The following is a 144,179-nucleotide window of genomic DNA, read 5'->3' as shown; positions in this document are numbered from 1 at the left end:
ATCCTCTTTAGAAGATCCCACTGGAGAGCCACCCCAGAAGAAACAGTGCAAGAGGAAGCACCTTGACCCCCCCAGAGGAATCTATCACAGAAGACACTAATTGTGATGAAGGGGAAGGGTCCCCTCATTCTTTCCCAGACATTTCATTAGGAGACATTCTCAAAATACTCAAACAGTGGGGGAAATGGAAGTCCTCTAACCCTTCTTCTGAGGAATCGGTGTTTCATCAGGCCTTCCATACCCGGCCATCTACTTCCTGGGTGACCCCACCAGCAGATGATCTAGTTAAACTAATTGTGCAGCATGCCTGGAAGACCCCGGACAATGTAGAACCTGTCCCCCGGAGGCCGGACAAAATTTTATCTACACCTGAAGACCAGCCCCACTGGTCCAAGCAGCTGACAGTTGACTCTATGGTTGTGGCGGTGGCCACCAAGAGGGAATTGGCAGAAGATAGTTCCACTGTTCATCCTCTAAATAGGGAATCCCAGATCATGGACAGACTGGGGAAACGGACTTATGCTTCAGTGACCTTCACCATTCGGTCATTGAATTATCTGGTGCACTTTACTCACCTCCAAAAAGGCTTAATTTCTGAAATGGCTTCCTCTTTGGTGGGGGTACTGCCTGATGAGGTGCGTGACACTGTCGCCTCACAGCTAGCTACCCTTGAATCCATCTCAAACTCCTCACGTTTGATATCTTGCACCGCCGAGGGGGCAGTCTGAGCAGCCGCATCTGGTGTTGTCATGAGACATAATGCTTGGATGCAGTTGTGTGATTTCACAGACCCTTTTAAATCTTCCTTTGTTAATGTGCCTGTCGATGAATATGCACTTTTTGGTCCCAAGGTACGTGATACACTTGCACGTAGTGAGAAAGACAGAAAGACCTTGTCTGCTGTGGGTATACTTTTTTCCAACCCCCAGAGACCCTACTCCAGGAACCAGAAGGGGGGTAAGATATGGTTCAAGAAATCCCAAGGATCCTTTCATGACACTCGTGGTGAGCAATCCTCCCCCTGGGGCAGAGGGGACTATTCATATGAAAGACATCCTTTTCGGGGTAGAGGGGGTCCGTGTAACCAGGAAGCCAGAGATTTTCTCTGGCAGACCCTACCAGCCTCCTGAGCAGCTGCCCGATTGCTTTCCTCTGGAAGCAGTTGGGGGTCTTTTCTCTCTGCACCTACTAGCCTGGCATTTTATTACTACCGATGTTTGGGTGCAGAGAATAATATCCAGAGGCTACCAAATACCCTTCGACCTAACTCCCAGACCCATTAAATGAATCCCCGATGTACCACCCAATCAGAGGGGATTAGCAGTCTTAGAAATAGAAAAATTGCTAAGAAAAAGGGTCATCCAACCAGTCCACCAGAACAGACAGGATCTGGGTTTTACTCAAGGTTCTTTTTAGTGCCAGAAAAGACAGGGGCTGGAGACCAATGCTGGATCTCAGCCTACTCAACAAATTTATGAAACCTCAAAAAGTCCAGATGGTCACAGTACAGACCATTCTTCCCTTCGTAGGAGGAGACAATTGGATGTGTTCTATAGACCTACAGGATGCGTACTACCATATAAAGATGGATCACCGCTCCCGGAGGTTTCTCTGCTTCTGGCTGGGAGCCAATCACTACCAGTTCAGGGCACTGCCATTCGGTCTCTCAACAGCCCTCCAGTGTTCACCAAATGTATGGCAGTTGTGGTAGCTCATCTTCGATTACAAGGATTCCAGGTGTTTCCCTATCTAGACGACTGGCTCCTTACTGCTCCGACCAGGAATCTCCTAGTTCAAAGCCTTTCTTACACTCGAGATCTCACTCTCTGCTTAGGGATTACAATCAACAAAGACAAATCTCAGATGTCTCCAACAAAGACACTGGAGTTTATTGGAGCGGTCTTCAACACAACATCCTGCCAAGCTTCTCTCCCCCCTCACAGACTTTTGAAAATAAGACACCAAATTCAGGTCTTTTTGCCTCACATGTTTGTACTAGCGCATCTTGTACTGCAACTCTTGGGCTCCATGGCAGCTGCCATTACTTTGGTACCACTGGTGAGACTGCACATGAGAATCCTGCAGTGGCTCCTCTCCACACAATGGTCATTGCTAACCCACCCACTCAACCACATGATGCGTCTTATGAGCCATTGCAAGGAGGAAATGCTATGGTGGATGGAGCCACAAAAAAATCTTTGGTGTCGACCATTCTGTCTTCCTCAACCCACGGCGACAACGGATGCTTGTCTTTTGGGGTGGGGGGACATTTCCAGGGAAAGACTGTCCAAGGCACCTGGACCCCCCTCAAAGCCAACTTGCACATAAATGTCCTAGAACTGAGCAGTTCTCTTAGCGTTGCAAATGTTGCATGCATCCCTGCCTTCAGGGACCATTGCAATTCAGTCAGACAACATGTCAGTTGTCTGGTATATCAACAAGCAAGGCGGAACCAGATCTTACCCCCTGTATCAGGAAGCCATGAGAATTTGGCACTGGGCAATAGCTTCCAATCACTTTCTTATAGCAATGCACATTCCCAGGAGCTCCAACCTTATTGCAGACAATCTGATGCCTCACGAATGGTCCCTCAATCCTGTAATAACAGCTTGGATCTTTCAGCATTGGGGCAATCCTTGCTTCCCCTCTGAATTACAAATACAGGAGTTATTTTGCCTTGACTCCCCCTCAGGGGGAATCACAGAGGGATGCTCTAACACACGATTGGCCCCCAGGTCTTCTGTATGCCTGTCCCCCATTTCCCCCTCATCCCAAAATTTCTCCAGGAAGCTCAGAGGTTGAAAAGCAAAGTGATCCTCATTGCTCCCTACTGGCCACGTCAAGTCTGGTTCCCTTTTCTATGGCCTTATCTGATTCACAGCCTGTGGATCCTGGATCATTCCCAGGACCTGTTATCCCATCCTCAGGGATTGATTCACCTGCACCTACACAGTTTCAAGCTCACAGCCTGGTTCCTCCACTTCCAATGATTGCCAGACTACCTGACATCCCATCTCCTGTTTGTGAAATTCTTCTGGCCTCACACAAACCTTCCACTAGAAACTTTTATTCTAGTAAATGGACTAGGTTTTCTATTTGGGCCAAAGATCAGAACTTAGATCCTTTCTCTATGCCTATTCAAAAGATTCTGCAATACCTGACTACTCTCCTGCATGCAGGAGCCTCAGCTTCAACGATCACTGTACATTTAACAGCTATCGCTAATTTTCATAATGGTCTGGAAAATTCTTCGATTATGTCACACCGCCTATGCAAGACTTTTTTAAGGGAGTATTACATGTTAAACCTCCAGTCAAGCCTCCCTTAGATCCCTGGGACTTGACTATGGTGCTTCAATCTCTTACAGGCTCTCCCTTTGAGCCTTTTGATTCATGTGACTTAAAATTTTTGTCTTGGAAAACCATACTTCTAGTAGCACTCACCTGAGTGAGAAGAGTATCTGAGCTGCAGGCCTTGAGTGTCAAGAGTCCTTACTTGATCTTCCACAAGGACAGAGTGTTCCTTCATACTGACCCTTCCTTTTTGCCTAAGGTCATTTCTGTTTTTTCCATTAATCAGTCTATTGACCTGCCGGTTTTCATCCCAAGGCATTCTAATAGAGGGGAGTATCTTTTGCACACCCTTGATGTGCACTGACAGCTTTGTTGTCATTTGCACAGGACTAAATCTTTCAGGAAAACAGACCAATTGTTTGTGGCATTTGCAGGACCCAGATTGGGTAAACCTGTTTCCAAAGTGACCTTATCCTCTTGGCTTAGAAATGCCATTACCTTTATCTACCAACAGAATAAGCTACCATTACCTTCCAGAATAAAAGCTCATTCTACCAGATCTATGGCTACCTCTGTAGCTTTTCATTCCAGAGCCTCTATGGATGATATATGCGCAGCAGCCATGTGGACAAGACCTCATACCTTCATATCTCATTACAAATTGGATTTGGCCTCCAGGGGATGAGCATCTTTTAGTTCTATGGTGCTCAGGAATATCCTTCCTTAGAGCCACCCAGGACTCAAGTAGCTGGGGACTCGGTCCTATCTGTAAAGTATGAATAAAGATTTACAACTTCAGATAAAGAAGTTATGTCTTACCATAACATTCCATCTGAGTTGTAGATCTTTATTCATTCTTTACTTCCTGCCCTCCTTCCCCCTGCCTGGACTCCTGGTGGATCTCAGGTACTCCTGGTTAGGGTATCTGCTCAGACAGAGCCTAATACTTTTTCTATTATTACATCTTTACCAAGGGCGGGCAAACTCCATCTGGAGTATCTAGGAGAGGGGCATTGTGGGTAGGTTCTTAGCTGAGAGTTTTTAGCTTGCACGAGCTGGGAAACGTCCGTTTTGGTTCCGAGGACGGAACCGAGGTCCTATCTGTAAAGAATGAATAAAGATCTACAATTCAGATGGAACGTTATGGTAAGACATAACATCTTTTTATAGCAGCCTACTTCGTTCTAAAATCACAGAGCAGTTATTCAAAAAGTCCTGATCAATATACATATTAATAAAAATGCGTATCAAATGTTATTAGAACATGAACCTTCTCCAAAATGTAACTAATTGTATGCCATATTTAAATCTATCATTTTACTTCACTGGAAGTTAACAAATCCAGTTCGCACTCTATAATATGAAGTATACTCAAAGTTGTTATTTCTTATAGCTATGACTTAGGCTCCGATCAACTAACTATCGTATTCAAGAAAAAACATCCTAATAAATGTTATTGCTCAAAATCAATGCTCTGCAAGTAAACATATCTATCAGTCCACTTCTCTCTTATAAATTGCTTCTAATCAATTAGCCAAGTAAATATACTAATAAGAGCCATATATATTATCACCAGTAGATGGCAGCAACCACATACACAATATTCATGTATAGCCAACATTTAAATAAAAAAAAGTGAAAATACAAATATAATGTATGAATGTAATACATTCAGTACATAGAATAGATATAATGTTGCAGCATAAACTACAATACATCTGAAATATATATATATATCACAACTTCATCTAACTGAATTACTAGAATATAATAGAGCCCATACCACACTCAAATCTGCTATCGTTTTACTTCATTAGAGGTTAGGCTAATCCAGATCACACTTTGTAATGCAAGGCATACTCAAAACTGTTGTTCCTTACGATAGTCAGCTTAAACTTCCAATCATCTGGCTATCGTCTACAAGAGGAAAATTACTATAGCAATAACCCATGCCTGGATGTGGGTAATGCTGGATTTACCCACAGTTGGTGTGGTTTGCTCATGATGGTGAAGTCCGAGTGGCCAAACAAAGACAACCGTGGGTAAATCCAACATTACCCACACCCAGAAGTGGGTTATTGCTATTATGCAATGACATTATTTAAGAAAAAAAATAATAACTTTTCTTAAATAATGGCATTGTATAATGCCTCCTTGCTGCCCTTCTGCAGCTGTCTGGTATTCTGCGGCAGTTCTGATGTACCGCGCATGCGTATGCTTACACAGTACATCAGAGCTGTGGGTGGAAGCAACAGGGAAAGCAAGATCTCCGTTGCTTTTACAAAGTGTCTCGCTATGTTAAAGGAGTTTAACATAGCGAGACAGCTTTAAAAAAAGCAATGGAGAAAGGAAGATTTCCGTTACTTTTTTTAAAGCTGCCTCGTTATTTTAAACTGCTTTAACATAGCGAGACAGTGTGTAAAAAGCAACGGAGATCTTGCATTCTCCGTTGCTGTAAAAAAAAAAAAAAAAGACTTATACTAATGGAAAAAGTCCGGCCAACCGGACCTTTTTCCATTAGTATAAGTCTGATTTACAATGGGCACACTGACCAATCAGCGTGAATGTTTTGGACTATTAATGGGGGGTTGTTGCACAATAGTATATATATATTACTCTCCACTTCTATCGAACAACTTCTATATACACTTATCATATAGAATGCCCCAAAATAATCAGCTGCATAAATGCCATATAGGCTTTCACCAGTAGATGGCAGCAGCCACATTGTATTCACATAAAGTTATAGGTTCATAGGTTCATAGGTTTATACTAGGCTAACTGCCCTAGGGCATTTATAAGCCTAGCCCAAAGTTATCATTAAAAGTAAATGGGAATGCAAGTAGGACGTATGAATATAGTACATCCGCTACATAAAATAAATGCAATATTGTACCATAAAGTACAATATATAATATAATCCAAGTCCTTCATACTTCATAATGCAGCCTCAAGTATAGATGTCCTTAATAAACATATTTAGATAGATAGTATATAGACTATGGCGTCCAACATTAAAAAGTGGGCCAGAAAAATATCCACATATTCTTATATATATATCTTACCCTGCGTAGTACAACTATCTCAAACTAAATTACTAAAATCTATATATCAGGTTCACAAACTTCATAGAGTACAAATAAATAGATCTCCTTATGTAAAATAAAGATCAGTAGTATATCTTTTTCAAAAATAAACAACTCATAGGTAGGTACTAGACTATCTGCCGGAGGGCATTTTTAAGCCTAGCCAGAGTCTGTCGGCTTTTGCCGCCCCATTGATTAATTAACTGAGCCTCTGTCAAGCAGAGCCAATGAAGTGATCCCAGGGGTGTATTTTCTGTTACCCATCCACTCGTCAAGGCTTCTCTTGAAGAGTGTTAGTGAGGGGCTCTGCCTAATGTAGTTAGGACTTTTGTTCCAAAGCATGGGGAGTCTCTGTGACAGGAATCTATCCCTCCAGCATGTTCTATTTATTGTTGTGACGAGGTTTAGCTCACTAGAGCGCGTGGCTCGCAGTGACTTGGATTTCTTTAAGTGGAGCATGTCCATCAATTCTGAGTTGGACATGACTTTGTAAGTCAGGCAGAGATCACCTCTGAGTAAGCAATATGCCACTGAGTACAGCCGGAGTTTTTTCAGTCGGGCTGCATAGGACATATGTTTGAGGCCAGTAATCCTCTTGGTGAGGTGCTTTTGTGGTCTTTCCAGCTGTTGGAAGTGTCTTGTGAGGTACATCTCAAATGGGGCATTGTACTCTATGATGGGTCTGATGAGTGATGAGTAGAGGAGCACTGTAACCTCTTTATTTCTAGATGCGAACCCTTTAGTAATTAGATGGGCCACATAGAAGGATTTCCTAGCTACTTTGGCAATATGATTGTCAAAGGAGAGATTACTATCTACCTGTGTCCCCAGATCTCTTATTACCTCTTCTGTATTAAGGGGGCTGCCGCCTATGTGGTAATTTGTGGGTGTTTTGTTTTTCCCCAAACGGGATGACTATGCATTTTTTGGCATTTAGCTCGAGGCCATGACTTTGACAACAGGTGTCTGTCTCAGTAAGGCGTTTTTGAATGATGTCCGTGTCAGCTGGAGAGTCAATTTTGACTCCCAGTTTGCTGTCATCTGCGAACTTGGTTAGCCATAGTCCTCCTGTGTTTGCCTGTACTTCTGAGAAATATACGCCAAACAGTAGGGGTCCCAGAACAGAGCCTTGTGGGACACCACTTGTGACTGATTTAGAGTTGGACCTGGAGCCCGCTCTTCTTACCGTGTGAGTTCTGTCTGTAAGCCAGTTGGCAACCCGTCTTGTGATGTAGGGGTTTATGTTCAGGCTGGTGAGTTTTTCTATAATACCCGAGTGAGGAATGGTGTCGAATGCCTTGGCAAGATCAAGGTAGGCTGTGTAACCACCTTTCCCTCGTCTATGGCTTTGGTGACTGTCTCGAAGAAGTCAACCAGGTTTAGTAGGCATGATCTGCCCTTAACAAAGCCAAACTTAGTCAGGTCAAGTGTTTGGAGGTTCCCAATGTCTTTGTTAATGAGTTCCATGATGATGCGCTCCATAGCCTTGCAGACCAGGCTAGTCAGGCTTATGGCACGATAGTTACCAGGGTCAGTTGTGGCCCCTCCTTTGTGGAGCGGAATAACCGTTGCTGTGCGCCATTCTATGGGCACGTATCCTGTGGAGAGGCTGAGGTTGAACAGTGTGTTTAGGTGGGGGGATTAGTTCGTTCTGTAGTTCATGCAAGACACAGCCTGGGACACCATCTGGCCCCACAGATGCTGTGTTTATGGCTTTTGAAAGGGCTGTTATCACCTGTGCTTCTGTGATTTCTGGGACACTACACTTTTCCGGTATTGTTGTGGGCCCTTTTGAAGGTGAGAGGGAGGTGAAGTTTGCACTGAATCTGTCTGCCAGGATGTTGGCAATATCAGTAGGTTCAGTATATTTTGTGCTATTTTGCACTAACTCAGAGCATATCTGTGAGTTGCCACTTAGATTCTTGACATAGCTAAAGAAGGTTTTGTGGTTATCTTTCGAATCCTTGAGTATTTTTCTTTCGAAGTTAGCCTTGGATGATTTTATGAGGGACCTTAGTTTCTTACTGATACTGATCAGGGATGTCTTTCCTTCTTGGGATTTGCTTTTTTTCTGAACTAGTTTCCTCCTCCTGTTGTATAACCTGTTTATGGCAGGGGTCCACCAGACTGGTTTTCTTCTCTTAGGGGAGTGAGTCTTGGTCTTGCTAGGGATGGCACAATCCATGCATCCTTGTAGGTGCTCATAGAGTGCAGTTGTAAAGGATTCTGCATCTTGGGCAGTGTTATCCTTTAGCGTAGGGGCTGTGAAACTTACACCTCTGCCTTAAGTAAGGTGAAGTTTGCTATAGAAAGGTTTTTCACTGTGGTTTTCTTGGTTGGGGGTGGTGGTGGGGTGTGGACATCCAGGGTGATTAGTTTATGGTCTGATCTAACCAGTGACTTGTTGACCTCTGGTGCAGAACACCTGTCGCCCATGTTGGTGATGATCAGGTCCAATATGTTGTGGCCTCTGGTAGGGGAGTTTACCAGCTGATCCAGGGCATTTGAGTTGATAAATTCCAGGAAGCCCTGAGCCTGGGAGTTTGTACTCGAGTAGTTTTTCCAGTTAATGGTAGGGTAATTGAAATTGCCCAATATCAGGGTATTCGGTAGGACCTTCATGTTTTCCAGTGTCTCCAGAAAGGTGGAGTGGTGGTCCTGGGTCATGGAGAGTGATCTGTAGTAGGCCACAATTTGCATTGCAGATTTGCCCGATGTTAGTTGCACATGTATGATCTCAGAGGTTTCATGCTGTGCCACTAACCTGGAGGTGTGAGTATCCTTGATGAATATGGATACACCCCCTCCTTTTGTGTTTCGGTCCATGTTCTGTGGCCAAAATGTGTGGTATGAGTTGTAGCCCAGTAGTGCTGGAGTGCTCTCTGAAGCCTCGAACCAGGTTTCAGTTACTGCACAGATGTCGACGTTCTCATTTTCATATAGCCACAATTAATGTCTATCTACACACATAGCTTTCTCCACATCATTCCCACTATAAGGCTTAATATAGGGCTTAATAATGGCGGTAATACCATGTCCCTAAAACAGACAATCTATATATCAATAGACTGTTCTACATTTATGGTATCAAAGGATAAAATATAGGCAACAATAAATCAATTACCAATACGTCCCGTCTATTACATAAATATATAGCAGCATCTTCCTCTTAGAAAGAAGATAGTATATCTTTCAAATATTATCATAAATGACCATAGTCATCCCCAATTTACTTGTATATCACCTGCATAGTCCTCCAGGTGATAGCTAAGACTATAAATTGTGTTATATTATATTATAGGGCAACCTCAAGTCTTATTATCTAAATCATAATTGCACTGTATAGTAAGTCATCACTTATCATTTCCGCATATCAGAAGTGCAAAAAATATGTAAAGTACCTTACTATAGTGTAAAAATAGCACAGTATGTCAATGGCAGCATCAGAACTCACTAATCACATTCATTAGACACAACTATAGCAAGCAGCAATAACATAAGAAATGGAACAATTTCTCATATGGTAAAGTATCACAGGAGCAATATTCAAATATATCATTTTATATAAATTTGCTCCACATATCCCATACTTATCACAGAGAACTATTTTCCGGGTAGTCCACGTGCTTCCAATACACATTTCATCGAAAGCTTTCCATTCACTCCTTTACCTTTTTCTGCTCTTAATTTCAGTATCCACCTAAGCTCACTATTCTCCGTCAAATTTTTAACGTTACCAGCTCTTGGTCCCAGAATAATCTGTTCCTTCCTTTTCATTCTGCCTCAACTTCTGGATCGAAATTGCTGTCGCCCTCTCTCCTGTCGGATGGGTAGTAGAAAAAAACTGATAACCTTGTGCTGTATTTTGTGTAGGTTCCTTTCTCCTTACCACTGATTGACCAGGTGGTATCTCATATTGTGTAGTTAGACTAGGCTGACTTATAGATGCAGCATCAACATATGATTTTGAACTACCTCCTTGACCTGCGAAGATAGCTGGACTATTAGGATTAGTTTCATCTAATCTCTTGTCTCTATCTAGTGTATGTCCATATGTTGGTGTTCTCTTATTTATCATGCTAGATGCTGAGCCATCAATGTTATTGTTTTTATCCATTGTCTGGACATCCTGTTCAGGTCTTGTTATGCGCTGTGGTTTAGGCCAGGAAAAAACATTGCCATTTTTGAAATTAGTTAAGTGGACAACGCAGACTACCCCACACTGAAAAAGATGTGGCAACAGAATTAAATCAAACAATTGTATGGAATATATCATATAGACAACTAACTGAAGCAGAAATGCTAGTCCTGCAGAAGAGACTTCTGTTTATTCCAGCCCAAATGGCGTATTTACCAGATACTTTTATAGATTTAAAGCTTTTTCTTAGAAATGTGATGTTAAAGTTGACTTTTCCTACAGACGTATCTAAACATATCAGTAATTTTAAAAAATTGAGTAGCTTTATGCCTATCAATCACCCAGTACTAGAAGCATTTGGGAAAACATGTGAGGATGATCTCTATGATACATTAGGTTAATAAATAAATAGCAATAGATATGTTAACCTAACACAAAAAGAGAAGGAAGCTTTGGCTAGTTTAAAGGAAGATATGTCTCTCATTATTAGACCTACAGACAAAGGAGGTATGACTGTGGTCATGGGCCGAGATTTTTATTTTAATTCACTTAATCTAATGCTTTTGGATGATAAAGTATATAAGATCATAACTATTGGTAATATAAACAATATGCAACAGATGATACATATTAAGGTGAATGATTATATGATAAAATATGCATTGTCATTGGAGCTAGTACAGTTTATGGTCCAAACCCCCCCTTATTCCATCCTTCCAGGGGCAACCCAAAATACACAAGAATCAATATAAACCACCTTTTAGACCCATAGTATCTGGGAAAGGGTGGCTGACTGAACCCTTTTCTATATTTGATGAAAGACATGTTAGAGCTATATTCGATAAGGCTGATGCGGTACTTAAGGACTCTAAGCAGTTCTTAGAAACCCTGTTTGAATTTAATACTGGCATACAACAGAGTGACAATCTGTACCTGGTAACACTTGATGTAGCTTCTTTATTCACCTCGATCCCCAATATAGAAGGGGTCAATTTACTGAGGAAATTTCTTGTAGATAGAAGTGGATATGGAGCAACTATAGTAGAGATTATATGTACATTTATGGAGATAGTCCTGAAGTATAATGTCTTTGTGTTTGATGGTACGTACTACCCGCAATGCAAAGGTGTATCTATGGGCACATGTGCCAATAGCTACGCCAATGCAGTGATGGCTCAATGGGAGACTGAATGTATGTTTCCACTTGAACTATATAAGAATAATGTGAGTTTTTATCGTCATTTTGTAGACATCTTTTTTGTATGGACAGGAACCCTACCCCTGTTACATACATTTGTACAAACGATAGAACAACAACTTTCCTTAAATTTAAAGTGAACCATTTCAGGAAAGGGATAGCATTTTTGGATATTTTTGTGTCTATAACAGGGGATGGGCTCTTTGAAACTAGGGTATATTGTAAGGAATGTTATAGAAACACCCCTCTACATAGGTCAGGTATGCATTCTAAATGTACATTTAGAAATGTAATCAAAGGACAAGGAATGAGGGCCTCACATTTGAGTAAAAAAGAGCATACTTTTCAAGAAGGCCTTACTGAGTTGGAAAATAATTTATATCAACGGGGATATAAGGAGAATGAAGTAGTCTCAATATTAACAAAAGTTAAAAGTTTGAGACCGACTAGAGCTAAGCCATATTTTTCTGCTAAAACAAAGATGGATATCCACAATACTGAGTTAGATAATATACATAAGAATGTTAACATATCTATATCATATACTAGTGATGTTAATAGGGTTAAAGAGGTCTTCTATAAACACTGGCCGCTACTTATGACAGACGTATTAAAGACATAGTAGGAGAACATCCCAGTTTCTGCTTCAAAAACAGGAAAAATCTCAAAAGAATGCACTGCTATTCTAAGGATAGCACATTACCTAAAAAGGAAATGGAGACAGGTACACGAAGATGTGGGCATTGTAGTATATGCCAATTTATTAAACAAACTGATGAGTTTACCCACCCAGATACAGGGGCGATATATAAATTAAAAACTAGAATTAATTGCAATAGTAAAAATATACTATATCTAGCACAGTGTAGATGTTGCCTACATTTGTATGTATGCAAAACTAATAGAACATCCAGGTAAATAATAAAAGAACATGTTAATAGCTTCAAGAATAAGGATTTAGTTAGTGCATTGTCTAGATACAATGAAGCAAGCAGCATAAACCATGACTTTAAGTTTATGGGATTGGAACAGATTATTCTGGGACTGAGAGCTGGTAACATTAAAAATTTGACGGAGAATAGTGAGCTTAGGTGGATACTGAAATTAAGAGCAGAAAAAGGTAAAGGAGTGAATGGGAAGCTTTCGATGAAATGTGTATTGGAAGCACGTGGACTACCCAGAAAATAGTTCTCTGTGATAAGTATGGGATATGTGGAGCAAATTTATATAAAATGATATATTTGAATATTGCTCCTGTGATACTTTACCATATGAGAAATTGTTCCATTTCTTATGTTATTGCTGCTTGCTATAGTTGTGTCTAATGAATGTGATTAGTGAGTTCTGATGCTGCCATTGACATACTGTGCTATTTTTACACTATAGTAAGGTACTTTACATATTTTTTGCACATGTGATATGCGGAAATGATAAGTGATGACTTACTATACAGTGCAATTATGATTTAGATACTAAGACTTGAGGTTGCCCTATAATATAATATAACACAATTTATAGTCTTAGCTATCACCTGGAGGACTATGCAGGTGATATATAAGTAAATTGGGGATGACTATGGTCATTTATGATAATATTTGAAAGATATACTATCTTCTTTCTAAGAGGAAGACGCTACAATATATTTATGTAATAGATGGGACATATTGGTAATTGATTTATTATTTTAGCCTTTGATACCATAAATGTAGAATAGTCTATTGATATATAGATTGTCTGTTTTTAGGGACATGGTATTACTGCCATTATTAATCCCTATATTAAGCCTTCTAGTGGGATTGATGTGGAGAAAGCTGTGTGTATATACACATTAATTGTGGCTGTATGAAAATGAGATGTTTCTTGAGTTGTTTATTTTTGAAAAATATATACTACTGATCTTTATTTTATATAAGGAGATCTATTTATTTGTACTCTTTGAAGTTTGTGAACCTGATATATAGATTTTAGTAATTTAGTCTGAGATAGTTGTACTAGACAGGGTAAGATGTATATATATATGTAAGAATATGTGGATATTTTTCTGGGCCCCTTTTTAATGTTGGACGCCATAGTCTATATACTATCTATCTAAAGATGTTTATTAAGGACATCTATACTTGAGGCTGCATTATTTATGAAGTATGAAGGACTTGGATTCTATTATATATTGTACTTTATCGTGTAATATTGTATTTATTTTTTGTAGCGGATGTACTATATTCATACATTCTACTTGGATTCCCCATTTACTTTTAATGATGACTATGTGAACACAGTGTGGTTGCTGCCATCTACTGGTGAAAGCCTATATGGCATTTATGGAGCTGATTATTTTGGGGCATTCTATATGATAAATGTATATAGAAGTTGTTCGATAGAAATGGGGAGTAATATATATACTAGTACTTTTCCTCTTGAAGACGATAGCCAGATGATTGGAAGTTTAAGCTGACTATCTTAAGGAACAACATTTTTGAGTATGCCTTGCATTACAAAGTGTGATCTGGATTAGTTGTTGTTTTTCTTTCGGCTTTTCCCGGTTAGGGGTCACCACAGCGGAACTCCGGTCCGCTAATGATTGGCAGTCGATTTGTATGGTGCCGAGGTGCCAGCCTTCAATGAAGGCATGCCTATTTACGCATGTCTTTCGAACGCCACTCGACCACGGGGAGGACATGCAGACTCCACACAAAAGGCGCTCCAGCCAAGAATCGAACGGGAGAACCTCTTGCTCTGAGGCGACAACGCTACCGCTGCACCACTGCAGCTTTCCCAAAGTGTGATCTGGATTAGCTAGAGGTTAGGCTAATCCAAAGTGTGATCTGGATTAGCCTAACCTCTAATGAAGTAAAACGATAGTAGATTTGATTGTGGTATGGGCTCTATTATATTCTAGTAATTCAGTTAGATAAAGTTGTGATATATATTTGAGATGTATTGTAGTTTATGCTGCAACATTATATCTATTCTATGTACTGAATGTATTACATTCATACATTTTATTTGTATTTTCACTTGTTTTTTTATTTAAATGTTGGCTAAACATGAATATTGTGTATGTGGTTGCTGCCATCTACTGGTGATAATATATATGGCTCTTAGTATATTTACATGGCTAATTGATTAGAAGCAATTTATAAGAGAGAAGTGGACTGATAGATATGTTTACTTGGAGAGCATTGATTTTGAACAATAACATTTATTAGGATCCGGATGTTTCTTCTTGAATATGATAGTTAGTTGATCGGGAGCCTTAGTCATTGCTATAAGAAATTACATCTTTGAGTATACTTTATATTATAGAGTGCGAACTGGATTTGTTAACTTCCAGTGAAGTAAAATGATAGATTTAAATATGGCACACAATTAGTTACATTTTGGAGAAGGTTCATGTTCTAATAACATTTGATATGCACTTTTATTAATATGTATATTGATCAGGACTTTTTGAATAACTGCTCTGTGATTTTAGAACGAAGTAGGCTGCTATAAGGAGTAATACTCCTGCATATGTTCTTGAAATCTGAAATAGGGTCTACATTTACTAAATTTATTTAATTTTAAAAGCTATATTATGGAGCTAATCATTGAATGCTATGTACGAGTGAGTGAATAGGACAATGTGCATGAATTGTTTATTTGGATGGAAAATGCATTATATGTTAAACAGTTTTATGTATTTTATTTGATCTTGTATACATGATGAGTTGATCAGAGGTAATATAGATTTTATAGTTATAGACAGTATTTAATTGTTGACTGAATATACAAAGTGAATAGAAGAACTGGACCCTAATGATGTACTATGCCTTTAAACTATTTTACTAGTATACGTGATTAAATGTATTGTACGTGCTTACGCATAGCTAGCCTAACAGTGGATGGTTACAATTTGAAAGTTGAGCGTTTTATGTAAGTACTTAGATAATATATAAGTTGTTTTTAGTTTTATGTTCTTGTTTTATAGATGGTCTAATGAAGTCACATTAGTGGTGAAAGCGCTAACCTAATAAAACGTTTTTATTCTTTACTGTACTGAATGGTGTTTAGAGTTGTGCTTCGGATAACCATTTGTTTCATCTGATTTGATATTATTTTATAACTGATAAAAGCAGAAAAGAACATTTCAGTGTTTTGAAACATTCTGAGACAGTTTCAAGTCTTTCCGGATAAACAGTTAATGAAGATAGAACAAAGGCAATACCTGTAAACGAAGTCAAAAGTCAAACCCACCTCAGTAAACAGCACAATTAACAAAAAACTGAGGGTTATGCTACTCAATGCCAGGAGTTTAAATCTCAAAATGCACACGCTCAAAGCACTCCACAGTATGGAGAATGTTGACATCTGTGCAGTAACTGAAACCTGGTTCAAGGCTCCAGAGAGCACTCCAGCACTACCGGGCTACAACTCATACCACACGTTTCAGCCACAGAACACGGACTGAAACACAAAAGGAGGGGGTGTATCCATATTCATCAAGGATACCTACACCTCCAGGTTAGTGGTGCAGCATGATACCTCTGAGATCATCCATGTGCAACTAACATCGGGCAAATCTGCATTGCAAATTGTGACCTGCTACAGATCACCCTCCATGACCCAGGACCACTACTCAACCTTTCTGGAGACACTGGAAAACATGAAGGTCCTACCGAACACCCTGATATTGGGCGATTTCAATTACCCACCCATTCACTGGGAAAACTACTCGAGTACAAATTCCCAGGCCCAGCGCTTCCTAGAATTCATCAACTCAAATGCCCTGGATCAGCTGGTAAACTCCCCTACCAGAGGTGAAAACATATTGGACATGGTCATCACTAACATGGGCGACAGGTGTTCCACCTGGTCACTGGTTAGATCAGACCATAAACTAATCACGCTAGATGTTCACACCCCACCACCACCCCCAACTAAGGAAACCACAGTAAAAAACTTTTCTAAAGCAAACTTCACCTTACTTAAGACAGAGGTGGTAAGTTTCACAGCCCCCACGCTAAAGGATAATGCTGCCCAAGATGCAGAAACCTTTACAAATGCACTCTATGAGCACCTACAAGGATGCATGTATCGTGCCATCCCTAGCAAAACCAAGACTCACTCCTCTAAGAGAAGGAAACCAGTTTGGTGGACCCCTGCAATAAACAGGCTATACAATAGAAGGAGGAAACTAGTTCAGAAAAAAAGCAAATCCCAAGAAGGAAAGACATCCCTGATCAGTATCAGTAAGAAACTAAGGTCGCTCATGAAATCATCCAAGGCTAACTTCAAAAGAAAAATAGCCAAGGATTCAAAAGATAACCACAAAGCCTTCTTTAGCTATGTTAAGAATCTAAGAGGCAACTCGCAGATATGCACTGAACTAGTGCAAAATAGCACAAAATATACTGAACCTACTGATATTGCCAACATCCTGGCAGATAGTCAGTGCAAACTTCACCCCCCTCTCACCTGCAAAAGGGCCCACAACAATACCGGAAAGGTGTAGTGTCCCAAAAATCACAGATGCACAGGTGAAAACAGCCCTTTCAAAATCCAAAAACACAGCATCAAAGGGACCAGATGATGTCCCAGGATGCGTCTTGCATGAACTACAGAACAAACTAACCCCCCACCTAAACATGCTGTTCAACCTCAGCCTCTCCACAGGCTACCTGCCCATAGAATGGTGCACAGCAACGGTTATTCCTCTCCACAAAGGAGGGGCCACAACTGACCCTGGTAACTATTGTCCCATAAGCCTGACTAGCCTGGTCTGCAAGGCTATGGAGCGCATCATCATGGAACTCATTAACAAAGACATTGGGAACCTCCAAACACTTGACCAGACCCAGTTCAGCTTTGTTAAGAGCAGATCATGCCTACTAAACCTGGTTGACTTCTTTGAGACAGTCACCAAGGCCATAGATGAGGGAAAGGTGGTTCACGCAGCCTACCTTGACCTCGCCAAGGTTTCGACACCATTCCCCACTCAGGTATTACAGAAAAACTCACCAGCCTGAACATAAACCCCTACGTCATGTGATGGGTTGCCAACTGGCTTACAGACAGAACTTACACGATAAGAATAGCGAGCTACAGGTCTGACTCTAAACCAGTCACAAGTGGTGTCCCACAAGGCTCGGTCCTGGGACCCCTACTGTTGAGCATGTACTTCTCAGAAGTATAGGCAAACACAGGAGGGCTATGGCTAACCAAGTTCGCCGATGACTGCAAACTGGGAGCCATAATTGACTCTCCGGCTGACACGGACATCCTCCAAAAGGGCCTTACTGAGACGGACAACTGGTATCAAAGTCATGGCCTCAAGCTTAATGCCAAAAAATGCATAGTCATCCCATTTGGGAAAAACAAAACACCCACGAATTACCACATAGGTGGCAGCCCCCTTAATACAGAAGAGGTAATAAGAGATCTGGGGACCCAGGTAGATAGTAATATCTCCTTTGACAATCATATTACCAAAGTAGTTAGAAAATCCTTCTATGTGGCCCATTTAATTACTAAAGGGTTCGCATATAGAAAAAGAGGTTATAGTGCCCCTCTACTCATCACTCATTAGACCCATCATAGAGTACAGTGCCCCATTTGGGATTTACCTCACAAGACGCTTCCAGCAGCTGGAAAGACCACAAAATTACCTCACCAAGAGGATTACTGGCGTCAAACATATGTCCTATGCAGCCCAGCTGAAATAACTCCGGCTGTACTCAGTGGCATATCGCTTGCTCAGAGGTGATCTCTGCCTGACTTACAAAGCCATGTCCAACTCAGAATTGATGGACATGCTCCACCTAAAGAAATCCAAGTCACTGCGAGCCACACACTCTAGTCAGCTAAACCTTACCACAACAATAAATAGAACATGCTGGAGGGATAGATTCCTGTCACAGAGACTCCCCATGCTTTGGAACAAAATTCCAGATTAGATCAGGCAGAGCCCCTCACTAACACTCTTCAAGAGAAACCTTGACGAGTGGATGGGTAACAGAAAATACACCCCTGGGATCACTTCATTGGCTCTGTTTGACAGAGGATCAGTTAATTAATGAATGGGGTGGTGAAAGTCAACACACTCTGGCTAGGCTTATAAATGCCCTCAGGCAGATAGCCTAGTACCTACCTATGAACCTATGTATACACACACACACACACACACACACACACACACACACACACTGGTTCAGCAATACCCATATTTATGGGGACATGATAAAATGAAGTACTGAGGCGCATGGGTTAAAAGGATTCTGTTATGGCAGCTAAAGATGTGTGGGAAGAGACTAAACAAAGGATGATACAAAAACTAAGAAACTGCAAGCTCTGTTTTATAGATATGTAGTGAAAATATTTTTAGTCCCTTTAGTTTTATACCCAGGTTAGGCATATTTTTAGCAACCAGAGGAGAAGTTGTGGATAGCAGTTAATAAGGAATTGAAGGATTTTATCTGGGAGGGGAAGAGGACAAGAATCAAGTGGGATAAGTTAATCATTCCAGTAGAACAGGGTGGTTTGGGATTAACTGATTTGAAGGGGGATTTCGCAGCTACACGGTTAAGGCTGCTATACGTAGAACAAGCAGAAGACTAATCATTCAGAGTGGAAAGGGATGATGACATAGGGAAGAAGCTCAAGAAGCAAGGAGAGACTGAAGTTTTGGATGCAGATCCTTAAGGAGAAAAATAATAACCATACAGAATACTATGTTCATAAAGTAGCAGAAAAAGTATTGTAAGAACTAAGCCAACATGGGGATGGAGAAAAAGATCCTGCTGATTATGAGGACTGCAATTATGGGTACAGAGCATAGGCAAGAGGGAACTGGAATTTACTGTAGAAAACTCGCAAAGGAACCAAAGTATTGGGAGCAAATACTTAGAGGGGAAAAGGTAACAGAATGGGAAGATGTCAAGAATTCATTTGGACTGTAGGCTACAGACTGCTTTTCCTGGCAAGGATTGATAGCAGAATATAGGCAAAGAAATAGAAACCGGGAGATCATAAGTGTAAGACCAGCACTAATAAGAGTTTTTTTTTTTAAAATAAGAAACATCTTTGCCTATGTCATACATGATAATTTAATAATCTTACATTTATATTAATGAAAATAAACCATGCTGACACAATCTTGGTTGCAAACATTATACATTACAAACCATGCCGACACAACTGTAGCTGCAAACATACATCCTTTATAATATGTCCAGTCATTGTCAGTCAGTCATTACATAGGTCTTTCAAATCCTGCCTTCTTTTAAACCTTGTTCCTCCTCTGCATGTAGTGATCCCACAATTCCCATTTTGTTCTATATAATTTGTGCCTTTCCTTTTCTAAGGATCCCAATTCCAGTTGTTTTATCTCTGTTACCATCTTCACTACTTCTAATAAAGTTGCTTTAGACTTTTATTTCCATTTTCTAGTAATTGCTTTTTTGGCAGCCGCCATAATTAGATTCAGCAAGGCCTTACCATGTTTCGACAATTCCAATTCTGTATCATAGCTCAAAAAAATGTTTTCTTAGTTACACCAATTTGCCCAGCCAGTATCTCCAACAGAGTAGCCGGAATGGAATCTTTAAAGTCTGCCAACTCATTACACACCCAGAAATTATGTTCCCAGTTACCTCTTTCTTCCCCATCACACCTCCAACATTTGCTGTCTACTTGAGGAAAATTATTTGGAGTCTACTTGGGGTATAAAAATACCTATGTAAACACTTCCAAAGTTCCTAAATCTTCTAGACTTTGTTGCATATTTGGGAGACATAAATATATCCCCCATTCTTTCTTTGTGAATTGCTTGTCCAATCTCTCTTCCAATCCTTTCTAACCTCCTCTGACTGATTCTTATAGTTATCATGCAATATTCAATATGCTGTACTAATTATTCCTTTCTTAAATGCAACTTCTGTTCTAGATTCTACTGCAAACTCTACCAGTGCTAGTCTTTTGTTTAGGACCCCCCTATTTCTTTCTCTTTGCCTGTATTCTGATATTAATTCTTGATAGAAAAGGCAATCTCTAACTTGCAGTCAAAATAAGTTCTTGGCATTTTCTCATTGTATTACCTTTCCCTCTCTAGTTATTTGCTCCCAATACCTTGGCTCCTTTGCCAGTTTTCTCTAATATATTTCAGCCCCCACTTGCCTTTTTCTGTATCCCTAATTGCAGTCATCCCTATTGGCAGAATCTCCTTTCTTCATTCCTGTGTTGGCTTAGTTCTTAGAATACTTTCTGCTACTTTATGAATATAATATTCTGTACAATGATTATCCTCCTTAAAGGCCTGCATCCAAAATCCCAGTCTGTCCTTGTTTCATGAGCTTCCCCCATTTCATCATCATCTCTTTCCACTTTGAATTATAGTTTTCTGCTTGTGCTATGTATAGGAGCCTTAAATGTGTTGCTCTGAAATACCCCTTCAAATCTGGGTAATCCCAATCCACCTTATTCTATTGGAAGACTAATCTTATCCCACCCGACGCTTGCTGTCCTCCTGTCTCAGATAAAATCCTTTAGCTCTTTATTAATTGCTATCCACAACTTCTCTTTTTGATAAAAATATGCCTGAACTGTGTATAAGACTAAAGGGACTAAAATCATTTTGACTGTTTGTATCTTATCAATATCCATATAACAGAGCTTTCATTTTCTGTTTTTGTATTATCTTTTGTTTAGTCTCTTCTCACATATCCTTAGCTGCCACACCAGAAAAAAATGTAATGCATACTTCTAAATACTTAATTTTATCATGTCCACATAAGTATGGATATTGCTGAACCAATTTGCATGTAGGTACATAATTTACCACTATTGCCTTTGTTTTAGCTTCATTAATTTTGTATCCTGAAAAGACTTGAAACTGTCTCAATATGTTCCACAATACTGTAATGTCCCTTTCTAGTTTTGTCAGGTATAAAATAATGTTGTCTGCAAACAGAGCCAGCTTTTCTTGACTACCATACTAATTATATCCTTGAATTTCTGAGTCCCTTATTTTCTTTGCCAGTGGTGCTAAATGTAATGCAAATAAAGGGGAGAGAGGAGAACCCTGCCTGGTTCTTCTGCTCAAGCAGAGATCATCAGAGAACCACATCCATTTACATTTTTGCCTCAGATCCCTCATATATCCTCCTAATCTTTATAATTTTATCATGGGAATGCAAATGCTTCCATTGCTCTTCTCATAAAGTCCCAGCTTACTCTGTCAAATGCTTTTTCTGCATCAAGACCCACTGACAAGAGTGGTACTTGCTTACATTCTTCTTCCCTCTGTATTGCCAGTGTTCTGTTAATGTTGTGAAATGTTTGCTTCCCATCCACCAAACCACAATTATAAATATACATCAATTTTGGCATCACATTTGCCATTCTTTTAGACACTTTAGACATAAACACTTTATAATCCTTGTTTAGTATTCAAATGGGCCTGCATGAAGATGATTCTGATGGATCTTTAACCTCTTGACGTACTACAGCTACCACCACTCTCTTACAGGATGTTGGTAATTCTTCTCCTCTCAAAATACTGTTAAACAGAACCTTCCAGATCTTTATCAGTTTTTTCCTGCTTAGCTTTCAAACTTTCACAGGAATTCCATCTATTCCTGGGGACATTCCTGTAGATTGGTTATACATAGCCATTTTTATCTCATCTCTTCCTATCCTGTTAGTAATTGCTCCTCCTCTACCTCTAACCTTGGAATAATTAATTCTTCCATAAACACTTCCATTTGCACCTTTTCTTGATTTCCATACAATTTCTTAAATATTTCTAGTATTCTTCAGGATCCCTTGTTATCTTCCTTGTTACAGGCTGTCTAAGCTTGGTGACAGCACTTTCTACTTTCTGTTGCCTGATTTGTGCCAAATGTTTTTGTGCTCTAGAGTTACTATCAAAAAACAGTTGCTTAACAGCAATCTTACTAAACTCATGCATATTATTGAGGTAATCCCTTATTTTCTGTTTAGCATTCTGTAGTTGCTCCTCCTCTTGATTTGTGAGATGTACCCTGTGTTGCAATACTTTTAACATTTATCAGTCCTCATCTGTAATTCTTGTTACTTCTTAACCATAACTCCCTTTCTTTTATTTCCACCTTATTTTTAAACTCCCACTCCCTAACTATATTTTCAGAAGTGATTTCTATCTTTTCTAATAGCGCCTGAATAATTTCCACTATCCATTTTTAAATTCCTCTCTTTTCAACAGATAAGTGGAAAAGTGCTAGTGTCTTATTTTTATTTCATTACCCTGTTTTTTTTTTATTTTAGTTATTATTGGCGCATGATCTGAAATAGTTATTTGGTGCACTTCAAGACCTTTAATTAAATGCACATGTTCCTGTGAATTGTAAATTCTGTCTAGCCTAACCCAGTTTTTATATCTTGGGGAATAATATGTAAATTCACACCAAACTCCTAGTACTTCTTCCATGCCAAATATTTTCATAAACATCTTTAAAAATCTACCCTCCTTTGTTATATTTTCTCTTCTGCCCCCCCGCGACACATCTTCCTCTGTTACAAATCAAATTCCAGTCCCCATCTATAAGTAATATTCCTCACTGAAAGCTGATTTCTCCATGAATTTTCTTAAGCTCCATTGTAGCAGTTTTCAGTGGAATATAAATACATGCCAGTGTAATCCTCCTCTCTTGCCAATAGCCCTTTAATACTACAAATCTACCATTATTGTCTTTTTTTTATCCTCTTCTATTACTGTTGGAGCTCCCTTTGCAATTAATATAAGTACTCCTCTCTTCCTTTGTCCCATGTATTCCACTGAATAACCATCCTGAAAACCTTTCTTTATCAAATTCACATGTTCATTTCTTTCCAAGTGTCTCTCCTGTAGCATAGCTATTTGCACTCTACATTTTTTAGTATAGTTCACTACTCTTAGTTTTTTATATTTGTCTGTGAGACCATTAGCGTTTAAAGACATTATATAAAGCATCATATTCTTGATAAATTATTAATCTGATGTAAATCTTCATTCATTCTTTACTGATAAAACTTTGGTTCTGACCTCGGAACCGACTCGGCCAATATACAAGCTTGCGCCAGGCAAAAACTCTCGAGCTAAGTCCTACCCATAGTGTCCCTCTTCTCCTTTCTTCAGATCTCATTTGCTGCGTATGTTTCAAGACGTGCCAAACCAGCTCTCTCAGCTAAGTGAAATTTTTTTTTTTGATATTTTCTCTTAAGTTTTTGTAGTCTTCATTTTTCTCTTAGAATAGTTTCTTTCTTCTCTATTACATCTGCGACCCTTTTCCTACCCTTTTTTTGGTAATCTTTGTACCATTGTTGGAACGGCACCTCCCTTACCCTTGTGGTAATCTATTATACCATCATTGGTATTCCCTTCCCTTCTAGTTTTCCTCTTCTATATAAAAAAAAAAAAAAAACCTTCTCTTATACAGTACTGTTAAATATTACTGCTCTTCCAACTGTTCTATCTTAGAATACTGATGTGAAGTTGCTCAATCTCGCCGTTTGTTCTTACACGTGGGTTCGGAGATGATCCATCGGCTCTGAGTCGGCCGTTTTCCAAGCTCTAGATCTCTGAGAAGCTCGAGACACAGTCCCTATCCCATTATGCTCTGCTGCCAAACCCCAGATCTAGTTTGCCGAAGCAGCGGATCTCACGCTCTTCGCAAGAAGCTCGGGCCAGTACCCTTTTTTTTTTGTCTTTTGACAGAAAATTTTCTATAACTGTGATAGTTTGGTATAGATATATATAAGTGTAGTTGTCTAAATATTACTTGCTTGTGTTGTTTTGAGAGACTTAGCGTGTGCTTTGTGTGTTTTCTTAGGAGTGGTTGCTCCTAGGCCTTTGGCCGTTTTTTTTAGTTGACTTTTTGACAGGGCTCTGTCAGTGATTCTATCTGTTGTTTTTTTTGTGAAATAGAGTTAGTGAGTGTTCAGGGATCTGAACATTTTTTTTGTGATTCTTAATGTTCTTAATAGCTACAAAGTAGAGTTAGTGAGTGTTCAGGGATCTGAATGTTTTCTGTGATTGCTAGTATTCTTAATATTTGTAAAGTTCAGGGATCTGAACCTTAGCAATTGTGCTGTTTTCTCATTTTTTTACATGTCAGAAAAACAGAGATCAGGGTTCAAGCAGTGTGGCTGTGGACAGAAGATGTCCATCACCAATCACCACACCTCATGTGTTTATTGTTTAGGGCCTTTACACCTGCAAGAGGACTGTTCCATCTGCCACTCTTTTAGTGGCAGAGTTATGCTAGAAAGGCGTAGAAAGCTTATCGATAGAAGCCTCTTAAAATCAGACTTCCTAGAGGCTTTAGATAAGTCTGAACAGACCTCCAAATCTTCGAAGGGGTCAAAGTCTTCCAAGGTGTCATCGGAGCCCAAGTCATCAGCTCTGAGCACCTTGTGGAAGATTCGGTCGCTGGCTCCTCAGCCCTCGGAGCCGAGCACTGAACCTTTGCCTTGGAGCCAAGTCCCGAGTTTGGAACCGGTACCAGAGGTTTTAAAGTCTCCGATCCTTCGGTCAGTGGATTCTTCGGCATCTTCGACCCATTCTTCCAGGACCCTTTCGGATGTCGATATGGACCATGTGGTGCAGAGACTCTTGGAGAACCCGGCCTTGGCCAGATTGCTTTCGGCTTCATCTCATCTGGCAGAGAAGCCCGACACCCCCCGTCATGGTTTCTGCTCCTCCTCTGAGACCAATCGAGCCTTTGGAGCTGGAAGGTGAGGACCTGATAGTTGTGGAACCCCCAGAGCCAAGGCCTATTCTGGTGCCTTCGGCCCCGTCAACCTTGACATCTTCGGTTCCGATCGAAGGGTCTCAGAGCCGACACTCTCTCGCTGGGTCCAGGGGGGAGAGTCGAACTGAAGCTACGGTTCTGACTCTTCCTCTCAGGGCCTCGGTGCAGTTGAGCTCGGCTCCATCCTCTGGTTTGGAGCCGGTGGTCTCGGCCCTAAGGAGACTGCCATCTTCTTTGGAACCGGCGGACTCCTTGGACCGAGACACCGGTGCCTTTGACACCATGAGGAAGGTCATGTCTGCTAAGACTTTTACTTCTTCAGGTCCTTCTTCTTCCTCCCCTAAAGGGCCTCATTCTGTCTCTACATCACAGGTTCCTACCAAGCGTCGAGACCCAGAGCCTCAGGTAATCCCATCAGGTGACCCCTGCTTTACGGAGACTTCACTGATGAAGTCCCTAGAAAGAGACTGTGCAAGAGGAGGCACTTGGATTCCCCTTAGGAATCCTTGACATCAGACACTGACTTAGAGGAATCAGAAGGGTCCCCATGGTCCCCCGCAGAGGATGTCTCATTTGCAGACATCCTAGAAATACTTAAGCAGAGGGGTTGACTGGCAGTACCTTACCCCTACTGAGGATCAGTCGGTGCTCCTGAAGGCTTTTGGGTCTCAACCTTCCACCTCCTGGGTTACTTCGCCTTTCGACGTTTTAATGGACTTGCTCACTCGAAAGGCATGGGAATCTCCTGATTCCATGGAACTGGTCCCTCAGAGGCCCAACAAATTTATCATCTCCCCTCAGGATAAGTCCTTTCTTACAAAGGGAGTCCCCATTGATGCCATGGTGGTGGTGGCGGTGGCCACCAAGAAAGAAATGTCAGAGACCTCTTCTTCTGTCCATCCTCCTAATAGAGATTCCAGGACGATGGACAGATATGGGAAACACATCTTTAGTTCTGTGATATTTGCAGTGAGATTGCTTAACTATTTAACACACTTTACCCGTCTTCAACGAGATCTCAAAGATCTTGGAGATACTCTGCAGGGCAACACAGATGAAGCTGTCTCTGAGAAAGTGATGGCACAGCTTAACACCCTTAATTCCATTGTAAACTCATCCATGCAGCTCATTTCTTATGTAGCCAAGGGATCGAGCCGGGCAGCAGGTTCAGCGATAGCTCTGTGGAGACAATCCTGGATGCGCTTATGCTCCTTTGCGGAAACCTTCAAGTCTTCCTTTGTTAATATCCCATTTGATGGCTCTTCCTTGTTTGGGCCTAAAGTCAAGGAGACACTCACTAGGTGTGAGCAGGAAGGAAAGACTCGATCTGCCATAGGAGTCCGTTTTTTCCACCCCCACTAGACCATATCCCAAAGGGCAGAAAGGTGGAAAAATGTGGTTCCGGAAGTCCCAAAGAGCTTTCCAGAACACACATGGTGAACCCCCCTCCAGGGGCAGAGGAGGGGGGTATAATGGTAGACACTGCCCAGGCAGCAGAGGGGGTCCGCAGAACCAGGGTGACAGGGAGCAGTTCCTTGGCAAGCCCCATCAGCGCTCCTGAGAGGAGGGCCGACTGTCCTGCTCTGGAGGCAGTCGGGGATCACTTAGCTTTATACCCAGACGCCTGGCTAGGAATTACATCAGATTCCTGGGTAAAAAGCATAATTACCAGAGGTTACATAATTCCCTTTTCAGAATCCCCTTCCATTCGTGCAAGAATACCCAATCTGCAGAATCTAGCAGCCATAGAAATTCAAAGGCTGCTGGAAAAAGGAGTCATCCAGCCAGTCCCGGTGGACCAGATAGAATCCGGAACTTATTCCAGGTTCTTTTTAGTTCCATAGAAAACAGGGGACTGTTGGCCCATCTTAGACCTCAGCAAACTAAATACCTTTGTTGAAAAGGAAAAGTTCCAGATGGTCACGCTTCAATCGATACTCCCATTTCTCGAAATGGGTGATTGGATGTACTCAAAGGATCTCAAGGATGTGTACTACCACATCAAAATGGCCAGGCCATCCAGAGATCACTTGCATTTCTGGCTGAGGAGCCAGCGACTGAATCTTCCACGAGGTGCTCAGAGCCGATGACTTGGGCTCCGATGACACCTTGGAAGACTTTGACCCCTTCGAAGATTTGGAGGTCTGTTCCCCAGAATAGGCCTTGGCTCTGGGGGTTCCACAACTATCAGGTCCTCACCTTCTAGCTCTGCCCTTTGGCCTCACCACAGCCCCCAGAGTGTTCACCAAATGCATGGCAGAGGTCACGGCTCACTTGAGACATCTAGGATTCCGGGTGTTTCCATATCTCGATGACTGGCTCCTCACTGCCACCACCAGGCATTAACTGATTCACGCCAGGGATTACACTATCAGTCTGTGCTCCCAGTTGGGCATAACCTTAAATTTCTAAAAATCTGCTTTATTGCTGTCGCAGCATATTTCCTTTACAGGAGCAGATCTAGACACCATCACCACCCTGGTCAGATTGCTTCAGGAACGAGTAATCTCTTTACAAAATCAAGTATCCCTTTTGTTGATAGAAAAGAAAGTCCCTGCATTCCAAGTTCTGAAGCTGTTAGGCACCATGGCAGCGACTCTCATAGTGGTTCCTCTGGGGCCTATGCACATGAGGATACTCCAATGGTTACTCTTCACACAGTGGTCTTATCAACAACTTCCAATGTCACACAAGATTCTGCTGACAAATACTTGCAAAAAGGACCTTCTTTGGTGGTTGAACAGCCACCAAGTTACTGTAAGTTGTACGTTTGTACTACCCCCTCTCGCAGCCACAGTAACCATGGATGCTTCCCTGATAGGGTGGGGGGTGGGTGGCTGTGTCAGGGAAGAACTGTCCAAGGTACTTGGTCAGAGATGGAATCCAGTTTGCACATCAATGTCTTGGAGTTGAGAGCAGTGTTCCTAGCGTTGCAACACTTTCACGACGCTCTACTTCGAGAGACAATTGCAGTACAGACAGACAACATGTCGGTAGTCTGGTACATCAACAAGCAAGGGGGAACCAGATCTTACTCCTTATGCTGAGAGGCCATCAGAATTTGGCAGTGGGCTGTATCCTCTGGGTGCTTCCTGATAGCAACGCACATCCTTGGGTCAAATTGAGCAGAGCCATTCTGTTGCCTCATGAGTGGTCCCTCAAAGAACGAGTGGCAGAAAGGATATTCTGCAAATGGGGCCAGCCTTGCTGCGACCTTTTTGCATCCCCGATGAATGCCAAATGCAGAAGCTACTTTGCCCTGTACCCTCCACTGGGAGACATCCCAAGGGACACACTCGCACACAATTGGCCCTCGGGTCTCTTATATGCCTTTCCTCCATCCCCACTGATCCCAAAATTTTTACAGAAAGCAAAAAGCCTGGGAAGGACTGTTATTCTGATAGCCCCATTTTGGCCTTGGCAGATATTGATGTCCTTCAAGAATGCAACTGCAGTCATAACATGTGGTTGTCCTGCCTCAGGCAGCCCTCGGTCGGCCGGATTCCAAAGTCTGGGTCCGACATCGGCTGATGTCACATTTCTCTCCGACGTCAGAGCGGCTGGAGTACATAAGCATCAGCTGACGCCATTTTCTTCAGTCTTTCTTGCCATGCGGTGCCCGAAGCAGAAGCAGTTCGCAAGTGCCGGTTGGTCAGCTCCTGTATTCTTCGATACCGAAGTCATCAAAAAAGCTAAGTACCCCATTGGGGACCTTTTCTTGCCTCAGCCGATGTCAGAAATTACTGAAAAAGTTAACAATTGTCTTTCTTGTGGTAAACAAATACCTCATAAGGATTTCCACTCTTACTGTCTTCCTTGCCTTGGCCCAGACTACGAAGTCTCAGCCTGTGTAGCCTGTGCTCGCTTCAACAAGCGCACTCTCAGGCGCCGGGCGGAGTTCGCTGAAGATTTTTTCGGCGATAAATTTGCTTACACCATGCCGTCGGAACTTCCGACATTGCAAACTCCCAAGAAGCGAAAAGACCGGGACCGACATCCTCGGCCCGCGTCTACCACTGACTCCACGCCAAAACCTACCGCGAGTGCTCCGGTTCCCTCTGAGACGGTCTCTCCACCGCTCCGAACCGAAGCCACCGCATTACCGACGACACCGATTCCGGACATCTCTCCGACGCCAGTTATCGATTTTCCTCCGGATACCGAAACCGAGGAAATGCCCGAGACCATTGCTGTAGACAAGGTCACTCCTGCACGTGAAGCTGCCAGGCCTCCTATGGCCATGTCTATTAAGGCCTACACTAGGGCTAAGGCAGCCAGCAAAACAAAGCATCTTACTACTAAAACCTTACCTCAGGCTACTCCAGAGACACAAATTATGTCCATGGCTGCTGACTTAATTTCTATGATTAGAGGTTCACAGGCCCATCCTGAGAGAGGATCCCAGCCTCCTTCTGATAAAAGGCCCCGGATTGAACCCTCTGACCCTATTCCTTCAGATGAAGATTCTGAGGGCTCTGTCCACTCTGATAGCCAGGAAGAGCTCTTCCAGACCTATGAGGACTCGGATGCAGAAGATTCCATCCCCTCGGCTTTTTCTTTTGGGGAAGTTCTGCATACCATGAGGGAACATTTCAAGTGGCAAGGACAGGAATATTCTGATTCCAGAAAACGCCTTAGGACTTTCCTTAAGAAGCCCCAGCACAGGCCCTTAGCTATTCCTCCTGTACTTGATGTTTTGGATGATTTATATTCTGACTCTAGTGCTACCCTGATTCTCTTCCTCCTGCTCCAGCCAAGCCAGACAGGTATTACAGGGTCCCAGAAACTCATTCCCATTTATTCAGGGCCCATACTGCTGATTTGGAAACTATTTCACAGGGGCCTAAAGGAGTTTCAGCTTCCACCTCTAAAATCCATTGCCCTCCAACAGGGAAGCTAGGTCATTAGAGAGATGGGGCAAAAGGTTTACACATCCACTACCTTATCTATGAGAGCTTTGAATTGCCTTTTTCATATGTTACAATATCAGGATTTCCTGTTAGAAGATTTACAAAAAACATTAGCCACTCCTGATCCTTTAGACAGGAAGGCTTTGCAGGAAGCTGTACATAACACTCAGCAAGTAAGCAATCACTTCCTGCAGTGTGGATATGATGCACTGGAAGCTTCATGTAGGGCAGCTATGACAGGGGCAGTCATTCGTAGACATGCGTGATTAAAAGATCAACCTCTACCAGATCATGTAAAGGCAAAACTTCTGGATGCACCTTTGGAAAAGAACAAGCTTTTTGGTGCTAATGCTAAGGATGTGTTAAAGACCATCGAAGAAAAAGCAAAATCAGTTCAGATGGTGAAAGATTTCCTCCAGGTTCAACCCCCCAGATTCAGTAGGAATTGGCCTTCAAAAAACTGGTCCTTTCCTAATCCAGAAAAGTTTCAAAGGGGTAAAAACGGACGTGGCCGAGGAAGAGGCCAATACAGAGGCCCTTACAGGGGACGACAATGGCAGCCAGGAAACCAAAGAAGTGATGCAGGGGTTTCACCTGCCCCACAGCCACAATCTCAATGACTTTCCTCTACTTCCGCCTACCAGGGAACAAATAGAAGGTCCCTTGGGTGGGAAATTATCTCTGTTTGCAGAAAATTGGCACAGACTGACAAAGGACAAATGGATTTTGGACATTATAGACCGAGGGTACAGGTTCCATTTTCATACCTTGCCAAGAAAACAAGGCATGCCAAACCTACCACAAAACCAGAGGGCAGAGGCTATCAAGCAAATCACTCTGCTGACTCGGATGAAAGCAATAGAAAGAGTTCCACAACAAGAACAAGACCAGGGGTTTTACTCAAGACTGTTCCTTGTTCCAAGAAAAGAATCTCAATGGAGGCCAATGCTGGACTTGTCCGCATTAAACACCTTTCTCATAGTACCAAAGTTCAAAATGCTGACTCTACAGCAACTCCTTCCCATGCTGGGCAAGGGGTCTTGGCTGATTACTCTGGACCTCAAGGAGGCATACCTGCATGTCCCTATCAGACACAGCTGCAGAAGATACCTCAGATTTCTTGCAGGGCCAGAGCATTATCAATTCTCAGCATTGCCATTTGGCTTATCTACCGCACCCAGAGTATTCACAAAATGCCTGGCTTCAGTAATTGCTCATTGCAGGCTCCAGGGGATACAAATTTACCCGTACCTGGACGACTGCCTCATACAAGCGGACGACAAATTGATGTTGACAAAAAACTTGGACTATGTCATACGATTACTTCAAGCTCTGGGATACACAGTCAACTTCCAAAAGTCAAGACCGCAGCCATCCCAGCAAATAATCTTCTTAGGAGCCAAACTAGACACAGCCTCTCAAATGGCTTACCTGACAGAAGACAAGCAAGAGAAGTTAACTCATTACTTCAAAGGTTTAGCAAAACTCACCCAGATGACTGCAAGGAGATTCCTACAGGCCCTGGGTTACATGGCATCCTGCATTCTCCTGGTTCCATTAGCAAGACTACACATGAGAAAGCTTCAATGGTACCTAAAAAGCATTTGGTCTCAACACAGCAACAACTTGGAGACAATCATACCGCTCATTCCATGCCTACAAAAGGAATTCCTATGGTGGGCCTCGGTGAGCCAGGCAAACACAGGTATGTCATTCAAAAAACCACAGATAAGACAGACCATGACCACAGACGCCTCAGACCTTGGATGGGGGGAGCACATGGAAGGCAGATGTATACAAGGACAATGGTCTCCAAAGGAAACACATCTGCATATAAACCAAAAGGAAATGCTGGCAGTAATGCATGCCATCGAGGCCTTTCAACATCAACTTCAGCAAGGCCATTTACTGATACGGACAGACAACACCACTGTGATGTGGTACATAAACAAGCAAGGGGGCACCCACTCTTACCCCCTTTGCAGACTGACAATGCATCTTTGGTAAAAATCACTGAGCCTAAACATCCAGTTACAATCCCAGTTTGTTCCAGGCAAAGACAATGTGTTGGCGGACAGCCTAAGCAGGAATTTCACAGATCCACACGAGTGGAGGTTACATCCGAAGGTCTTCACACAACTCACTTCGACATGGGGCAGGCCAGAAGTGGACCTATTTGCCTCTCACCTCAACCATCTTCTACCAAAATTCTGCACAAGGACATACCATCCAAAAGCTTGGAAAATAGATGCTCTCTCATTCAACTGGAACTTCCTAACAATCTATGCATTCCCACCTCTGCCACCGATGACCTCAGTATTACTAAAGATCAAAGCAGAGAGACCCAAGGGAATCATAATAGCTCCGGACTGGCCAAGACAACACTGGTACCCACTACTACAGAGCATATGTCACACCAGGAGGTGGGCCCTTCCCCAATGGCCTCTACTTTTGACTCAACACAATTTCGAAACAGTGCATCCAAACCTTCAGACACTGCAGCTAACAGCCTGGGAGATCCCATAAATAACCTCAACCTATCTCTCTCCAAGGAAGTTCAGCGGATACTAACAGAGGCTCGAAGACCATCCACCAGAAAGGTTTACTTAGCAAAGTGGAAAAGATTCAGCAATTGGAATACCAGCAAGGGGCGTGATGCATCATTGTTGAACATCCCACTCATCTTGGAATATTTGGCAGATCTGCTAAAGAACGGCCTCTCATATTCTTCCATAAAGATACATGCATCAGCTATTTCAGCTAGATACAACACTGATCCTCCTGTTTTTTCACACCCTTTGCTAAGGCAATTCCTCAGGGGAATCAAGAACATTAAGCCACCAAGAAAGGCCCCAGTGCCAGCCTGGGACCTCAATTTTGTCCTAGAAAAACTGACTCTACCTCCATTTGAGCCAGCAGCTTCAGTTGACTTGCAATTTCTCTCATGGAAGACAGCTTTCCTGTTGGCAATTACCTCAGCAAGAAGGGTTTCGGAACTACAGGCCCTAATGGCAATACCACCGTTCATAATTTTTCACAGAGACAGGGTTTCATTAAGGACCAACCCTACTTTTATGCCAAAGGTGGTATCTAGGGTTTCTTTAAATCAAGCCATTCATCTGCCTGCTTTCTTCCCCAATCCTGAGAATAAGGGGGAAAGACTGTTGCATACCTTGGACATTCACAGACAACTTCGATACTACCTGGACAGAACCAAGGCCAGTAGGAAGTCTGAACAACTTTTTGTAGCTTACGCCCCTGCAGTCCAAGGAAAAGCAATTTCAAAACAGACTATTTCAAAATGGATTGGACATTGCATCAGATTCTGTTATTCCTTTCATGGAAAGACTGTTCCAGCCAATGTCAGACCACATTCCACCAGAGCTACAGCCACCTCTACAGCATTCTTAAGAGGGGTGCCTACTAAGTACATTCTAGAAGCTGCTACATGGAGCTCCATGCATACATTCTCCAAACACTACAATCTCCCTCTATACTCCAGATCCAGAGCAGGCTTTGCTTTGGCAGTCCTGCAGGGTTTGATTGCCACACCATCTTTTTCCTAGAGCATTCCTCCTCCCCCAGCTAAGCTATGTTATTCTACCCACATGTTATGACTGCAGTTGCATTCTTGAAGGACATAGTACAGTTTTGTACCTACCATAAATGTAGATGTCCGATAGACATGCAACTGATGTCAGATTTTCCCTCCCTCCATACCCCTCTATGCCTAGGGTCCACTCCTATCCCTGTTACTCTTAGCTGGGGATATCTGTTATGGTGTATTTGTTTTATTGCTCATTTATTTGTCTGGAATCCTGTTTTTGTCTTCCAATTTGATTACAGCCTTCCTTGGAGGGCACCTGGCATCTGGGGCAAGAAACACTGAAGAAAATGGCGTCGGCTGATGCTTATGTACTCCAGCCGCTCTGACGTCAGAGAGAAATGCGACATCAGCCGATGTCGGACCCAGACTTTGGAATCCGGCCGACCGAGGGCTGCCTGAGGCAGGACAACCACATGTTATGACTGCAGTTGCATGTCTATCGGACATCTACATTTATGGTAGGTACAAAACTGTACTTTCCCCTTCCTTCAACAATACCAAGTGGAAGAACCTTGGGTTCTGGACCCAGTGCCAGACCTTCTGACTCATTCATCGGGAGTTCTTCACCCCTCTCTTGTATCCCTCAAACTGACAGCTTGGCTGCTCCACTTCCCAACCTAGCCAGGTCTCATGATTTGTCTCCCGCGATTCAGCATATTCTGGTTTCCTCTCATAAAGTCTCCACCAGGAAACTATATAACAGCAAATGGAAACAATTTGGTCATTGGGATTCTCAACATGGTATTGATCCCTTTATCGCCCTATTCGTAGCATTCTGGAATTTTTTACTTCACTTTTCCACGGTGGTGCAGCAGCCGCTACTATAAGGGTTCAATTGGCTGCCATATCTAACTTCCATGTGGGATGCGGAGGTGCTAACATTATGTCCCACAGATTATGTAAAGCCTTTTTGAAAGGGACTCATCACCTTCGACCCCCTATCAGACATCCGATTACTCCCTGGAATCCAAATTTGGTGCTGTCTCAACTCATGCTTCCCCCTTTTGAGTCCGCATCTTCTTGTCCTTTGAAGTTCCTTTCTTGGAAGACAATTTTCTTAGTGGCCATTACTTCGGCGCGTAGAGTTTCTGAACTTCAAGCACTCTCTATTAGGCCCCCATATTTTTTCTTCCACCCCGACAGAATGTCTCTAAGAACAAATCCATCCTTCCTCCCAAAGGTCTGTTCTGAAGCAAACTTGAACCAGTCCATTGAACTTCCCACTTTTTCAGGCATCATGCCAGTAAATTGGAATACATGTTGCATAAGCTTGATGTTCACAGACAATTGAGATTTTATTTGGACAGAACAAAAGAATTCAGAAAATCAGATCAACTATTTGTTTCCCAAGCAGACAATAAGAAGGGCCTTTTGGTATCCAAAATTACGTTGTCCAAATGGCTTTCTGATTGTATAAAGTTTGCATATTCTTCATCCCATCAACCTTTAGAATGTGAAGTGAAAGCTAATTCTACCAGGGCTGTTACTACGTCCGTAGCTCACACAGCCCATTTACCTTTGGACACCATTTGTGCAGCTGCTACTTGGTCCAAACCTCATACGTTTATTACTCATTACAAAGTGGACAAGGCCTCCAGGGACAGGGTTTCCTTTGATTCCACCATTCTCAGGAATGTACTCCCATGAGCCGCCCAGGATTAGGGTGCTTGGGATGCTACCCACATATAAGAACAAACGGCGAGATTGAACAACTTCACATAAAGAAGTTATGTTCTTACCATAACGTTCCATGTGAGTTGTTCATCTCGCCTTTGTTCTTACACTCCCTCCCACCTTCCCCCTCCATGTTCTGGAAGAACAGGTATGACTGGTGGTCTGGTTGATCTTACTAGTGTCCTCTTGTCAGCCAGGTTATCTTTTAACTAATTGTAAATAGTTACTTTGTTATATTGGGTTGCTTAGTTGTGTTTCTTGCTGGGTTCAACAAACTAGAGCTGGGGTTTGGCAGCAGAGCATTATGGGATGGGGACTGTGTCTCGAGCTTCTCAGAGATCTAGAGCTTGGAAAGCGGCCGATTCAGAGCTGATGGATCGGCTCCAAACCCACGTGTAAGAACAAAGACGAGATGAACAACTCACATGGAAAGTTATGGTAAGAGCATAACTTCTTTTTTTCTCTTCTGTGCCTAATTTTTTCTTTGATTCAACATGACTGACAAAAGAGGAATGACTGGGTTCAAGCAGTGTGACAAGTGTGGACGAAAGATGCCTAACTCGAACGGACTTCTTTCGTGCGTCTACTGCCTTGGAGTTCCTCATCTCCAGACCCAACCTCCTTGTGACATATGTAAAAATGTTAGATGTTCATCGTGTTTCACTGTTGCAGTCATTACACTTGGGTTATCCTGCTGGCAGGCTACCCGCAGTCGGCCTGAATTCCAAAGTCCTGGTCCAGCGTCGGTTGCTGTTGCCTCTTCCCTGACGCCAGTGCAGAAGGGGTGTAAAAGATGCAGCCGACGCCATTTTCTTCAGTCTTTCTTGCTGTGCGGTGCCCGAAGCAAAAGCAGTTGGCAAGTGCCGGTCGGCCGACTCCTGAGATTTTCGAAATTGAATTTCAAATCTGAGGTCTTTAATAAAGCTAAGTATCCCGTTGGGGAAACTATTTTCTTGCTCCAGACTGATGTCAGAAAAAGTTAACAATTGTATTTCTTGTGGGAAGCAAATACCTCATAAGGATTTTCATTCTTACTGTATTCCTTGCCTAGGCCCTGACCACTTCGTTGCTAGTTGTCGGTTTTGTGCTAGATTTAACCAATGCACTATTAAGCGTCGGTACGATTTTGCTTTTCATTACTTTGGCCGAAGGTTTAATTATATAATGCCGTCGGAACAGCCAACAACCGGAATTCATAAAAAGCGCAAGGAAAAAGAAAAGGACAGGCATCCGAGGACCAAAACCGACGACAAAGCTTCTTCTAGCCAGTCGCCGGTTCTAAGTGAGGCACTTTTGCAGCCCCTGACACCTGCTACCTTAGAGCCACAGGCCGCCTCCGACTCCCACGTGGAGACAACTAGGCCTCTGGATACTCAAGGTATTGGGCCTTTGGAAACTAATCCCTCAGAAGGGTCTGGAGCCGCTGAGCAGTCATCGGCTTCTGAGGGTGTTTTCAGACCTACACAGCTTTATATCAAGCCAACTTCAGCATTCAAGACAAAGTCTAAAACAGTTTTAAAGACAAGGAAACAAGTACAGCATTCTCCAGGACAGACTTCCATGCCTAAGAAACAGATGCTCAAAATGGCCGAAGACCTAATTACTTTGATCAGGGGTTCCCATCCCCCTCCTAATAAGAGGCCTAGGCAAGACACTGAATATGATTCCTCTGATCAGGTTTCCATTTCTTCTGACTCCTCTTCAGAACAGGGATACTCTATTCCTTCCTATGAGGATTCTGATGCTGAAGAATCTATTCCTTCAGCTTCTCCTCCTGAGGATTACTCCTTTGGGGAAACCCTATATACCATGAGGGAGCATTTCCACTGGGAGAGCCAAGATTATTCAGAATCTAAGAAAAGGCTCAGAGACTTTCTTTTACTACCTCAGCACAGACCTCTTGCTATTCCACCTGTTCTAGACATTGTAGATGATGTATTTTCAGAGTCCGGCCTATCTCCTGACTCTTTACCTCCTGCACCTGTTAAGCCTGACAGATACTACAGGGCTCCAGCCTCTCATAAATTTCTATATAAAAACCCTGCTGCTGACCCAGAAACTATTTCTCAGGGTCCCAAAGGGGTCAAGGCCGCTACTGCAAAAAACCCTGTCCCCTCAGATAGAGATTCAAGGGCACTGGACAGATGGGGGAAAAAGTTTACACTTCTGCTACCTTGGCTGTAAGGGCTTTAAATTGTCAGTTTCATATGCTTAAATATCAGCAATACTTAATGTCTCTGCTAAAACAGAAAATGTTGACAAATTCTGAATGTTCTGAGAACAAGGAAATGCAGGATTTATTGCATGCAGCTGAACAAGTGGGAAAGCATACTTTGCAATGTGGTTATGATTCACTGGAGGCCTCTTGCAGGGCTGCTGTAACAGGTTCAGTCATTAGAAGGCATGCTTGGTTAAAGGAACAGACTCTGCCTGATCATGTTAAAGCAAAATTATTGGATGCTCCATTACAGTATGATACTTTGTTTGGTGTTAAGGCAGAAGAGGTGTTAAAGAAAATGAAGGATAAAGCTAAATCTATGCAGACAGTAAAGGATTTCTTACAGGTACAGCCACCCAGATTTAGCAGGAACTGTCCTTCTAAGAATTGGTCCTTTCCCGTGTCAGACAGGCCACAAAGAGGCAGATACAGATGCCCTAGAGGCAGACAACAGCCCCAGGGCTCATACAGGCCCAAACAATGCGGTGCTTCTACCTCTAAAAGCAGAGAAGACAAATCACAGCCTTTTAAAAAACAGTCCCAATCACTTTCCTCTGCCAATGCCAAGCATTTATCTTTTGGCAGCTCCCTTGGGGGAAAGCTAGCACTTTTTTCACAAAATTGGCACATGATCACCCAGGACAAATGGGTCTTAAATATAGTCTCTCAGGGCTATAGGTTCCAATTTCACACCCTTCCAAAGGCAAAAGGTATGCCAGACCTGCCACACAATCAATGGGCAGAGGCACAAAAACAAGTTTCATCTCTCATGGACATGAGGGCTATTCAGCCAGTGCCGCAACAAGAGCAGGGACAAGGATTTTACTCAAGACTTTTCTTAGTACCAAGAAAGGACAAAGCACGGAGACTAATTCTGGACCTGTCTATTCTAAATACTTTTCTGGACGTTCCGAAATTCAAAATGTTGACTCTGCAGCAGCTTCTTCCCATGCTGGGCAAGAAGGCTTGGCTTGTAACTTTGGACCTCAAAGAGGCATACCTGCATGTCCCAATCAGACAATCTTGCAGAAGATACCTCAGATTCATAGCTGGCTCAATGCACTACCAATTCTCTGCACTGCCCTTTGGCTTATCTACTGCGCCCAGGGTCTTCACAAAATGCCTGGCACCAGTAATTGCATTTTGCAGACAAAGAGGAATTCAAATATATCCCTACTTGGACGACTGCCTTATTCAAGCAGAGACCAAAGACATTCTACTAAAGCATCTGGCGTTTGTAAAAAATTGCTTAGGGTGCACAGTAAACGAAAAGAAATCAAAACTAGTACCTTCTCAAGAGATAATATTCCTGGGTGCAAGTTTAAATACAACTGCCCAGATGGCTTATCTAATGCCAGACAAACAAAGGCAACTGACTTCTTACTTCGAAAGCGTGGCAACAAAGACCCAGTTATCTGCAAGAAAAATTCTGCAGGCTCTGGGCTACATGGCATCCTGCATTCTGCTAATTCCATATGCAAGGATGCATATGAGGAAACTACAATGGTATCTAAAAAGTTTTTAGACTCAACATTGCCACAGCCTGGAATCATTAATTTCACTCATTCCCTGCCTGCAACAGGAGTTTCGATGGTGGGCACAGGCCTGTCACCACAACAAGGGACAGCCATTCACTTTACCCACAGCCAGGCAAACACTAACAACAGATGCATCAGATTATGCCTGGGGGGCCCACATGGCAGGAAAATGTATTCAGGGCACATGGCTCGCAAGCCAAAGGCATCTTCACATCAATCAAGAAGAGATGCTAGCTGTACAAAATGCCCTGACAGCCTTCAAGGACCTACTTCATCCAGGACAGCTGCTGATAAAGACGGACAACACCACAGTCATGTGGTATATAAACAAGCAGGGGGGCACACATTCCTACCCCCTCTGCAGACAAGCCATGATTTTATGGAATACAGCATTGACTTACCAAGTACACCTGCAAGCACAATTCCTGCCAGGAAAAACAAATGCTCTGGCAGACGAACTAAGCAGAAACCTCATGGATCCTCACGAGTGGAAACTAGATCCACAAATCTTCAACATGATAACAAGGAAAATGGGGATGCCCAGACATAGATCTTTTTGCCTCCCCTCACAACTGCCAACTTCAGAGATTCTGCACAAGGACTTATCACAAACAAGCATGGAAAGTGGATGCTTTGTCATTCAGCTGGAACAACCTTACAGTATATGCCTTTCCTCCACTGCCTCTCCTCCCCAAGGTACTCCTAAAGGTCAGACAAGAGAAGCCACTAATGATATTGATTGCCCCGGATTGGCCACGCCAACACTGGTACCCAATCCTAAGGAGCTTGTCTCAAGGCCCAGCCTGGACATTGCCTGAAATTCCTCATTTACTGACCCAACAAAACAATCAGATCTTGCACAGCCAACTCAGACCCCTAAATCTAGCTACATGGCGGATAGTGTAACCATTCATAATACACCTCTCTCTAAAGTGGTTATGGATGTTATTTTGGAGGCCAGGAGGCCCAGCACCAGAAAATCTTATGCAGGAAAATGGAAGAGATTCTGTCCTTGGAACCAGGCACAAGGAATTGACATGCTTGTTCCAAATATTCCTCAGATTTTACAATATCTAACTGAGATGCTGGACAAAGGCCTATCCTTCTCATCAATTAAGATCCATGCTTCTGCCATTTCAGCTCATTACAATACAGACCCACCTATTTTTTCACATCCATTGCTTAGGCAGTACCTCAGGGGGGCCAAAAACATAAGACCTCCAAGGAGAGCACCAATACTTGCATGGGACCTCAATTTTGTCTTGGAAAAACTCACACTGCCTCCTTTTGAACCAGGCAATACAGCTGAGATAAAATTCTTATCATGGAAAACAGCTCTGCTCCTAGCAATAACTTCAGCAAGAAGAGTCTGAGTTACAGGCATTAATGGCTGCGGAACCTTTTATTATCTTCCATCCAGACAGGGTTTCTCTAAGGACAAACCCAACATTTATGCCTAAGGTAGTATCCAGTGTGGCTCTTAACCAAACCATTCATTTGCCAACTTTTTACCCAAACCCACAGAATAAAGGGGAGAGACTTCTGCATTCTTTGGACATACACAGACAGCTATGCTTCTACTTGGACAAAACTAAAGCTTTCAGAAAAACTGAGCAACTTTTAGTGTCATATGCTGCAGGATCACAAGGAAAGGCTATCTCAAAGAAGACTATTTCAAAATGGATAGGACACTGCATTCATTTCTGCTATTCACAACATGGAAAATCAGTGCCTAAGGGCATCAGACCACATTCTACCAGGGCAGCAGCCTTCCTCAGAGGAGTACCAACCAAGGATATTTTGGAGGCTGCAACTTGGACTTCAGTGCACACTTTTACTAAGCACTACCACTTACCTCTTTACTCTAAATCCAGAGCAGGCTTTGCCACTGCAGTCCTGCAGGACCTTATAGCCACTCCTAATTCTATTTAGACCCAGCCGCCCAACCTCAGCTTTGGGATTCAACCCAAGTGTAATGACTGCAACAGTGAAACACGATGAACATAGTACAGTTTTGTACCTACCATAAATGTATATGTTCGAGTGTATTCATTGTTGCAGTCCAGGTTACCCACCCACCATCCCCCTTTCTTTGCTGGGACTTATCTGTACTTCTCTATGTATGGTGGTGTATTTGCTTGTAGATGAAGGTATTGTTTATTTTAGTGCATGCTTTTATAAGCAATGTTTTTAGACTACCCTTTTGGGGGCACCTGACATCTGGGGCAAGAAAAACTGAAGAAAATGGCGTCGGCTGCATCTTTTATACCCGTGCCACACTGACGTCAGGGAAGAGGTGACAGCAACTGATGCCGGACAGGACTTTGGAATTCAGGCCAACTGTGGATAGCCTGCCAGCAGAATAACCCAAGTGTAATGATTGCAACAGTGAATACACTCGAACATCTACATTTATGGTAGGTACACAACTGTACTTTCTCACACACTCGCAGAGCACAAGAACAAACTGATTCTAAAAGGTTTACTAAAAACCTGTAAAAAAATGAACAATCACTCGACCAGTAACCACGTCTCCCCAAGACAATCAGGTCAGCAGATCCAAGGAAAAAATAGCCTTTAATGTTCACCAACACAGTAGTAGCAGAAATTCACAAAAAAATCAGTTTAGCGCTCTTTCACCCAGTAAAATACTAGGCTTCTTCAGAGGCCTTTTCTGAGGCAGAGGTCTTCACCACCTCCCAGGAAAGATAAGAAAAAGAGAAGTCACTCTGTTCTGGCTTCCCCGAGCTCTACAGAACCGAAAAGCTCTCAGACTATATTGCCTGAAATACCTAAAATGTCTGCGCCGACTACTTCGTCCCTTGAACCTTTGACTAGCACTATGGTGCCAAAATTCATACTGGTGGGAACTACGAAACTGATGATTCTTATTCCTGCTTTGGTACCAACAGTATCTTCGGTACCAGACACATCCTTGACACCGACAGTGACTTCCCTTATGGCTCCATCTTCGGTGCCGAAACCTGAAATTTTGCCCAGGACCAGATACTCTCCTACTATAGACCCCTTCTTGGGGCAACAGTATAGTCCTTTTCTTGAGAGATCCGACTCGCCCTCAGGAATGTCAACAAGGTCCACCAGGAGCCTTTTGGAAATAGATGCTGTGCGGCTTGTCGATCAACTCTTGGCAGCTAGAGGAATTCCAACCCCTACCAAGACTTCCCTCCCATCTGGAGCCGAAGTTTACTCTGCATTGACTCCAGCATATCCTCTTCCAGCCTCTTCTCAGACTTTGGAGCCCTCATTACTGATGTCTACCACGGTGCCTATACCTTCGGTTCCTGTGACGACTACTTCCACTGTTCTGGAGACTTCCCTCTGGACTTTGCTTCATTTGAAGCCAGTCCACCCTCAAGACTGTGACTGATCTGTCTGCAAAATGACCCTTAGTTCAGTGCCAATTTTTTCTGTGGCACCATCTACTGTTCCAGCAGGCCCAGCAGTTTCTAGTTCTCCCAGGGCTCCTGTCTTGTAGATAGGCTTATCAGGGCATGGTGTGACTCTGGTTCCGAGGTTGTCCTTCTTGGTTCCGGCTCCCATCCCTCTTCTGGTGGGCCTGCATTCCAGGTGATGGAGAGGGATCTTGCTTCCACAAGCATGCAGTTGGCACCTCCAGTGTTGGACCCTGACCTTTCTTTTTCCTCTAGCATGCAGTTGACACAGTCCACTATGCAGGGACTTTGAGCACAGGAGCATCAAGAAACCCTGCTTCAGGGAGCCCTCTCTTTGGGGTCCTCGGTAGATCCCACTAAGGAGCCACCCCGAAAGAGAATGTGCAAGAGGAAGCCCATGGATTTCCCTGAGGAATCCGTCACCGAAGATACGGATTTTGATGAGAGAGAAGTGTCCCCACGATTACTCCATGACGATGTCTCATTTGGAGATGTACTTGAGATCCTGAAACAAAGGGGTGACTGGAAGCCCATCAACCCTTCTACTGAGGGCTCCATATTCTTGCTAGCCTTCTGTGCTTGGCCATCTACTTCCTGGGTGCCCCCCCCTGCAGATGAGTTGATTAAACTCATTGTGCAGTGGGCCTGAAAGGCCCCTGACAATGTTGAGCCAATTCCCCAGAGGCCTGATAAAATTATTTTCCTTCCAGAAGACCATCCACACTGGTCCTGAGGTTTGGCAGTAGACTCCATGGTTGTGGCAGTGGCCACTAAAAAAGAACTAGCAGAAGAAAGTTTGACTGTCCATCCTCTGAAAAGGGAGTCCTGGACAGTAGACAGACAAGGGAAGTAGACCTACACTTCAGTGACCTTCGCCATACGGTCTCTGAACTACATGGCACATTTTACACATCTCCAAAAGGGCCTTATTACAGAACTTTCAGGTACTTTGGCTGGGGTACTGCCTGAAGAGGTGCAAGACAAGGTCACCTCTCAGCTTGCCACCCTAGATTCTATCTCCAGCTCCTCCATGCGTTTGATAGCGCACACAACTGAGGGAGCAAAAAGAGCTGCCGCTTCAGGTGTCATGAGATGTCACACCTGGATGCGACTATGTGACTTCATGGACCCCTTCAAGTCCTCCTTTGTCAATGCTCCTGTTGATGAAGCTTCTCTGTGGCCCAAAAAGTTAAGGACATGTAAGCCAGGTGTAAGAAAGATGGAAAAACCCTATCTGCCATGGGCATATGTTTTTCATCCTCTCAATGATCGTACTCCAGGAATCAGAGGGGTGGAAAAATGTGGTTCAAGAAATCCCAAGGACCTTCTATGACACGCGAGGTGAGCAATCCCCCCAGGGCAGAGGGGAGAACTCATCTGGGAGACGCCCCTTTCATGACAGATGGGGCCCGTGAAACCAGGGCTCCAGAGATTCCTTCTCTGGTCAGCCCTATCAGCACTCCTGAAGAGCGGCCAGATTGCTTTCCTCTGGAGGCAGTCGGGGGACATTTTTCTCTGCACACTGCTTGGCCTGGCAATTGATAACATCGGACTCCTGGTTGCAGAGAATAATGACCAGCAGTTACCTTTTCCCCTTCGCCCTTTACCCCAAGCATCTAATGTGAATCCCCAACATCCCACCTAGTCAGAGGGATGCAGCAGCTCTAGAAGTTAAAAAGCTGCTAAGAAAAAGTCATCCAATTAGTCCCACCAGACCAAACAGGATCTGGATTTTACTCAAGATTCTTTTTAGTACCAAAAAAGAAAGGGGACTGGTGACCAATTTTGGATCTCAGTGCACTGAACAAGTTTGTCAAACAAGCAAAATTCTGGCTGGTCATGGTTCAGTCCATTCTTCCATTTTTGGAGAAGGACTACTGGATGTGCTCTATAGATCTTCAAGATGCATATTACCACATAAAAATGGACAAATGATCCAGAAGATATCTCTGCTTCTGTCTGGGAGCCAATTATTACCAATTCTGAGTACTGCCCTTTGGTCTCTCCACAGCCCCCAGAGTGTTCACCAAATGCATGGTAGTAGTAGTAGCTCATCTTGAGACTACAAGGATTCTGTACCTGGAAGATTGGCTCCTTACCGCCCCACCCAGGGGTCTACTGCTTCAAGCCATATTGTACACTCAAAATCAGACAGAAAACCTAGGAATCTCCATCAACTTAGACAAATCAAAGCTGGTTCCAACTCAGAGCTTAGAGTTCATTGGGGCAAAGTTTGATACAACTTCCTGCCGAGCTGCACTTACCTCTACACATACTTCAAAAACTAAGATCTCAGCTTCAGATAATACTTTCTCAAAATATTGTCCCTGCTCAACAGGTCCTGCAACTGTTGGGCTCCATGGCAGCTACAGTCTCACTGGTCCCACTATCAAGGTTCCATATGAGGCTTCTCCAATGGCTACTGTCATCTCAACGGTCTCTCCTAGCAGAACCACTGTCGTACCCAATCTACATTACAAACAGTTGCAGACAGGATCTGAGTTGGTGGATGAAGCCATAAGAGGATTTGTGGTGTTGACCCTTTTTCCCCATCCAACCCAAGGCTACAGTGACCACGGATGCTTCCCTGATGGGGTGAGGGGGCATTTTCAAGGAAAGACCATCCAAGGCACTTGGTCCCCCTTAGAGGCCAATCTCATATCAGTGTCCTAGAACTAAGGGAGGTGCTCTTAGCATTGCAAGCATTCCAAACAACCCTTCTATCAGGGACAATTGCCATCCAGTCAGACAATATGTCAGTAGTCTGGTACATCAACAAACAAGGAGGAACCAGATCCTACCCCTTATGCTGGGAAGCCCTGAGAGTGTAGCGATAGCTTCCAACCGCTTTCTACTAGCAACGCACATTCCCGGGAATTCCAGTCTGATTGCAGACAAACTGAGCAGGAACATTCTGATGCCTCACTAGTGGTCTCTCAACCCAGTAACAGCAACTCAAATTTTTCATTATTGGGGCCAGCCATGCTGAGACCTCTTTGCCTCCCCTGTGAAGCACAAATGCAGCAGATTCTTCACCCTGATCCCCTAAGGGGAGTCACCGAGAGATGCTCTGACTCACGATTGGCCCCCGGGTCTATTGTATGCTTTTCCTCCTATTCCCCTCATTCTGCAGTTCTTGAAGAAAGCACAACAGCTGAGAATCAAGGTTATCCTCATTGCCCCCTATTGGCCCGGTCAAGTTTGGTTCTCCTTCCTATGGCCTCACTTGGTTCATCGCCGGTGGATCCTGGACCCAACCTCAGGACTCTTATCTTGGTCCACCCCAATCTTCACAGCCTCAAGCTGACAGCTTGGTTGCTCCACTTCCACTGATTACCAGACAAATAAACCTATCTTCCCTAGTCCAAAAGACCCTTCTGGCTTCCCATAAACCCTCCACCAGAAAACTCTACCACAGCAAATGGGTCAGGTTTGTGGTTTGGGCTAAACAACAAGGACTAGACCCTTTTTCAATGCCTGTCCATAGAGTTTTGGAATACCTGTCAACCCTCCTCCATGCAGGACCCTCAGCCTCAACTATTACAGTGCACCTAGCAGCTATCACCAATTTTCATAACGATTCTAATGACTCCTCACTTATGTCCCACCATCTTTGCAAGATCTTTATGAAAGGAGTTATACACCTCAGACCACCTATTAAAACCCCAAATGGACCATGGAATTTGACCTTGGTCCTATAAACTTTAACCTGTTCATCCTTTTAATCTTCTACCACATGCAACATAAAGTTCTTATCCTGGAAAACCTTAGTCTTGGTAGCCATCACTTCAGCCAGGAGAGTATCAGAATTACAGGCTTTGAGTGTTAACCGTCCTTATTTGATTTTTTTACAAGGAAAGAGTATCACTTTGAACTAGCCCTTCCTTTTTACCCAAGGTTATCTCAAATTCGAGCCTAAACCAGTTCATTGATTTTCCAGCCCTTTTTCCAAATTTCTCTAACAAATACCAGTTGCACATGCTGGATGTGAATAGGCAGCTATGTTTTTATTTAGACAGAACTACATTTTTCAGAAAGTAAGACCAGCTATTCATAGCTTTTTCAGGCCCCAGATTGGGCAAAGCTGTATGAAAAGTTACCTTATCAAAATGGTTTAGAGATTGCATTACCTTTATCTATCAACTAAACAAACTAACCTTGCCTTCTAAAGTCAAGGCTCATTCCACCAGGTCAATGTCCACTTTGGTGGCTTTTCATTCCAGAGCTTCTATGGATGACATCTGCTCAACGGCCACTTGGGCAACCCCCCCCATACCTTTATCACGCATTACATATTGGATCTGGCCTCCAGGGGAAGATCATCTTTTGGCTCAACGGTGCTCAAGAATATCCTTCCATAGGGCCACCCGGGTCACAAGTAGCTGGGGATTTATCAGTAAGGAATGAATGAAGATTTACAACATCAAATAAAGAAGTTATGTCTTACCATAACATTCCATCTATTTTGTGGATTTTCATTCATTCCTTATGTCCCACCCTCCTTCCCCCTGCATAAGACTCCCGGGGATCCTTTGGCCCTATTGGTATGTTAAGGTATCTGCTCAGATAGGGCCTCCTTATCTCTATTGCTTCCATTGTCTCTATGTTGGGCAGGCAAACTCAATCTGAAGAAAGGAGAAGATGAGTACTATGGGTAGGACTTATCTTGAGAGTTTTTGGCTGGTGCAAACTTGTATATTGGCCGGGTCGGTTCCAAGGTCGGAACCGAAGTCCTATCAGTAAGGAATGCATGAAGATTTACAACACAGATGGAACATTATTGTAAGACATAACTTCTTTTTCCCAGTACTGGTAGAGTTTTTAGTAGAATCTACTACAGAAACTGTTGTTAAAAAGGGGTAGTTAGTAGACCATATAAAATGTTGCATGATAAGCATAGGAATCGATCAGAGGAGGTTAGAAAGGATTGAGAAGAAAGTCTGGATAAGCAATTCACAAAGAAATAATGGGAGATATATGTATGGTTACCAAAAATGGAATGTCTAGAAGATTTAGGATCTTTGCTTGGGAGTGTTTTCATAGGTACTTTTAGACCCCGAGCAGACTCCAAAGAATTTTTTTCTCAGGAAGACTGCAAATGTTGGAGGTGTGATGGGAAAGAATGAGGTCATTGGAAACATATTTTCTGGGAGTGTTATGAGTTAGCAGGCTTTAAAATAATACCTGCAGGCTACTCTATCAGAAATACTGTGTACGCAAATTTGCGTAACTAACGGAATGATTTTTCTGCGCTGTGATACAGAAACAGAGTTGTTTAGGAATAGTAAGGCTTTGCTGAGTTCAACTCTGGTGGCTACCGAAAAATCAATTACTAGAGAATGGAAATCTAAGTCTAAACCAACTGTACTAGAAGTAGTGAATATAGTAAGAGATAAAACAACTGGAAGTGGGATCTTTAGAAAAGGATAGGAGCAAATTACATAGAAAATATGAGAATTGTGGGAAAAAATGCATACTGATTAATGTTTATGAGTAAGAATGAGGTTTAAAGAAAGGCAGGACTTGAATGAGTCTTGTAATGTTTGACTAACAATGACTGGATAAATTGTAAGTGATGTATAATGTTTACAATTGAAAATGTCAATATGGCTTGTTTTAATTTATGTAAATGTATGATTGCCTGTCTCATAAGTGATAATTTAATAAAATATGTTTCCTGTTTAAAAAAAATCCAGGGCTCCCTTTCTTTCAGACTCCCTTCCAGTCTGAGACAATAAATGCTTCAGACTTTGCTTGAGGGGCACTTTCAAAAGGGATGACAGTGAAAATTCTGTGGAATTCCAAGGATAGACAAAAAAACACGTAAATGTAAAAGAGTTACAGACGGTAGTTTTCATTCTGAAGTCCTTAAATCATCTCTGGTCTCTAGGACCACTGTAAGTTTTCACAGAGTATCACAGTGATGTGGTTCATAAACAAGGGATAACAGGTCTTACCCCTTTTGTAAACCTATTGCCTAGGAGGTGGCAAAATTGCTCATTTTGACTCTCCAGTCCATCGTGCATGCCTGCAGATGAAAACATTGTTGCAGACAGGCTGAGCAGGGCCAGGACGGACTCACATGAATAGAAACTACACCCAGGTGTCTTCTAGGAATGGACCAACTGTGGGGAATGCCTCAAACATATCTGTTTGCCCCCTTTCAAAATAGTTGAAGAAATTCTGTTCCAGAATTCTGTGCAAACAGACCTGGAAAACTGATGCTTTTTCATTCACATGGACTGGCATATTCTTGTATGCCTTTCCACTTATTCATCAGGTCCTTCAAAAGATTATTATGGATTCTCCCAAAGATCGTTGTGGTGACTATTTTTGGCTCAGCCATCAATAGTTCTCCAATCTGAAATTGGCCAAAGGCAATTACCATAGGCTTCATCCCAGAAAGAGCTTATTCCCACAAGGTAGTTTTTAATACCTTCTAGGCACCATTTTTGAGGAGATGCAGGAGGTCCTAAAGGAGGTGAAAAAACCTACTACTAGGAAATTACATACACATAACTGAAAAATATTGTCTAATTGATGGCTCTCAAGAACCTTAACCCTTTTAAAGCCTGGTTGCCTCTGAATCTTGATCATCATCATCTAGCCTTACTCCTCTGTTAAGGTTCATCTGTCAACTATTTCTGCTTATCTGCCACTACCCCCTTCTTCATTTCACTTGTCTATCTGGAAGACAAGTGGCTCCTCTTAGGATATTAGCTTTGTGCTTGAAAAACTGACTCTCCTTGCATTTAAACCATCTCAACAGGCTGATTTGAGGTTCGTATCCTAGAAGAGACTTCTGCTTATTGCTTTGACATCTGCAATAAGGGTAAGTTCCAGGCTCTTATGGTGAACCACCCCTATCTCTTTTTCCATTATTACCCCCCCCCCCCCATATTCTTTCCATATTCTAAAAACAAGGGAGAGAAAATAATGTAAAATCTGGATGTTCACAGGCAGCTCAGATACTGCTCAGAGGGAACTAAATCGTTCAAGAAAGCTGATCAGCTGTTATGAAGACAGGAAATTAGGGCAACCAATGTTGAGAGCAGACAATTTTAAGATGGTTGTCTCATACTATTTCTTTGTTATGCTCACCAAACAAGCTGTTCCCAAGCATGGTTAGAGTCCATTCTACTAGGGCTATGGGCCTCATATGTGGCTTTTTGAATAGGGTGAACTCTTAAGTGTTCTAGTGGCAGTAACATTGTCTGCTGTAGATACAGACATACATTTACAGAGCAGTACAAACTAGATTCCTGGTCCACGACAGGTTTTGTTAGACCATTCATCCAGGGTTCCTGGAGGCTTGAATTCCTTCCCCTTCCCATTTTGGTTATAAAACTATGGTAATCTACCCATATCTAGTTCATTTGATTGCTTATATAAGAAAAAAGGCGCCAAATCCAAAACAGCTAGATTATTTAAAATGACAGCATCCCTTTCAATATAAACAAATATTAAAATAAAACACATATAAAAATAAAACATATATATATATATATATATATATATATATATATATATATACCATACTTCTCTCCACATATGCACATAATACATCAGCAAGCTCAAAACAATCATAGATGCTGAGATGTGTATCAATGTAAAATATAAAAAATATATCAGATATAAAGACAAAATGCTCATAAAATCCTACCTAAGACCTCTAGACTTTAAAAAGGGTTTGAGGGGAATTAAGGCCTGGATATTGATCAGCCCTAAGTCTGATAATCCATCTAGCTTCCTGGGTTTCAGTACGATTTCTTATGTCACCACCTGTAGAATTAGGGGCACTACCTCAATGGCTCTGAACCTAAACACATGAGTATCATCTTCTCCTAAAACATGTTTGGATAGTGCATTAACAGTAGATCTTATCCTAATCTGATATAAGTGCTCACGTATCCTGTTCCTATATTTTCTGTCTATCTTGCCAACATAAAATACCTCACATGCCATGCAGCTAGCAAGATAGACCACATGTTCAGATATACAATTTGCAAAGACGTTAAACTCATATCTAGTACCATTCAATGGATGTATAAAACTACCTCTGAAATCCATAAAGTGACAAAAATTACACTGATTACAAGGAAATGTCCCCACAACATCACATTTCTCATCCCTCTCATTACACTTGGGGTAACACAACAATTTCTTCAAGTTAGATCTATTCTTGTAGACAAACCGTGGGGTATCTCCTACAACCTCTCTAATGTTAGGATCTACTGTCAACACTTCCCAATGTGACCTAATCACATCTTTAACATTTCCAACATCTTTAGTATAAAACAGGGGTATCCTAACACTATTAACTCCAACAATTCCACTGGAGGACACTATCTTACCTTGATTCATCACAACCTCCAATGGATCTGAAAAATAAGGGGTGGCTGCGCCCTCCCTTAAAGTGGATAAACCCTTCATCCCCTTCTCAGTTTCCTCACTTGTATAAATAAGCCCTTGCCTTAAACCTCTCACATAAATCATCCAATTCAGAGTCAAAGCCCACTTGGGAGGGATTGTACCGGGATATCCTCATAGCTTGTCCTCTAACAACATTCCCAAATACATATCCAAGATGCATACTATTTCTGTGTAAAAGTGCATTACGATGACATGACTTTGTGTATACCCCAGTATTCACCAACCCGTTGTCCAGCCTCTCTACATATACATCCAAAAAAGAGATCCATGTACCCGAGAAATCATAACTAAACTTCAGAACTTGGGACAAACCATTCACTTTGTTAAAGAAGGCAGTCAACTCATCTACGGTCCCTGTCCAGATGAAAAAAAGGTAATCTACAAAACATCTGTAGAAAGGGACCTTTAGATGGAAGTCATCCAATTTGAATAGACACTCCACCTCCCAAGCTGCCATAAATAGGTTGGCGTAGCTATTGGCACAAGAAGTGCCCATAGCTACGCCATCCGTTTGCAAATAACACTGTGAATCAAAACAAAAAATGTTCTCCAACACAACCTACAAAAACAAAACCAGGAGATCCATAACAGGACCACTCAACTGAGTAAAACATCTTGACTCTCTGGATCCTTTCTCCATTGGGAATCACTGTGAAAAGTGAATGGACATCCATGGTAACCATAAAATAAGTGGAATCCACAAGTACTCCCTTCATATATGCATATAAATCCAGCAAAACATGTTTTGTATCCCTTAACACATACATATTAGCATCTACAACAGGTAAAAACCTTTTGACATAAATGGAAAAAGGCTCAGTCAGCCACCCTCTACCTGATTCAATGGGCCTCATAGGAGGCCTGTAGCCAAATTTATGCATGTTGGGAAGGCCCTGTATCATAGGTATGAGGGGGTCACTAACTGACAAATATTCAAGCAATTCTTCAGTAATAATATGACTCAAACAAATCTTCAAGCATCTCAGATATCACTCGTACATGCAGCCTCACCATCTCATGCTCAGTAGCACGATAAAACCTCTCATCTCCCAACATTTGCTTCATGGTGGCATTATAAAACTCATAATCCATCACTACCACGCTACCCCCCTTATCAGCCGGTCTAATTGCTAAGGTGGGGTCATTCCTCAGGCCTTCCAAGGCTCTCTTCTGTCTAAACGTCAAATTCCCTCTTCTATAATACCGGTTACCCTCATCCTTCATCTTATATAAATCATTCTCTACTAATTTACTGAAGGCTGCTACTAGAAGTGGTGCACTGGGAACATATAAGCTAGGTTTCTTAAACCGTTTCTCATTGGGCTCAAACAACTTATCCATAAATTCTAACTTAAGACACAAATTCCTAACAAATAACTTAAAATCAACCATGGTATCTGTGAAATCACTACAAGAAGTTGGAATAAAGGTTAACCCTTTGGCGCGAACAGAAATTTCATCTGCTGTCAAATGACATGAAGAAATATTACACACTAATGTGTTCCCATCTTCTCCAACATTCTCTTTAAATTGTGGTTGGTTTAGGACTCGTCAGATAATTTCCTCTTCTGCCTGCCCCTGCTCATCGATCTCATCCTGCCCCCTCCCCTGTAAACAGCATTGATGGGGAAAGGACACTGAGCACCACTAACTCTTCCACAGGGCTCACCAACCTGTGAATCGACAGCCTGTAACTCAACAGTATGATTACCCACCTTCCTCTGGACCACCACTTCTTTAGATGTATCTAAAGTACCTGTAAGGGCTGTATCAACAACTTTAACAGCCTTAACATTCATCAAACCAGAGGGTCCTGTTGATTCAGCTATAACAATATTATCAGCACTCGATTCACTCGCATTAACCTGTGTAGTATCAACCATAGAATCACTTTTGATATTGTCACAATACTATTACAAACATTAACCTGTGAGTTACCCAAATCAACAACATTGACATTCTGCAAACCATTAGATTGAACTGGTCGGTCAATATTATTACGACTCATAGTGTCCGATCCAGGCCATGTAAAGACTTGGCTTAAATGAAAGTCCTTAATGTCCCTTTGCAATTTATGGTGCTTCTGTTCAAATAAACGTTTTTCATACAACACACTATCAATCAAAGTCTCAAGTGCTTTATTCGCTACATGTCTCGGAAAGCGTTCATTCAATAACCGTTGTTGATTCTTAACAGATACCCGCAAATTATCCTCTTCTGGCATAAAAAAATCATTAAGAAGAGTCATGTATTTGAGGTTTAGCTCAATATTTACCTGTTGCCATCTGTATAACAGTTCCAGATACAAAGTCCCTGTTGGCATTTTTAGGACCCTAAGCCCTCTCGGCACGAACCTCCTCTGCAAACAGACCTCAAAATGCTGCCGTTGGGTTTGAAGTCTCTTCAGCTTTAAAAAATCTGCTTCCAGCTTCTCAACGGCTATGCACAATTTTGCATGATCAAAAGACTCTGCAGACAAACTCGTGACCTCATCACTATCCACCTCATAAAGTAACAGGATTCACAGTCCCAGATACACAATTTAAAAAACGATCCACATGAAGAGAACAGTCATTAATAGCAGTCAGCACATAAGGGATCTCGATGGATCTTTATCCCTTCCAGCCATGCCTCCTTGGGAATAGTAGCAGCAATTGATAATAACACCAAAAAATGTCACCTCCCAAGGAGTGAACGCTCCGTACACCCCACTCAATCCAAGAATAAAAGCTATCGCAAAACACAGGTACCGGAGCGAAACAGGGCTGTAGAATTCAAAAATCATCCAATCCACAATGAAGCAAGTTAATCCACCTGTAACTGTTTTATTCAAAACACATAATAGACAGTGGTAAGCGCTTTCACCCAAGAGGGCTTCATCAGACCACATATACTCACTAAAACTGCTTGTTTATATAAGAAAAAAAGGCGCCAAATCCAAAACAGCTAGATTATTTAAAATTACAGCATTCCTTTCAATATAAACAAACAAAAATAGAACACATGTAAAATATGTGCAAGGCACAAAGGAATATACAAAAATAATATATATATATATATATATATATATATATATATATATATATATATATATATATATACACACACACATACACATCATACTTCCTGCCACATATGCATATAATACATCAACAAGCTCAAAACAATCACAGATGCTGAGACGTCTATCAATGTAAAATATTAAAAATATTGGACTGAAACCAGGAAGCTAGATGGATTATCAGACTTACGGCTGATCAATATCCAGGTCTTAATGACAAAGTTCCCCTCAAACCCTTTTTTAAAGTCTAGAGGGATTTTATGAGCATTTTCTCTTTATATTTTATATATTTTTTATAATTTACATTGATACATGTCTCAGCATCTATGATTGTTTTCAGCTTGCTGATGTATTATGTGCATATGTGGAGAGAAGTATGGTGTGTGTGTGTGTGTGTGTGTGTGTGTGTGTGTGTGTGTGTGTGTGTGTGTATATATATATATATATATATATATATATATATGTTTTATTTTTGTATATTCCTTTGTGCCTTCCATACATTTTACATGTGTTTTATTTTTATGTTTGTTTATATTGAAAGGGATGCGGTCATTTTAAATAATCTAGCTGTTTTGGATTTAGCGCCTTTTTTTCTTATATAAACAAGCTATTTTAGTGAGTATATATGGTGTGATGAAGCCCTCTTGGGTGAAAGCGCTTACCACTGTCTATTATGTGTTTTGAATAAAACAGTTACAAGTGGATTAACTTGCTTTGTTGTGGATTGGATGATTTTTGAATTCTACAGCCCTGTTTCACTCCGGTACCTGTGTTTCGTGATAGTTAAGTGAACGTACCTTACCTTAACAGTAGATGTAATTGATTGCAGTTGTAGTAGCTGTCGCCTCCCTCCAGCCCTCTTTTCTGTTTTTGTATATAGTTATATTGAATATTTTTTCAAGAATTTATTCCTTTCAGGGCTATAGCCTCCCTTCTTGAGGTAAGAAAGCTCTGAATTATTTCACACTCTTGATTTATATGGAACTCTGGAAAGTTTGAGCGCAGGGAAGGCGCCCTAAAGTTGTGTAATACTAGCAGGTTGGGCTTCCTTGACACTTTCACATGTATGTCTTCTTCTCCAGATTCTCAGCCTTCAGTCAATAAGAGGCCTGATAGATTCTGTAAAGTTCCAAATTAACTTAAATTTATTTTTAAGAACCCAATAGCTGATCCTTCAGTAATGTCTTTAGCTTCTAACAAGCCATCTAAGCTCCTGCCTTCTGCTAACGCCCTTCCCTCAAATAAGGACAGTAGGGCCATGGATATGTAGAGAAAAAAGGTTTCTGCCTCTGTCCTTCAGGGCCATTATTTACCAGACCGTCATGACCAAATATCTTTTGTCTATTATAGACAGCCTGAATAAAGCTGCTGCTGCCACAAAAGGGTCAGATACAAAACAACAGGCTATGTCCTTGGTGGATAGGCATAGCCCTAAATGCAGCTATGATGCTATAGAGGCCTCCTCCAGAGCAACTGCTTACAGGCTTAGTAATTAGGAGATATGCATGGTTACACACACTGCCTCTCCTTGAGGATTTCCAGGCAACCCCCCCCAAGATTCTTTTCTAGATAGGGATCTTTCATTTGGTCTGTATACAGTTGGCTTGTCCAAAACTCTACAAGAGCAAGAGAAAACTATTATGGACTGCAGACAAATTATACTCAATTGTGTGCTAAGATACCACATAAATTGCCCTGCCAGGTTCACCTCCTTTGTCTGCAGAGAACATTGGCTTTCTTTGAAGCACAAGAAAGCCTAGAAAAAGATTCTGGGGTAAACCTGAAAGGGACTTCAGATCTGAGAGTCCCCCCTTCACAGTTAAGTCAGCCTTATTATCCTTCCATCATCGCCACCCCCTTAGCCCGACCTCCCTCTTTCCAAAAGGCTTATCTATAACAAACTGGGAAATTACCACAACAGACAAGTCAGTCGTCTCCATTATTCAACAAATGCTACAGAATTTCCTGGAAGGAATTCCTTCCTTTCAAAGGCATCACCCCCCTACAATCAGTTACACCTTTTTCCACCCATCTTCCAGGACTTACTCTCCCAAGGCACAACAGAACAAGTTTCTCCTCAGTTTGTAGGAAGAGAGACCTTTTCCTGGTACCAAGGAAAGAACAGCACTGGAGACCCATCCTGGATCTTTCCCTGCTCAACACTTTCCTCAAGGTCCCCACTTAAAATACTTTCTTTTCAGAGCTTTCTTCCCTTCATCCTTTCCCAGGCTGTACTAGTGTTTTTGGGCCTAAAGTATGTATAACTGCATACTGACATATACCTGTCCTTGAGAACATTTCTGAGATTTTTTACTGGCTTATCACTTGCAGTTTTCTGCTTTGCTCTTCAGGCTTTCTACTGCTCCCAGAGTTTTTACAAAGTGCCTGGCTCAGTAGTAGTCTTTTGCAGGACACAAGGAATACATTTTTTTCCTTGCCTAGATGATTTGCTAATTCACATATCATCACTTCAGACTCTTACAACATCTCAAGTTCACCCTGACACTTCTTCAACTAGGATTCACTTTCAGTTTCAAAAAGTTTTCCCTACAGCCCACTCAAGACCTTGTTTTACTGGCTTGCAGACTAGACACCAAAAACATGTAGGCTTTCTTGCCTCATGAGAAAGTTCAGAGCCTCACACCCTATTTCTACTCCCTGTTACCTCCCTAAGTATGTCCAGTGAGGGAGATTTTCAAAGCACTGGGCTACATGGCAGCAACCATTCCTGTACCACTAGCCAGGCTGTATATGAGGAAGATTAAGTGATACCTAAAGATATAAGGGCTTAACACATCATCTGGACCCACAGATCACCCTTATCTCATGTCTGAAGATGCAGATCCTTTGGTGGCTGTTGCAGGTGAACCTCAGCTCAGGGCTGCCCTTCAAGGTGCAAACTCCAAGTCAAGAATTGAATACAGATGCTTTTGACAAAGCTTGGGGGACATGGACAAGGTCCAGGGCTACTGGCAATCCAGTCTCAAGATAAAAAACACAACTTTGAAGGACATGTGGGCACTCATTCAGGCTCTACAGGTTTTCTCCCATCTCTGAAAACTGGGACCTCTAAAGGTATTCCCAGACAACAGAACAGTCATGCTGTACATAAGCAAGGAGGAACAAGGTCATAGCAATTGTGCAGACTGGCTTGGATAGTTTGGTAACTGGCCATCAAAGTGAACTTATTACTCCAAGCAATATACATTCCCTCCCAGAACAATGTCCTGGTAGACTCCCTCAGCAGGTCAGTGAAAGACCCCCCCCCATTAATGCATGCTCAACAGAGAGGTCTTCCTAGACATAGTTCACAAATGGGGTACACCACAGATAGCATTTTTGCCTCAATATGCAACAAATATCTCCTTGTCTTTTAAAAAGGACACTGTCTCCAAACTTGGAGGATGGAGGACTTGTCTTTTCAGTGGTCAGGAATGTTTCTTTATTGCCTTTCCTCCACCACCTTCTGGTCCCAAAAATCAAAATCCAAAAAGATAAAAGAAGAACTTTGCTGGTGACTCCCATTTGGCCAAGACAGCATTGGCTTCCCTTTCTCTATTATCTAGCCAGGGGCCATCACCACAAGCTGTCTGGCAAAAAGGACTAGCTTACACAACAGAAGGGCGCATTGCTTCATCCCAACCTATCATCCCTCAACCTAATCTTATGAGACTGTAGGTTTCTGATGTTTTCCAGACACCAATTTTCTGAGGATGAGCTTCAGGTGTTTTAGGAGGCAAGGAAACCCACTACCCAAAAATCCTAAATAGCCAATGGAAGAGATTTTCATTCTGGTGTCAAGCTAAAAACTGGACCCAATAAAATGTAAGGTTCCTATTGTTTGACTTACTTGTGAGAGCTCATGAAAGGCAGATTAGCATATTCCTCTGTCAAAGTACACCTTTCAGCTATTTCAGCCTGTCTCTTTAACTTTCTTCTAATGTCCAGGTTTGAGGTCAAGCATTTCTTAAAATGAGTCTTGCACGTAAATCCTCCTAGGAAGCCTGTGCCTCACCTTTGGGAATTCGGCTGGTACTAGAAATGCTTACTCTGCCTCTTTTTGAACCAGCAGCTTCTTCTACCCTCAAGTTCTGCACTTGCATTTACTAGTAGCCCTCACATCAACTAGGCAAGTTTCATAGCTCCAGACTTTGATGGCTGCACCTCCCTTCCTTATTTTCCCTAAGGACAGCGTATCCTTGAGGGTCAGTCCTTCCTTCATACCTAAAGTAGTAAATGAGATATCCCTCAATGAGGCCATCAACCCCTTCCTACATTCTTTCTTAACCCACAGAACAGGGGAAAATAATACTGCATTCACTGGATGTCCACAGAGAGCTCAAAGTTTTACCTGGACAAGACTCTGATTATTCGAAAGTCAGACCAATTGTTTCTTTCCTGTACACTAAGCTAGATCAAACAGTATCTAAACAGACTTCACTAGCTGGATTTCTGGGTTCATCTCCTTTTGTTATACTTAGCATGGCAAGTCTTTGACTTCTTTCCCAAAGGCTCATTCTTCTAGAGCAGTGTGGCCTCTTCTGGAGCTTTATAGAATGGGATAGACTTCAGACTTGTACTTGAAGCAGCTATCTGGTCTTCAGTGCATGCCTTCACCAAGCATTACAGAGTAGATGCCTTTTCCAAATTCATATCTGTCTTTGCCAAGTCAGTCATCTCTGGCCTGTTAGACAGCTCTTCTTCTCAGCCTTCCACCTTTCTGGTCCCTTAAGCTTTGTGAATCATCCATCTGTTTGGAATACTGCAACAGTGATTTCAGTCAGGACACAGTACAGCTGCGTAAGACGTTACCATAACAGTAGATGTCCTACTGATCACTGTTGCAGTATTCCTTCCCACCCACCATCCCACCTCCTTCTCCTCTTTTTATCCATTTTTCTTCTGCTGTCCTATTTGGCAGCCTCTAGGACTGATGGGAGACTTCTGTTTTTCCCTGAATTTCCCCTCTTAGCCAGCTACTTTCTTCCCAGATGTCTTCAGGCTTGTGCTCATAGGCAGAGGTCATACATTGGATGTTTGGCTCAGTAGAAGATTTTAGACTTTGATACCCCAGACAGACATCAGTAGTGAAAACTCATCTGTTTGGAATATTACAGCAGTGACAGGGCATCTACTGTTATGGTAAGTTCATACACAATTGTAATTCTTTTGACTGCCTTAGAATGGCTAAGGAGTAGCCTGACAAGAAAGGTCAAAAAGGAGAAGCCTGGCAGAGTCAAAGGGGATTGTCCAAGAAGTCTGCCAAGGAACTTGAAAAACAAAACCACCCATTTCAGTTTTGCATTGAGAAGGATACTGTTGTTACACTTTTCAAAAACAAGGATATGAAGTTTGCCAGAATTAGGTTCATGGTAAGTTTATAGCCTAGGAGCCATACAGATGCTTGGCTGTGGTATCCCTTGGTACTGAGAATACATTAGTCATCCATCATAAGATTTTATTCATATCCCATGCATGAGTGTGCAGTCTCCCAATCAAGTTTGTTGTTTCAAAGTAATTAGCTGGTTACTTTGACTGTAGAGGGAATTTATTCCAAAGGCTTGAAATGTGTTAAGTTGTGAATCTATTATGCCAGCAGATATTGTTAGTCTTGAAGTGGAGATTGAGGTATTTTGCATGAATCAATATCAATCAAGATCATTCATTATGTGAAAGTGGAAGAGGTTAAAAAGAGTAGGGCCATTGCCTGCTCAAAAAAGCTAGAGAGAGAGATCATCCTTCAAGGCTCTGTGTGAAGCAGAGTAGGGAGAGAGGGCTTTGTCTTTCAGGGTAGCTTAGATTGTGTAGGTACAGAATTCTTAGCCTTTAAACTTTGGGGGTTTCAAGTTGGTCATGATGCTTTGTGAGGTACATTCCAACAGAAGCACTGTATTCAAGGATATGTCTAATAAGAGTATGTACCAAGGCTGCAGAGGACCAAGAGGAGTCACCCTCACAGAACAGCTGAATAAGGCAGAATGGCATACTAACCACAACAAAGACATACATACATAGGTACCCAAGTCCCAGGCGATATCTTTTTTGAGAAAAGTACAAACAGTGTGAAATCTATGTTACCAGGGTGTGGGATGAGTTTAAGTGGTATGGACTGTCAGATCCCCATCCAAAGATTTGGTGACCCATTTGGAAAAAACATTTAAATATAGTAGGCATAACCTACCTTTTACAAATCCAAACTGGTTTAGGTCCAGAGTTTGTAAATCACCTGTGTCCTTGTTTATCAGCTCTACAGTTATATGCTGCATAATGTTATGGATAATACTTATGAGCCTAATAAACCTGCTGTTTCTGTGGTCTGTCATAGGGCCACATTTTGTGTAATAGTACCACTATAGCCATTCTGCACACTTCAGGAGCAAAACCCATAAAAAGATTTAAATCAAAGACTTTTAAGAATGGAGTGATTAAGTTCTGGTTGACACTTACTAACACATAGCCAGAGATGATATCAGGTCACGTAGCTGGTATTATTGGTTTTCAGTAGTGTAGGTATAACTTGGTCCAAGGTGATTTTGGCAGGGAATGGTTGGTAGTGGGGTGATCAACTGGCTGGATAAAGGGTGTGAAATTTGTACTAGATGTGCAAAGAAGTTTTTTTTCCTAGACTTGTGGCTGAAATGGGTGCATTGTGAAATTGGGCCATTACCTGGGATAACAGACATAAATACATTAAAAAAAACAAATAAGAAAATGGAGTAAAACATGAACCAAGAAATCATAAAATGTAGTTTAATGAAAAAAGACCAAAAACAGTGTGGCTTTTCACCAATAACCAAACAATCCAAACTAAAAAAAGACGTAGGGTGGAATGCAATACTAATTCCAGTTCAACACACGAAAGTGACACCAACCACGTACTTGAACGCTTTTATTAACCAAAATCACATGCGTTTTCGTCCCTTACTCTAGGACTTCATCAGATAAAACCATTTAAAAACTTTCAGCTTTTATACTTTAATAACAATCAATTAACCAATAAAATATCATCTCATTATTTCAAATTGACCAGTCGATTTCCTTTCTTGTCTCATTAATATTAATTCCTAGAAAGGAATTTCAAAAAAGAAAAAAAGAAGAAAACTCATGTGTATACCATACTTTAAAATGAATATGACCAATTGAATATAGAATTTTCATCTGAATAATTAAACATTGTGTTAAAAATCATTGGGAAAGTTCATTCATTCAAAATATAACCATAAAAGTGTATGTACTGAAGAGACCTCTATGCAAAATTCTGCAAACACTAAAAACCTTAATAAAGTGCTCCCTCTGGTGTCCAAAACCTGTATGACTCATTAATTCAACCTTTAATTTTCTTTTCTTGAATATGTTGTTCCTTATAACCATTGTATAATTCTTAAACATCAATTTCTTTCTAGGAATTAATATTAATGAGACAAGAAAGGATTGAAATAATGTGATTTTGGTTAATAAAAGCGTTCAAGTACGTGGTTGGTGTCACTTTCGTGTGTTGAACTGGAATTAGTATTGCATTCCACCCTACGGCTTTTTTTAGTTTGGATTGTTTAATGAAAAAAGAGGTAAGCAGTTTCACCACAACTTCGTCAAACCGTAAAAACTCTTATCTCCATTCCTAACTATTTATAACCACAGCAATAGGTATCTGACCAATCAAACACAGGACAGTTATTAACCACTTAAGACTTATTAATAATCAAAAAGTAAAACTGAATAAAAGCAGTAATACACAGAAAATGAATAAAAGCAATAATACATAAAAACAACATAAATGTATAACAGAAACAATCCAGGATGTCAAGTCCTCAAGCTACGTCCTTTTAAAATGGGCCTTAAAGGAAATTTTTCATTGAGCCCACTACCTTGATCAGCTCTTAGTCTAATAATCCATCTCATTTCCCTAGTTTCAGTAAAATTCCTCACACACACCCTCCCGTGTATCAGGTTTCACTATATCCATAACTAGAAACCATAGATCAGCATGCATATATTTGTGTTTGCACATTTTTCGCATCGTGCAGCACAGCGGGGCTACGGTTAAACTATTCCAGCTGCCAGAAAGTCTGCTCTTCAAATTTTCCCTTAGATCTAGCTGGTTTCTCAGTTGTAGCACTAAAATCTGAACCCCTGTGACTAGCACTTGCTCTAGAACCTCCTGGAAAGCACTAGGAAGCCTTAAACTGATACAAGCACTCAACTCTACTTGTTAAAAAGGAGAAATTAATAGTAGGCACTAAACAGTCTATAATTGCAAAGTACCTTCAAAGGTAAGGGAAAACAGCTGTTGTACTTTACAAAAAAAGCACTTAAACAGGCATGTCCAAGGGTCAGCATCAGGTGATTTATCCTGTCCACCTGGTGAATCTGGGCATACTGGGGCAATGCAGCAACTGCTTCATGTACACAGACAACCCTCTCCTCCTACCACCCAACACTACAACTTGTGAGAGATGCACTTACATAGCCAAAGTGGAAGCAAAGCTCTCTCCAACCAAGATTGTGCTAGACAGTCAAGAGGAGAAAGTTAACAACTGCACTACACCTCAAGCAACACATAGCCCTTCAAAACCCACACCATCAACACCCACATATGCAGAGGCCCTTAACATTAACCTGCCCAAGCAACAAGGACCTCTGAAGCTGAAACGCAAACAAACACCAGTCACAACCAAAGTGACACTTAGCTCACAACACCAGTATGCCACTCAACAGCCCCTAAGGCAAGACAATGTACCCAACACTTTAGTCATAGGTGACTTGTTAGTCAGGCACACTGATGTCCCGCTCACCATGGTGAGTCAGCTGCCTGTCGGGTGCCATGATCCGCCACATAATGCATGCAGTCAAGTCACTCCACAACAAGTACAAATATGACTCTGTCATTGTCCATGTTGGAGTGAATGACTTGAGATGTACCTCCCTGGACTACAGGAAAAGAGACATGGAAGAGCTCTTGGATCATGTGGCCCAGGCAGGTATGACCCTAGCCCTGAGTAGCATCCTGTCTTTGCCCAGAATGATACCACAGTATAAGGACAAAATGATTGACTTCAACAATTGGATACGCTTCTGGTGTCATTCAAAGGGGATCCAGTATCTGTCTGCCTGGGACGACATGATCGACAAACCACAATGCTTTGCCAGAGATGGTCTGCACCTGTCACCCCTGGGATTTAGGTTACTGGCTAAAGCTCTTGCCACCCCTATAGTGCCTTTTTTAGGCAAGGTTCAAAGGACAAAACCACCACCGTAACAGATACAAGCATGCAAAATCTGAAGGTAATGCTACTCAATGCTAGAAGTCTAAACCTCAAAATGCACTCTCTCGAGGCACTCCTAAAAATGGAGAACACTGATATCTGTGCAGTAACTGAGACCTGGTTCAAGACTTCAGAGAGCACCCCTGCAATACCAGGCTACAACTCTTACTACACGTTTCGGCCACCAAACCAAGACCGAAACACTAAAGGTGGAGGAGTGTCCATATTCACCAAGGATATTCACACTTCCAGGCTAGTTACCTAACACAATGCATCAGAAATTCTCCAGGCGCAACTAACACTAGGTAAGACTGTGATCCAAATTGTAGCTTGCTACAGATCCCCCACCATACCCCAAGATTCTCACTACACCTTTCTAAACATACTGGAAAATATTAAGATACAACCAAACACCCTAATACTGGGTGATTTCAACTGCCCTGCCAATACTTGGGAAAACTACTCGGGTACCAACACCTTTTCCCAACTGTTCTTGGAATTCATAAATTCCAACGCCCTGGACCAAATAATCTGTTCTCCCACCAGGGGTTCCAATATCCTAGACCTGGTCATTACCAACATGGGAGATAGATGCTCCACACCAGTGGTCACCCCCTCATTGGTTAGGTCTGACCATAAGCAAATCACCCTTGACATCCACATCCCACCCCCCAGTAAGGAAACCTCTGTAAAAAACTTCTCCAAAGCCAACTTCATGCTACTTAAGTCAGAATTGACAAACTTCATGGGACCCATGTAGATGGGAGCTGAAAGTTCGACTGCTGAATCCTACACTAAGGTACTTTATGAGCACATCCACTTGTGCATGAATTGTGCCATCCCAAATACAACCAAGATGCTATTCTCCAAAAAAAAGGAAGCCAATCTGATAGTCCCCTGCCATAAACAAACTATACAACAGAAGGAAGAAACTGTTGCAGAAAAGAGGAAAATCCCAGGAAGCAAAAAACTCCCTTACCAGCCTCAGTAAGAAGCTGAGATCCCTCATAAAATCCTCCAAAGCTAGTTACGAAAATAAAATTGCCAAAGATTCTAAAGACACCCACAAGGCATTCTATAGTCATGTCAAGAATCTAAATGGCAATGCTCAGATCTGCTCTGAGCTACAACAGAATGGCATTAACTATACTGATCCCAAGGATATTGCCAATATCCTGGCAGATTGATTTAGTGCCAACTTCACCCCCTCTCACCCCCTAAAGGGCCCATCTCAATAACAAAAGATTGTCAAATTCTAGTAATCATGGCCACACAGGTAGAAACCCCAATCTCCAAAGCTAAGAATACAGCATCCATGGGACCAGATGACATCCTAGTCTGTGTACTACATTAACTACAAAATGAACTGGCACCTCACCTAAATGTCATGTTTAATCATAGCCTCACCTCAGGCTTCATGCCCACTGAGTGGTGCACAGCTACAGTTATCCCACTCCACAAGGGGGGTCCACCTTGGATCCTGGGAACTACCGTCCCATTAGTCTGATGAGCCTGATCTGCAAGGGCATGGAACGCATTATCATGGAATTCATAAACAAACACACTGGCAACCTGCAAACACTAGACCCCACCCAGTTTGAGTTTGTGAAGGGCCAATCTTGTCTCCTGAACCTGATTGACTTCTTCAAATCAGTCTCCAGAGCTGTGGACAAGGGTAAGGTGGTCCACACAGCCTATCTGGATCTCGCCAAGGCCTTCAACACCATCCCCCACTCTGGAATCATAGATAAACTTACTAAGCTGGGCATAAATCCCCATGTCACTCGATGGGTTGCCAACTGGCTTACTGACAGAACCCAGACTGTAAAAGTAGCTGACTCCAGCTCCAGACAAGTGACAAGTGGAGTACCTCAGGGTTCAGTCCTGGGACCGCTCTTGTTTGGCATCTACTTCTCTGAAGTACAGGCCAACACTAAGGGACTCTGGCTAAGAAAGTTTGCAAATGACTGCAAACTGAGAGCCATTACTGAATCCCCAAATGATGTGGATATTCTACAAAAGGGCCTTACAGAAACAGATGCCTGGTGCCAGAGCCATGGGCTCAAGCTTAATGCCAAGAAATGTATAGTTATCCCCTTTGGAATAAACCATGTACCCATGAATTACCACATAGGTGGCAGTACACTAAACATCGAAAGTGTGATGAGAGACTTAGGGACACAGGTGGACAGTGGTCTCACCTTTGATAACCATATCGCCACAACAGTCAGGAAATCCTTCTATGTGGCATACTCATCACTAAGGGCTTTTCATCCAGAAAAAAGGAGGTCATTGTCCCACTGTACTCACCCCTCATTAGGCCCATTATAGAGTACCATGCCCCGTTTGATGTGTACCTCACAAGATGTCTGCAACAGCTGGAAAGGCCGCAGAAATACCTCACTAAAAGAATCACAGGCCTAAAGCAGATGCCCTATGCTGACTGTCTAAAAAAAACTCCAGCTATACTCTGTGGCATATCGTCTACTCAGAGGCGATCTTTGCTTAACATACAAGGCCATGTCAAACCCTAAGCTGTTGGACATGCTCCACTTAAAGAAATCCCAATCCCTCAGAGCCACACACTCCAGGGATCTAAACCTTGTCATCACAATGAACAAAACATGCCGGAGGGATAGGTTCCTGATCCAGAGACTCCCCATACTCTGGAATAGACTAACCATACATGTCAAGCAGAGCGCCTTCTTGGCCCTCTTCAAAAGGAACCTTGACGATTAGATGGGAGATAGGAAATTCACCCCGTGGATCACGTCAGTTGCCCTGCTAGACAGGGGTCCAGGGAAGTAAATATTGTGGGAAGAAATATACGAGGAATTGTTTGGCTAGACTTGTATAGGCCCTAGGGCCAATAGCCTAGTACCAACCTATGAACCTATATTGAAAACAGATCTATTACCACCTGTAACATGATGTTCTATAACAATATAACAGCTATGAATGAAAATTTGTGCTGTGATGTAATTTATATAGATTTAACTTCAGCATTTGACAGGGTCATACACAAAACACTAATCAATAAATTAGTACAACTAAGTATCGATGTACTTTTGATAAAATGGATAGCTGCATGGGTTATAAATAGGACATGGCAAGTGTCATACAGCAACTGGACAGATGGAATCTTTGGTTGCATTCAGGGTGTCCCACAGGGCTCTGTCCTAGGCTTTACTTGTTTAGATTGTATCTTTCAGATTTAACTTTTTCATCTGAGGTGTCCTACTGTCTATATGCAGATGACCTGAAATTGGGTAAACTGATTACATGTGTTACAGATAAGGCATATCTGCAAAATAATTTTACTAACAACAAGAGGGGAAGAAACTATCGACTGTTGGGATTAGGTTCTCTACCCCCCCAAAGGTCCTTTTCCAAGATCCAGAGGGGGAGTAAGAAGATCTGGTTCTGTAAGTCGCAGTCTTCCTTTCAGGAAGCTCAAGAGGACTCCTCTTCCAGGGAACATGGGAGAGGGTTCAATGGTTGATGCCACCCTTCCGGCAGAGAAGGACCACAAAACCAGAGCTCTAGAGAACCCTTCTCTGAGAAGCCCTTTCAGCACACCTGAAGTGCTGCCTGACTGTCCTTCCCTGGAGGCAGTCGGGGGCCAGTTATCTTTGCACCCTTTAGCCTGGGCAAACATCACAACTGATCGCTGGGTGCTACGAATTATATCCAGGGGCTACTATATTCCCTTTTCCCAACCCCCCCGCCAAGAAGCAGAACTCTCCCAGAAATGCCACCTGGTCAGAGAGAGTTAGCCCATCTAGAGGTGACCATCCTCATTTGAAAAAGAGCCATCCAAAAGGTCCCCACAGGGCAAAGAAGATCCAGAACTTATTTCTGCTTTTTTTTGGTACCAAAGAAAACAGAGGACCTGTGTCTGATTCTGGACCTCAGACAGTTGAACCTCTCAGTCAAGAAGTTGAAGTTCAAGATGGTTACTGTATGGTCTATTGTGCCCCTTCTGCACAAAAATGACTGGATGGGCTATGTGGATCTCCACGACACATACTATTATATCAAAATAGACAGGTGGTCCAGGAGATTTTTCCGTTTTTGCCTAGGAGCTGATCACTTCTAGTTCCAAGCCCTGCCCTTTGGACTCACCACATCACCCTGGGTGTTCAAGTGTATGGCCATGGTGGCAGCTCATCTCAGGCTGCAGGGATTCCAGGTGTTTCCCTACCTCAACGATTGGCTCCTCACAGCTCCCACACAGCATCGACTGGTGGAGACCACACAGCTTCTTTTTCATCTTTTTGACCAGCTCAGAATCAAAGTGAATCTCGCCAAGTCTTTCTTTATCCCGTCACAACACCTGGAATTCATTGGTAGTCAGTTGCACACCATCTTGGGACTGCAGCTCTCCCCCCTGACACATGCTTCTCATCCAGTTTCATGTACAATCTATTCTGGAGCAAACTCATCCTCCAGCATCACTCATTCTAAGAGCCTTAGGGTCTATGGCAGTGGCCATTTATTTGGTTCCACTGGCCAGATACTATATGACAGTTCTGTGAAGGACCCAATGTATTCAATGGTCAGCTCTTTCTCACCCTCTTTCAGTTCCTGTATGCCTCACTCCAATATGCCAAAGACATCTATCATGGTGGATGCACTCTCCAGACCTCCTAGCAGGCATATCCTTTTCTCCCCCATTCCGATGGCCACTGTTACCATGGATGCTTCCCTCCTAGGGTGGGGGGGGCACTTCCTGGAGAAGACTTTCCAAGGGATGTGGTCCTAATCAGAGACCAAACTGCACATCAATGTTCTGGAGATGAGAGCAGTCCTCTTTATGTTGCAGGCCTTTCAGGACTGCCTCCCTCTAGGGACTATAGCAGTGCACATGGATAACATTGCAGTTGTGTGGTACATAAACAAGGGGGCGCACGTTCCGATCTGCTTTCTTGCAAGGCCATGAGGGTCTGGGAGTGGGTGATGGCCTTTAGGTGCTTTCTCCTTGCAACGCATATTCCTGGAGCATCCAGCATGCTGGCAGACAAGTTAAGCAGGGCAATTCTGACCCTGCATGAGTGGTCCCTGAATCCATTAGTGGCGAAGCAGATCTTCCATCGGTGGGGCCAACTAAGCTGCGATCTGTTTGGTTCTCTCTCAACCAGAAATGAAGCAACTACTTCGCCTTGATCCCTCCAAAGGGGGAGTTCCCCCCGGGACAGACTGACTCTCGACTAGCCTCCAGGTCTCCTTTATGCCTTTCCTCCATTCCACTAATTCCAAGAGTTCTTCAGAAAGAAAGATGCTTCAGGATGCAGTTGATCCTCATTACCCTTTTCTGGCCTTGGCAAGTGTGGTTACCTCTTCTATGGTCTCTTCTGAACCACTCACTTTGGGTGCTCAATCTGATTCTGATATCTCACTTTTCTCCTTCCGCTTCCAAATCTGTGAACCCTCCATATGACAGCTTGGTTTGTTCAGTTCCAGTAATTCTTGCTAAGTCCAGCCTTGCATCCCCTGTGAAGGGTATTATCCTGGCTTGTCAGAAATCTTCTACCAAGAGTATTTACAGAAGTAAATGGAAGACATTTTCTATTTGGGCTAAAGATCATAATCTGGATCCATTTTTGGCTCCTATTTCAGACATTCTCCTTTTCCTGGCTTCTCTGTTTCACGAGGGTGCTAGTTTCTCTACGATTAAAGTCCACGGTTGCTATTTCTAATTTTCACCTTAATGACAAACCTATGTTCTCTTCTCACCTCTGCAAGGCTTTCTTGAAAGGTGTATTTTTATTGTGCCCCCCAGACAAGGATCCTTCCCCACCATGGTATCTTGTGCTGGTACTGCAGTCTCAAACTTGGGCCCCCTTTGAGCTTGCCACATCTTGAGATCTCAGATTCCTTTCTTGGAAAACTGCCCTTTGGTGGCTATAACTTCAGTGAAAAGGGTTTCAGAATTGCAGGCTTTTACCATCAAGCCTCCTTATTTGATATTCCATAAATATAGAGTGGCCTTGAGACCCAATCCTTCCTTTATGCCAAAAGTGGCCACAGAAGTGAACCTCAATCAGTGTATCCAGCTTCCAGTGTTCTTTCCCAATTATGCTAACAAGGGGGAATACATTTTGCATATTTTGGATGTTCATTGGTAGCTTCATTTTTATTTACACAGAACTAAGGCTTTTCATCTCTCAGACCAATTGTTCGTGGCCTTTTCATTCAACAGGAAGGGCCGAGCTGTTTCAAAAGTTACCATTTCCCATTGGATTTCCTAGTGCATTTCTTTCACCTACTCCTCCTTTGGACCAGTTAATGCTCATTCTACCAGGTCAGTAGTTACATCAGCTGCTTTCTTAGCTCATCAGTCCTTGGATGACATTTGTGCAGCAGCAACTTGGTCTTCTTCTCGTACCTTCGTTTCTTATTGCAGGATTGACTTCATTTCTAGGGGAAGGGCTTCCTTTGGCTCCACTGTTCTTCAGCATGTCTTTCCATGAGGCTACCTGAGAATGTTGGGTAGCTGGGGACTCTTACCCATGCGTGATTGGTGACTAGGATAACATCAGATTAATAGTTATGTACAGTACTTACCAAAACTTGGTATCTGTGTTATCCATAGTCTGTCTTCTTTCTCCAGGGCAAACTCAATCTGAGGGGTTAGAGGGCAGCAGAGCATTGTGGGAGGGAGGAGCTTGAGCTAAGCTGTTGTCTAAGTTTTTGCCAGTTTGGATCCGATTTCGGATCCTAGACCCATGCATGAGGAATGGTGACTACGGATAACACAGACACCAAGTTATGATAAATTCATAACTGTTATTATCATGCAATATTTTATATGCTCTACTAATTATTCCTTGTTTTAATGGCAGCTTCTGTTCTAGATTATATTAAAAACTCAAGTGCTAGTCTTTCGTTTAGACCCCCCCCCCATTTCTTTCTCTTTGCCTATACTCTGATATCCATATTTATCTGCTTTATGCAGATTTTCATAACATTTCTGAAAGATGTTTAACACCTCTATAGGATCTCTAGTTGTTTTCCTTGTTATAGCCTCCTAAAGCTTAGCAACAACCCTTTCTACTTTCTGTTGTCCAAGTCATTGTGCTAAATGTTTTTGTGATCTGGAATTATCAAAAAACAGTTGCTTAACAGCAGTCTTTCTAAACTTGTTCTTATTATCGAGGTAGTCCCTTATTTTCTCTTTAACACTCCTCAACTGTGCCTCTTCTTGTTCTGTTAGATTCCTTCCATTCTGCAGTACTTTAACATTTGTCAGTCCCTCTAAATAAGTCTTGTTACTTCTTAACCATAGCTCCCTTTCTTTTATTTCCACCCTATTTTTAAACTTCACCTTAATTTTATTCCACTCCCTAGCTATATTTTCAGAAGTTATTTCTATCCTCTTGACTAGGTCCTGAATAATCTCCACTACTCACTCATTCCTTAAATTCCTCTTTTCAAGAAATGGGTGGGAAAGTGTTAGTGTCTCATTTTTATTTCATTTCCCTGTGTTTGTATTTTAGTTATTATGGGTGCATGATGTGAAATTGTTATTGAATGTGTATCGATATCTTTAATTAAATGTGCATGTTCCTGTGAAATGTAAATTCTATCTAGCCTAGCCCAGTTTTTATATGTTGGGGAATAATATGTAAATTCACTCTGAACTCCTTTTGCTGAATTCACATCTTCCATGCCAAATATTTTCATAAATATATTCAAAAATCTACCATCCCTTGTTATACTTTCCCTTCTGCCCCACTCAGACACATCTTCACTGTTGCAAATCAAATTCCAGTTCCCACCTATAAGTAATACTCCTTGCTGAAAACTGATTATTTCTCCCAGAATTTTCTTAAGCTCCATTATAGCAGTTTTAGGTGGAATATAAACGCATACCAATGTAATCCTTCCCCTTGCCAGTAGCTCCTTAGCACTACAAATCTGCCATTATTATCTTTTTATCCTCTTCTATCATTATCGGACCTCCTCTTGCAATTAAAATAAGTAGTCCTGTTTTCCTTTGTCCAAGATATTCTGCTGAATAACCATCCTGAAAATCTTTCTTTATCAAATTCACATGTTCAGTTCTTTCCAAGTGCGCTTCCTGTAACATAGTGGTTACACTCTGCATTTTAATATTGTTCACTATTCTTTCTTTTTTGTATTTATCTGTGAGACCATTCATGTTAAAGAGATTACAGAAAGCATCATTGTATTAAAACGTTATTCCCACCTTTTATGTATAACAGCTTTTTTGTTAAATATCTAGTTCCAGCTTTTGTGTTACATGCATACACTGTTTGGCAGTTTGAACTTTTATTTAATTGTATCTTGTCATCTCCATTGTAGCTTATGCCACATCTTACAAAACTTTTTGTTTTATTGAAAGTCCTCAAAAAAAACCCAATACCCCCTAAATCCTATTCATTTAATACTAACACACACAACTATGTACATCTTTAGATATTGAAGTTTTACTCTCCAGGAACAAATGTCCCAAACTGACAACCACACTCACAGACTTGAGTTAACCTAAAAGAAAGGTTGCAGCCTGTGCTTCTACTAAGTGCTAACTGGTTTTGTCTTATCTTTATAGCTCTCCTAGCTGGGAAAACAACTAAATGCTTTCAAAGAACATTATCTCCTAGCCAGTTTCTCTTTTCTTTTTCCCAGCCAATCATTCTCCATCAGACTGTAACCAGTTTTTCTTTATCAGATTGTTTCCATGGAGACATGAGGGGCTAGATACAGAATTGCTACTGAGCATACATTCATTTGCTAGAAAAACGCCTCATAATATTCAATGTTATTTTTCATTTACTTGCTTTCTCTTAAAACATGTTACTAAATCAATCTATGGTCCTTAATCCAGTCATTCCTCCATCAAGAATGAGAAAAAGCGCATTACTTTTTCTTTTGTCATGCCCTTTTAGCCAGGTTTTCTTTTACATTGCAGTGCCTATATTTCCTAAAACTGAACAAGAAGAAAGAAGGAAGAAAGAAAGGGGAAAAAAGAACAGCAGCACATATTTACAATCCCCAGTACACTTAAAAAAAATAACTGAGAAAACTTTACCTTATAGCATATAAAGAAAACCATACATCACAGAAATAGTGCTATTAAGAAAAATGTTTTTTTTTTTATTTACAGTTAACTTTCTCCCCTCTCTTCCCCTCAACAAAACATTTTTGGAACATTAATGACATGAAGTAGGGCATATACTTTAGAGTCCCCGAAAATCCAACAAATTCTAAAAAAAGTCCAATATTTCCATATTTTCGTGTTCTGTCATATTTCACAGATATAATTATTGCATTGTAATCCCACATTGTTACTGGTTTTATTACTGTTCATCTCCATCTCCCGAATCCTGTCTCTGCTTTATTTCCAACATACTCTCTATTTTTTCTAGTCAACTCTCTTACCTCCTTCCTTCTCTCCAACATTTTCCATCAAAACAGTGGAAAAGGTTTCACAGGTACAGTCTCTGTGATATTTATTACTAGTGGAACAAGAAGCAGAATCTCATTTTGTTTCACAGCTCACTTTTTGTTATGCAAACTTTTGTATATCCTCATTGGCATGTACTTCATCAAAAAATGATTTTGTCCCTCCAAGGAAGAATACCTTGAAAACAGCTGGGTGCAGCAGTTTGAATCTCACAACTGCTTATTGACATTCCCTGAATAGTGGAATGAATTTACTCCTTTTCTGCCTGGTGTAGAATGAGTAATCATTCTCCACAAACACTCTTCTCTCTCCCACTTTTAGTATTTTGTCCTTCTGCCACACTTTTGTCAGAATCAGCTCATTCTGCTGGTAGGATTGCATCTTTACTATTAAAGGTATAGGTTGCTTTCTCATAGCCAGGTTTGGAGCATGCACATGATTTGCCTTTTCAGCTAACAACTCCTCATGTGGAATATCAGCCCAGTTGATTATTTCTGCTTTCATAAAATGAATGCAGTCTGTTCCTTCCAATTTCTCTGGTATGGCTGAAAATCTCAGGTTTTCCCTACTTGCTCTGTCCTCTAATTCTATTTTTTTTTTTTGAAAATCTCTTCCTGAGTCTCATATTCAGCCAACCTTTTCTTCATTTTAACCTTTGATTTTTGCAGCTTTACCACCTCATCTGAAATTTGTTTAAAGCTTCTACCATTTTTCTAGCCTTTTATTGTTTGTGCTGATATACTCGAACAGTGTTTCATTTATTTTAACCAAGTATATGTGCAGTTGTCTTGTATCTTCCTGTAGATTACTGGAAATCTTGTCTGAAGGGTTGCATTGCTTTTTGCTGAAATGCTGCAGAACTTTCCCCAGTCAGTGTTTCTTCCTCACTTTTTGAAGCTGATGTTTTTTCCAGGTGCTCTGTATTTCTTTTTTTTTTTTGCATCTAAGCAGTACACTTACTAGACAGTGAAATTTACCATAAACACAAAAGTCTAACTGGCCGTCCTTGTTGAGATTAAATTTTCACACTGGGAGAGCTAGAGTTAAGCTGTAACTCAATGTGCAGCCATCTTGGAAGTGTCATGTTCAATCACAACTTGTCAGAGAGAAACCCTTACACTTTTATTTTTGCCGTGAGTCCCTCATATATCCTCCTTATCAGCCCCATTATTGTTTCAGGGAATGCAGATGCTTCCATTGAGCTGCTCATAAAATCCCAGCTTACTCTGTTGGAAGCTTTCTCTGCATCAAGGCCCACCAACAGCAACACTATTTTAATACATTCTGCTCCCCTCTGGATCATCATTGTTCTATTAATGTCATCAAATATTTGCCTCCCCATCCACAAAACCATATTTTAACATACCTTTATTGAATTCACGTGTGACATATACAAACTTACATTTATGTAAAAGTAATCAAACCATATTAAAAGTTCAGATTTACAAAACTTGTGCACTACATTTATTGTTATGTATCCTATAGTCTAGGCAGCATTACATAAACTGTTCAGTTCTTGCCTTCTCTTAAACCTCATTCCTCCTCAAAAAACATGTTTCTGCATGTATTGTTCTCGCAATTTAAATTTTATTTCTATGTAACTTCCTCCTATCCTTTTCTAAATATCCCACCTCCTTTTCTTTTGTCTCTGTTACAATATTCACTACTTCAAGTATAGTTGGTTTAGATTTTGATTTCCATCTTCTAGTAATTGCTTTTTGGCAGCCACCAGAAATAAACTCAACACAGCCTTACTATGTGTAAGTAGTTCAGATCCTGTATCCCAGCTAAAAAAATATTTTTTTTAGTTACACTCATTTGTTCATTTAGTATTCTCAACAGAATTCACTGTGGGGAATTTTTAAAGTATGCAAACTCATTGCACTTGCAAAACATGTGTTCCCAGTTACCTCTTTCTTCATAGGTTCATAGTTTAGTACTAAGCTAACTGCCCTTGCGAGCCATTTTAAGCCTAGCCAGTTATCCCTTGTGAGACTCAAATCCTGTAACTTGTGTTTGTAAGGCAAACACCTTAGCAATTAAGCCACCCTCCCAACCCTTCCCCATCACATCTACAACATCTGCCATCTACCTGAGGAAAAATGATTTGGAGTCTGCTTGGGGTATAAAAATATCTGTGTAAACACTTCCAGGCAAAAATCCTAAATCTTCTGGATATTGTTGCATATTTAGGAGCCAGACATATGTTATCCCATTGTTTCTTTCTAAATTCATATCTAATCTCTTTTCCCAATATTTTCTGACCTCTTCTGATTGGTTCCTCTAGTTTTTTTGCAATATTTTATATGCCCTGCTACTTAACCCTTTTTAACAGCAGCTTCTGATCTAAATTCAATTAAAATCTCAGCCTGTGTAGGTCTTTCATTTAGGATTGCCCTATCTGTTTATCTTTGCGTACGCTCCGATACCAATCCTTAATAGGGAAGTTAATCTCTAGCCTGCAGTCCAAATGTATTCTTGACCTTTTCTCTTACCTTTTCCTCTCTACTTATATGCTCCCAATACCTCAGTTACTTTTCTAGTTTAATCCAGTAAATTCCAGCCCCCTCTTGTCTGTTCTCTCTACCCCTAATTGCAGGTATCCCAAATGGCATAATCTCTATTCTACATTCTTGTGTTGACTTAGTTCTTAAGATATGTTCTGCTACTTTATGAATATATTATTTTATATTGTTATTATTACATGCATGAATGGGCGTACCATCGTTGAAGGTTGTGCATCAGGGCCGCAAACTGGGCACGTAAAAATCTACTGCCAATCATTAGCGGACCGTAATTCCACTGTTGCAACCCCTAACCGGGAAAAGCCGAAAGACACAACAACAACAACAACTCTCTTTAAGGATCTGCAGCTAAAATCCAAGTCTCCCCTTATTTCTTGAGCTCCCCTCTAATTTCATCATCATTCTCTTTCACTTTGAATTATAGGTTTCTGCTTCTGCTATGTAGTGGAGCCTTAACTGTGTAGCTCTGAAATACCTCTTCAAATCAGGTAATCCTAAACCACCTCATTCTGTTGGAAGGTTTAACTTATCCCACTTCACTCTTGCCCTCTTCCCCTCCCAGATACAATCCTTCATCTCTTTATTAATTGCTATACACTACTTCTCCTCTGGTTGATAAAAATATGCATGACCTGTGTATAAATCTAAAGGGACTAAAAACATTTTCACTGCTTGTATCTTGCTATCCATATCTATAAAGAAGTGCTTCCAGTTTCTTTGTTTTTGTATTAACTTTATTAACTTTTTAGTCCCCTCCCACATAGCCTTGGTTGCTATAACTGAATTCTTTTTAACCCATACTTCTAAGTACTTCATTTTGTCAAGTCCTTATAAATATGGGTATTGCTGAACTAATTAGAGTGTTTACAGCTAATGCCTTTGTTTTATCTTCATTAATATTGCATCCCAAAAGACTTGAAACAGTCTCAGAATTTTCCACAACACTGAAATGTCCTTTTTCTGGTTTTATCAGGTACAACATAATATAATATGCAAATAAAACCAACTTTTGCTGATTATCATACCAATTATATCCTTGGATTTCTGATTATTTAGAAAGAGGACACCCCCAGCTGGTTCTTGTGTTCAATCAGAACTTATCAGAGAGGAACCACCCACTTTAATTTTTGCCTCCATTCCCTCATATATCCTCCTAATTAATCTTGTCATTGTGTTAGGAAATGCACATGCCTCCATTGTCCTAATCATAAAATCCCAACTTACTCTGTTGAATGCTTGCTCTACATCAAGATCCACCAATAACAATTGTATTTTCTTACATTCTGCTTCCTTCTGGATCATGATTGTTCTATTAATGTTGTCAAATGTTTGCCTTCCCTCCACAAAACCATATTGATCTGTATCTATCAATGTTGGCATCAGCTGTGCCATTCTTTTAGCCATTATAGACATAAACACTCTGTAATCATTGTTTATAATCAAAATGGACCTATATGAAGTTTGATCTGATGGGTCTTTGCCATCTTTAGGTATTATAGCCACTACAGCTTTCTTCCACAGTGTGGGTGCTTCTCCTTTTAAAATACTCTTAAAGAAATCCTTCCAGGTCTTTATCACTGTCTTCCCTCCTAGCTTCAAACTTCCACAGAAATACCGTCTATTCCTAGAGACTTTCCTGAAGATTGGTTATATGTCACCATTTTTCTCTCATCTCCTGCTTTCCTAAATGTTAAGAATTGTTTCAGGTACCTCTAATCTTGGCATATTTAATTCTTCCATAAACATTTCTATTTGTACTTTTTATTGATTTTCACATTTTTCCGCTTTATAAAGATTTTTGTAAAATTTCCAAAAATATTTCTAATACCTTTATAGGATATCTGGTTATTTTCCTTGTAGGCTCCCTATGTTTGGCAACAACCCTTTCTACTTTCTGTTGCCTAAGCCTTTATGCAAAAGCTTTTGTGCTCTGGCATTATCAAAAAGTAATTGCTTAATGGCAGTCTTTCTAACTCATGCATATTATGCAGGCAGTCCTTGATTTTCTCTTTAGCTCTCTACAGTACTGTAACCTTTATCAGTCTCTCCAAATAATTCTTGTTACTTCTTAACCATACTTCTTTACTTTTATTTTTACCCTATTTTTAAACTCCACTTTCTTTTTTATCCTGCTCAATACCTACATTTTCTGATGAAATTTCTGTCTGGCTTAATAACTCCCAAATAATTTCCACTACCCATTCCTTAAATTCCTCTTTGTTTAACAGATAGGTAGGGAAGTGCCAGTGTCTCATTTTTATTTCATTACACTACATTTTAATTTTAGTTATTATTGGTGCATGATCTGAAATAGTTTATGGATGTGTATCAAAACTTTCAATTAAATGCATATATTCCTGTGAAATATAAATTTTATCTAGCCTAGCCCAGCCCAGTTTTTGTATCTTAGGGAATACTATGTAAATTCACTCTGAACTCTTAGTACTGAATTCATATCTTCTGTGCCAAATAGTTTCATAATTTTTTTCAAAAATCTACCCTCCTTTATAATATTTTCCCTTCTGGCCCCCCAGACACATCTTCACTGCTGCAAATCAAGTTCCATTCCCCAGCTATAAGTAATATTCCTTGCTGAAACTGATTATTTCACCCAGAATTTTCTTAAGCTCCATTATAGTTTTAGGTGGGATGTAAATGCATGCCAGTATAATCCTCCTCCCTAGCCAGTAGCCCCTTAGTACTATGTATCTTCCATTATTATCTTTTATACCCCATTCTCTCACTATTGGAGCTTCTCTTGCAATTAATATAAATACTCCTCTTTTCCTTTGTCCCAGATATTCCACTGAATAACCATCCTGAAAACCTTTGATTTATCAAATGTACATGTTCAGTTCTTTCCAAGTGTGTTCCCTGTAGCACAGGTATTTGCACTGTACAATTTTAAATACAGTTTGCTATGCTTTTTAGTATTTATCTTTGAGACCATTGGCATTTAAAAGCATTAAAGAAAGCATCATTTTGTTAAAAAAATTGTTATTCCCATGTTTTATGTGTAACAGCTTTTTTGTTAAATGTCCAGTTCCAACTTTTGTGTTACATGCATACACTGTTTGACAGGTTGATCTATACAGGTGTTTCTTGTCATATCCATTTGAGCTTATGTCACATCTTACAAAACTTTGTTTTGTTGAACTCCATCAAACTGAAAAACAAACGCACCCCAAATACCCCTCTAAAACCTAATACTAGCACACAAACTGTACACATCTTCAAATATTGAAGTTTTACCCTCCTAATAGGAACAAATGTCCCAAAATGACAGAAACACTTACAGACTTGAGTTAACCTAAATGAAAGTTATGCATGCTAAGATGTATGGTACAGCCTGTACATCTACTAAATGTTGTCTGGTTTTGTGTTATCTTTATAGCTGGCCTAGCTGGGAAAACACTTGAATGCTTTCAGAAAATATTTCCTAGCCATTTCTCTTCATTAGATTGTTTCTGTGGAAACACGAGGACCAGATACATTTATTTACTAGAAAAAAGCTTTATAATATTCATTCTTTTTCATTTACTTGCCTTCCTCTTAAAACTTGTTACTAGATCAAGCTAAGTGCCTTAATCCAGTCATTCCCCTATGCAAGAATGAAAACAGTACATGAATATTTATTTTGTCATGCTCTTTTGACCAGACTTTTTTTTTACATTGCTTTGCCTACATTTCTTAAAACTGAACAAGTAGAAAGAGAGAGAGAGAGAGAGAAGCATGACATAAAATAAACAGGAACACCTGTTTACATTAGTATCCCCATTACACTTAAAATAACTGAGAAAACTTTACTTTATAGCATGCAAAGAAAATCATGCACTGTAAAAATATTAAAATATTACTAATAAGAAAAAAAATACAGGTAACCTACTCTCTCCTCTTCCCCCTCTCCTAAGTATTTTTCTGAACATTAATGACATGAAGTAGAACATATTTTACTATTTGAGATCTTGGTTGCGTTCTCATGGCTAGGTTTGGAACATACACAGAATGTAACTTTTCAGTTAACAACTCCTGCTCTGGAATACCAGTCCATTTGCTTATTTGTGCTTTCATAAAATTAATAGTTTCTTCCTTCCAGTTTCTCTGGTATGGCAGAAAATCTCAGGCTTACCTATTTGCTCTGTCCTTTAATTCTAGTTTTTTTAATATCTCTTCATACTCTTCTAGCTTTTTCTTCATTCCAACTTCTGTTTTTTCTTAGTTTTATCTGCTCATCTATTTAAAGTTTATTGTTTTCTGAGTTGATATACTCCTTCAGTATTTCCTTTATTTTAATCACCTCTGAGCATTCGACTTATTTTTTTCCCTCTAGATTACTGGAAGCCATGTCTTGCAAGAAAGCCGGAGTTTGAACTACTTTTTGCTGAACAGCTACACTATTCTTCCCAACCATTGTTTTCTTCCCACTTTTTGTGGTTGATTTTATTTCCAGTTCTCTAAATATCTTCGTTACTGGCATTCAGGAAGTGCGCTTACTAGCCAGTAACTGAAATTTACCAAAAAAGACAAATTCAATTGCTCTCTGTTTTTTTTTTTTTCTGGTTTCTGTTTTCATACTGGGAGCACTGAAGTTAAGCTGTTACTCAGTGAGCAGCCATCTTGGAAGTCATTGAAACAGCTTTTCTTGAGCATTCTCATACTCAGCCAGCCTTTTCTTCATTTTGACCTCTGATTTTTGCAGTTTTATTGGTTCATCTGAATAGCTGTTTACAGCTTCTTCAATTTTTCCGATCTTTTGTTATTTAAGTTGATATACGCCTTGACTGTTTCATTTATGTTAATCAGCTCTGTGCACATTTTATTTTTTTCCTCTAAATTACTGGAAGCCATCTTACACCAGAGCTGGATCTTGAACTGCTTTTTGCTGAACAGTTGCAGGGCTCTTAACAGTCAGTGTTTTCCCTTCACCTTTCTAATTAACTTTCTTTCAGGCTTTGGCATTCAGGCAGTCTACTTATTAGTCAGTGGCTGAATTTCACTAAAACTGGCAGAATTACTAGCTGTTATCACTCAGTTTCTTTTTCACACTGGGAGAGGGGAAATGAAGCTGTTGTCCAGTGTGCAGTCATCTTGGAAGTCCCCAATTTAATATTTATCTTGATAAAAGTTATTTCATTAAAAGCCCATGGATTTCACATTAATATAGGTAAATGTGGTATTCTGTTTTTGGGAAATCATTGCTGAGATGTATTATGATTATGGGACTGCATTTATTAAGAAATTGTATAGCTATAAAAATCTAGGAATAGTAGTGTGCAATAATCCGAAATTTAAAAATCAGGCACTGATAAAATCTAAAGTTGTGAAGATTGTAGTGTTAATTTTTAGGAATTTTGGCTCACAAGGCACTGTTATTTATTTATGTATTTATTTTTTGGTAAATTGTGACATGCGTATGACCAGTGATTGAATATAATTCACTTTTTTGCACTTATAACAAGTCCAGTTTGTTAATTTTAAAAGGTACCCAGCAAACGTTTACCAAGAGAATCTTTAATATTAATTATCTTCCCAATGCCATAAGGTTAGACAATATTGGCTTAAATTCGATCAGTTATCATGGGCGCCAGAACCGTAGAGCGAGGGGGAAGGGGCACCCGCCACTTTTGCATCCAACTTACATATACAAACTCCAAGATCGCACTACAGTGAGGAAAGGGTAAATTTCCAGATCCCCATTATACAGCGATCTCCGTTCAGCTTGCATCAATAAATGTGCAGTGTTAGCATAAGTTAACTGCTGCTTTAATATCCATTATTCCAAATACTGCTGGGAAGATGATCAGTTCATCTTAGCAAAGGCAAGCAGAAAGGTTCCACAAGTCTCTATGAGGGTTACCTAATCAGCATGCTAGCTGTGAAGCAGTTCTTCCTTAAATTTTGTAAGTTAACCCAGTGCCCACAATTCTACAGTTTCTAAAACAGTGGCATTTTCTTTTCTTTCTTAAAATCAGATTAGGATCTGATAGATCGCACAGCACTGTTGCGCGCTGCCTCTGCTGCTGGCTCCCTCGATTAACTTTCACTTGTGTAGGGGGGTTCAATTTCAAATTCTGGGGACTGGTCTATACTGCACTAAGCAAGTGCATTGGTCTGCCTCCCCCCTGCCTGACTAACTTAATAGTTCGGTCTGGTCAGGGTTCAGTGGCAGGTCACAGGTGCCAGTTAGTTAAAGCCATTGCGTTCTTTCTGCGACCTTATGGGTTCCCATGCTTTTTTTACTTGCTATATAATCCAGACCTCCTTTCCTCCTCAATCATTCGAGAGTAATTGAACTGGTTTGTTGTTTCTTTCTTTTGAAGAAAAGTAAAAGAGTCTGAAGTGAATTGAAGTCCATTGGTGTTGTCAGTGCAGTGGTGGTAGTATGTTAAATATATTACTGAGAGGAGAGTTTAGCCTCTTTATTTAATGCTTTTGCTTTGACACTTCATACTTTACAGGTTATTGTGAATATATTTAAGTTGACAATTGAACTATGGCCAAAAAGAGATGTCTAAAGTGACAGTTTGTGATCTAGAAGAGATGAGACATTCAGGAAGTTATATATTAGAGTTTAAGGTGTCAGAGGAGTCTGGGGAGAGGAATAAGTAAAGTTAAAATATAACCAATACTTGAGCTGACAAGTCATGTGCCTTCACATGGGTTTTGCGTATCTGGTAATGAATATAAAAATAGCACATATGCTGAATGTGCATGTTCTGCATCATACATTACAGTTTTTGAACATATAGTCACTTTTAAGGTCCATACTCATTGCTGACCCTTGTTATCTTTCCTCTAGGGATAGAGCATTGGGTAAAATCTGGGTAAAACTGGTTAAGTTTGTAAAGGCTCTTGAGATGTTAGCCTAGCAATCTCCTGTGAACTTATGAACCTATGATGCGTAATATACAGTTTTAACTTCAGAAACTACATAAACTTAGAGTTGCAATATAGTAGACTAGAAAATACGTTGCTGTATTTCTGCAGTGAATTTGAAGCTATCATCAATTTCTCTGCCTGAGGCCGTGTGTGTCGCCTCACAGCAAGAGGTTCTCTGGTTCGATTCGGTTGGGTGGTGGGCTGGCAACTCGACACAGTAAAAATTCACTGCCAGTCATTAGCGGACCGGAGTTCCGCTGTGACTACCCCTAACCGGGAAAAGCCAAAAGACAGTTTATCAATTTCATTGCCTCATTCTCTGTTACTGTTTTAGAAGCTAATGTGCCATAGAGGAGCAGCCGGTGTCTAACCAAATCACACCTTGCCATCTGCACTCATTCCAGGTTAGTCTGAACCCAGATGGCCCAGATTTCTACAAAACAATAACGACTTTAAAAGACCAATACATCCTGTCACCATCATTTTTTACTTTTCTTCTTGCAAGGTTTCTCCTTTATTGTGAGTATGCATTTCATTTCTCGTGGTTTGTTTGAACATATCTTTTTAATGTATACTTGATTAGTAATCCTCATATTTTTGACCCTATGAAGGTGGTAGAGGCTATCTTTGATTTTTAGGATTGCTGCATGTTTACATCTGCAAGCATTTTTGTAGTGGTTTTAATAGATGCAGTCTATCCAGATATTGCCAACTATTTTAATTTTAGCAGTTCTGCAAAAGAATTTAGATGTCTCTTTCACCACCCCCCCAAAAAAAAAAACTCAAGGAATAATATGTAGGTTACATGTGTAGGATGGAGGAGAGGTGACTACTGTTTCACTTATTTACTTAATATCTCCTCAGTGTCCTGCAGCTAACCATCTTCTAAACACCTGTGAAAGACATACATAAAATGACACTGTGCACATAGATTTAGTTAATTAAAATAGAAAGCATGCCTTTTACACAAAAGCTGTCTGATAAAACATTGACATGGCTTGAACCGTTGCTGTAAGTATGTTTGTGTGCTTGAAGTGGCCTTTGTCATTTAGGGAGCTGTGTTCATGTCCTGATACTGCAAGAGGCTGATTAGACATTTTGAACACGCAGTCAGTAGCTGCAATCCTGGTGCTGCTACGGAGTACCTCGGTCCTGTTCATTGAAGAGGACTATTCGGCTGCCTTTTATTCACTTGGAAGAGCTGATAAGATTAGCATATTTTAACCTGAAAAGCACATCTCCAAGATGTATGGCCTGAGTTTTGGCCTCAAATGCAAATTCAAGCTGCAGTGTCACCAGAAAGAGAACAGGGTGTGCAATATCTTGGGTCACATTTTCTCTTTGCCTAAAAGGGAACCCAGATTTCGTTTTCTGACAAAGTGATAGCTAAATATAAAAAAGCCTGTGGTCAGCAACTTAAATGATCATCATTCTCTAATAACATCCACCCCCCCAAAAAAAAATCAAAAGACAATTTTCTAGTTCAAACAGCAGTCTCTTAGCATTGAATTATATATCAACTTTGCTGGAGCTTACTCAGTGTCCAGTTGCTGGCTGCATTATCTTATTGCAGGCAGTTGCAGCCTCTGCAGCCAGTATTTTATCAATTTTATCTTCTGTTTTTTTGTTTGGACTTTGGTAACAGGGCAGGAAAGGCACTGGGTGAGGGTTTTGGCTCTAATTCAGACAGTGAAGTAGTCTTTGGGGAAACATTTTCATTTCAGTGCTTGTACATACATAAAAAAGTACTGAAGAGTGGGGAAAATTTTTAATGTTTGTGCTTGTGCATACTATACATTGACAAAGTACGTAAAGGATCCTTGGGGGAAAGTATTCATTTTGATGTAATTTTGTTTTTACTTATACTGGAAACGTCATTGGGGAAAATGCTTTATTTGTGTGCTTGTGCATACATAGGAAAGTAATTAAGGGAACCTTGGGGGAAATGATTCATGTTGATGTCATTTGGTAGTGCTTGTGCATACATGGACAGACTTCTGAGAGGGTTGTTAGGGGAAATGTTTCATTTTTGGTGCTTGTGCATACATGGACAAACCCGACTGAAGGGGTCATTGGAGAAAATGTTTCATTTTATTGCTTGTGCTTATATAGACAAGGTAATGAAGGGGTCGTTGGTAAAAATGTTTAATGTTAGTGCTTGTGCATACATGGACAAAGTACACAAGGGATCCCTGGGGGAAATTATTCATTTTGATATCATTTGGTGCTTACTATGCATACAAACACACTACTGAAGACGTCGTTGGGGAAAATGCTTTATTTTTGTGCTTGTGTATTCATTGAAAATTAATTAAGGGAACCTTGGGGAAATGATTCATTTTTATGTAATTTTGTTTTTACACATACAAACACACTACTGAAGATGTCGTTGGGGAAAATGCTTTATTTTTGTGCTTGTGCATAAATGGAAAGGTAATTAAGGGAACCTTGGGGAAATGATTAATTTTGCTGTCATTTGGGGGTACTTGTGCATACATTGACAGACTTCTGAGAGGAGTATTAGGGGAAATGTTTCATTTTGGTGCTTGCGCATACATGGACAAACCTGACTGAAGTGGTCATTGGAGAAAATGTTTCATTTTATTGCTTGTGCTTTTATAGACAAAGTAATGAAGGGGTTGTTGGGAAAAATGTTTAATTTTTGTGCTTGTGCATACATGAACAAAGTACACAAGGGATCCTTGGGGGAAATGATTCATTTTGATATAATTTTGTGCTTACCATGCATACAAAGAGACTGCTGAAGACGTTGTTGGGGAATATGATTTATTTTTGTGCTTATGCATACATGGACAAACCTGACGTAAGGGGTCATTGGAGAAAATGTTTAATTTTTGTGCTTTTACATGCACGGACAAAGTAATTAAGGGAGCCTTGGGGAAATTATTAATTTTGATGTCATTTGGTGGTGCGTGTGCATACATGGGCAGACTTCTGAGAAGGTTGTTAGGGGAAATGTTTCATTTTGGTGCTTGTGCATACATGGACAAACCTGACTGGGTCACTGGAGAAAAGGTTTAATTTTACCACTTGTGCATACATAGACAAAGTATTGAAGGGGTCATTGGGGAAATTTTTAATTTTTGTGCTTGTACATAAGATGGGACATTGTTTGTCTGTTTCTGATCACAGTCCTAGCAGCCCACTGTATACTTTATTACGAAGTAGGAAACACACAAGCTTTAGCAGTACTACATCTTGCATATTTACAGCTGCACAATATAAAGTGTATGGTATGTTGTCAGTACTATGGTCAGAAATAGATCCGTTGCATCTCTGTTTACAAAGCTATTGCACTTCTCTGTATGCAGATCAAATACTTTTGCCAGCTAATTCCTCTCCACTGATAGGTTGTACAGAAGAGAGTAAAGTACTTCAGAATGGCATGCTTGATTTAACAGTACTGCCATTACTTCTTTAACATATGCCAACTCATATCAACACAGGTTGGCTTAATTTCTAATTCTGTTAAGAAATGTATGTGCAATTATACTTAATCAAAGTTAGCTTGCATCATGCTGATGCTCCTGTAATGATAATAAATACCTTTAAAAAATCTGCCCTTTTTAATTCACTAAGTGGCCCTCTTGCCCTCTGCTCCCCCCCCCCCCCCCGTCCAGTCTTCAACGACTTCCAGCACCTATGTCAGTTATAGGCATTTATGTGGTAAACTATATTTAGATTACAGGGCTTTTCCATGCTGAGGAATTTTATTTGCTTACAGGTTAGTGAATTGTAACAGACTAAATGTGCCTCAAGGGGCAGAGATTACACTTTTACTAGGTGCAGAATTTCACTAAGGTCAAAGTATATTTCCTACTCTATGGTTAGTTTATGAAACAGGTTGCTTATATATATATATATATATATATATATATATATATATATATATATATAAAATATATATATATATATATATACACACACACACACACACACACACACACACACACACACCAAATTGAGCCCATAATATATTTTTAAAAATACTGACAATTGGATGGGGCATATAGTTTATTCAATAACACTGGAGTCTGCATTTTACTTATCCTTTCAGCCCTCATACAGTAATCTTGAACAGCGAACTATAACTTCATTTTAGGAAGAATGTAGACTTATGCTAAAATAAACTTATTTTCCTGCCAGTATCCCTCCATTGCCATAAATCTTCAATTATTATTTTTTTCTCCTTCTGTCATAATTGGAGATCCACTTCCTGTCCATACAACACCACCCCCTTTCCTTTGTCTATGATATTCTGCCAAATATCCATATTGAAATCCACTCTTTATTAAACTTGTATGTTAATTTCTATTCATGTCAGTTTGCACCCTTCATTTCTTAATATAGTTCAATATTCTTTGATGCTTTTTTGCTTGTAAAAGGCATTTGCATTCCATGTTAAGATTTACAATTTAACCATTCTGTCATTTTAAAGCAACAGTCACTTGTGCGTGTCACTTCCATTTCCTGTCTACTAGCAGCGTGTGTATGCCTTACAATACTTGACTAATAAAACTTTTAAACACCTGTCATTTCACTCCTGTTTGAACTTGTGTTCATATGTTTCCAAAAAAGTCACATCATTGTATCCCCTTCTACCTTTAACATAAAGAATGTATGTGCAAAGTTAGCATGTTCCCCACTTGAAGGTTTAGCTTCAAATTGGTGGCAACTTGCACTGGCAATTTCTAACTTAGAAGTAGAAATCGCCATACTGAAGCATATATTGCCATCTCTTGCATCTAAATCTCTTACAATTTATTTATTTATTTAACATTTGTGTACTGAAGGCCCGTTAGGAAAAGCTCCAAAAGACAAACATTCAAGAATATAGCAATAAGTAAAATACATTAAATTATGTGATAATACTGTAAAGCATGAGTCTTATGTTTAATGTAAAAACACACCAAAAAGCATGTATTAAGTTTAAATAATCTGATTGGGGTGTTTTTAGGATTTGGGAGAAATTAGCAGGTATCTTATCACTTTAGAATCACAGTGGGCAAAGACGTTGGGTATGGCTATAGTCAAAAATTTTGCATTTGTACGGTACTGATGAGTGAGTGTTCGATGGATAGAGAAATGTGAGGTGTAGCTAAAATAACAATGAGGAGGAAGGAGCTCAGTTGAGGTAGAGAGATTGCAGGTAAAACAGTTAAGTATAGGTGAACTAGGAGGGTGCTGTGTATAGAAAAATGAAGTAGAAGTCAGATTAACCTGGAGTAGTGCAGGTGCATAGCCATGATTTAGTTAGATATTGTTTTAGTGGAGCTATGAAGACTGCTAATCTGGGAATTGCTATAGTAGCTTGGGGGGAGAGAATTCCATACTTTAGCTACAGAGTATGAGTAGTAACTGTGTCCTGGCTTGTTTGAGTGTTTAGAGATTAATATTTTTTTGTCTTTGGGTCTTATGTTTCTGTTTGGTTGGTAGGATTTGGCTGGATTGCTTAGTGCTGGGCATGCAGAGGCCTTGTAGATTATCTTGTGTGTAAAAAATCATTGTAAGAGATCACAGCTGGTGTTTTGGCAGTTATCTTGCATGGTTCACTTTGTTTAATTTTTTAACCTGTTTAACTTGAAGTTAAGAAGACAATGTCCTTGACTTACTCCACATTCCACAGGTTAGCGCTTTCACGTGTACATGTATTCATTTTGTGTGTGTCTTTCTTTAAATATTAATTAGATCACCTGATCAGTAATGCTGCTATATATACCTACTCAGCAACAGCTCCTCGTGGTCCTACAGAGTGGTGCTAGCAGCAGTGAAACGAAAAGAGTGACTGCTTCCAAGATTTAAGTATATTTTACTGCTATTACCTGTGCGACCGTCTTTCCTCGCTGAAAAGCGAGTTTAATTTGCTCTTTTGCCTGTTTTAAGCTTGTTTTTTGTGATTTCCAATACCTGCACTTTTAAAGGGTTTTTTGTTTGAATTTAACTGTTGAGGCTGCTCACTTAAGTGCGCTAGCCTGTGTTAAGAATTTACTGTACTTTTTCTGCTGTTTGTTATGCTAAAAAAGAAAAAAACAAAAAAAAAAATCCTTGTTTCCCGCCTTTCCTGGCCTAGAATAGTCCCTAATACAGGCATTGCTGTATTCTGGACTTTAGAATAGTTCCTGTGTTGCCCATTTCCTTACTTGGAAAGAAGGAAGCTTCTTTGTTCACCAGTGGGAGTGGGGAGCTTTGAGCAGCCTATCTGTCCCTGGAGGAGTGACCTCAGCACAAGAATCTTGTAGTTTATTGGCTGTTTTGGGCTAATTTCTATCTCTTTTAAGTTCCCTGTATAAAAACCTGCTTTGGCACAGTTTTTTGCTTGTTCCTACTCAGCAACAGCTCCTCGTGGTCCTGCAGAGTGGTGCTAGCAGCAGAGAAACGAAAAGAGTGACTGCTTCCAAGATTTAAGTATATTTTACTGCTATTACCTGTGCGACCATCTTTCCTCACCGAAAAGCAAGTTTAATTTGCTCTTTTGCCTGTTTTAAGCTTGTTTTTTGTGATTTCCAATACCTGCACTTTTAAAAGTTTGTTTGAATTTAACTGTTGAGGCTGCTCACTCAAGTGCGCTAGCCTGTGATAAGATTTTACTGTACTTTTTCTGCTGTTTGTTCTGCTAAAAAAGAAAAAAACAAAAAAAAAAATCATTGTTTCCCACCTTTCCTGACCTAGAATAGTCCCTAATACAGGCATTGCTGTATTCTGGACTTCAGAATAGTTCCTGTGTTGCCCATTTCCTTACTTGGATAGAAGGAAGCTTCTTTGTTTACCAGTGGGAGTGGGGAGCTTTGAGCAACCTATCTGTCCCTGGAGGAGTGACCTCAGCACAAGAATCTTGTAGTTTATAGGCTGTTTTGGGCTAATTTCTATCTCTTTTAAGTTCCCTGTATAAAAACCCGCTTTGGAGTGGTTTTGCGTGATTTTGCGCATAGCGCAGCATCGGGCAGCGCCTCTTAACCAGGCATAAACAATTCTCGGCTCCACAAAGTCTGCTCTTCACTTTTTCCCTTAGATCTGCTCTATACTCTCAAGTAAAGACCTATTCTCAACCTACAACCCAGCACTGCTCTTACAAACAATTATATAAGTTAGCACTAATAAACTAATAGCACTACCTCCTCATATACTCCCTTGGAGTACTCATCCCCATTTGTCTTTTTTGTCAGCCATAAAGGAGTTACTTATAATTTACCGGCATGTCCAAAGGTCAGTTGCTAGTTTCCTCTCCAGTCCAGCTGGTGAATCTGGGAATCCTGAGGCAATGTTACAACTGCCTCATGTACACAGACAACCCTCTCCTCCTCCCAACAAGTACTAATATATGCGAGAGATGCAACCATATAGCCAAACTTGAGGCTAAGCTCTCTCAATGCAGTACTGGCGCAGCCAGTCAGGAGGAGAAGGTAACCATACACACCACAAATCCAGTCACACATAGACCTACCACATCATCAAACCAAATACATAAACACACTAAAACATACTCGGAGGCTCTAAATTCAAATCTGCCTAAGCAGCAGAGACCTCCAAAGCAGACATCCAAGCAACCTCTACCACAAAACAAAAAAAGTGAAACACATACTTCACATAATCAGTGTGCCAAACAGTCACAGCCCTTAAGGCCAAACAACACACCTGATACACTTGTAATAAGTGACTCTATTGTCAGGCACACTGACGTCCCATTCACCAGGCTGAACAAGGAGAATGTCACGGTGAGCTGCCTGTCGGGCGCCAGGATCCGCCACATAACACAAGCACTCAGGTCACTCCAAAGCAAGTACAAATATGACTCTGTCATTGTCCATGCTGGTGTGAATGACCTGAGCCGTACCTCCCTGGACTACATGAAAAGAGACATAGAGGAGCTCTCAGATCATGTAGCCCAGACAGGTATGACCCTGACCTTGAGTAGCATCTTACCCTCACCAAAAATGATGCCACAGTATAAAGAAATAATGATCAATTTTAACATTTGGCTAAAGTTCTGGTGTCATTCAAAGGGGATCCAGTGTCTGTCAGCCTGGGATGACATGCTCGACAAGCCACGTTGCTTTGCTAGGGACGGCTTGCACCTGTCACCTCTGGGCTTTCGGATACTGGCAAAGGCTCTTGCCATCCCCATAGTGCCTTTTTTAGGCAATGCTCAAAAGACAAACCCACCTCCATAGACAACACAAGGAAAAATAAACTAAGGGTAATGCTACTCAACGCCAGAAGTCTAAACCTCAAAATGCAAGCACTTGAAGCTCTCCTCAGCATGGAGAATATCGATGTCTGTGCAGTAACTGAGACCTGTTTCAAGGCTCCTGAGAGCACCCCAGCACTACCAGGCTATACCTCATACCATGCTTTTCGGCCCCAAAACTCAGACCGAACCTCAAAAGGAGGGGGAGTATCCATATTCATCAAGGATACCCACACCTCCAGGTTAGTGGCACTGCACAAAGCATCGGAAACCATCCAAGTGCAACTAACAGTAGGCAAAACTGCCTTTCAGTTTGTACCCTGCTACAGACCACCATCCCAGACTCTGGAACCTCACGTGGCTTTCCTGAGAACACTGGAGAATATGAAGGTCTCTCCAGATACCTTTATATTGGGTGACTTCAACTACCCTAACATAGACTGGGAGCACTACTCAAGCCCCAACAACCTAGCCCAGAGGTTCTTAGAATTTATAAACTTAAATGCTATGGAACAACTGGTCACCACGCCTACAAGAGGGGAAAACATACTGGACCTGATCATCACAAACATGGGGACTCTATGCTCTGTACCAGAGGTACACCCCTCATTGGTAAGATCAGACCACAAATTAATCTTGCTGGACATCCACATCCCAACCCCACCACCACCCCAGAAAACCACAGTAAAAAATTTTTCCAAGGCTAATTTCACACTTCTCAAAACTGAGGTGAATTCACTCAAAGCCCCCGGGCCAGTGGAAACTACGGCCCAGACTGCAGAATCCTTTATAAATGCATTCTATGGACATCTTCAGGAATGCATGGATCATGCAATCCCAAATAAAACCAAGACCCAATCCTCCAAAGGCAAGCGTCCTGTCTAGTGGACCACTGCCATAAATAAGCTATACAACAAAAGGAGGAAGCTACTGCAGGATAGAGCAAAATCCCTCAATAAGAAACCATCACTGATCAGTACTAGCAAAAGACTACGGTCCCTCATAAAATCTTCCAAGGCTAGCTTCGAGAGAAAAATTGCACAAGACACTAAAGATAACCACAAGGCCTTCTTTAGTTATGTTAAAAACCTAGGTGGCAACTCCCAGATATGTTCGGAGTTAGTCCAAAATGACAAAAAATACACTGAACCCACAGACATTGCCAACATCCTGGCTGATAGGTTCAGTGCAAATCCCCCCCTTCCCCCCCAAAAGAGAAATATCTATCCCAGCAGAGAGTTGTCCCCCTCTCATCTCAGTTGCTCAGGTGGGAGCTGCCCTCTCCAAAGCAAAAAACACAGCATCAGTGGGACCGGACAGTGTCCCGGGCTGCATCCTACAGGAGCTCCAAGAAGAGCTAAAACCTCATATTAGGTTACTGTTCAATCTCAGCCTTACTACAGGATATGTACCCAAGGAATGGCGTAGAGCAACAGTGGTCCCACTCCACAAAGGTGGAGCCTAAACAGACCCTGGAAACTATCGCCCCATAAGCCTGACTAGCCTGGTCTGCAAAGCTATGGAGTGGATCATCATGGAACTCATAAACAAAGACATTGGGGAATTACAGACACTAGATCCTACACAATTCGGCTTTGTTAAAGGCAGAACCTGCCTCTTGAACCTGGTAGACTTTTTTGAAACAGTCACCAAGGCCATAGATGAAGGGAAGGTAGTCCACACAGCCTACCTGGACCTTGCAAAAGCCTTTGACATCATACCCCACTCTGGCATCATAGATAAGCTCTCCAGCCTAAATATTAACCCCTATGTCATAAGATGAGTTGCAAACTGGCTCAAGGACAGAACCCACATGGTCAAATTGTGGGATCCATATCAAACTCTAAACCTGTTACAAGTGGCGTCCCACAGGGCTCAGTCCTGGGACCACTCTTGTTCAGTATATATTTTTCAGAGGTACAGGCCAACACGGGAGGACTTTGGCTGACCAAGTTCGCAGATGACTGCAAACTGGGTGCCATAATCGACTCTCCAGCTAACACAGGCATCCTCCAAAAGGGTCTCACAGAGACGGACAACTGGTGCCAAAGCCATGGCCTAAAATGAAATGCCAAGAAGTGTATAGTCATCCCCTTTGGGAAAAACAAAGTGCCCACAAACTACCACATAGGCGGAAATCCATTAAGTACGGAGGAAGTAATTAGGGACCTGGGAACCCAAGTTGATAGTAATCTCTCCTTTGACAACCACATTGCCAAAGTGGTTAGAAAGACCTTCTACATAGCCCACCTTATCATGAAAGGGTTCACATCTAGATCAAGGGAGGTCATTGTGCCCCTTTACTCATCCCTCATCAGACCCATAATTGAATGCAATGCCCCATTTGGGATGTACCTTACCTGACACCTGCAGCAACTGGAAAGACCACAAAAGTACCTCACCAAGAGGATCAAGGGTCTCAAACAGATGACCTATGCTGCCAGGTTAAAGAAACTCCAGCTCTACTCAGTTGCATACCACCTGCTTAGAGGCGATCTGTGCCTGACGTATAAAGCCATGTCCAACCCAGAATTAATGGACATGCTCCACCTCAAAAAATCCAAATCCACTAGAGCTACGCGCTCAAGGGACTTGAATCTCAACCCAGAAATTAATAGGACATGCTGGAGAGACAGATTTGTGACCCAGAGGCTCCCAGCACTCTGGAATAGAATCCCAGTCCATATTAGGCAGAGCCCCTCACTGACTCTCTTCAAGAGAAATCTTGACGAGTGGATGGGAGATCGTAGGTTTACCCCGGGGATCACTTCTGTGTCACTACTAGACAGAGGCACAGTAAACTAACCTAAAAAGGGCACAGTAAAACCCATATTTAAGGGGTGGCGAAAGCCAAACACACTCTGGCTAGGCTGATAAATGCCCTAAGGCATATAGCCTAGTATCAACCTATGAACCTATACAAATGCTCTTATACGTTTAAATTGTCTGATGAAGCAACCTGAGAGTCGTGAAAGTGCTAACCTTTTTATCTCTCTCTATTTTTTACGTATTAAAGTTTCTTGCCTTGTAAGTTGTTTTGCAGTTTATTCCTCTAAATCAATACAGTTGTGTTTGCCATCATGTATGCTTCAAAATAAAACATTCTGATACCTTGTATGTGGCATGGTTTGGAATTATTAATGCAAATATGAACAAGCAATATTTGCCTAGAGGTGCAATAGGAGGTAACTTTAGAAACGCCTGGAGGCGTCACTTGGTTGTAATTAGTTACAAAGAGAAGGGCTATATTAGCGCACTCTCTCTTGCACTCCCCCTTGTTGTAAAAGGTTAAGAAGCAGAGTTCCTTTTAAGTGTGCTACCCCCACCCATACATCTATCACTTTAAAATGGACACAGCTCTCAAAATGCTGCCCCCCACCAAGCACTTAAATGTAGATAATATTTTCAGTTGTTCTCCCTAAAACTATTAAAAATATTATTTTCAGGTTAACAATATTGTATCTGTAGTTGAAGGTATTCATTTAGATATAGTATGACCTGAAAAAAGTCCACATTAATATGCTCAGAAAAAAATGTACTTGGAGTACAAAGAGCATGTCTGCCTACAAGGTGGACTTGGTTTTAGATCATCTGGGGTAGGAGCTGTGCTGAGTCCCTTATTTTTGAAGTCTCCTTTGACTGAAGTAGCTTATTTAGCTAGGGCCTGCAGTTCTGTACAGTGTCTTATGGAGCAGGAACCAGTCTGCTTCCACATTGGAGAGGTTAGCTTTTCTGCCTGTTGCATTCTCACTCATCTGTTTGAAAAAAAAAGGAATCAGATGCACAGCTGACAAGGGGACAAACAATTCCAAATAACTTTTCCCTGTTTTCAAACAGCTTCCTTGCTAAAGTCATTGTCTTTCCTACTTTGCTGGGTGCCAGTAAGGTTTTGTCAGATCAACAGTGGGGGACAGTGCCTCCCCTTTGTTCTCAGGGAATCTTTTTCCTTAATTGAGAGGGATTTAAGCTAAATATTCCTTTGCACCAATGCATTCATGGGTTCCCTATCTCCTGCTGTTCCTGTAATGAGCACTTAGCAGCAAGGAGAAGCAAGAATATAGTCTTCCCAGTCCTGGGCCTGAGATGGGATTTTATGTTAAGAGTGGCTTCCTGTCTGCCTGACCATAGACTGTTTCTGTCTTCAGAAATCCTCCAAGCTGTTCCTATTCTCTCTCTCTTCTGAGGGCCACCCTTTGTTGTTCTTAATGGGAGTCCTAGGGGAATTGCCTTGGCATATCATTCCAGATTCCCTTTATGTGGGTTTCCCTGGTAGACAGTATTATGTGGCATATCATTACCCTTCTGATTCATGATTCCCAATCATGCTTAGCAAGAATCTCTCTGTATGGGTATCTTGTAGTAGATCTCGTTGACGAGTAAAATAAAAACCCAGCTCAGGGTTATCTGTAATTCTGCTTCTCTAAGCTGCTTTCTTCTTTCTAGGAGACCTTCCTTGCAATGTTTCATTGAATGGTGGTTGACTCCTTGAGTGGAGTTCATTCTGGTCTCTCCTACTGAACCCATTTGGTAGTTACCCCCTTCTGTTCTGTCACTGTGGCACCAGCAATTATGCAGAGGGCATTCTAACAGGGAAAAACCTTCCCTTTTGGTGGGGCACTTGTCTCAGTGGGGGAAGCTTCTCTACACTCAGTTGGATCTTTGGGCAAATTGAAGCCTGGGGCTTCTTCTTCAAACCCCCAGATCAGCTGATGGCAGGACATCTTTCCCTCCATTTGAGATTACCTTGTAATTGTACATGGCCCTTTCAGAAAGCATTAACATTTAGCTCTAAGAATAATTGCACTGGCTACCTGTAGTAAAACAAATGTATACACTGTTCTATTAAGTGCATTTAAAGTATTAAGGCTGCTAGGGAGGCTGCCATCTACTATTCCCTTCCCATAATTTCAAACTTTATTTTTCACTGACCTGCTTGCCATTGTACCTTTACATTTTGCATTTTCCACAGCAAAGAATGTTCAGACCACTCAAGATTAACTGCTTACTCCTGCATACAGCTTATCTCCATGTAAAAGTAGTCAGCAATGAATCTGTGTAAATTTCACTCAGAACAGAATGTACAACTGACTTCAGTATCAGACTTCTTGATTTCCAGTGAACATTAACTAATGAAAAAAGCTAATATTTTGCAGATGTAAGAAACTTAGCATTTTTCATGGCTTTCGTCATTTTGTCTTATTTTTAAAGCCTGCTTGCTTCCAAAAAACACTTGTTTATAGCTTAAGCCAAATATTAATTTAGATATTCACCCTTGTAAAAATAAGAGAAAATATCTTACTTCTACGTAAAAATATAATCAGTGCACTGTTCCACTCCACCCCTACCCCAGCAGCCCAAGATCACAGCATATTAGTATTAAACTTGCTTTTTTTCAAGCCTTCCTGTAATTGTACTGTAAAGCCTATATTTCTTAAAGTAAAATAATACTATTTACTTCAGTATCTTTAACATATATGGCAGTCACTGAAGACTCTTTCCCCATTTAAAATACCCCCGACTACACACTATGCAAAACTGCTTTATTATATATAAAATGCAGTTTATGTCATGAAATGTGTTATGCAAATGCTAATAAAAATTGTTTTACTTAGTTACTTTTTCCCTTTTAGTGTCCTTCTAAACATTAATGTCATAAACTTGGGAATATGCTTTACAGTCCACCCACAAGTTTAATAAAGTCAACAAAAGTCCATTCTTTTTCAGCTACTTTTTCTTGCAAAGCCATATTTCACAAATATTATTGATGTGTTATAGCCTTCAATGTGTTCACTAATCTTAGAGTGTTGTTAGACTTCTTTCTGTTTATCTCCAACACCAGACTCTGGCTGAAATCCACATTACTCCTGAGTCTCCTAGTTAAGCCATGTTTTTTTTTTCTCGCTCTGTACCATTTTCCTTTGGTACATTGGGCATGCTTTCACTGGCAAAGTCTCTCTATAAGCTTTATTGTCAGAAGAATGAAAGGCAGAGTCCTAGATCACTTTTTCTTGGATAAAGTTTTTTTCTTCATTAGATGGTTCTGCATCCAAAATACCTTTTGATCCTCCAGGAAAAAAATATTCTGAAATTAGCTGGATACAGCAGCTTGAACCTCACACCTGCCTCTCAACATTCTTTTATTGCTGGGATAAATTTGTTTCTCTTATAGGTTCATAGGAGATTACTAGGCTAATGGCCCAAGAGCCCTTACTAACTTATATTTCAACCAGAGCCTGGTGTTGGGAGATAAACAGAAGAATTTCCTAGTGTTCAATAGCTAGGTGAATGAAGTTCACAGAGGAATGAGCCTGTGCTATGGCATCTGTGATGGTCTCTGTACCCTGCGCCAGTAATCAAGGAGCCTCAATCCTTACCAATGACACTGGTGAAAGAAAGCCACTAAAAACAGGAATGGGTTTACACAATATTTAAGATGCAGCTCTCAGCATCAAACAGAGTTTCCCCAGGATTACACAGGGAACATGTGCCTGACCTGGGACTGGACTCTCTCTTTGTCCAGATCCCAAACAAGACTCACTTTAGGGCACTGTGTCGCAGTTCCAAGTAGCTGACACACCCACACCTGGGTATTTTTTATTTACACACACACACACACACACACACACACACACACACACACACACACACACACACACACACACACACACACATTCAGTCACCTGGGAAGGGCTGGCACAGATTTACTAGCTGTACCCCTTCTGCCCAGACTATAAGGTAACCATGCTGCCACCAGTCAGCCACTCTAAGTCTGTTACAAGGATATCCAATTATACTGAATAAAATCAATAATAATATAAATGGTAGAGTGTAACCAATGCAGCAAGGCTTTTCAGAGTGATCAAGGTGTCACTAAAATAAGCACAAGTACTCTCGACATTAAAAGTATCCTCTAAAAGACCAGCCACAATGAAAGGTATAAAATATTTAATAATAAATAATAACATAGAAAACATGAGAATACTAAATATCTATGTACAATAAACACCAGAGTTTCAATCACAGGAGAAATGAAAATAACAGACAGATTCACACACATGCAGCAAAACAATACTTAACTAATCTCACTGTATTTCCTAACCGTCTAAAGAATAACCATTCCCTAGCTAACTTAATCAATACAGCAAGGCAATACAGGATTCTGAGATGCTTATTTCCACAAGGCAAGGTGATGAGCTTCTAACTAGCTGACTGTGATAATTGTCATAGATCTTTAGATCAGGTTCCAAAGAAAACAAAACAAACTGCTGTGAGAGATCCATCCTCTCAGTGCTGGTTATAGATTGACATCACATTTGATCACCTGACTCTGGTACAATACACACAGAGAGCTTTGCTAAGATCTGTTGCAGTATCTGAAAGCTATAGAACAATTTCAAAAATTCTAATTTCTTTTCAGAATTCTCTGTTTAAACATATACAGTTAATCAATTGTAATAACATCTTGATACATTTTTAACACGAGCATCTGTAGAAAACAGTGTGATAGTCAAATGGCACAAAATTCTTTACAAAACTCCAGCTAGTAATGTTGGCATATGCTACAGTTGCACTGCCCTACTCTCGATTTCACAGATGGCAACACCTGACATTACGTCCCTCCCCTTTGAAGACTCAAGCTAGTTTTTCAAGTGACCCTGAAAAAATGTTGCTTGAGAGAAACGGGCCTATCTGGGAACACATTAATTATACCCTGTCTTGAGAGTCCATCTGCATTGGCATTGCTGACCCCACTATGGTGCTGTACTGTCATATCATATGCCTGCAACACTCAGCTCCACCTTAATAACTTGGCATTTTGCTGACTGACTATGTAGCCATGTTAAGGGATTGTGGTCTGTAACCATAGTGAATTTCCTTCCATACATATAAGGCTGAAGTTTCTGCAGTGCCCATACTATGGCTAGACATTCTTTTTCTCCATCTGCATAACATTCCTCCTTGGGTTGGAGTCAGTGGCTGAGATATACAACTGAGTGCTCTTCTCCCTCTGAGGAAACTTGGCTGAGTACAGCCTCCACCCCATGGTTTGAAGCATCTACCTGCACAACAAATTCTTTGCTGTAATCTGGACTAGCTAACACAAGTGGTCCTCCCAAAGCCCCTTTAAGCTTTTGGATTACCTGCTCACAGGCTAGGGTCTGCACTACCTTATCTGGCCTGTTTTTCCTTGTCAGGTCTGTGAGGGGATCAGCTATTGTACTATAACCGGGAACAAACATTCTATAGTACCCTGCTATGCCCAAGAATACCCTCATCTCTTTTTTTGTAACAGGGGCAGGCCACACCTGAATAGCTTCTACTTTGGCAGGCTCTGGCCTAGTGTTACCACTCCCCACTCTATTTCCCAGGTAGGACGTCTCTGCTATACCCATCTGACATTTACTGGTCTTAATGGTCAATCCTGCTCTTTGCAGTCTGTCCAGGACCTCCCTGACATGCTGAAAATTCATTATGTTAACACAGTACAAGTTGTGCTTCTCCCCCCTGCTTAGCAGGTTTACCATAGGCTCATAGGTTGCTACTAGGATATCGGCCCTAGGGCCTATATAAGCCTAGTCATAACAATTCCCCTGGATCTTTCTTCCCACAATATTTACTTCCCTGGACCCCTGTCTAGCGGGGCGACTGACATGATCCCCGAGGTGAATTTTCCTATCTCCAATCCAATCATCAAGGTTTCTTTTGAAGAGGGCCAAGGAGGTGCTCTGCTTGACATGTATGGGCAGTCTATTCCAGAGTATGGGGAGTCTCTGGGTCAGGAACCTATCCCTCCAGCATGTTTTGTTCATTGTGATGACAAGGTTTAGATTCCTGGAGCGTGTGGATCTGAGGGATTGGGATTTCTTTAAGTGAAGCATGTCCAACAGCTCAGGGTTTGACATGGCCTTGTATGTTAAGCAGAGGTCACCTCTGAGTAGACGATATGCCAAAGAGTATAGCTGGAGTTTTTTTTAGACGGTCAGCATATGGCATCTGCTTTAGGCCTGTGATTCTATTAGTGAGGTATTTCTGTGGCCTTTCCAGCTGTTGCAGATGTCTTGTAAGGCACATACCAAACGGGGCGTTATACTCTATAATGGGTCTAATGAGGGATGAGTACAGTAGGACAATGACCTCCTTTTTTCCGGATGAAAAGCCCTTAGTGATGAGGTGTGCCACATAGAAGGGTTTCCTGACTGTTGTGGAGAATATGGTTCTTGCAGGTGAGACCACTGTCCACCTGTGTCCCTAAGTCTCTCATCACACTTTTGATGTTTAGTGTACTGCCACCTATGTGGTAATTCATGGGTACATGGTTTATTCCAAAGGGGATAACTGTACATTTCTTGGCATTAAGCTTGAGCCCGTGGCTCTGGCACCAGGCATCTGTTTCTGTAAGGCCCATTTGTAGAATATCCACATCATTTGGGGATTCAGTAATGGCTCTCAGTTTGCAGTCATTTACGAACTTTCTTAGCCAGAGTCCCCTAGTGTTGGCCTGTACTTCAGAGAAGTAGATGCCAAACAAGAGTGGTCCCAGGACTGAACCCTGAGGTACTCCACTTGTCACTTGTCTGGAGCTGGATTTGGAGTCGGCTACTTTTACAGTCTGGGTTCTGTCAGTAAGCCATTTGGCAACCCATCGAGTGGCATAGGGATTTATGCCCAGCTTAGTAAGTTTATCTATGATTCCAGAGTGGTGGATGATGTCAAAGGCCTTGGTGAGATCCAGATAGGCTGTGTGGACTGCCTTACCCTCATCCACAGCTCTGGAGACTGATTCAAAGAAGTCAATCAAGTTCAGGAGACAAGATTGGCCCCTCATGAACCCAAACTGGGTGGGGTCCAGTGTTTGAAGGTTGCCAATGTCTTTGTTTATAAGCTCCATGATAATGCATTCCATGCCCTTGGAGATCAGGCTCGTTTGATGGGACGGTAGTTCCCGGGAACCAAGGTGGATCCCCCCTTGTGGAGTGGGATAACTGTAGCTGTGCGCCACTCAGTGGGCACGAAGCCTGAGGTGAGGCTATGATTAAACATGACACTTAGGTGAGGTGCCAGTTAATTTTGTAGTTCATGTAGTGCACAGCCCAGGATGTCATCTGGTCTCATGGATGCTGTATTCTTAGCTTTGGAGAGTGCAGTTTCTACCTGTGTGGCCGTGATTACCAGAATTTGGCAATGTTTGGTATTGAGATGGGCTCTTTAGGGGATCAGAGGGGGGTGAAGTTGGCACTAAATCGATCTGCCAGGATATTGGCAATATCCTTGGGATCAGTATATTTAATGTCATTCTGTTGTAGCTCAGAGCAGATCTGAGCATTGCCATTTAGATTCTTGACATAACTATAGAATGCCTTGTGGCTGTCTTTGGAATCTTTGTCAATTTTATTTTCATAACTAGCTTTTGAGGATTTTATGAGGGATCTCAGCTTCTTACTGAGGCTGGTGAGGGAGTTTTTTGCATCCTGGGATTTTCCTCTTTTCTGCAACAGTTTCTTCCTTCTGTTGTATAGTTTGTTTATAGCAGGGGACCACCAGATTGTCTTTCTTTTTTTGGAGGAGAGCATCTTGGTTCTATTTGGGATGGCACGATTCATGCACAAGTGGATGTGCTCATACAGTGCCTTAGTGTAGGATTCAGCAGTCCAACGTTCAGATCCCGTCTGCATGGGTGTCATGAAGTTTGTCACTTCTGGCTTTAGTAGCATGAAGTTGGCTTTGGAGAAGTTTTTTAATGGAGGTTTCCTTACTGGGGGGTGGGGGTGGGATGTGGATGTCAAGGGTGATTTGCTTATGGTCAGACCTGACCAATGAGGGGTGACCACTGGTGTGCAGTTTCTGTCTCCCATGTTGGTAATGACCAGGTCTAGGATATTGGAGCCCCTGGTGAGACAATGCATTAGTTGAACCAGGGTGTTGGAATTTATGAATTCCAAGAACCATTGGGAAAAGGTGTTGGTACCCGAGTAGTTTTCCCAGTTAATGGAAGGATAGTTGAAATCACCCAGTATTAGTGTGTTTGGTTGTATCTTAATATTTTCCAGTATGTTTAGAAAGGTGTAGCGAGAATCTTGGGGCATGGTGGGGGATCTGTAGCAAGCTACAATTTGGATTGCAGTCTTACCTAGTGTTAGTTGCACCAGGAGAATTTCAGATGCATTGTGTTGGGCAACTAGCCTGGAGGTGTGAATATCCTTGATGAATATGGACACTCCTCCACCTTTAATGTTTCGATCTTGGTTTTGTGTCCAAAAAGTGTGGTAAGAGTTGTAGCCTGGTATTGCAGGGGTGCTCTCTGGAGCCTTGAACCAGGTCTCAGTTACTGCACAGATATCAATGTTCTCCATTTTTAGCAGTGCCTCGAGAGAGTGCATTTTGAGGTTTAGACTTCTAGCATTGAGTAGCATTACCTTCAGAGTTTGCATGCTTGTATCTGTTATGGTGGTGATTTTGTCCTTTGAACCTTTCTTAAAAAAGGCACTATAGGGGTAGCAAGAGCTTTAGCCAGTAACCTAAATCCCAGGGGTGACAGGTGCAGACCATCTCTGGCAAAGCATCGGGGTTTGTCGATCATGTCTTTCCAGGCAGACAGATACTGGATCCCATTTGTATGACACCAGAAGCTTAGCCAGTTGTTGAAGTCAATCATTTTTGTCCTTATACTGTGGTATCATTCTCGGCGAAGGCAGGATGCTACTCAGGGCTAGGGTCATACCTGCCTGGGCCACATGATCTGAGAGCTCTTCCATGTCTCTTTTCATGTAGTCCAGGGAGGTACGTCTCAAGTCATTCACTCCAACATGGACAATGACAGAGTCGTATTTGTACTTGTTGTGGAGTGACTTCAGTGCATGCATTATGTGGCAGATCCTGGCACCCGACAGGCAACTGACTGCAATATTCTCCTTGTTCAGCCTGGTGAGTGGGACGTCAGTGTGCCTGACTATAGAGTCACATATGATTAAAGTGTTGGGTACATTGTCTTACCTTAGGGGCTGTTGTTGGGTGGCACACTGGTGTTGTGAGCTGTGTGTCACTTTGGTTGTGACTGGTGTTTGTTTGTGTTTCAGCTTTGGAGGTCCTTGTTGCTTGGGCAGGTTAATGTTAAGGGCCTCTGCATATGTGGGTTTAGTATTGCTATGTGTGGGTGTTGATGGTGTGGGTTTTGAAGGGCTATGAGTTGCTTGAGGTGTAGTGCAGGTGTTAACCTTCTCCTCTTGACTGTCTAGCATGATCTTGGCCAGAGAGAGCTTTGCTTCCATGTAATTAATATCACTGACTTTTCTTCCCACTTTGAAGGGTCCCTCAAAAGCTGCCTGCAGCTTATTGTGTCTGACAGGAATGAGCAGCATAACCTGCTGTCCCACAACATACTCCCAGGCTTGAGCATACTTGTTATATTAGACCTTTTTCTGCTGTTGGGCTGCTGCCAGGTTCTCCTGGGCTAAGCCCATGAGCTCTCTAAGCCTTGTCCTGAGGTTTAGGACATATGCCACAACAGACTCTTTGTGGGATTCACACTTATCATACCACTCATCACAAATCAGATCTAGAGGCCCCCTCACCTTATGCCCATACAGCAACTCAAAGTGTGAAAAACCTGTGGATTCCTGGGTACCTCTCTGTATGCAAACAGTAGGTGGGGCAAATATTTGTCCCACTCTCTCCTAAACTGGTATGCAAGTGCCTGTGGTGTGGTCTTTAGTGTAGAGTGTAACCTCTCCAAAAGACAATTAGTCTGGGGATGATAGCTGGTGGTCTTTAGGTGCTTCACCCCACAACTCTTCCACAGACAAGCCAGCAGGTCTGACATGAAATTGGCACCTCTGTCATTTAGTATTTCTCTCTGGAAACCTACCCTGCTGAAAATCTCTAACAAAACATTTTCCACCTTCTCTGCCTCAATGGAGGACAGAGCCATGTCCTCATGGTATTTAGTAACATAATTTACTACCACCAGAATATACGTCTTCCCTGTGGAACTTGGGGTACTCAGAAGGACCCACAATATCCATAGCTACCCTCTGAAATGGCTCTTCAATCACAGGCAAAGGCATCAATGGACCTTTGACATTTTCCCCTGCCTTGCCTATCTTTCGGCACTGTTCATGGGTCCTGCAGTACCCTGTTACATCCCTTGCAATCCTAGGCTAAATAGAAGTTCTGCATAATATGTCTCTTGGTATGCTTTATGCCCATATGACCTGAGAATGGTATGTCATCGGCTATGGTTAGAAGTACCAGACAGTAGGCTCTGGGCACTACCAACTGCTGTATTACCTCACCCTCTAGCCCTCCCTCAGGGGTCCACCCTCTGTTCAGTAGCCTCTTGTTCCAGTATACAGACTCCCTTTTTCCTTGCACATCAGGTTCCTTCTTAGCTACCTTCCTCCTTGTAAAATAGGGTCCAAAACCTGACCCTTCCCAGCTCCCTTTCCACATCAGGAAGCCTGGTATCTTCTGACAGCAGTGCCTCGCTATCAGCCTGGTACTACCACTCACCTCTGTCCTTGCAGTCACCCACACACACACTCATTCCTGGGAAAGGCTGGCACACATTTACTAGCTGCACCCCATCTGCTCAGACTATATGGTAACCACACTACCACTAGTCAGCCACTCTAAGGCACTTACAAGGGTATCCAGTTATACTGAGTAAAATAAATACTAATCTAAATGGTAGAGTGTAACCAAAGCAGCAAAGCTTTTTGGAGTGGCCAAGACATCACTAAAATGAACACAAGTACTCTCGAAATGTTAAAGGTATTCTCTAAATGACCGGTGACAATGAAAGGTATAAAAATATTTAATAATAAATAATAAAATAGAACACATGAGAATACTAAATATCGAAGTACAGTAAATATCAGAGTTTAAATCACAGGAGAAATAAAAATACCACAGTTGGACAGATTCGCACAGATGCAGAAAAACAATACTTAACTACTCTTGCTGTATTTCCTGACTGTCTAAAGAATAACTGTTTCCTAGCTAATTTAATTAATACAGCAAATCAAGATAAGATGCTTACTTCCACAAGGCAAGGTGATGAGCTTCTAACTAACTGAACTCAACTAGCTGACTATGGTAATTGTCATAGATCTTTATATCAGGTTCCAAAGAAAACAAAACAAAAACTGCTGTGCTAGATCCATCCTGTCATTGCTGGTTATAGAATGACATCACATTTGATTATCTGACTCTGGTACAATACACACTCAGAGCTTTGCTAAGATCTGTTGCAGTATCTGAAAGCTATAGAACAATTTCCAAAATGTCTACTCTTCCCTTCCAGAAAACTCTGTTTAAATGTATACACTTATCAGTTATAACAACACTGTTGATACATTTTTAACACAAGCATCTGTAGAACTGTGATAGTCAAATGACACAAAATTCTTTACAAAACTCCAGCTAACTAAGCTGGCATATGTTACACTTGCACTGGCCTACTCTCATTGACACAGATGGCAATACTTCACATCATCACAGCATCTAATACCAACTGCCTCCTTCCATGAGGGACATGGGCGTTACCCCAGGAGTAAACTTTTCCTTTGATCTAGGTTCCGCTTGAAGACGGTCATGGAAGAGTTTTTTCTTCCCATGAATAAGAAGTTTTTCCAGAGAAGGGGTAGTCTCTGAGAGACATATCTATCTGTCCAACATGATTTATTCATGTCGGAGGATAGGTTATGATCCCTGGAACAAATGACCCTCATACAGTCTGATTTAAAAATGTGTAACATTTCCATCAGGGCCGGATCAGAGACCACCCTGCAGGCCAGACACAGATCACCCCTCAGTAGTCTGTAGGGGACAGAATACAGAGATAAGGTTTCAATCCTTCCACTTTGGACTTGTTTTTATACCCTATATCTTCCTGGTGAGGAACCTCTGGGGTCGCTCCAGCTGTTGCCGATGTCTAGTGAGGTACATGCAAAAAGGTGCATTGTACTCAATTACTGGTCTGATGAGGGCTGAGTACAATGGAACTATAATGTCCTTTCATCTGTGTCGCTCATCTCTCTCTCTCACATAAATGATAAGCAGGCAGGGTATTTCGTTTAGATGCTTTAATGCATAGAAACACATCAGGATGGATAGCAGCATCATAAAATATGAACAAATTAGTTAACAGACAGACCTTACATACATGCTTGCATCTCAGCAGCTTACCACAAAATGGCAGTCTAGCTTGCACGTGCTCAGTATTTATACACTTGTGCAAGCCCTTGGATAGCTTCTTAAAGGTATACGCACACATTGATCTACAATCTGGATGCCTTGTTGTTACTTATGAGTTATGTCATGTAGAATGTTCATACCTGATTGTGAGACACAATCTGAGAGCTCAATCATATCTCTCTTCATTTAGTCCAGGGAGCTATGTCTCAGGTCATTCACATTGACTAAGACAGAGTCATACTAGTACTTGTGGCTGAGTGACCTAAGTGCTTGTGTGATCTGATGGATCCTGAGACCTTAGAGACAGATAACCGTAACCTTCTCCTTATCCAGGCTGGTGAGGGGACATCCATGTGTCTCTCTATGGAGTCTCCTATGACCAGTATATTAGGTTTTGTGGTGTTTTGCCTTATGGGCTTGTTTGTTGAGACACTGGTGTGTGTATTATTGTGTGTTGTGGTGGTTGTTTGCTTTGTTGTATGTATATGTGGGTTCTGAAGGCAGAATTTGTGACTCCTCCAAGCTTTAGGTCTAGGTCCTCTGCTGTTTTCTATCTTCATCAACAGTCTTCATACTGCCATCCCTGAGGCAACCTGCGTTCAATATGCAGACGATTCTACCCTGATCTGTATGGCCTCCTCCCCTTTAGACCTGCAAACCTTAACACAAAACACATTTAACACAGTTGAAAATTGGCTCTCTAATCACCTTCTGTTGTTAAATCCTAACAAAACTAAACTGCTCCTCTTTACCCCCACCACAAGATCCACCCCATTTTCCTTCTCCATGACATCCAGCAACAGTACCTCTATCTTTCCAGATGACCATACTAAGCTTTTGGGAGTAATAGTGGATATCAGTGAAACTATAAAAACCATTAATAAGAAGCTTGTCTCATTATATAGAAGCAAACCTTTTCTAACTCCATTAGCTAGGACTGCAACCGCCCGCTCACGCCTACTCTCTACCCTCCTATATGCCTCCCCCATACTCTCAAATTTGAGCAAAACTGAACTTAGTAAGCTCCTTCACTCTTACAACCATATTGCCAGATTTGCCATAGGCTCAACATATAGGACACATCACTGTCAAAACCTCAGTCTTCTCGGATGGCTAGAACTGCCTAGCCTACTTCTGTTCAATCAACTTATAGTAGCACACAAAATTCTGTACCACCCTGAAAATACTCTGTCACTCAAAAATATCATAAAGCCATACAGTAATTCAAGGCAACTACGATCATCCAATAAACTGTTGGTCCAAATCCACAAAGCCATTAACTCAGCTGGCGACTCCCTATTTGCCAACATCATTGGTAAAACTTGGAATTCACTTCCATCTAACCTTACACTTGAACCTTCTTTAAGTCTCTTCAAAAAAGGCCTCAAACAGTATTTTAAAGAGCACTGGCTTTGTCCCTGTACTAACCCTGATTAATCACTACTTATTCAATGCCTTATTTAAATTAATATTGTACGCATCTCTTGCTCATAATAGCTTCCTGCAACCTGTTGTTTTTGTATACTATTACACACTGTCTATAGTGTGAGAACCTACTAGAGGGCCTTGTAAATATGTTTGACTCATATCTGTTATGTTCTGTCTGTGTTATCTGGAGCTTTTCTCCCTGGGCCGCCACTGAAAATGGACATATATCCAGTCGGACTATCCCGGTCAACAAATGTAAAATAAATAAATACATTTTAGATAAGTTACTAGTGAATACCTCCACATATGTTGGCTTGTGTGTCAAATCCTTATTTAGTGTGGGAAGTGCATGTGTGCGCGCGTATGTATGTGCTGACCACCTGTGTTGTACTTAATTTGTCTGTTTGTGAGAGTTTTGCTTCCATTTTCATTCATTGTTTTAAGATTAAGTGGTTGTCAGTATACATGAGACAATTGCTACATTGCCTCAGGATGCCCATATCTTTTAGACTGGCCACAGAGATGATAGGAAACTGCTCATCCATGATATTAGGTTCTTACTGTGGGTTTTATCAGGGAAATAAATGGTAGCACAGAGTCTGAGGGGGAACTATACTTGTGTAGTCTCAAGTTAACCAACAAAATTATGCTGCTCAGCGCACAGCATAGTTATTCCTAGAGCAGCAGGGGTCTGGGTATGGTTTCAGTCATAGTTGTTCTAGGGAAATTTTATCTTCAAAGTGTTTGCATGTATACAGCATAATGTTAACTGCTGCTATGCAGAGAGCAAACTGGATTTAAGCTAACTACCAATCAGGAAAGCATACAATAAGCCTTCCACCAGCAATCTGCAAGTCAGATAGGTTTAGATCAGCAGACATCTGTCACAAGAGTACAGAAAAAATCCTTCTTAATGTAAAATGACTGATTTGGAGCCCAAGTGTAAGAAGACCACACAATTTGGATGCAACAGCCCTGAAACTATCTGATACTATGTATTATGTACTAGAACAGTACATTTTTTATTTAAACTGCAGCAAATACAATAAATATCACAGGAAACTAATAAAATGCAGTAATAATTATCAGTAGAAGTACAACACAATACTTATTTTCTTCTTTTTTAGCAGAGGATTGTCTTATATGTAAGCAGATTCACTAGAACTCTCTGGTGCCCAACTAAACATAGGCAAAATCCCCTACCATATCTGGTGTCCCAGAGAATGGGTAGTCTCTGAGAGATGTATATATCTCTCTAACATGATTTATTGGTGTACAGTAAGTAATCATTTTCCACAAACACTCTACTATAAATTGTTAATACATTTCCCTTCTACCATAGTTTTGCCAGGATCATTTCTGCTGGTATGACTGCATTGCATTTTTATTAATACAGGTCTTGTCTGCTTTCTCATGGCCAGGTTTGGAGCAGACACTTGATTATCTAATCCTGCTTTGGAATACCAGTACAGCTGCTTATTTGTGTGTTCATAAAATTACTACAGTTTCTTCCTTCCACTTTCTCATGTGCAACAGAAAATCTCAGGTTTTCTCTCTCTGCTTGTCTTCTAACTGTACCATTTTTTTGAAACAGCTCTTCTTGAGAAGTATTGTACTTAGCCAGCATTTTCTTCATTTCAACCTCAGATTTTTGCATTTTTGGCACTTCATTTGAATAGCTAGTTAAAGCTTCTTCTATTGTTTTCCGTCCTTTTTTATTTGAGTTGATATACTCCTTCAGAGTTTCATTTATTTTAATCATATCTGGCTACATTTGATTTATTTTTCCTGTAAATTACTTGAAGACCTCTCTTGTACCAAAGCTGAAGCTTAAACTGATATTTGCTGAACAGCTGCAGGATTCTTCCCAGACAGTGTTTTCTGTTCACCTTTTCTTGTTGATTTTCTTTCAGATTCTCTAAATTTCTTCTTTGCTGGCATCCATGCATTGTACTTACAAGCCAGTAACTGAATTTTACTCAAGCTGACAAAATTACTGGCTCTTATTTCTCAGTTTCTTTTCACACTTGGAGATATGAAATTAAGCTATTGGTCAGTGTGTAGCCATCTTGGAAGTCTACGTAGATGGCATGGCTTTGATAAGATTAAAGGATAGATGCATTTTATGGGACTGGAGGGAGCATTCCACTCTATTTCTTGAGTGGGACAGTTTTACCTGAGATTTTGCTTGGTAAACTAACTGAGGTCTAAGCTAAAAGTAAGCTTGATTTGCAGCCACAATAGTTTGTCGAGCATGTAGGCATCTCAAGCTGGTGGAGTCAGACCTGATATTTTTCCATTCTTGTGTTTCCTCTGCGATAGTTGAGAATTGAGAGAAAGGTACACCTGTTCTTACCCCGTGGAGTGCATACCTAGAGTGTTAGTGCCACTTCCTCTCTCCTGCCCAACCTGATCACAAGGATTGGTCTCTTATGTTATCCAGTAACAGAACTGAGTATTTGGGGCTAAGGCTTTGTCTCCTATGATCTCTCAGTGGGTTAGCTGGACTAGTTAGCCCTGGCAAAAGTGGAGCACGGGGAGAGTCCATACCAGGTCCATTGCCCAGACTCAAGTGGAGCAAGTGCCTAGCTCCATTTCCTGATGTGAGCTACAGCTTGAGAGTGCAAGTTAATGCTATTGTCAGATCTTATAACACCCTATTGTTGTGCATGGGCATTGTCTGGTGTAAGTCTGTGGAATGACTAATTATGCATGAGCCTATGGTATAGTAGTAGGCATTGTTTGGTCCCAAAGGATCACATGTTTGCACCCCTGTTGGACTGATTTGAACAGCATCTTCTGTGGATGTGTAATCCAATCCATGAGTGGCAGTCCTTTCCACATTCTGAGCAGCAGTAGGCAGAAGTCAGTCTGGTGTCATAAACTTGGATCTTCCTGGGGGCTCTGTTATCATCTACTCTCCTTGCAAAGGTGGTTTCATACACAGCAAGAGCTTCCTTCACTTCCCATTTCCAGGCATACTTGTCTGTGGCAAGAGAATGCCAGATGTCCGCACTGATGGAGAGAGAGCTGAGGTCACACTTGCATATATCCTTGTAGCACAATTTGGGTTGCCCTTTTGGCTTTTTTTTCAGACTCCAGCTCTCCAAAAAGGAGGTCTTTCAATGTTCAGCCATCCATCGTGTGTGAGACATGACTCAGCCAGCGTAGATGCCTTCATTTCAGGAGGATGAACATGACATTGGTGCCCATTCTCTTAAGCACTATGCTGTTGTGAATCTTGTCCTCCCACATGATACCAAGTATGCACCTAAGGCATCTTATATTGAATACATTGAGTCACTGCTCCTGTTTTGAGATCAAAGTCCATGTTTCACTGGCATACAATAATGTGCTCAAAACACAGGCTGTGTAAACCTGCACATTGGTGTGCACAGTGAGCTTATTATTACCCTATACTCTCTTCATCAGCCTGGAAAACATTGTGGCCGATTTTCCAATGTGCTTCTTGATCTCATTATCAAGCAACAAGTTGTCAGGGATTGTATAGCCTAGGTACGGGAACTCATGGACAACCTCCAGCTCATAGTCACTCACCCTGATAGATGGCTCATTTGGCCACATTTTGGCCCATCACCTGGGTCTTCTTTAGACTGATTGTGAGTCCAAATTCCATGCAGAAATCTGCAAAGTGAGTCTTGAATGACTGAAGTTCCTGCTGAGTGTGAGCAGTAATAGCTTCATCATCAGCAAACAGTATAATCCCTTAGATGATTCCTAAGCACCCTGATCTTTGATCTGAGCCTCAACAGATTCTGGTTTGATGAAAGATACTGTCTGTAGCAGTTCTGAAAGCAAATTATAACAGAACTGAAAAATAGAAACAATACTGGAGCCAGTGCACACCCCTGCTTCACTCCACTGAGAATCCCGAAGTTTCTGATATTGGTCCATCTTACTTGATGGTCCCCATCATGGAAGGCCCAGATTATGCTAAGTAATGTTGGGAGACAGATGATCATCATCAAGCAAACTACTACTAGAAGTCACCAACAGCTACAATAGCTTTGGAGATGCACTATATAGTAGTTCAGTGGCTAAAAAATGGAACTCTGTCCCTACTAGCATTCAAAACACATCATCCAAAGCCTCCTTTAAAGACCTCATCAGGCAACATCTCAAGCAAAGTTGGCAGTGCCATGATTGCTCCCCAGGCTAGTGAAAGCGGATAACACATACATACAAAATCTAGAGCACTTGATAATACTTTTCAATCTTACTCATAAACACTGGCTAATCTACAATGTATGTACTGTACCTGTGTACTATGTATGTATTCTACCTATGTTCCAAATTTCAGCTGTACACCACAAATCTATTAATTACCTTTATTTTTAAAATTAATATTTTTTTGTTTGTTCTCTCCACTGTAACTGTTTATGTGCTGCATACCACTGTAAAAGCATGTCTCCTGTAATTTGTGTGTATACTGATCATGTCTAAATAACTAAATATGTCTGTAATTTTTCTTTGTGGAGCTTTTCTCCCCAGGGCTCTGCTGCAAAAGGGCCTTTTTGGCTCAGTCAGACACCCCCGGTTAACAAATGTAAAATAAAATAAAATAAAAATAAATAAAATAAAAATCATTGGCAGAATCGCAAACAGACCTTTCCTACTGATTAAGTTGAATGCCTTGGTCAGATCAATGAAGGCAAAATACAGAGGTTTGTTCTGCTCTCTGCACTTTTCTTGTAGTTGCCTAACACAAGAATCCATGTCTATGGTAGACCATCCAGCACTGAACCTACAATGAGACTTGGGGTAAACTCTGTCTACAATAATGTGGAGCATCTTCAGGACAATGTGTGCAAACAGCTTCCCACAGTACTGAGAAAGGAGATGCCATAATAGTTGTTACAATCACATTTGTCACCCTTATTCTTATAGATAGTATGTTAACATCTGTCATATCTTGTGGCACACTGCTTTCTCTCCAGCATTAGCAAAGTATTGCCTGCAGCTCTGAGATTAGGGTACCATTTGCACATTTAAGGATTTCTGAGGGAGCACCATCTTTTGTAGCAATACCTAGCCATGTTGAAGGCTTCCAGAGTAAACTCCGAGGAAAAATATGGAGATGAAGCCACTAGAGAACTTTGAGGTTGTACTCAACCTCACTTTGGCAGCTGCTGCGGCAACACTGATGCCAAGTTGTACTTGCCTTGCCTTTCCCCTTGGATTACGTCAGTGGCGTGGAGAGGGGAATCCTACTGCTGGGCATCAGGTGTTTCCTCAAAATTCACTTGCCCAGGCCTGCATGCTGAAGAGGACATTCCAGCATCACTTTGTAGGTGGTAACTCAACATGGGAAGCAGCAGTTACCGGTATTAAGCCACTGCACTTAACTGGCATAGAGTCAGGTGCCAAGGGCTTCTTCTGATGGTGGGAGAGATCCTCTGATCTTATTCGGCAGGGACCACCCATCTTAAGTTGGGCAGCCCCCAGAAAAATAGCTGCTGTCTCACCATGGTCCATTTGCTGCACTGGGAGTGTGGCACTTAGGGAACCCCCAGCAGGTGGATTGTTAATCATACACCTGGAAAAACAAAAAAGCAACAAAATAAACCAACCTTTAGGCTGAGCACATGAAATGTAAGGATGATCACTACAGGCTTTATGGAAGATGTACAAAATGTCAGTGATGCTTGGAAGACAGCTGTTCTTAGCAGTGAGCTGAGCAGATTGCAGATGGACATTGTAGCTGTCCAGGAAACTAGGCTGTCATCCATTGGATGTCTTAGGGAGCAGGACTTTACTTTTTCTGGCATGGGAAGCTTCCAGAAGTGACACTGTGATATCTATTTCTGGAAAGAAGACAGTCAAGTGTGCTGATATGTTTGAAACCCAAAGTGAAGTGCTGACACCCTTGCTTGAGAAGGAGAAACAGGCACTTGCTGTATAGAGTTCCTGTCCCAATGAGGAGAACTTGCAGGCAGTCCAGTGAGCTCAGAGTCAAGTGCAGCAGGTGGCTTGGTGGTGTGCAAATAATTATTGGCTCCAACTTTGCTTCAGGATTCAGCAGGCTGTGAATATTGGTAACATACGAGGAATGTAAGATGGGATCAAGCAAGCCATCAGTCCATCACAAAGGAAGATTGCCCTATTTAAGTTGGCCACAGGTGAGTACTTGAAGGACAGATCCACGCAGATGGAATACTAGGTGGAACACTACTCGCAGATGTACAGTGGATATAAAAAGTGTACATACCCCTATTAAAATGCCAAGGTTTTTGTGATATAAAAAATGAGACCACAATAAATCATTTCAAAACTTTTCCCACCTTTAATGTGACCTATATATATTTGAGAATTATGGTGAAGAAATGATGATAAAATGATAGTGTGTTGTCAGTGTAGATGCCTAAGTGTTTGATAACTGTGTCAGTTTGTAAGGGGGTGTCATTGATATGGTGTGAGTTAAGACATTTCTGTGTACCGTATAGAATCACAATGAATTTCTTTAGTTTGGGATCATGGTCAGTACACTAAGAACTTCCATAGTCAAGCCACTGTTGGAGTATTTGAGTTTCTGTAGGCTAATAATTGCTTCCCATTTGCAGTCTTCAGCAAACTTAGCTAATCATAGACCTTCAAGTTGGGCAAGATATTAGAAAAGCAGATGCTGAAAAATGAGAGGACCCAAGACCAAATCCACTAAAGACATTCTTACTTTCAGAGGAAACACCAGCTACTTTTACTTTGTGAGTTTTTTCTTGATAGTCAGTTGGCTATCTTGCAGACAAAATAAGGATTTATGTTTTGTGTTAGCTTATCGATAGTATCAGCATAGGGGGTTGCATCAAAGGCCTTGACCAAGTCAAGACCGGTGATAAGTATGGAGTGGGCATAGTATGTGTCTTATGTGACCTTTTACTCCTATTTGAAAAGTGACCATATTATGCTTACTCGTAGAAGTCTAATTTTGGCCCCAAATAGGTGTGACATGCTCCAGCTGTGAAACACTGTGCCCTAGTAGAATGGTCCAAAGTAAGTTTTAAAGATTTTTTTTTTCTCTTTCTGGCCTTACCAATAGTACATGAGTATCTAATCCATGTTCTATTACTGTGCAGTCTAAGTGCTTGTAATTTGTTGCTCTTGGCAACCAATTGCAATGTTTTCTCTCTTGAGTCTCTAGTTACTTAATAATATGACTAGAGACTGCTGACAGCTCTGCATTCTAATGTTTGTGACTGGCTGCTAAGGGCAACAGATTGTACTGCTTTCCCAGCAGTCTCTAGGCAACTGGTCATATGAGTAGAGACTACTGGGAAGTTTAGAATTAAGATCATTTTTCACTGGCAGATACTCTAAAACACATTGATTTGGATTTTGGCAGTGTTTCAGAGTTTTGTATTTGAAGTTCCAGTTCTCTGGACTAGGAATCATCTGAGAGCTGAGTCTGATATGGATCGGGAAGAAAGCAATTTTGTTGCATCCAGTACTGCTTTGCTGATATGTGAGGAAGACAGTACATTAACTCAACTATTGGCCATACTTTCATAGTTATCGGGAAAGCTAGACCAACTCGATATGTCCCAAGCCGTTTCTCAAGGCCACAGTAAAGGTCCAATACAATTGACATTACCGAAAAATCAGGTACTTTAGAAGAATCCTCACGTTGTTCCTATGCAGCAGTTACAAGTGGAGAAGTACAGCATCCTAATCAAACATATATCAGTGATTTCTACAGTATAGTTTCTGGTGCCTGCACCAGCCATAACAATACTTTTAACAGATGATGTGACAAAGATTTTGCTATTGTCCTATACAATTGGGACATTACGGCACAGGGTGAACATAAAAAATTAAAGGAGAAAATATGTAGGATGGAGAAATTGCTTAAGAAATACCATAGTTTACAGCTTGACAATGCCTTTTTTCAAAGATCTGTTACTTTACAGCACTTACCTAAAGGTCTTCGGTTATTTAAATTTCTAAGCAGTTTACAACAAGGGTCACTATTGCATCATGATTTATTAGATCTTTTTGATTGAACACGTACATAATTTGTGTCTTTTAATCAAAGAAAATCTTAGACTGTTGTATGGTATAAAAGAAGAAATTCTGTGCTACAGAAAGACATTTTTCACGATTTATTGCTTTCTTCCATGGAAGATCATTACCAGAAAGCATTACAACAGGTAGATTTACATGTTAACAAAATAAGCACACGAAGCATAAACTACTGGGGGATCAACAGAGGGGTATACCAGATACCCTGCACTAATCAGACTTTAGGAGAAATGGAAGCATATTACACTACTGGGAATTTAGTTACTACAGAGTACTTACTTAAGGAGACAACACAGCAGGATTTTTTCAGTAAGGTTCCCCCCCTCCCCGGAGAACGCAAAGCCTTTCCATGAAGTCCCAGTTGCCCCAATGAGATCTGAGTGTGAACTCGACTTCCACATGTTCAAATCCTCCAAGGACCAGAAAGCAGAATGGAAGGAGGAAGAAGCAATCATCAGTTTGGAAGTTTTAGATAACATCTCACAAGGTACTGTAATAAATACTTTTTGTGGTTTCAAAATATTTAACTACAGTGATATTCCTATCACCAGAAGAAATGGCCATTTGTTTTCAAAACATTTTAGTTTTATTCCTTCTACAAGTTTAATCTTGTGGACACTATTTTGCACCTTAAAATTTTCACTAGAAAACTCAGTATGTCCTTGACACTTGACAATAATTTTGACAAGAAGTTCTTATTCTTTGAAAAGGAAGAATACTTACAATCCCCATCTACTACCACCTAGTCAGGGTGTCCCACAGGGCTCTGTCCTAGGCCCTTACTTGTTTAGATAGACTTTTTAGACCTACCTTTTTCATCTGAGGTGTTCTACACTCTATATGCAGATGACCTGAAATTGGGTAAAGTGATTGCATGTGTTACAGATAAGGCATGTCTGCAAAAAAACTTGACTATCTGGGCACAGGAGAATAATATGCTGATAAATACATCAAAAACTACGCATGTGAGATTTGGGAGACATAAACTGAAAGGTGAATACTTAATACAGCACACAGTGATTGAAACTGTAGACTCATTTACCTGAGTATATAGGTAGATCCAGCTATGAGTTTTTCTAATCATATCAGCCAGTTGGTTAATGATAGTTATGGAATTTTAGGTTGTATAAAAATATTTATAAAGTCTAGGAAATCAGAAATGATGAAGTCATTGTTTGTTTGCTACAGTAGATACAAACTTGAGTATAGAATAACAATATGGAAACCTTATAAGAAAACAAGCAAAAGAAAACTGGAAAGAGTACAGAAGAAATATACCAATGGCATCCATGAATGTGAAGATTTAAGTTATTATAAAAAACTAAAATATCTGAACTTGTATAGTGTCTATCATAGATATCTAAGAGGAGATCTTATTCAGGTGAATAGGACGTTTGGGGTTTGTTTGTTTGGGGTTATAAAAAAGTAGTAGAGAATCGTCAGACAACCTGTCTAGAAGATTCTAGAGGAATGAGAAGTGTACTAATTGGTTCACTGAGAGAGCACCTGATGCATGAAACAAACTACCAAGTTACATTAAAGCAAGTATTAGTTTAGATATTTTTAAGAACAGCCTGCACACTTATGTGAACAAGTGATGTTATGTTGTCCTACCTCGCCTTCATTCTTGCTGGTTGGGTTCAGAACCAAGCATCAGTTCTGACTAGGCCTATTACTAAAGCTTGAGAGCTACCACTGGTTCAAGGCTATACCCTATCCCATGATGCCTAGGGAAGATTACCAGATCTCGTTTGTCCCTACACTAGATTGGGTGCTTCTCACTAGGCTCAGGCTAAGTGAACTTCATTTTTGGATACTATTAGTCTGTTTCAAAATTTTTTTCATATATATTTTTCTGTTTTACTAGTTGACTGTGTTTTAGGTTTCACGGTACTGAATCCCTAAGTTTTTTCTTGCTTGTGTGCTTGTTGTGGCTGACCATCACTTTTGCTAGGCCTATACCTCCCTGTCCCATCTTTTCAACTCTAAAACTTATAACGTAATGTACCCGTTTAAGTTAGAGAGTTTGTCTTCTTTCTTCTTCTGTCTAAGTTAGAGGACAACTTTTTCCTTCCTTTCCCCCTTTTCTAAGAGGTTTTGTCATTTGAGTTAGAGATGTTAGATAATTACCTTTTTGTTTAGTGTGGTGTTTGATTGCTTGATAGTTTTTTGTAACCATTATTATATCTTTTACATAGTCCCTGGACAATATTGTTATGGTTGTTGTGTTGGTTGTTACTATGTCCAAGGAAGGCAGAAAGGTGAAGCAGTCTGGCTTCAAAAAATGCGACTCCTGTACTCAGAAAATGTCGTTAACAGAAGGACACACTAGCTGTGTCTACTGTTTAGGTGCAGTGCACCTCCAAGACTCATGTTCAGTATGTCATGGTTTCAGTTCCAGGGTACCACAGGAACGTAGAAACAAGCTGATGGTTAAAGGAATGCTACTATTTGCTGAGGCTGTCAAAGAGAACCATACCTCTTCAAAATCGTCCCACTCACCAAAATCGGACAAGTCTTCTAAAAGGGCTTCTTCCTCAGCTCCTACTTCTCAGCCAGCTAAGAAGCCCTCCAAGGATTTGACTTTGGACCCAAAGGCTCTTGGGCCCAAGGAAACTGCTCCTTCAGTTCCACCAGTTTTGTCAGAACCAACCAGGATTCATGTATGGAGCCGGTCCCCAATCTTAGAGCCATTATCCTCAGTCCCTTAGTCACCCATCTTACAGTCTCTGGCTGGCAGCATAAAATCATCAGCCCCATCCTCTCGATCATCCAGGAGTCTATCGGATGGCGATGTGGAGTGGGTGGTCAAGAGGTTGGTTCAGACTCCGGATTTAGCCAAGATCCTTTTGAGTCCAGCCCAAAAGGAATTAGAACTGACTTCTGCTCCTTCCCCTTCAGCTATTCTTCCTCTGACCCGAGTGGTTTCAGAGCCAGAGTGCTTGGATGTCTTTGTGGTGGAACTGTCGGTGCCGAGACTCACCCCTGGGTTTTCGGCCCCGACTTCTGCACCAAACTCTTCGGTACCATCTTCTGTGGAGGAGTCTGGGAGCTGATGATCCCCCGTCGGGTCTGGGGAGGAGAGTCGGGTTGGACCTTGTCAGATCCGAATTTACCTCTTGGGGATTTGGCGCGAGTGAGCTCGGCATGTACATCAGCCTCTGAGCCCACCTCCTTGGCACGGGGGAAGTCTCCTAGTTCTTCGGAGTCTGAGGCTCCCTCGGGCCCAGGTTGTGGTGCCTTCGAGGTGATGAGGAGTGTGCTGTCACCCCTGATGGCTCCACCCTCAGATCCAGGCACTCGTCGCCCAAAAGTGCTGGTATCTGCCTCTGTACCATCCCTCCCTCCCAGGCATAGAGAACCAATGACTCAGGATGCCCCATTGGCTGAGTCACTCTCTTCTGAAACCTCCCCAGAGGAGCCATCTAGGAAGGTCCCTCAGAAGAGAACTTGTAAGTGGAAACATCTAGAACCCCTGAGGAGTCTGTCACTTCTGATATGGACTTAGAGGATTCAGAAGGGTCCCCACGGTCACCCTCCGAGGATGTCTCCTTCTCAGACATCCTAGAGATCCTGAAACAGGTGGCTGGAAGACCCTTACCCCTTCTGAGGATGAGTCTTGTTTACCTGGAGGCATTTGGATCTCGACCCTCCACCTCTTGGGTGTCTCCGCCTTTTGACCAGCCCCTTGGTGTAGTCATTCAAAAGGCATGGGGCTCTCTAGAATCTGTGAAACCTGTTCTGAGGAGGCCCAACAAATTCATAACTGCCCCTTCAGATAAGGAGTTTTTAACCAAAGGTGTCCCAGTAGATGCTATGGTGGTGATGGCCTCCAAAAAGGAGTTAGCTGAGATGACTTCATCTGTCAATCCACCGAATAAGGAATCTCGAATGATGGACAGATATGGGAAGCATATGTTCTCATCAGTGGCCTTTCCACTCAGGCCACTGAACTATTTAACCCAATTTGCAAGACTCCAAAGGGATCTCCTGAAGGAGCTAGGAGATACCCTTCAAGGTTCTACAACGGGGGGGGGGTCAGATAAGGTGACCTCTCAGCTCACTACCTTAAGTTCTGTAGTCAGTTCCTCCATGAGGCTCATCTCATACGAAGCTGATAGAGTGAGTAAGGCAGCAGGCACAGGAATAGCTCTGAGGAGACATTTCTGGATGTGCCTTTATGAGTTTGCTGAACCCTTCAAGTCCATTAACACCCCTTTTGATGGCTTGTCCTTGTTCTGACCAAAAGTGAGAGAGACTCTCACTAGGTACGAGCAAGAAGGCAAAACTCTGTCTGCTGTGGGAGTACATTTTTCCATCCCTAATGGGCCTTATCCCAAAGGCCAGAAGGGTGGGAAAATGTGATTCCATAAATCACAAAGGGCTTCGCCGGATGCACGTGGTGACATTTCCTCCAGGGGCAGAGGGGGAAATAATAATGGAAGATCCTGACCTTGCAGCAGAGGGGGTCAAAATCAGGGTGACAGAGATACATTCTTTGGCAGACCCTTCCAGCGCTCTCAAAAGGAGGCCTGCCTGCCCACCTCTGGAGGCAGTCAGAGGCAGACTGTCACTTTACCCAAAAGCCTGGCTAAAAATTACTGAAGACAAATGGGTACAGTCGATAATATCCAGGGAATACAACATACCCTTTTCCACCCAGCCCCCATGAACAAGATCAGTCCTAGACATTCCTCCCTTTCAAAGGGATCAAGCATCCCTAGCAATACAAAGGTGCTAAGAAAAAGACTCATCCAAGAAGTCCCCATGGAACTTACTCAAGGTTCTTTTTAGTTCCAAAGAAAACAGAGGATTGGAGACCCATCTTGGATCTCAGCACACTGAACAAGTCCGTAAAAAAAGCAAAGTTCCAGATAGTGACACTGCAGTCTATAATCTCCTGTCTGGGGCAAGACAATTGGATGTGCTCAATCGATCTCCAGGATGCATACTACCATATAAAAATGGACAGGCGATCCAGGCGATATTTGCGCTTCCAGGTGGGAGCCAGCCATTACCAATTCAGAGCTCTGCCCTTTGGCCTCACTACAGCCCCCAGAGTGTTTACCAAATGCATGGCAGTAGTCACAGCTCACCTGAGGCATCTAGGATTCCAGGTGTTTCCCTACTTAGACTACTGAATCTTGACCGCCACCACTGAGCATCTACTAACCAAGGCAAGAGACACCACCATCCATCTATGTTCGGAACTGGGCATTACAATAAATTTCGAAAAATCTGCCTTGTTGCCATCACAGCATGTTACATACATAGGAGCAGACTTAAACACAAAAGACATGGTAGCAATATTGACTCACTACAGGGTACAGACACCATGCCATCAAGTGTCCATCTTACTCTTGAAGAAAAAAGTACAGGCAAAGTTTGTTCTAAAGGTCTTGGGCACTTTAGCGGGTGCTATAACACTAGTACCTCTGGCACATCTACATATGAGAGTCCTACAGTGGCTACTCATTACTCAATGGTTCATGCAGGAGTTGCCCATGTCCCACAAAATCTTCATCGCAGACTCCTGCAAGAGGGATCTACGCTGGTGGTTACAATCCAAACAGGTGACTGTAGGCAGGCTGTTCACTGTCCCCCAACCAGTAGCTACAGTGACCACGAACACTTCCCAATTAGGGTGAGGGGGCATTATCTGGGAAAGACCATCCAAGGAATTTGGCAGGAACATGAGTACCATTTGCACATCAATGCCCTAGAGATGAGAGTGGTGCCTCTGGTGTTGCAGGCATTCCAGAACTCTCTTCCATTAGGTACGATTGCAATACAGACAGACAATATGTCGGTAGTGTGGTACATCAACAAACAAGGCAGAACCAGTTCCTACCCCCTGTGTCGAGAGACTCAGAGAGTATGGCAATGGGCAATATCTTCTCAATGTTTTCTGATTGCAATGCACATTCTGGGGAGATCCAACATGATAACGGACAAATTAAGCAGAGCAATTCTGATGCCTCGAGTGGCCCCTGAAACAGGAAATTGCGAACCAGATTTTTTGCAAGTGGGGCCAGCCTTGCTGCGACTTCTTTGCCATATTCATGAACACCAAATGCAGCAGCTAAACTAATGTCTTTTGGCTTTTCCCAGTTAGGGGTTGCCACAGTGGAACTCTGATCTGCTAATGAGTGGCAGTGGATTTTTACGGTGACGAGATGCCAGCCCAACACCCAACCTTCAAAGAAGGCAAACCCAGTCATGCATGCACCTACCTGCATGTCTTTAAACATCACTCGACCTCGGGGAGGGCATACAGACTCCACACAGAAGGCTCTCCAACCGAGAATCGAACCAGAGAACCTCTTGCTGTGAGGCGACAACACTAACCGCTGCACCACCGCAGCCTATCTACCTTGCCCTAATCCACCCTCCAGCGGAGTCACCAAGGGGTGCGCTTGTTCATGATTGTCCCCCAGGACTTCTTTATGCCTTTCCCCCATTTCCTCTAATCCCCATAGTTCTACAGAAAGCCAAATCATTGAGCTGCAGGTTAATTCTCATCGCTCTGTACTGGCCTCATCAAATCTGGTTCCCCTTCCTGTGGCCCCATCTCTGAGAGGAGCCATGGATTCTGGACCTGGTACCAGATCTTCTGACTCATCAGTCAGGAACGCTCCATCCTTCTATCCAAACCCACAAGCTGACAGCTTGGCTGCTCTACTTCCAGTCTTAGCCAGCCTTCCAGACATATCCCCCCTGCAGTGCATCACATTTTGGTTTCATCTCATAAGACAACAACTAGAAATCTGTATGCTAACAAATGGAAAAGGTTTTCTTGTTGGGCTTCCAAGAATCACATAAACCCCTTTACAGCCCCTGTAAGTAAAATTTTGAATTTCTTAGAGATTTTCAGTGAAGGTGCTGCAGCAGCTATCATATGAGTACAATTAGCGTCCATATCTAACTGCCACACAGGAGACATGGGATAAAAAATAATGTCTCACAGATTGTGCAAAGCCTTCCTGAGAGGTACTTTTCTACTAACACCCCCAATAAGGGAACCACCACCTTCTAGGACCTCAATTTGGTACTGACTACTCTGATTCTACCACATTACAAACCAGCCTCCTCTTGCAAACTAAAATTTCTGACCTGGAAAAGTCCAACAGCCATTACTTCAGCTAGGAGGGTTTCAGAGCTCCAAGCTCTGTCCATTTGCCCTTCCTATCTAGTTTTTTACAAAGACAGAGTTTCTCTTAGAATGAATCCTTCATTCCTTCCCAAAGTATGTTCTGAGACCAATTTGAATCAGTCCATTGACCTGCCTGTCTTCTTTCCAAACTATGGCAACCGGGAGGAATATAAGCTACACCAATTGGACGTCCACAGGAAATTACAGTTCTACTTGCATAGAAAAAAGGAGTTTAGGAAATCTGACCAGCTGCTCATCATCTTCTCAGATAACTGAAAAGGTGCACCAGTTTATAAGGTTATGTTATCAAAATTGCTTGCTGACACTATTAACTATGCATATAATTCTCAACATAAACAATTACCAGGAAAGATTAGGGGGACACTCAACAAGAGCTATGTCAACTTCGACCACCTTTCAGGCTAGGTTACCTTTGGACTCAATTTGTGCAGCAGCCACATGGGTCAATCCTCATACCCTCTTCACTCATTACAAAGTAGATGTGGCCTCCCGGAACAGGGCTTCCTTTGGTTCCACTGTTCTGAAGAGCTTAGTCCCTTGAGACACCCGAGAAAGAAGGTGCTGGGAACGCTGTCCCAACCAGCAAGAATGAAGGCGATATAGGACAACATAACATTAAGAAGTTATGTACTCACCATAATGTTCCATGTTTGTTGTCCATGATCTCACCTTCATTCTTGCCTTCCCACCCTCCTTCCCCCAATCTTCGCTCCTGAAGGATCAAGAGGAAATTTTTATTGGTGTTCTCTGCTTCCCCTCTGGCCTCATGAGTCATAGGCTAAGAATTGTTACCTTTGTTTTACTATATGGTTTCTAAAATGTTAGTAGTCTGCAAACAAGATCTGGGTAATCTTCCCTAGGCATCATGGCATAGGGTATAGCCTCGAGCCAGTGGAAGCTCTCAAGCTTTAGTAATAGGCCAAGTCAGAACCGATGCTCAGTTCTGAACCCAACCAGCAAGAATGAAGGCGAGATCATGGGCAACAAACACGGAACGTTATGGTGAGTACATAACTTCTTATTTTGGTATATTGGCAAGCTAGAAGGGCATTAATGCCCAAGCTTGAAATATTAGTGTGTATTGTTTGAAAAAACTGAGAGAGTCAGATTTGAGAGCAAAATCAAGGCAATTTAATAAATATATTAATAGTAATTTAACAGGAGAAGAGAAGTTACTGAGTGAATTAAGAAACAACAAAAACTTTCATATCATGAAACCCAATAAGGGAGGGAATTTGTTATTATGGAAAATTTCACTTGTACAGGGAAAATGATAGATTATTTACATGAAGGTCTGTGCTTCACATCCAGTTCATGCAATGTATTGAATATTGCCTATGATAAAATCAGTCGGGCTTAGAAGAGTTATTCATGTAATTTAATTTTCATGCTGAAAGATGAAAGATGAAAAGATTAAAGTCAAAAAGCCATATATACCTTCTTTATTCGGTATTCTAAAGGTCCACAGATGTTTAGAGGACCCCCCCATGAGACCCACTATAGCTCCAAGGGGGTCAAAGACTAAACCATGACAAAATGTGTGGACCAAAAACTAAAGGGCTTTTTTTCAAGACAGAACAGACATCTTAATTGATTCTTGGCATTTTCTTAAATGGCAGAATGTGATTATAACAATGATGATGTTTTTCTCTGTATAGATATGAAAGATCTGATGTTCTTCTTGTTTCACTGTTGCAGTCATCACATTTGGGTTATCCCTGCCAGGGTAGCCCTCGACCGGCCCGAATACCAGAGGCTTAGTATTTCTGCATCAGTTGCTGTTGCTTCAGGACTGATGTCAGGTCATCAGTAGTATAAAGTGAGGCAGCCGACACCATTACATCAGTCTTTCTTGCCGAGGAGCCTGAAGCAGAAGCAGATCACACGAATGCCAGTTGGCCGCTACCTGAGTTTTGTCTTCAGAATTGAAGCTGAAGTCTTCTAAAGCAAAGTACCCCATTGGGGATTCTTTTTTCTTGCTCTAACTGATGTCTGAAAAAGTTAATTGTCTCGCCTGTGGAAAGCAAATACCACACTGAGACTTTCATTCTTACTGCTTAACTTGCTTAGGCCCAGACCACAACATCCGTCGCTGTCACTTTTGTGCTTTGTTTAATGCCAGAACTATACATCGTTGGGTCCTTATTGTAACTAGATGTTTTCGCTTACAGTCCTCGAGTTCCGATATGGCTTTGGTAAACCATCTGACAGCAGATCTTCCGAAAAAAACAGAAGTATATAGACAGACAGCACAGGTCCAAACCTACGGACGATGCTTCTGTTAAGCTAGTCGTCATTTCTCCGGTCTTCAGTGAGGCATTTCCGCAGCCCCTGATGCCCACTTCTGTGGATTCGCAGGCCGCTACCAAGACCCTTTCAGAGTCCGGTATGCCGCAAAACTCTTCTTCGACTACAGATCCTGTGGCTGTCTCTACCTTGGATGGGTCCAGAGCCGCTGAGCAGGCACCGGCTTCCGAGGAAGTATTTGATACAAACCGATGACTTCTTTCGCGTCTACCATTCTTTTGAAAACTACCAAGTTTCTATGGCCCAAGGTATGAACCACACCCAAGAAACTGACGACCCAATCTTAGGCACCTGCTTCCTTGCCTCAAATGCTTAAAATGGTGGAAGACCTTATCATGCTGATCAGGGGAAGCCAAGCTACCCCTTGCAAAAGAAAAAGAGATATGTCCCCAGTAGTTTTGTCTGAACAGGAGTCTGATAACTTTGATGCATCTGAATATGAAGACATGCAACCCCTCTCTGCTTATGAGGATTCTGATGCAGAGGAATATATTCCTTCAGCCTCTCCACTCGAGGGCTTTTCCTTTGGGAAAACCCTTCAAACCTTAAGGGAGCATTTCCAATGGGAATGTCAGGACTATCCTCAGTCTAAAAAGACACTCAGAGAATTCTTAGATCTTCCACAGCACAGACCCCTGGCCATTCCCCCAGTCCTGGATTTGTGGAGGATGTTTTCCTGGAATCCAGTTTGACTCCTGCTCCCAGAAAACCTGACAGGTATTACAGAGTCCCTGACTCTCACAAATTTCTTTTCAAAAATCCTACTGCTGACCCTGAGGTAATTTCTCAAGGGCCTAAAAGAATTAAAGCAACCTCTGCTAAGAATCCCACCCCCTCAGATAGGGATTCCCGAGCACTAGACAGATGGGGTAAAAAAGTATACACCTCTGCTACTCTTGCTATTAGAGCACTAAACTGTCAGTTCCATATGCTAAAATTTCAGCAACATACCATGGACCTCCTCAAACAAAAAGTGTCTTCCTTTCCTGCTTGTGCAGAATATAGAGAGTTACAAGAGTTAATGCATTCTGCAAGTCAAGTAACTAGGCATACCTTACACTGTGGTTTTGACACCCTAGAAGCTTCTTGCAAGGGCAGCAGTCACTAGTTCCGTCCTTAGAAGACATGCTTTGCTCAAGGAATAGCCCTTGCCAGACCATGTCAAATCTAAATTATTGGATGCACGCTTGCACAAAGACAGCTTATTTGGCACCAAGGCAGAGGAGGTCTTAAAAAAGATGGAAGAAAAAACTAAATCTATGCAGACAGTTAAGATTTCCTACAGGTTCAGCAAGCATTGCCCTTCCAAGCACTGGTCCTTTCCTGCCCCCACCAGGTCAGTTCAGCCCATACCCCGGGGAAGCAGACCCCTCCAGACAACAGCCACAGGGAATGCAGAGATCAAAGCAGTGGAGTTCCCCCACTTCAAAACCAGGGAGTTCAAAACCACCCCTCATGGTAAGAACTCACAATGACTCTCCACCCCCACTCTTCCCTCTGCCCACCTGCACTTGCCCCTAGGAGGAAAACTCTCCTTCCATGCAAGCACCTGGGCCACCATTACCAACGACTGCTGGGCCCTCAATATAGTGTCCCAGGGATACGAATTTTCTTTCCACACTCTTCCAACCCCAAAAGAGTTCCCAGATCTACCTCCAAACCAGTGGGCAGAGGCCAAAAAGCAAGTCCTTTCCCTGCTCTCTATGAGGGCAATAGAGCACGTTCATGCTCCAGGCTTTTTCTGGTACCAAGAAAAGAGGGCACCTGGCACCCCATCCTCGATCTATCCATTCTAAACACCTTCCTGGTGATACCAAAATTCAAAATGCTCACCCTTCAGCAACTGCTACCCCATGCTCTCCAAGGATGCCTGGCTAGCCTCCCTAGACCTAAAAAAGGCCTACCTCCACATTCCTATCAGGGAATCATGCAGGAAATATCTAGGTTTCGGGGCAGGATCTCTGCACTTTCAGTTCTCTGTGCTTCCCTTTGGCTTATCTACTGCTCTCAGAGTTTTCAAAAAATGTCTGGCTAACGCCATTGCCTTTTTCAGACAAAGGAATATCCAAAGTTACCCATACTTAAACGACTGCCTAATTCAGGCAGACAGGAAAAGCTGCTCAAGCACCTGTCCTTTCTAAAGTCCCTACTGACCTCCCTAGGGTACACTATCAACAAAAAGAAATCCAAACTAGTACCCACCCAAAGGATTATATTCCTGGGGGCAAGCCTGGATACAGCATCCCAGATGGCATTCCTTACACCAGAAAAGGAAACCTACTTGACAGCCTACTTCTCTCATCTAGCCACCAGACCCCAGTTATCTGCAAGGAAAATCCTGCAAGCTCTGGGGTTCATGGCATCTTGCATTCTACTCATTACATATGCCAGACTGCATATGAGGAAACTTCAATGGTACCTAAAAAGCCTTTGGTGTCAACACTCTCAAGACCTGGAAGCTCTTATACCAATGATAGCAGCATGCTGCCACAACAAGGGACTACCTTTCTCACCACTCCCCACCACCCAGACCCTCACCACAGATGCATCAGATGATGCTTGGGGTGCACACCTGGGCAGCAGGTGCATACAGGGCCAATGGAGTCCACAGCAAATCTATCTGCACATCAACCAAAAAGAGATGTTAGCTGTCCAGCACGCATTGACAGCTTTCAGGCCTCTTCTCTCCCCAGGGTTCTCCTGATCAAAACAGACACCACCACTGTGATGTGGTATATCAGCAAGCAGGGTGGGACTCACGCCTACCCTCTATGCAGGCTGGCCATGACCCTTTGGCACACAGCCTCTGCCATGCAACTCCACCTGTTAGCACAATTCCTGCCAGGCTCTCTAAACTCTCTGGCAGACCACTTAAGCAGAAATCTTCTGGACCCACACAAGTGGCAGCTAGACCAAAGAACCTTCACCCTAATAAGTCAGAAATGGGGCACCCTGAAGGTCGACCTCTTTGCCTCCCACACCAACCATCAGCTCAGCAAGTTCTGCACCAGGGAGCATCACTGCATGGCTTGGAATATGAATACACTCGAACATCTACATTTATGGTAAGTGTACACAACTGTACTTTCTTAGTGATTCTACATAGGTTCATAGGTAGGTACTAGGCTATTGGCCCTAGGGCCTATATATGCCTAGCCAAAAAGGTACCCTGGCTTTCACCACCCAAAAAAATTATTTTCCTGTGTCCCTGTCTATCAGAGCCACAGAAGAGATCCCTGGGGTGAATTTCCTATTACCCATCCAATCATCAAGATTTTTCTTGAAGAGTGCTAATGAGGAGCTTTGTTTGATATAGATAGGTAGGTTGTTCCAGAGAATGGGAAGTCTCTGGGATAGGAATCTATCCTTCCAGCATGTTCTGTTTATTGTGGTGACAAGGTTTAGGTCCCAAGAGTGTGTAGCTCGGAGGGATTGGGATTTCTTTAAGTGGAGCATGTCCAACAGCTCTGGGTTTGACATAGCTTTGTATGTTAGGCAGAGATCACCTCTGAGTAGTCGATATGTGACAGAGTAAAGCTGGAGTTTTTTGAGACGGTCTACATAGGGCATCTGTTTGAGGCCGGTAATCCTCTTTGTGAGGTATTTCTGTGGCCTTTCCAGTTGTTGTAGATGTCTTGTGAGGTACATACCAGAAGGGGCATTGTACTCTATAATGGGTCTAATGAGTGTTGAGTAGAGGGAAACAATTACCTCTTTTTTTCCTGGATGAGAAACCTTTTGTGATGAGGTGTGCCACATAGAAGGATTTCCTGACAACTGTGGCAATGTGATTATCAAAGGAGAGACTATTGTCCACCTGTGTCCCAAGGTCTCTTATCATACTTTTGGTGTTAAGTAGGCTGCCACCTATGTGGTAGTTCATGGGTACAGAGTTTTTACCAAAAGGGATGATGATGCACTTTTTGGCATTGAGCTTGAGGCTATGGCTTTGGCACCAGGCATCTGTCTCAGTGAGGCCCTTTTGTAGGATGTCCACATCGTTAGGAGTTTTGATTATGGCTCCTAGTTTGTAGTCATCTGTGAGCTTCATGAGCCAGAAACCTTCTGTGTTAGCCTGTACTTCAGAGAAGTAGATACCAAACAGGAGAGGACCCAGGACTGAACCTTGTGGTACTCCACTTGTCACTGGTCTGAAGTCGGGATTTGGAATCTGCTACTTTCACAGTGTGGCTTCTCTCAGTGAGCCAGTTGGCAACCCATCTTGTGACATAGGGATTTATGTGTAGTTAGTATGTTTATCTATAATTCCAGAGTGGGGGATGGTGTCAAAAGCCTTGGCGAGATCTAGATAGGCTGTGTAAACCACCTTACCCTCATCTACAGCTTTGGTGACTGCTTCAAAGAAGTCTATCAAGTTTAGGAGACATGATCTGCCACTTACAAACCTGAACTGGGTGGGGTCCAGAGTTTGGAGATTACCAATGTCATTGTTTATAGGTTCCATGATGATACGTTCCATGGCCTTGCAGACCAGGCTTATCAAGCTAATGGGGCGGTAGTTCCTGGGGTCATTGGTGGATCCCCTTTGTGCAGTGGGATAACCATCGCTGTGCACTATTCAGTGGGCACAAAGCCTGAGGTGAGGTTATGATTGAACATGGTACTTAGGTGGGGTGCCCGTTTGTTCTGTAGTTCATGTAGAACGCAGCCTGGGATGTTGTCAGGTCCCATGGATGCTATGTTCTTGGCTTTGGAGAGTGTGGTTTTTACCTGTGCAGCCATGATTAAAGGAACTTTGCATTCTTCCAGTATAGAGATGGGCCCTTTAGGGGTTTAGAGGAGGGTAAAGTTAGCACTGAACCTGTCTGCCAGGATGTCGGCAATATCAGTTGCTTCTGTATATTTAGTGCCATTGTGCTGTAACTCAGAGCAGATCTGAGTGTTGCCATTGATATTCTTGACATAGCTATAGAATGCTTTGTGGTTGTCTTTAGAAACAGTGGTGATTTTGTTTTCATAACTAGCTTTGGAGGATTTTATGAGAGATCTCAGCTTCTTACTGAGGCTGACCAGGGAGTTCCTTCAATCATGGGATTTTACTCTTTTTTTGCAGCAGTTTCTTTCTTCTGTTGTAGAGTTTGTTTATGCCTGAGACCACCAGATTGGCTTCCTTTTTTTGGAGGGTAGCATCTTGGTTCTGTTAGAGAGAGCATGATCCATGCACTCATGTAAGTGCTTATAAAGTGCATTTGTGTAGGATTCAGCAGTTGTACCTCTATTGTCCATCTAGATGAGTGTGGTGAGGTTTGCCACTTCTGTTTTAAGAAGCGTGAAGTTGGCTTTGGAGAAATTTTTTACAGTGTTTTCCCTAATGGGGGGTGGGGGTGGGATGTGGATGTCTAGGGTGATTAGCTTGTGGTTGGATCTGACCAATGAGGAATCGACCTGTAGTGTGGAACACCAGTCGCCCATGTTGGTAATGACCAAGTCTAGGATATTGCTGCCCCTGGTGGGGGTGTGGATAAGTTGATCCAAGGCATACTGGAATTTATGAATTCCAGAAAACGTTGAGCAAAAGAGTTGGTACATGAGTAGTTTTCCAGTTAATGGTGAGGTAGTTGAAATTGCCCATTATTAGGGTGTTGTGTTGTACCCTAATATTTTCCAGTGTATCAAGAAATGAGGAGTGGGAATCCTGGGGCATGGTGGGGGATCTGTAGCAAGTTACAATTTGGATTGTGGTCTTGCCCAGAGTTAGTTGCACTTGGATAATCTCGGATGCATTATGCTGAGCAACTAGCCTGGAGGTGTGGATATCCTTAATGAATATGGACATGCCCCTGCCTTTAGTGTTTCGGTCCAGGTTGGGTGGCCAAAAGGTGTTGTATGAATTATAGCCTGGTAATGCAGGAGTGCTCTCTGGAGCCTTGAGCAAGGTCTCTGTCACTGCACAAATGTCGATGTTCTCCATTTTAAGGAGTGCCTCAAGTGAGTACATTTTGTGGTTTAGACTTCTAGCATTGAGTAGCATTACCCTCAGATTTTGCGTGCTTGTACCTGTTACAATGGTGAATTTCTCATTTGAACCTTGCCTAAAAAAGGCACTATAGGCGTGGCAAGAGCCTTAGCCAGTATCTGGAACCCCAAGGGCGACAGGTGCAGGCCATCTCTGGCAAAGCATCGTGGTCTGTCGATCATGTCATCCCAGGCAGATAGATACTGGATCCCCTTAGAATGACACCAGAAGCTTAGCCAATTGTTGAAGTCAATCATTTTGTCCTTGTACTGTGGTATCATTCTAGGTGATGGCAGGATGCTACTCAGGGCTAGGGTCATACCTGCCTGGGCTACAAGATCGGAGAGCTCCTCCATGTCTCTTTTCATGTAGTCCAGGGAGGTACTTCTCAGGTCATTCACACCAACAAGGACAATGACAGAGTCATATTTGTACTTGTTGTGGAGTGACCTGACTGCGTGCATTATGTGGCAGATCCTGGCACCTGACAGTAACTTTCTCCTTGTTTAGCCTGGTGAGTGGAACACCAGTGTGCCTGACTATAGAGTCACCTATGACTAGAGTGTTGGGTACATTGTTATGCCTTATGGGCTGTGGTTGGGTGGCACACTGAGTTTGTGGGCTATGTGTCATTTGGGTTGTGTTGGGAGGTGGAGGTTGCTTGCATTTCTGCTTTGGAGGTCTCTGTTGCTTGGGCAGATTTTTATTGAGAGCCTCTGTGAATGTAGGTATGTGTTTTGTGTTTCAATGTGTGTGTTTTGGTGGTGTAGGTTTTGACGGACTATGTAATGAGTGTGGTGTGGTGCAAGTGTTTATCCTCCCCTCTTGACTGTCTAGTCCAGTCTTGGGTGAAGAGATTTTTGCTTCCCGTTTGGCTATATAAGTTCATCTCTCATAGGTTGTAGTGTTGGGTGGTAGGAGGAGAGGGTTGTCTGTGTTCATGAGGCAATTGCTGCATTGCCCCAAGATGCCCATATTCATCAGGTAGACAGGAGAAAACACTGGGAGCTGACCCATAGACATGTCTGGATAGGTGCTTATTTATTAAGTACTAAAAACTGTTTTCCTCTAGACAAGTGAGGAAAGTTGAGTGCTGTCGTAATTTGTAGCTTATTTAGTGCTTACAGTGAGTTCTGAACAAGTGCTGAAATCAAAGAAACAGATTTGAGTGCTAAAACTATAAAACTGGCTAGTTCTAAGCGAAAATTTGAAGAGCAGACTTTATGGCACCAGGAATATTTTAACCCTAGCTAAGCGGCGATGCATAAAGTGTATTTTTTTTTAATATAACAGTAGCAAATGAGGAAACTGATTTAAACAAATTAACCAATAAAAAGCTAAAAACTGAGCCCCGTTCCAGCAGTCTTCGATCAGACAAGTTCTAACTGCACACTCCTGCCACTAGGGTGCAGGGGATCCTTCTCCAGAAAAAGATGGCCTGGATTAAGATAATAAGCCCTGTCAAGTCTCGAACCCAGGACCCTGTACACCATAGTCAGAGCAATGTACCATTAGACCATTTAAGTTATGATGATGAAGGTATGATCATATTCTTAGAAGCACTAATAGGCACTGCCTACAATCACAATACTGTTAGTCTTTTACATGTTAATGGACTTAGTATTAAAAACAATTTTGTTATATTTGAGGCAGAAATTTTCAAACTGATGAGAGGTATGGCTGTGGGGGCATCTGCTGCACCTGTATTTGCCAATATAGTTATTTGGTGGTGGGAAAATGATGATATTATGATTTTATGGAAAGGGAATCATGACTCCACTGGTGTATTTGTTGATTATATTAATTCTACAACAACTTTTTTGTCTTTTACACACCAGATCAAAAAGGACAGTTATAATTTTTTAGATGTTAAACTATACAAAAATTATGACGAACAGATTTTTGAATCATCCATCTATAGGAAACCCACCTACTCTAACAGTTTTCTACATTTTCGCACCCCTTTTGGCAGAAATGAACTTAGTGAGGGGCCACATGATACATTTATCTAGGTTAATAACTGATGATAATTTATTCATTATTAAACTAGGAAAACTTAAAGAAATGTTTTTCGAAAGGGAATACCCAACAAAGATATTGGAAGAACTCCATTTATTCAAACACAGAGAAATATGAAATCTAAACCTCTGTTGCTAGGTTTTGAGTCATCCAAAAAAGTGAAGCAACAGGACAACAAATACAAGAACAGCATGATTTTGACATATCGTGATTGTAATAGGGAAATTAGGTCCATTTTTGAGAAGGGCTGGACTAGTGTGTTTGGACTGATTGATTTAATGGGGAAGTCGGAAGAACACCCTAACTTAGTATTTAAAAAGGGAAGAAATATGAAGGAAATTTTTGAAAGTAACAACAGATGTATAATTCCAAGACAATCAGTTAAGGGAATGAACAAGTGTGGATTATGTAAACAATACAGATTTATTAATGTGGCACTGAATTTTAGTGGTGGGGAAATACGCTAGGGTGATAATAAATGGATCCTTTAACTGTTACACCATTGGTGTGGTGTATTTAGATACATGTCTATCTTGACTGGCGTTTTACATTGGGAAGACAGAAAAAAAATTGAAAGTGAGAATATACCAGCACAACTATGCAAATCAAACAAATTATCTTAAGAATGCACTGGCAAAACATTCAAAGCAGTGTTCTAATTTTAATTAATTTATTTTTTGTATATTAGAAAAGGCAAATCAAAATTTACAAGGAGGAAACTGATCAGTTTTACTAGAATCAAGAGAGGTGTTTTGGCAAATTCTGTTAAATGCAACATAATCCCAAGGGTTACATGACCAGATTTCACTTACTAGTTACCTCCAGCTTTAAGCCAAGACACTTTAATTAGTTTTAATGTTGACTTGTATTGATTATAAGAACTTATTTATTTACTTATCATTTCTTAAAATCTCAGCATTTTTAACACAAACAATATGTATATAATATTAGTATAGTATTACCCTAGCTATTGTTATAAGTTTAGTCAGCATATGTGATCCACTGATGGTAACTTTTATGTACCTGTGCTTTTAACAAAGTAAGTTTCTGTTTGAAAAGAAATAGGTTTTAAAAGGATGGTGATTTTTAATTAGTATGAATCTGATGAAGTTCTAAAAAAAAAAAAATAAAAGAACAAAAGTGCTTATTCACCCGATAACAGAGTGGGTCCGTTTTTTTGTTTTTATTATTAGTATTACAGAGAGGCTGGTTTGTGTCATTGGCAGATACATATATTTTAGATTAGAGACTATTATGAAGCTTGCTAAACTGTGGGCAGTGAGACCAGTAGACTACTCACAGCAGAATATACGCACTCATTTTGTTATATAGTGTTACCACAACATGGGTGGTGGCAGTCACTGCATGCATACCTCCTAAATGCTTTACTCAGAAATTCTGGACATAGCCAAAAATAATGGGAGGACAAAATCAGGGACAATGTTTAAATATTGCTCTAATTCACTTCCAAAATTTGTTTGAACATGCATTTTCTGAGCAATAACATGTCAGAAATACTAATGTCTTGCATTATTAATTTTTCTGTAATCCTCAGTTATTTACCCCCAAGATAAGTGATGGGGAAAAAATATGAAGCAAAATTAGAAATGTTCTGCAAAATCTGGGACAGCTGAGAAGTATGCTTCTTTGTTCAAAAATTCTGGACATAGTCCAAGGCCCAAAATCAGGGACAATTTTAAACATTACTCTAATTCACTTAAGAAGTTAATAGAACAGGTGCTTTTTTAAACAATACGTATGGAAGTCTTAACATCTAGCATTACTGACATGTCTGTAATTCTCAGTGATTTACCAGATTAGGAATAGGGCAAATAATGTGAAGCAAAATTAGAGATGTTCTGTAAAAGCAGGGATAATTTAGAAGTATGACTTCCTTTATAACAATCAACGTCTTTGCTCAGAAATTCTGGGCATAGCCAAAAATAATGCAGGGACAAAGACTGAAAATCAAACAAAAGTTTTAAATATTACTCCTTCACTTAAAAGTTAATAGAAAATTAGGCCTGCATCAACATGCATTTTCTAGACAATAAGGAGTATGAAACTTTGGACTTTTAAGATGGCTGTACACTAATCAACAGCTGCATAACTTCAACTGTCCCAGTGTGAAAATAGAAACCGAGTAAAAGGAGTGTCATTGAAACTGAATTTTGAATAAAATTCAATTCCTGGCTATTGGGTTCACTGCCTGGATGCAGCAAAGACGAAATTTGGTAAACCTGAAAGAAAATCAACCACAAAAGGTGAAGAGAAAACACTGTCTGAGAAAGATTCTGCAGCTGTTCAGCAAAAAGTTGTTCAAGCTGGAACTTAGGTTCAAGACATCGCTTCCAGTAATTTAGAGGAAAAAAATAAATCAGATCTATTCAGAGGTGATTAAAATAAATGAAACACTGAAGCAATATAGCAAAACTCAAGTAAAAAGGCTGTAAAAATAGACAAAGCTTTAACTACCTGTTCAGATGAACTGATAAAACTGCAAAGTCAGAAGTTAAAATGAAGAATAAGCTTGCTGAGTATGAGGCTTCTCAAGAAGAGCTTTTTCAAAAAATAGTAGTTAGAAGACAACTCATAGAAAAGCTGATTTTTTTTTTTTTTTTTTTTTTTTTTTGCTGTACCAGAGAAACTGGAAGGAACAAGCTGCATTAATGTTTTGAAGATAAAAATAAGCAACTGGACTGGTGTTCCACAGTGATATTTGTTAATTGAAAGGGCACATCAATTGTATGGTCCAAATCTGCCCATGAGAAACCAGCCAAGACCTGTATTAGTAAAGGTGTAATCCTACATGCAGAAAAAGTTGATTCTGACAAAATTGTGGCAGAAGGGTAAAATATTAAGAACTGGAGACAGCAAAGTGTTTATAGAAAAATCATTTCTTGCTGTACACTAGGCAGAAGAGAAGCAAATGTATCCCAGAAATCAGGGAATGTCGAAAGGCAGATGTTAGATTCAAGCTGCTGTATTTAGCTGTCTTCAGAATATCTTTCCTGGGCAATTGGTTATTTTGTGATGCTGAACAGGCTAAGGAGGAAATAAAAAGTTTATTCAACAAAAAGTGAGCCAACAAGCAGAAGGGGAGTGTGATTCTCATTATTCTAATGTAAGCCTCATAGATTGAGACTGACAGTGAAAAGATTTCTAATGCTATGAAGGAAAACATTTGAGAGAGAAAGAAGCAGGGAAATTTAGCAGAAAAATCAGGAGTACCTTGGATTTGAACCAGAGTCTGGTATTGGAAGATGGAGATGAATAGGAATAATTGAATAATGAGAAGACTAAAAAGCATTACATTTGTGAAATATGACTTTGCAAGAAAAAGTGTCTGAAAAAGACTGGATTTTTGTTGACTTTGTTAAACTTATAGGTGGACTGTAAAGCATATACCCCACTTTATATCATTAATATTTAGGACACTAAAATGAAAAAAAAAATGTGTTCTTGTCAGTATTTGTATACATTTCTTGATATAAACCACATGTTATATATAATAAAGCAGTTTGGTGTAATGTGTAGCCAGTGGTATTTTAAATTTAGGGGATCTTTTCAGTGACTGTTGTATATGATATGGATATTAAAGTAAGTACTGTTTTTTTAGTTGTAAAAAATATAGGCTTTACAGCATAACAATAGAGTAAACACTGGACAAAAGCAAGTTCAGTATTAATATGCTATGATTCTGAGCTGGTGGGATGGGATGTAAAAGTGCACTGGTTTTATTATATGTAGAATTAAGATAATTTCCCTTACTTTTACAAGGGTGAATGTCTAGATTAATGCCTTTGCCTTAAGCTATAAACAAGTGTTATTGTAAGCAAGTAGGCTTTAAAAGTAAGACAGAATGATGAAAGCCATTCTCCCAATGTGAAAACAGAAACTTAGCAGAAAAAGCCAGTGGACTTGTATTTCTGAGTAAATTTCAGTAACTGGATAGTAAGTGCACTGCCTGGATGCCAGGGAAAAAATACAGAGGACCTGAAGGAAAATCAGCTACAAAAGGCGATGAAAAAACACTGACTGGGAAAAGTACAGTAGCTGTTCAGCAAAAATCAGTACAAGCTCCAGACATGACTTCCAGTAACCTTAAGGAAAATATAAAGCAACTGGACACAGACCTGACTAAAATAAATGAAACACTGATGGAGTATATCAACTCAAACAATAAAAGGCTGGAAAAATGGAGGAAGCTTTAAACAGATATGCAGATAAGGTAATAAAACTGCAAAACTCAGAGGTCAAATGAAGAAAATGCTGGCTGAATATGAGACTCCACAAGAAGGGATGTTTAAAAAAAATAATAGAATTGGAAGACAGAGCACGTAGGGGAAACCTGAGATTTTCTGCTGTACCTGAGAAACAACTGGACTGGTATTCCACAATAGGAATTGTTAATTGAAAGGGTATATTATGTGTATGCTCCAAACCTGGCTATGAGAAAACAACTTAGACCTTTAATAGTAAAGATGCAATCTTACCAGCAGAAGGAGTTGATTCTGACAAAACTGTGGCAGAAGGACAACGTTCTAAAAGTGGAAGACAGCAGAGTGTGGAGAATGAATACTCACAGTACACCAGGCAGAAGAGAAATAATTTTATTCCATTATTCAGGGAATGTTGAGAAGCAGGCATAAGATTCAAACTGCTGTAACCAGCTATCCTCAAATTATTTTTTTCCACTGGAGGAACAAAATCATTTTTTTGCGAAAGAAGAAATACAAAAGTTTGTCCAACAAAAAGTGAGCTGTAAAAGAGAAAGAGATTCTGCTTCTTGTTCTTTTGGTAATAAAGACCAGAAAGAGACTGTGCCAGTGAAACCTTTCCCAGCATTTCAGTGGAAAATGCTTGAGAGAGGGGAAAAAGCAAGGAGTTGACTAGAAGAATCAAGAGTGCACTGGAAATGAAGCAGATACATGGTTTTGGAGATGGAGATGAACAGCAATAGAACAAGAAAATCTGGAAATATTGAACTTTCTTGGACTTTGTTAAACTTGTAGAGGACTCTAAAGCATATGCCCTACTTCATGCCATTATTGTTTGGAGAATAAAATCATGTGGGATTACAAAGCAATAATTATATTTGTGAAATATGACAGAACAAGAAAATCTGGAAATTATAGACTTTTTTGGACTTTAAAAAGTCCTTTAAAGGATATGCCCTACTTCATTAATATTTAGGAAAAAATACTCAGGAGAGTGGAAGAGGAGGGGGAAAGTTAACTGTAAGTAAAACTATTTTCTTAATAGTACTAGTTAAATGGTGCATGATTTTCTTTGCATGTTCTAAAGTTTGTTTCAGTTATTTTAAGTGCATTGGGGATACTAATGTAAATAGGTGCTCCTGTTTTGTTTTTTCTTCCTCCCTTCCCTCTTTCCCCTTGTTCAGATTTAAGAAATGTAGGTACTGCAATGTAAAAAAAGATCTGGTTAAAAGAGTATGGCAAAAGAAAAATGAGTGTGCTTTTTCTCATTCTTGCATAGGATAATGACTGGGTTAAAGCCATTAGCTTTATATAATAAGTTTTAAGAGAAAGGGAGTAAATGGAAAATAATATTATCAGGCTTTTTTCCTAGTAAACAGCTTTGTATCAGGTTCTCGTGTCTGTAGCAGATAATCCAATGAAGTGAACTGGCTTGGATAAACCGTTTACTGAAAGTAGTCAAGTGTTTTCCAGCTGAGAGAACTATAAAAATAAGACAAAACCAGGTAACACTTAATATAATCACAGGTTCTACCATGCATCTTAGCATAGATAATCTTTCTTTTAGATTAGCTTGAGTCTGTGTATGTGTGGCTGTCAGTTTGGAATATTTGTTCCTATTAGGCGGGTAAAACATTAATATTTGAAAATGTACATAGTTTTGTGTGTTGTTAAGTTAATAGGTTTTATGGGGATAGTGTGTGTGTGTATTTTTGTTTGAGGGTTTTCAATAAAACAAAAAGTTCTCCAAGATGTGACATAGGCTCAAATGGAGATGACAAAAAAGAATTATATAAAAGATTAGCCTGAAAACAATGCATTCATATAACACAAAAGCTGGAACTAGACATTTAACAAAAAATCTGTTGTACATAAAAGGTGGGAATAATAATCCCTGAAGAATATGATTCTTTCTATAATATCTTTAAATGTTAATGGTCTCATACATAAACACAAAATAGTAGCGAACTATATTAAAAAATGTAGAGTGCAAATAGCTGTGCTACAGGAGACACACTTGGAAAGAACTAAACTGTGAATTTGATAAAGAAAAGTTTTCAGGATGGTTATTCAAAGGAATACCTATGACAAAGGAAGAGGGGAGTAACTATATTAATTGAAATAGGAGCTCAAATAGTAATAGAAGAGGCTTAAAAGACAATAATAGATTTAATACTAAGTTGCTAAAGGTAAGGGAGGAGGATTACACTGGCATGCATTTGTATTCCACCGAAAACTGCTATAATGGAACTTAAGAAAAGTCTGGGAGAAATAATTAGCTTTCAGCAAGGAATATTACTTATTAGTGGGGAGTACAATTTGAGTTGCAACAGTGAAAATGTGTTTGGGGGGGCAGAAGGGAAAATATAACAAAGGAGGGTCGATTTTTAAAGAAATGTATGAAAATATTTGGCACTGAAGATGTGAAATGAGTACTAGGAGCTTGGAGTGAATTTACATATTATTCCCCAAGATACAAACCTGGGCAAGGCTAGACAGAATTCACATTTCACAGGAACATGTGGATTTAATTGAAGGTCTTGATACTCACCCAATAACTATTTCAGATTATGTGCCAATAATAACTAAAATATAAACAGGGTAATGAAATAAAAATGAGATACTGGCGCTTTCCCACCTATCTGTTGAAGAAGTGAATTTAAAGAATGAGTAGTGGAAATTATTCAGGAGCTATTAGAGAAGATTGAAGTTTTTCTGAAGATATAGCTAGGGACTGGGATAAAATTAAAGTGGAATTTAAAAATAGGGTGGAAATAAAAGAAATGGAGATATGGTTAAGAAACAACAATTATTTAGAGGGACTGACAGATAATAAAGTATTCCAAAATAGAAGAATCTCACAGAACAAGAAGAAGAGCAACTGCAGAATGCTGAACAGAAAATAAGGGATTACCTTGATAATATGCACAAGTTTAGAAAGATTGCTGTTAAGCAACTGTTTTTTGATGATAACTCTCAAACACAAAAACTTTTAGCACAATGACTTGGGCAACAGAAAGTAGAAAGGGCTGTTGCCAAGTTTTGTGAGCCTTTATTAAGGAAGATAACAAGCAATCCTATAGAAGTATTAGAAATATTTGGGAAATTCTATGAAAGTCTGTGTAAAGCAGAGAAATATGGAAATCAAGAAAAAATGCAAATGGAAATGTTTATGTAAGAATTAAATATGCCAAAGTCAGAAGTAGAGGAGGCTCAATTGCCAACAGGATAGGAGGAGGAGGTAAGATAAAAATGGTGATTTACAGCCAATCTACAGAAAAGTCCCCAGGAATGGATAGTATTCCTGTGGAAGTTTGGAAGCTAGGAGGGAAAAAAACTGATAAAGGTCAGGAAGGTTTTGTTTAACAGTATTTTAAGAGGAGGAGAAGTACAGTCATCCTGGAAGAAAGTGGTAGTAGCTGTAATACCTAAAGAGGGTAAAGATCCATCAGAACCAACTTCATACAGGCCCATTTCAATACTAAATCATGATTATAGTGTTTATGTCTATAATGGCTAAAAGAATGGCAAAAGTGATGCCAAAATTTATAGATATGGATCAATGTGGTTTTGAGGAGGGGAGGCAAACATTTGACAACAGTAACAGAACAGTAATGATCCAGAGGAAAGAAAAATGTAAGAAAATACCACTGCTGTTGGTGAGTCTTGATGCAGAGAAAGGATTTGATCGATTAAACTGGGACTTTATGAGTAGAGCAGTGGAAGTGCATTCCCTGATAAAATTATAAGGTTAATTAGTAGAATATGAGGGATCGGAGGTGAAAATTAAAATGGATGGTTCCTGTCATATAATCTGTGCTTGAACAAAGGAACCAGGCAGAGGTGTCCTTTTGGGTTTACTTTCATTCATTGAAAATACACCCTACTGAATTGAAAATACACCGTACTGAATCTAAAATCACCGACTCCTTTTAAGCAAAAGTGCTGTTTAACAAAATTGCACTTTCATGAACTACACATCACCGAAGAATGGTTGGCAGTTCCAGGATTGTGTGGACCAGCAGGTGTGGTGTTTTTCAGTTGTCCATTACATTTCTAATCGATCAGAGTGGAAGGTGTACAGCAGTTGGATTTTGACAATATAGATTGCAGTGCAGTGCAGTGCAGTGAGGCTAAGGAAATGTACCCTTTTCCCCACTGTAGTGCAGTCTTGAAGTTTGTATATATAATTAGTGAGGGTGTGGGGGATGCAGGGGGGCTTGCCCCCCCCCTGAAAAAATTTGTTTATAGTATATATGGTTGGATTTCTGTTATTCGGTGATGTATAGTTCATGGAAATGAGATTTTGTTAAACAGCACTTTCACTTAAAAGGAGTCGGTGATTTTAGATTTGGTAGGGCGTACTTTCAATGAGTGAAAGTAGAACCATCCTCTCACTCTTTTATTTGCATTAAATTTATAAATTCAAGGATATAATTGGTATGGTTGTCAAGAAAATCTAACTCTATTTGCAGATGACATTATTTTATACCTGACAAAATCAGAAAGGGACAGTGCTGTGGAACATACTGAGACAGTTTCAAACCTTTTTTGGATACAAAGTTAATGGAGTTAAAACAAAAGAAATAGTGGTAAATTATGTACCCACATATGAATTGGTTCAGCAATATCCATACTTATGGAGACATGATAAAATTAAGTATTTAGGAGTATGAATTAAAAATGATACCAATGTGGCAGCTAAGGATATGTGGGAAGAGACTAAATAAAATATAATACAAAAATGGAGAAAATGGAAGCTGTGTTACATAGATATCGACAGTAAGATACAAGCAGTTAAAATGTTTTTAGTTCCTTTATTCTTATACACAGGTCAGGCATATGTTTATCAACCAGAGGAGAAGTTGTGGATAGCAATTAATAAAGAGCTGAAGGATTTTATCTGGGAGGGGAAGATTGTAAGAGTCAAGGGGTATTTCAGAGCACCACTGTTAGGACTACTATACATAGCACAAGCCAAAAACTATAATTCAAAGTGAAAAGGGATGATGATGAAACAGGGGGAAGCTCAAGAAACAAGGACAGACTGGCATTCTGGATTCAGACTTTTAAGGAGAATAATTATACAGAATATTATATCCATAAAGTAGCAGAAAGTATTCTAAGAACTAAGCCAACACAGGAATTGAGTAAGGAGATTCTGCCGATAGGGATGACTGTAATTATGGATACAGACAATAAGCAATAGGAGGATGGAATATAATGGAGATAACTGGCAAAGGAAAAAAAAATTTGGGAGCAAATAACTAGAGAGGGAAAGGTAACAGAATGGGAAGACACCAAGAACTTATTTGGACTGCAGGTTAGAGATTGTCTTCCCTGTCAAGGATTGATATCCGAGTATAGACAAAGAGAAAGTAATAGAGGGTCCTAAATGAAAGACCAGCACTGGTACAGTTTTTAGAAGATTCTAGAACAGAAGTTGCCATTAAGAAGGGAATAATTCATACAGAAAAAAAATATTGTATGATAACTATAAGAATCAATCAGAGGAGATTAGGAAGGATTGGGAAGAGAGATTGGATAAGCAGTTCAGAAAGAAACAATGGTGGATATATGTATGTCTCCAAAATATGTAACAAAACCAAGAAAATTTAGGATCTTTGCTTAGAAGTGTTTACATGGGTATGTTTATACCCCAAGTAGACTCCAAAGAATTTTTCCTTCAGTAGACCACAAATGCTGGAGGTGTGATGGGGAAGAAAAGGGTAACTGGGAACATATTTTCTTGGAGTGTAATGAGTTGGCAGACATTAAAGATTTCCTGCAGACTGCTCTGTTGAAGGTGCTTGGTGAGCAAATTGGAGTAACTAGGGAAATTATTTTTTTTGAGCTATGATACAGAATCGGAATTGCCTAGACATGGTAAAACCTTGCTGAGTCTAATTATGATGGCTGCCAAAATAGCAACTACTAGAAAATGGAAATCAAAGTCTACATCAGCTTTACTAGAAGTAGCAAAGATAGTAACAGAGATAAAACAACAGAACTGGGATATTTAGAAAAGAGTAGGAGCAAATTATATAGGAAAAATGGGAAATGTTGGATCAATGCATGCAGAGGAGGAACGAGGTTTAAAAGAAGGCATCTCATATCAACTCTCTTATATGCCTCTCCTAGTTTCACCAACCTCAAGAAAGCTAACCTAAACAAACTAGCTGCTTGCTATAACAGCATTGCCCGCTTTGCCACTGGTAACCCCTGTAGAACCCATCACTGTCTTAATTTGAAACTTTTAGGCTGGCTAGAACTACAAAATTATCTTATAATCTCACAACTCACTATTGCCCACAAAATACTGTACTAACCTGACAATACCCCTATACTCTCACAACTTTTAATCCCTTACAATAATCTTAACTCCCTTCGTTCCTCTTGTAAACTCTTGACCAGATCAATAAAGTCTAACAACTACGCCGGCGACTCTTTATTCACTAATACTGTTGGTAGAAGATGGAATCTGTTACCTAGTGATATAACACTGATTACATCTTTTCCTCTTTTCAAACAAAAACTCAAGCTATACTTCCAAAATCACTGGCTCTGTTCCTGTAGTACACCAGACTGACATTCTTCTCTACCCTTTTACTTCACCTCCACTTTTTCCACTCCTCTTACTTTCAGCTTGCCAATTAAGCTACCTCCTAGGCTATCTTTTGCCAAATGCATGGCTTCTTTGCTCTACCCGCTTATCTCAGCTCTCCCCTCTCTTCTCCTTGCCACTTCTTTTTCTCCTTACTTTCTTTACTGTCTACTGCTTCTTCGCTTTTTTTTCCCTAGATTTCTCCATTTACTCCCTTAACTTTCCCTGTCTCTTGTACTTTATTATTTTTCAATTTCTTTTTGATGCTATTTATCAATAGCCTTTATCCTATAATTATAATGCTCTGTAACTGACTATGTATTTCTCTTTGCCTACTGTAGTTTTTTGTGTAACCTGTCCTTTTTGGACATTTTCTTTTTTATTCATTTTTTTACTAAGATGTCTTCTTTGTTCTATTTTTTTTTTTTTTTTTTTGTGGAGCTTTTCTCCCCAGGCCTCTACTGAAAATGGAAATATATCCAGCTAGACTAGCCCGGTCAACAAATGTAAAATAAATAAATAAAAATAAGGCAGGATTGGGATGAGCTATATCATGGTTGACTGATGACTAGATAAATTAAAAGTGATGTATAATTTTTGCAGCTAAAAA

The sequence above is a fragment of the Protopterus annectens genome, chromosome 1.part1 (genome assembly GCF_019279795.1).
Source record: "Protopterus annectens isolate FY-2018-M chromosome 1.part1, PAN1.0, whole genome shotgun sequence".
Classification (NCBI taxonomy): domain Eukaryota; kingdom Metazoa; phylum Chordata; order Ceratodontiformes; family Protopteridae; genus Protopterus; species Protopterus annectens.
Note: the sequence above shows the minus strand (reverse complement) of the source record.